Source organism: Perognathus longimembris, chromosome 6 (assembly GCF_023159225.1).
Source record: "Perognathus longimembris pacificus isolate PPM17 chromosome 6, ASM2315922v1, whole genome shotgun sequence".
Lineage (NCBI taxonomy): Eukaryota > Metazoa > Chordata > Mammalia > Rodentia > Heteromyidae > Perognathus > Perognathus longimembris.
In genome coordinates, this window is record NC_063166.1 from 71,205,630 (window position 1) to 71,323,716 (window position 118,087).

General features: G+C 44.1%; 2 protein-coding genes across 7 annotated transcripts; one reads left to right on the top strand and one right to left on the bottom strand.

Moving 5' to 3' along the window:
- Positions 1–5,207: 5,207 nt before the first annotated feature.
- On the bottom strand, positions 5,208–46,471 carry Tti1 (TELO2 interacting protein 1). 3 transcript variants are annotated; one of them, XM_048349169.1, is made up of 8 exons: positions 46,363–46,471; positions 33,208–35,547; positions 26,928–27,122; positions 23,392–23,540; positions 20,003–20,143; positions 17,888–18,092; positions 17,508–17,595; positions 5,208–6,203 (listed from the first exon to the last, which is right to left on the bottom strand). In XM_048349169.1, exons 2-8 carry the CDS (start codon positions 35,504–35,506, stop codon positions 5,909–5,911), a joined length of 3,372 nt encoding a protein of 1,123 aa, XP_048205126.1. In that variant the 5' UTR covers positions 35,507–35,547; positions 46,363–46,471; the 3' UTR covers positions 5,208–5,908. The 3 variants fall into 3 exon arrangements, with proteins under 3 accessions (XP_048205126.1, XP_048205128.1, XP_048205127.1); XM_048349171.1 differs by lacking the exon at positions 46,363–46,471 and adding an exon at positions 44,135–44,461; XM_048349170.1 differs by lacking the exon at positions 46,363–46,471 and having other exon boundaries at positions 33,208–36,186.
- A 51-nt stretch (positions 46,472–46,522) lies between these two features.
- Rprd1b (regulation of nuclear pre-mRNA domain containing 1B) lies at positions 46,523–96,058 on the top strand. 4 transcript variants are annotated; one of them, XR_007211331.1, is made up of 9 exons: positions 46,523–47,080; positions 53,913–54,042; positions 62,390–62,523; positions 68,415–68,527; positions 71,547–71,673; positions 77,238–77,413; positions 89,432–89,545; positions 91,181–91,244; positions 93,571–93,700. XR_007211331.1 is itself a non-coding variant. In XM_048349175.1 (8 exons), exons 1-7 carry the CDS (start codon positions 46,930–46,932, stop codon positions 89,510–89,512), a joined length of 912 nt encoding a protein of 303 aa, XP_048205132.1. In that variant the 5' UTR covers positions 46,523–46,929; the 3' UTR covers positions 89,513–89,545; positions 93,571–93,699. The 4 variants fall into 4 exon arrangements, 2 of the variants coding, with proteins under 2 accessions (XP_048205132.1, XP_048205131.1); XM_048349175.1 differs by lacking the exon at positions 91,181–91,244 and having other exon boundaries at positions 93,571–93,699; XR_007211332.1 differs by lacking the exon at positions 89,432–89,545 and having other exon boundaries at positions 46,526–47,080.
- The last annotated feature ends 22,029 nt before the right edge of the window (positions 96,059–118,087 follow it).

Here is a 118,087-nt window from a genome sequence, read left to right on the forward strand (position 1 = left end):
GAAGAACACCATCCAAGTACTCCAGAATAACAATTTACAACCTCGGATCAAATATCCAGCGAAATTGGAGTTCACATTCGAAGGGAGAACCAGATCTTTCCACACCAAAGAGGAGCTAAAGGAGTATGTGAATAAAAAACCAGCCCTACAGCGAATATTAAGAGGGGAATCCCACCCAACAGAGATCGTAAAAGAAACACAGACAGAATCAGAAAGAAACTTCAATAGCCAAAGTCCAGCAGAAACACAAGCTCACTAAAGACAAGAAGAAAAAAAAAAAAAAAAAAGAAGAAAAAACAGCCCACCAAGAAAATGGAAGGAGAAAAAACACCCTTATCCTTGATCTCTTTAAATATAAATGGTTTAAACTCCCCGATAAAGAGGAGCAGACTGGCAGAATGGATTCGCAAACAAAAAGTTGACATCTGCTGTCTACAAGAGACCCACCTTACAGCAAGGGACAAAAACAGGCTTCGAGTGAAAGGATGGAGCAAGATCTACCAAGCAAATGCATCCACCAAAACGGCAGGTGTAGCCATCCTGATCTCAGACAAGCTTGACTTCTCTTTAAAGTCCACTCAAAAAGACAAAGAAGGACACTACATATTAATACAAGGAAAAATACAGAATCAAGAAATCACGGTGATAAATGTATACTCACCAAACAAAAGAGGCCCGACATATGTCAAGCAAATTCTCAAAGAATTACAGAGCAAGATAGACGCAAACACAATCATAGTGGGTGACTTTAATACTCCTCTCTCTCCAAGAGACAGATCCAACACCCAGAGGATTAGTAAGGGAGCTGAGGACCTAAATAACACCATTTCCCAAATGGATCTAACAGACCTATATAGAACCTTTCACCCCACAGAGACCCAATACACCTTCTTTTCAGCAGCCCATGGATCATATTCCAAAATAGACCACGTCATAGCCCACACAAAGAACCTCAGCAAATACAAAAGTATTGACGTCATCCCATGTATTATATCTGATCACAGTGGATTAAAGGTAACCCTCAACAACAAAGGATACCACAGAGCCTATACACACTCTTGGAGGCTAAACCCCATGCTGCTATCCAACACTTGGGCCACAGATCAAATTAAAGATGAAATCAACGAATTCATAAGCCACAATGACAAAGAAAACACATCACAAAGAAACCTATGGGACACAGCTAAGGCAGTACTGAGGGGCAAGATCATTGCACTCAGCACCCACATTAAAAGAATGGAAGCAGAGCAGGTGAATACCCTCACGATGAAACTAAAACAACTGGAGAAACAAGAAATGACAGAATCTAAAACGACTAGGAGGGGAGAGATCACAAAGATTAAAGAAGAGATAAATCTGATTGAAAATAGAAAGACCATTCAACAAATAAATAAGACTAAAAGCTGGTTCTTTGAGAAAATAAACAAAATTGACAGACCCCTTGCAAGACTTACAAAAAAAAGAAGAGAAGAGACTCATATCCGTAAAATCAGGGACTCCACAGGAAAAATTACAACAAGTACACATGATATTCAAACAATCATAAGGAGCTATTTCCAAAACCTCTACTCAGCAAAAAACAATAATTTTACAGAAATGGATCAATTCTTAGAGAAGTACAAACTGCCCAAACTGAACCAAGAAGAAATAAATCAGCTAAATAAACCAATAACTTACGGTGAGATACAGGAGGTAATCAAGAACCTCCCTACTAAGAAAAGCCCAGGCCCAGATGGATTCACCAACGAATTCTACAAAACCTTTAGTGAGGAGCTAATTCCAATACTCCTCAAACTCTTCCGCGAAATAGAAATGGAGGGAGAAATCCCAAACTCATTCTACAAAGCTAATATCATACTAATTCCCAAACCAGGCAAAGACCCAACAAAAAAAGAGAACTATAGACCAATATCACTAATGAACACAGATGCAAAGCTCCTCAATAAAATATTAGCTAATAGGATCCAGAAAGTGATCAAGAATATCATACATCATGACCAAGTAGGCTTCATCCCTCAGTCACAAGGATGGTTCAACATCCGTAAATCAATCAACGTAATTCACCACATAAACAGAACTAAAATCAAGAATCACATTGTTATCTCAGTCGATGCCCAAAAAGCCTTTGACAAAATACAACATCCATACCTATTAAAAGCTTTGGAGAGAACAGGAATAGATGGAACATTCCTCAAAACAATAAAAGCCATATACAACAGACCAACTGCTAATATCATATTAAATGGAGAGAAACTTAAGTCATTCCCCCTAAAATCAGGAACAAGACAAGGATGCCCACTCTCCCCACTTCTGTTCAACATAGTGCTGGAATCCCTAGCCATAGCAATAAGGCAAGAGGAGGACATCAAAGGGATCCACATCGGCAAGGAAGAAATCAAGTTATCCCTATTCGCAGACGACATGATCTTGTATCTGAAAGACCCAAAAACCTCAGTACCCAAACTCCTACACCTAATAAACCAATTTGGCAAAGTAGCAGGATACAAAATCAACCCACAAAAGTCAGCAGCTTTTCTGTACACCAGCAATAGACAAACAGAAAAGGAAATTATGGAAACAATTCCATTTACAGTAGCCAAAAAAAGAATAAAGTACCTAGGGATCAACTTAACCAAGGACGTGACGGACCTATTCAATGAAAACTACAAAAATCTAATAAGGGAAATCAAAGAAGACACAAGGAGATGGAAAGACCTCCCATGCTCATGGGTAGGCAGAATCAATATAGTGAAAATGGCCATATTGCCCAAATTGTTATACAAATTCAATGCAATACCTATCAAAATCCCAGCCACATTCTTCACTGAAATAGAGAAACCAATCCATAAATTCATATGGAACAGCAAAAAACCTAGAATAGCCAAAGCAATTCTAGGCAAAAAAAGCAATGCAGGAGGTATCACAATACCTGACTTCAAGATCTACTACAAGGCCATCATAACAAAAACAGCATGGTATTGGTATAAAAACAGATCGGAAGACCAATGGATTAGAACTGAAGACCCAGAAATAAAACCGCACTCTTACAGCCAACTGATATTCGACAAAGGAGCTAAAGATATACAATGGAATAAACATAGCCTCTTCAACTACTGGTGCTGGGAGAACTGGGCAGCCATATACAGAAAACTCAAAGTAGACCCAAGCCTATCACCATGCACCAAGATCAACTCAAAATGGATCAAGGACCTCAACATCAGACCTGAATCCTTGAAACTACTGAAGGACAGAGTAGGAAAGACACTAGAACTTATAGGCACAGGAAGGAACTTCCTGAATAGAGTCCCAGGGGCACAACAAATAGGAGAAAGACTCGACAAATGGGACTACTACAAATTAAAAAGTTTCTGCACAGCTAAGGACATAGCCACCAAAATAGAAAGACAGCCAACGATATGGGAAAGGATATTTACCAGCACAGCAACAGACAAAGGCCTGATATCGGTCATCTACAGAGAACTCAAAAAACTAAGCCCCTCCAAGCCCAATAAACCTATTAGGAAATGGGCAAAAGAGCTAAAGAGAGACTTCACAAGAGAAGATATAAAAATGGCAAAGAAACATATGAGGAAATGCTCAACATCCCTGCTAGTAAAGGAAATGCAAATAAAAACAACCCTGAGATACCACCTCACCCCAGTTAGAATGGCCTATACTCTGAACTCAGGAAACAACAAATGCTGGAGGGGCTGTGGGGAAAGAGGAACCCTTCTCCATTGTTGGTGGGAGTGCAAATTAGTACAACCACTTTGGAGAACAGTATGGAGGTTTCTCAAAAAGCTCAATATAGACCTACCCTATGACCCAGCCATACCACTCCTAGGCATCTATCCTAAACAGCAAAATCCAAGATATCAAAAAGGCATTTGTACTACCATGTTTATCGCGGCACAATTCACAATAGCTAAAATATGGAAACAACCCAGATGCCCCTCCACAGACGAATGGATCCAAAAAATATGGTACTTATACACAATGGAATACTACATAGCGATTAGGAATGGTGAAATATTGTTATTTGCAGGGAAATGGTCGGAACTCGAACAAATAATGTTGAGTGAGACAAGCCTAGAACACAGAAAACAAAGGGGCATGATCTCCCTGATATATGACTGTTAACAAAGGGAGACGGAGAGACAGTAGAGACCAAGTCTGTGAATACTGTATATGTTCTTGATACATTGTATATTGCATATATGTCAACCTGACCTAGACAAGGGATAGAAAAACAGGTTGTAAGATATCATAAGAAATGTACACACTGCCCTACTATGTAACTGCACCCTCTTTGCACAACACCTTGTAAAAAAATTTATGTCCAATTAATAAAAAAAAAAAAAAAAAAGAAAGAAAGAAGTCCAGGGTTGGATGTAGCTCAGTGGCAAAGCGCTTGCCTAGCAAGTGCAACATCCTGGGTTCGATCCCCAGTACCAAAAAAGAAAAGACAAAAAAAAAAAAACAGTTAAAAAAGGCCAGTTTGTTATAGGTAGCACATACCTGTAATCCCTACTACTTGGAATCAAAGGTTAGGGTTGGAGCCTGAGGTACAATTAGGTAAACTTAGCATGAAATCCTATTTGAAAAACCAACTAAAACCAAAAGGACTGTGGTCATTGCCTCAACTGGTAGAGTAGTTTGCTCAGCAAGCACAAGACCCTGAGTTCAACCGCCAGGACTACAAACAATGAAAGAGAGAAAGGAAGAAAAATGCTTGGTTAAGACAGCTGGTATTTTCCTGGAAATGAGGGGTTGGTGAGGCAGGGCTAGGCACAAAGCCAGGCTGGCCCCATGCTGATGCACAGTGATTGCTTAAAATGGGAGTATGAGGCTATTTTTAGGGGGGTGGATTGGTATTGAACCCAGGGCCTAGACCATGCTAGGCAAGTACTTTACCACTGGGCTCCACTCAAAGGCTTCTTTAAACTGGTATACTGTATACTTGGGTTTCTTTATACTAGTAGCCATAAGTTAAAAAAAATCAATCTCGGGCTGGGAATATGGCCTAGTGGCAAGAGTGCTTGCCTCCTATACATGAAGCCCTGGGTTCGATTCCCCAGCACCACATATACAGAAAATGGCCAGAAGTGGCGCTGTGGCTCAAGTGGCAGAGTGCTAGCCTTGCGCAAAAGGAAGCCAGGGACAGTGCTCAGGCCCTGAGTTCAAGCCCCAGGACTGGTTAAAAAAAAAAAAAAAATCAATCTCCTAGTTAAAAAGGTATTCAAAAAATTGTTCTGAGTGGCTTCCTCTGGGAGGAGATATGGATGGCTTGGGAGTGGCTGCTCTGGGGAGGAGACACACAAGGCTTGGGAGTGGCTGCTCTGCAGGGCTTGCAATTTATACAGTGGCTCTGTGTTACCCACTCAAGAAAAAAAAACTCATTAAAAAAATCACCCAATTTAAGTAACAAACTTCAAAGTGAGCTCTTGATCACACCTTTCATCCAAGAAGTGCCTTTACTTTATTTCCTTCAGAAGAACAAGTTAGGTACAACAAATTCACTCCAGCCATTACTGAGGAGGGGGGTGTGGGGGGGGGTGAGGGCTGAGCTCTGAAGGGGCTTAGATGAGACGATTAAACGTGGCTTCGGGAGGCCGAGGACACATCCACGTGCACCATTCAGCCCCACTGGCCTTGAGCACTGAGGGGTGTGTGTGCATGCCTGTGTGTGTGTGTGTGTGTGTGTGTGTGTGTGTGTGGTGTGTATGCGTGTGGCCAGGGAGGCAGATGGGGCTGTGGTGATGGGAGACTAAGGAGTTAAACCCTCAGAGCCACCAGACAATGTCATTTGAAAACATGAGGTATGAAATATAAATAACAGTCAGCTACTTTCCTTCAGTCCAATTTCCAAGCAGTTGTGTGATCGATCAATTTGCACATCGATCCACTTTCACCGTCTTCTCAGTGCGGCTGCCCCGGTGTTGGCAGGGTGGCTTGGCCGGGCCTCTGGCTGGCGGGGAGGGGAGGCGGCTCCTTCAGCTGCAGCGTCTGCCTGGGACGGACACCCCAGCTCCTGGAGCAGGCAGCACACATTGGCAGCGTAGGGGTTCTGCTGTGTGGGGGCCACCTGCAGCCGCGCAGGGTGGAGGCTGGGGTGGGGGGGCGTGAGCGGCAGGGGGCAGTAGAGCTGGTTCAGGAGGAGCCATGTGAAGTCGGGGTCCACTTTCATCAAGTGGAGGAAGACACTGCGGAGAGAGGTCAGACGGGAGTGAGAGAGGTCAGACGGGAGTGGGCGAGGTGGCGAGGCGGGAGTGGAGAGGCGGAAGGAAACCCCTGCCCACCCCAGGGGCTGTTGACCGAACTCTCCAGAAGAAATTGATCCCCATAGCAAATCAGGTCAGCTAACAGAACCAACTAAGAGCACCGTTAGGATGGTCCCGGGGCCTAACAGAAATAGAGGTAAACAGTTTCATATCCACTGACACAGAGTAAAATAGCAATTAGTCCGAGGAGGACAATATTGATATCAAACAAGCTCTTGGCAAAGCTCCAGGTTGAGTTGTGGAGTGTAAAGCTGGAGTTTTTTAAAAGGAAGAAGCAACCAGGACCCACCCTTCACCACAGTTCAGGAGCAGAGCTTTGTGGCCTGCTTGGGGGGGTCCTGGGACCCCTCCTGAACACTGAGATCTACTGGAGGTCGCGCTCTGTGGGAAGAGCTGCTGGCTGGGGGGTCAGGTCTAACGGAACACGTGCTCTTCGCAGGCTCAGGGAGGGGCCCCTTTCCTCTCCGGGAGCAGCTCCACCCCATGTTCTCCAGCACAACACGGAGCTCAAGGACCTGGGCTATCACATGCCCACCAAGAACGGGGCTCATCGCCTTGACCTGAACTTTGCATCCTTGTTTCTCATCTGCTCAGCTCCTGTTTCGGGACCACCAATTACGCATCCAGGCCAGGAGCACGGTCAAGACCGCTCTCCATATGCATCTCATTTATCTAGATGATAGGCTGCTCCCTCTACTCAGGTGGGCTGCCCCACATCTCCTTGCCCATGTCAACTGCCCACCCACCCTCCTTGAGATAGAAGCTTTCTCAGGGTAGGGACCAGGTTTGCTCCTGTTCCTGGACACCTGTGCGTGGTAAGCACTCTGAATACTTGCTGATTAAGGTCTCAGACTCATTAGGCTGGCCTACAATGACATCCTTCCTGGGAGGCTTCCATTCTGTGAGAAGCGAGGGAGAGGCCCAGTGCTTATCACTAGGGTAGAAGAGGAACAGAGGAGCAGACCCTGCATTACCAACGGAATCACTAGCCGCGGGGATTGTACAACTTGTTTAGTCTAGGGTTCTCATTTGCCAAAGATGGGAGGTGCGCTTCAAAAGGTTTCTCTGAGGTTTAAAAGGCAGATAAGACCTACAGAATCTAGCACGTGTGATCTCTATTTACCAACAGACAAGCCAGCCTCTGTATCCATGGATGCAACCAGGCATGGACTGAAAACACTGTGGAAAAAAAGCCAAACCTGTACTGAACATGTATAGACTTCTTTCCTTGCACATTCCCGAAACAATACAGTATAGCTGCTATTTACATAACATTTACATTGTTACAGAATCTAGAGCTATTTTACAGAAGAGACTTGAATATCTCCAGATTTGGTATCTGTGGGGTTCCTCCAACCACCCCCCAATGGAAATCCAGGGACAGCTGTGTATAGTATCCATCTAATGGATTAAATTGTATTCTCCCCAATTACTCCTAGGAGCCGCTGGCATACTTTTGAGCATCGAGTAGGAATTAAATGATTGGTAAGTAAAATCTAGTTTCCAGGTTTCTAATTTATTTCATCTGAAAAGCCTGGGTCAGACATGATCTCTATAAAGCCAACACTGATTTCTTCCTTGGACTTAAGAGACTCAGGCTAAGGGGGTCAGGGAAGATGGGTGGGAGGAGAGGGGTACTCTGATAATGTTCTAGGCCTGTTGTATGTCTAAACAAGTTTTATTTGCCTAGAATAATCTTGTGTTCCTAACCTGTGCAGCACTTGTTGGAGAAGTGATTAGAATATTCTAATGCATCGTTTCCACTTCACCGCAGAAAGGAGATGGGGCCTGCGTGGGAGCCGATTTTTGTTTAAAAACAAAAATATCTTTGATAATTAGAGTGGCAAGGGAAATGATAAAAAAATGCACCAAAAACAAGAAGCAGATTTCTATTTACACGTGACACAGCTGACAGTTTTCCCTTGGTGCCCGAGACTGTTAGAATGCAAATGGTTTCATTTGATTTTTTTTTCCCCTTTCAAGAACTGGAACAATTTCTCATGCTACAGCGCGGTGCTTTCGCTTCAAGGAATATTTTTATCTGGGCAACACGCCGCAAAGTAGTGCCACGGCCCAGTTCAGTCACAGCTGTGCTGTGACTTGCGATGTGGCATGGAAACGTGGCGCCGTTCATTTTCTGAGCCCCTTTTAGCATGTGAAATGTGGACATTGTGCTTTGTGAGCACAGGAAAAGAAGCTCTTCTCTCTGCCCTGTGAGGTCTCCAAATAAAATGCTGGCAGGTTCACCTTCTTTTATTAAATAAGGGTTAAACTCTTAGAAGAATTATTCTGGGTCTAATTTCTGTGCTGTAAAAGGCGGAAACACCCTGGCATGGCTGGCAGCCGCAGCAAGTTCCTTCTCTGACCTCAGGTGTGAAATGAATGCTTTTGCCTTGTGAACCTTTTCCCATTTTTTCCCAGAGAGGACCATCACAGGCAGCCTCCCTCCCCCCCCCTCGCCCCACCCTGCAGAGAGGGAGTGCAGAAAACACTTGGAAGTGTGGAATCAAAACACTATGCCAAAGAGAGAGAGAGAGAGAGCGAGAGCGAGAGAGAGAGAGAGAGAGAGAGACAGCACACGCCTGTTGTCTAAGGAATGATTCTCGCTACCAACTCCAGCAGTGCCACCCACCTTAGATAGTCTTTGATGCTCTGAAAAGGGCAAAACATTTGTCTTTTGTCTCACCCTTAATTCCTCCACTCTGCCTTGGTGGGAGACCTGATTCTCAACAGACAGGTTCTAATTCTGCCTGCTTGTTTGCAGGAAGGAAATGGAATGTGGTGCCCTTGGCCTTCCGCACACCTGAGATGGGGCCCAGACCCTGTGCCATGCAGGCAGATGGCTCCAGGGGACGGTTGTGCTCTTGCTGGGTGAAAGGCACCAAGCCTGCCGAACTCTAAAAACTTACAAATTCTGAACCTAGACGTTTGTTGGCTTCAGCCCCTGGGGGCTGAGGCTGAGGCCCCGGAAGTCAGGTCTGGGTACACTGAAGCTAGGCTTTGTTCCAAACCCAGGCATGACTGTGGCCAGTTCCTGTCCAGCCTGGGTTGAGGAGGATCTCCTGAGGGCCCGGAGCCCAAAGCAAAGGCCACGTCCTCACAGGCCCATTCTGCATAATCAGAGGCTCGAAGACAAAGGCAGGGCCTTTGCTTTGAAGTGACTGGGGTAACTGCCTGGAAAATGTCCCTAATACATCTCCAGCACGGCAGAGATGGCTGTTGAACATGCCAAATAGCCAGTTCTATCTTTTTCAAATCCATAGAGAAACACTTAAAAAAATATATATATATGTATACTACTTAACTCCCAAACAAAAATTCCCTTCTCCTTCCCCCAGGCCCCAATCCAAGGCTCTGGGGAGCACTGTTATCAGGAGATGACCTGGTCCCCAGAGCGAGGCACTCAGCTGAGCCCCGCGCCTCCGCACGTCCTGAGGCCAGTGATTATCTCTCAATAACCTGTAGGGCCGTGTAGCTTAAATGATAACTTGACTTTAAAAAATTTAGAACTCGCCGTTAGGCAGTTTCTAAGCAACCTCTGTTTCCATGGCAAAGAAGCCTGGTGTTTATACTGATTTTTCACTTAAAATGTGGTTTTATTGAATTTCACTTCATGCAGGCAGCCATTTCCCTGCGCTTCAGCCCCATCTGCGATGGACGGGTATCAGTGAGTACCTAATCAACTCCGGACCCCACAGAGGCTGGTGCTCATTCCTCACCGTCAGTTCTAGGGAGCACCTGCTCTGAGGAAGCAGGTTGGGTGAGAGACCCCTGGGAAGGGAAGACGTGTGTTCAGGGCGAATCTGGTCAGCTAGGTTTGCTCTCCTCTTTGTAGTTCATGGAACATTTCACAGCATGTGGCCCAGCCACTGGGTGATACAGAGGTGGGTGGGCAAACGTGGTCTTAGGGCCCTGTGTAGTGGGGAAGGCAGATCCAGCAGTGAGGCCCAAGACTGGGAAGGCCAGGGCAGTCCCTGGAAATCATGGGTGGGTGGAGCTGGGGCAGAGGTCCTGAGGAAAGCATGTGTTAAGTCGCTTCTCCATAGAGCAGGGACAGGATGAGGTCAGTTCTGAGAACCCTTCCAGACTTAGCCCACAGCAGAGTTCTCCAGCGGGAGGTAGGGCTCTGCCCTCTCCCCAGAAACAGCAAACAAATAAAACAAAAAGCCCCTGGTCTGCAGTGGCACAACTTCTGGATGGTGCGCCTGCCATCTCTGTCTAGACAACATCTGTTCCAAGTGAACTCTAGAAAACTACCAGCCAATGGAAGCCCAGCAAAGCTAAATAAACTGTAACTGAAAGGCAGGGCTCTGGGCTCTCCCCAGTGACACACTATTCTTTCTCTGTCAATTACTTGCTTGAGGGATCTGCTGTTCCTTGTCTCTTTCTGGATTTATAAAATGCTCTCATGAGCTGTCGGGGTAAATGCCAGTGGTAAAGAACTTGTGGCGTTGTGATCTGCTGATTTATTTATTTATATGGTGTTTCTAAAGAAGTTATTCCGGCTGTCTCCTTAGGAACCTGAAACAGGCTATCTCTATGTGGGCATGACTACATGTGATCAGAAAATAAACTCACTGGCTGGAAGGCAGGCCTGTCTGTGGAGCTGTTTTAGCCTGCCGGTTGCATCTTCTCTGGCAGAGCGGCCTCCACACCCTTCTTTTCTCTGGCCGTCTTCCCCCATGACTCCGTACATGCCGATGCTGCAAATGAGGCTGTGCGCCGTCTTTTAAACAAATGGATGCTCAGGGTGTCGACACGTCCCAGCCAGCAAGCAGTGGGGCTATGTTTCCATACTCAGTAATTTACTCTAATGGGTCTCGGTTCATTGGTTAACCAGTATTTCAAGCCTGTCCTTTCTTGCTATTCAATTTAGCTATCTTTCCCTGCACGGAAGTCGTTTTTTTGTTTCTAAATGTTGGGAATGGAGGATTATGACTGGAAGCAACCATTTACTCTTCAAATAAATACCACCAATTACCTTTGCAGCCATATGTATTCGTTAGACCTAACTATATTTACCTGTTCTGAGCCATTCATCTATCGATCGGACTCTACATGCATACTCACAGAGCCCTGCATTAAAGAAATATTCAAATGTAATGAGGACGGGATTTAAAACCATAAACACCAATAGGCATGTAGGATGCTAACTGTGGCCCTAAAGTACCACGAGACAGAGTATGACAAATGCTGTGGAATGACTGCATTGATGTGTGCGTATTTGAATGGATAGGACACTGAGAGGCCCAATCTGTTGCAGATAATTCAGAAAGAATCCAGAACCCACAGGGTGGAGATCCCACCAGGCAGGATTGAAAAGCAGACCCTTCCATCTGGCCAGCTGTCTCATCTCCAGGCCCCCAGGCCTAGATGCTGCCACAGTGCTGGGCACTGACTTGGGCTAGGGCCTTAGCCCTGGTGACGGCATGCTCAGATGCATGCAGTGGGGCCTATCTCCCTGGAAGGCACCTTTTGCCCCTTCCTCTCTGGATCATTTCCCTATAACCTGTGCCTTGGCACTATGCCACCAGTCCCCAGCAACGGGAGCCAGAAGGAGTGGTTTGTGGAAGTGCACTTCCGTATCTACTGCAAGGACTTTGAAGACTTTCCTCATAGCAGCTCCTTGCTCCTCTTAGATGAACTGCAGAGACCTTTTTCATAAGGCAAAGCGATGCTTTCTGAGAAGCCTTCTTTTCTGTTCTAAGCTGCATTCTAGTAGTCAGTGGAAGCTGCCAACCAACTCCATGTCCTTTTTGCTTGGTGTGTAAAGTTAGGCACTGAGCCATTTTCAAAGCTGGCTCCAGCAGGGCGCAGGGCACAGGGAGTAGGGCACAAGGCGCAGGGCACAGGGTGCAGGGCGCAGGGCACAGGGCAGAAGGCACACGGCATAAGGCTTCCCTGTTCCCTGGCACTCACGGCCTCAATTCTGGCCTCATGTTGGTTCCCCACCTATCTTTCTCCCTTAAAGCAATTCCCTCACTTATGCCCTTCTTTCCTTGTTATACATACTTGATTTATAAGATGCTCTGAGTAGGTTTTTGGAATCAAGGGGGGAAGTTTCATGACTAAGTACTATGACTTACTGATTTTCAACTCGTTATTTTTGTTAAAAATGAATACATAGGACTTTATGGAGCCTTGTGATAACTGTAGCATATTTACTTAAGGATTGTGGGTGAGAACATGGAGGAGGAGGCTAACTTGCTCAAGGCAGCACTACTGCCCAACAGCGGTCGCATGATACTACTGCGGACTTGGTATTCATCTGTAAAACCTTCAACTCTCAGCACAGTAATAACACCTGGGTATTACTTGCTGGGACACTGCATGTCCAGCACAAGTGAGACCCCAGCTGGACTCCCAGCATCCACCCTTCTTATATTTTCAATGAATATACATGTAAGACAATCAGGCTATTTCCACTACACTTGATTCTAAGTTTTGTCATTTATTCCAGGCTCTTAGGTATTGGAGGCAGATGACAGATTCTGCAAATGGCTACCCCGTGGCACAGCAAGGCTTTGGATAAACGAAACTACTTGGGACAGGCAGTGTCACCATGGGCCAGCTCTGCCATCAGGAGCGCCCTGGTCCCCACCGGTCCCTAGGGATGAAAGCGCAGGACCTGCCGGGTGGTCTTTCACAAGACACCATCAAGGAAGCAGGGGAAGGACTGGGGGCATTTGGTTTAAGTAGCACAAAGGTCCCTGCCTTTAGATCTGAAACCCAGCAACCCACTCTGTAATCTGCACGGCAGATGTCTCTTATCTTTGGCGCCATAAAATCATGCCTATATGTGCACAGTGCTTTAGATCTGAATGTATTTTTAGAACAATGGGCCTTGAAAAGAAATGCAGTAATGCCTGTCAAAAGACGAATAATAGGAAAGCTAACTACTTGGGTCTGGACTTGTCAACTATTAATCAAGTGTCAAAAGGAAGAATACGAGTGCCCTCATTTCCATGCTGGGTACAATGTGAGGGGAAACAGCTTTGCAGCCCAGCCTCAAACAAGATGCTCATACCATTTAAGGGAATGAGCTCCTCATTTCAAGCTCAGCTGAACTAGCGGGATCACCTCTGTGGCTCCTGATCTGTTCAAATAGAACGGGCCTGTGTGTGGTGGAAAGAGGAGTTGGGCTCTGGCGGGGATGAAATAAAAAAGCCCGCGCCGATCTCTGTTTGTCCAGGGTTTGAAGGCACCGGCTGGCTCTTTGATGGGCTGGGATCCTACTGCTAGAAAGAACGCAGGGAAGTCAGTCAGCAAATGAACCTTCAAACCTGGTCCTGACTTCCCACACAAATGGGGGTGGGGAGAGACAGCACAATTAACATGAAAAAGACCCTTCTGAGATAAAAACTTCAGTTCATATTTCAGTAAAGACAAGCAGACTTGCAAGTGTGATGGCTTCTGTGTGGGGTGTATGTGTGTATGGTATGTTACACATGGGCAGGCCTTTGGAACAGAAATGCCTGAGGGAAGAGGCCTCCTGTCTTGCTTCCTCTATTTCCAGTGCCTGAAACAGGACCTGACATACAGAGGCTCAACAACAATCTGCAGACTGAACATAGTATGGACTTCCTAAATACCTGTACGTGGCCCCTGGGGGAGGGTGTTATTAACACCCCATTTATACACAGAGGCAATGAGGCAAAGGACACTAAGTCACTTGCTCAAGGTCACACAGCCAATAAGATCTGAACCTAGGTTTGCCCAACTCCCAGACTGGAGTGGCTTTCTCTTATACACTGGGTCAGGCAGAAGGGAGCTAGACAGGTACCGCCCAAACATACACTGAGGACTAAGCATAAAGGCATCCAGTACCTGCATGGCCTGTTGGCACCCTGTATCTTGAGCTGGGCCCTAGGGTGGGCTGGTGGGGAACTTGGTAGAGACTCAGCAAACTAAAAGCATTCTTTCTCTATCATAAGACTTGCTGGGCATGAACCTCATCTTTTAAAAACCAGATATTGCCTTGTTTCCTTTCAGCCCAGAGTGAAGGCTGGGTGGATCATAATGGACCTCAGTACAAGTCAGGGAGACTCAGAGACTGGTCCAAGAAATCCCAGGTGTATGTATTCATCTCAAATTTCTTTCATGCACAAAAAGAGAAGTCTTTTGGTCAGGAAAGTACAGAACTGCATGCTGGAAGCTTCTGGGACCACCTGGGAATTGAAGTCAGTCCAGTTTGTCTCTATATTGGGCTGAGATGGGGTGTGGCTGATCTGATCTGTTATTTATAATCTAATGCCTGCCTTTAGGCACAATGCCCTATTTCCAGCTCCTATATGCTGACCTCTGCTCCCATACCTAATATAATTTGCTCATTTGTTGTCCATGGAAGTTATTTAATTAGATGGTCACTTTTGGGGGGAAGTGGTGGGTTTTTTTTGTTTGTTTGTTTGGGGCACTGTCAGTTAACAGTGACACCTGGTGGTAACAAGCAGCAAGGTCATATCCTACCCCCTTGTCTCCCCCAAGTCCCAAGATTTATGCCCCCTCCATACAAGGCACATTGGCTAGATAAAAGCATTAAACTGGAATGGCATCTCTGTTCTTAGCATTTACAGCCTCGGTTATATCAGCCACCCCCTGATCAATTTCCATTTCCAGAGTTTACAGCCTGGATGTAAAAGCCTGCCACGAAGGCTATATTTAATATGACAAATTAAAAAAGCAAACACAGGCTTGGTCATACTCTGGAGCTAGGAAAAGCATGCAGGAGGAAGGAGAAGCAGCTATACTGCATGTGAAGAGGAATGTTCATGGAGATGACAGGTTTGCCTCTATCCCACACAAGGAAGGCGCCCACCTGTGGGGGGAGCATGGAGACACCTGATCCCCAGTCCTGGTACCCATCCATCTCCTTTTTTTTTGGTGGGGGGGGGGAGGGCTCAGGGCAGTTCCCTAGCAGGCTGTCTGGCAGACAGAGGAGTGGGAAGGGAACTCACCATCTCTGTGGGGAGCTGGTTATCTCTGGACAGCTCTGCCCCTCACTGGCTTTTCTGAACCCTATGCAGAGGCTTAGCTTCTGGTAAACCTCCAGCGCCGTGCCGTCCCCCCACCCCCAACAACAGCTTTCCCTCCTCCCAAGACAACCGCTGTGTGTATGGCAGTCTGAAGACTGCAGAGAGTACTGACGGGCAGGCGTGGAGGCAGGGGCTAGTGTGCGAGCTGCTGTGGTTGTCCCGGTCATGCTGAGGGTGGCCTAGCCTACACTGGGGCCCGGAGGTGAAGGGAAGCAGGTAGCCTGAGGAGAGGCACACAGGCTTTCTCTTGGAAATGGCTGTGGGGGTGAAGGAAAGAGAAGAATGGAGGAAAATCAGCCAGCTGCAATGTGGATTTGGTGGAGACCCCATCTCAGCCTGGGGCTCATCAGTACCCATGGGTCTGGCTGCATCAGCACCAGCCCCCATCTCCGTCTCCCCATCTCAGGCAGTTTACAAAGATACCAGGTTTCCTACTGTCTCCAGCTTCTCCTCCCACTCTTATTAATTTCTGAATCAAAATGACAAATCAGCTCCTGATCAAGGACAACACCGATTATTTTTTCCCCCTGACTTCAAAATAAGTTTGCAGATGATGTGCTCATGAAGCAATCAACCTTGTACTTCCTCCCCCTCCCACCAGGCGAAGGGAGGTCATCGGAGCCAACCCTGAACGGAATGCATGCTGGAGCAAACAAAGGGAGGGGTGTTGGCCAAGTGGCCTGCCTGCATCTCCCTCCTCCTGACACCTTGAATACTAACTCAAGATTCAGCAAGGCCCGATTGCAAGCTTAATTGCTTTCAGCAGCAAAAAGGAGAATTAGAAATGAAAAGATAATGAATTGCGAATATTAGCTAGTTTGATGGCTCTAAACTTGAAGGATGGGATGTGGAGGGTGCAGGAAAAGTACAATGAGAAAGAGAGCATGAAAACCAGATCTCCATAACTCTCGGTTGTAACAGGCACCCAGAAGAATTTACTTTAAGATGAAGTCATTATGTTCTTGGGTTGCGCTTTAAATCACTGCACAATCAGCTGCTGGGCACTGCCCAGCCCAGGGAGGGCTATTTCTCCCCTAAGTTGGCTCTTTAAGGAGTATGAATGACTAGGAACCAGGAGCTCATTGGGATGCACCCCATGCTCCAGAAAACATGACTAATTCAGGGCCTAAGCAATGTGAAGAGAAGAGAGAAAAAAGGCTCCTGGGGAAATCAAGAGCAAAAAAATTGTGAAGACAATAAATCAATTTAAAAATATTCCCTGAGAGGGCACACTTCCCGAGAGGGCAAGGTTTACAAAAAGGGAGCAGGCAGAGCAGCCTTTGAGCTCCTTGGAGAATGGGGTGACTCCGAACTCCCACCCCACCCAGGGTGACCAGGGCCCTGTCTCCAGACACCTGGGCTAGAGGGCTCTGCTCTCATGAAGCCCGCAGGCCAGACAGCACAGATGGCAGCAAGCCTGCAGAGGACGGCAGTTCCAGAGGACAGTTCCAGAGGACGGGCTGCTCCCCACAGGAAGGAGAGCTCGGAGAGGGCGCTGGAGTGCACCTCGGGGCTCAAATCTGCGGAGGCTGCTGTGCTCATGAGAAAACTTGCTTAGGACTTGAGAAACAGGACCTAACTTTTTCTCTTTGAGGTGGTAAACATGGGCAAAACCCCCTGGAAATTAGAATCATGTAATTTCAGAACCAAAAAAGGCCTGTTCAGTGTTTCTTTTCATCCTTTGGGTCACAGACATCCTGCAAGAGTTGGCTAACAGGGGTGGACTCTAGAAACAGGCATGTAGACAACTCTTTGCATAGACATCGATTTTGCAAACCATTTTGGCCCCATCTCTGATTCTCTGTGGAACTGAGTTATGGCATATTAGTAATCTGGTGCTTTTGCTTTCCTATGGAAGAAGCCGAGACACAGAGAAGTGCCAGGGTTATTGGGAATAAAGCCTAGGGGTCACCCAGCAGTCAGGAGGGGGCTGAGTCCCCTCTAGCACATGGTCTTTCTGCTTTGTGCCCCTTTGGAATTGTTGACGACACTGGAGCAGAAGAAAAGGTTACTTGCAAAAAAGACACACATCTAGTAAAAATACCATCTTTGGAGCTGGTACAGCTGAAATCATCTTAACCTGGCAAGGAGAGGGGGAAAGAGAGCAGAGATTGCCTCAACTCTGCTCACCATTAGCAAATCATCTATAATTTAGAACAAACGTAAAGAGATGTGGGTGATCAAGCAGACGTACCTCCTGGCAGCCTCTTGTAATTTCACGGGCTGTTTGGTGCTGAGGTAAATCAAGCAGGCATCAGCCACTTTATTCAGGTCACTCTCACCTACAGAGAGGAAAAACAAAATAAGCAATGGCCCTCAGAATGCATTTGGGACAAGCAATAACCCACTACTGTCTGGGAGAATGGGAACAGCTGAGTGAGCTGTTTCTTGAATGTTCTCTGAGCCCTTTCCCCCATCCTGTGTGATGCAGGGGCACAAGGTAAATGGATGAAAGGGGCCAGAGTAAACTGATGGAGGTGCACGTGAAGGGAGGTAAGGGACACAAGCCCCACCAGGCAGCGAGTGTAATGAATGGTAGCGTGTCCGGGCAAGGTGAGCTGAGCTGGTACCTACCTAGATCCAGGCTCTCACAGAGGGGTCCCAGGCCCTGCAAAACAGCCAGTTGCAGCTTGAAGGCCAACGTGTGTGAGTAAACTGGTCCAGCCCTGGCGCTGATAGGGGCCTGGGTGGCTAGGGAACCAGACAGCTTTGGTAGGACATCCTTGCAGAACCGGCTCCGTAGGAAATCGCCACACTTGCCTCCCAGTGTCTGCAAAACCTGCAGAAACAGTCCCCAGCCCGTGAATGAATGCCGCCAAGGCGGCAAGAAGACCAAAAGGAGGCTGGGCAATTCAATTCTATCTAGGTCTCTACTTGGAAAAAAAATAATAGAATTACTGCTGTTAATTCTTTGCCCATGGTTTGTGATTCTGACAGTTATGAATCTGCCAGACTCTACTCCCCAGGCATGGCTGCTTTTATCCATAAATACAGATTACATGGAGAGTAATTCAGAGGAAGCATGGCTTAGATGAATAACATGATTAATTCCTTGATTTTCCTCTCTTTTAGGTTAAAAAAAAAAAAGAGTGAAAAGCAATTCACATAGATCATCTCTAGAATCTTCCTAAGACCCCTGGAAAAAAGACTTGGGCTTTTCACTGTTGCTAACCAAGCAAGCACCAGCTCTGAGGCTCAATGGCTGCCCATGCGGGAATCGGGAGAGTGAGTGGACTGCAGTCCCTAGGCTGGAGCTAACTCCATGTTCTTCTGTTCCACAGCCCAATCTCCTATGTACATCACCCTCATTCGATCTCCCACAACAGGCCGTTCTCCTTGCATGTCTCGTTTTAACTTTCTCTAGCAGAACATATTGAAACGTTTTACCCCGCTGCACAAGACTGAGTATACACCAGCAGTAGAATTTCTCTAAAAATCAGTAAGCAAGGCAGAGCTGGCTCCAAGAGTGAATGCACACCCCGCAGCCACTTCCTGTCTTTTTGCCGGGCCGCGCGGGGCTTTGCAGACCTCGGGTGTCGCCGATGTGTCTGCGTGTGGAAAAAGCAGCCTGGGTTACACCAGGCGTCTTTATAGTTTCTCATTTTTCTATACTTGCTGTCATCTCAGATAACCTATTAATTTTCATAAAGGAAAACAGCACATCTGAAAGCAATTTAGCAAGACCTCCTCCTTCTCTCCCTGCCTCCCTCCAGCCTAGCTCCTTTCCTGTTCTCTGCACAACATACACATACACACACACACGTTATTTTATGCATTTTGCTTTGAAAAAAAAAACCACTACCAATTTGTGCATATAGGTATTTTGGTTCAGTATATGTGGCAGAATCTTAAGAGATCCAAATTCCTTTTGCCAAGTATATGAACTGCATCTTCAGCTGCATTTTATGTCCCTACACATCTTCTTTCCTTGGTCTCATCTTGCTAATCTACTTCTAATTTATGTTGGCTTGCCATGGCAAATGTATCTCTATAGAATGTTAAGTGCTTTTTAGAACAAGGAAAGTTATAAATAAATAAGTAAAAATACATGTGCTAGTCTAAGCCAAACAAAGTCAGAGAGAGTAATCTCTTGCACCTACACGGAGCTTTTGGCTTCTCAGAGCAGCTCACCATTCCCATTTCATCCTTGACAACATTATGAGGAAGGCAGGGTGCTGTTCCTAAGTGTCACCTCAAGATGGGTTTTGGGCTTTGCCCAGAGTCGTTTGGCTGGGCAGAGGGTGCCGACTGCTAGCACAGGTCCCTTCTCTGACTCTTGAGCTTTGCACTACATGTGAACACAGACTTTGGGTTCTATTGCTTGCTAGTGATCTTGGAACACTTTCTTAATTTCTTTGAGCTTGCTTTGTCTTCTGCCAAAAAAATGGAACGACTATAGCTCTTCTGCATGGTTGTGTGAGATGGGCTCACACATGGGGAGGTGCCACGCTTGCTGCCTGGCACGTGGAAGATGCTTGGTAAATACAGGTAGCCCTTTGCTTTACTACTTTCTTCTGCTTCAAATTCAACAGGAAAGTGACTTATTTGGTTCTTTGTGATTGTCTCATGCTCCTATACTTTCTTAAAGGCCTGTGACACTGCAATCAGGTAGAAGAGATGCAAAAGGCCCTGGTGAGCTCTGTGCTCAGGACTCATCCTCATGACGGAGAATGGGGGTGCCAGCTATACCTTGAAGGCTCTGAGCACTGCCAGTGGGTCATCATTTGTGAGTCGGTGCACGAGGGACGGCCAGGCCCGATGAGCCAAGGGTAGGAGCTGGTTCTTGTGGGATTGCAGAACTACCACACACAAACCCAGCACATCCAAGACCTAAAAGAAGAAACACAATTTCAGCAGACAACAAAAGTTGGAAAAGAGACACCTGTTTTCAAGTTACCATTTTAGAGCAATAAGACTGAGAAACTCCATTAGCTGATTGACTATTTAGGGAATGTTGACTAAGGCCAGACCAAGAACTAGAGGGGACACATAATGACAAAATACAGGGAAGAACTTAATTACATAACACCTAATAAAGAGTAGATTATCAGCTGCGTTGAGAAAGGCAGTAAAGAATAAAATGCAAAGAATTAAGGATCTAAAGCCTGGGAAGTTGTTTCTGAGGAACAGCTTCTAAAATGAGGCATACGCAATGAGCAGATATTCTGTGCAGGGTGAGCATTTCTGTAACAGGAGTGAGGCTCAATGGTACAGCACTTGCCTTGCATGTACAACACCCCGGGTTTTACTCCTAGCACCAAACCCCAAAACCAAATCAGCCAACCAACAAAAAAAGTCCAAACCGAACCAACAAGGAAAACCTGGAGTTTGCCTTGCTTGGAAAATGTAATCAAAGTATAGAGCAGGGCAGAGGGGATGGACCATGATGGTCACATTCAGAATCTCCTATTTTGTACCCAGTGGAGTGGCAAGTAGCATGACATGATTCATGTTTTCAGAAGGTCGTTTTGGCTGAGTAGAGAAGGGTGTTGAATGGGGGGAGGGAAGTGAAAGGACACAGCTTATGTCCACGTGAGAGGAGCAAAGAGATGTGGCCACATGATTGCTCTGCAGAGGCAGAATGATGGAAAGATCTGGAGAGGAAACAGCTTAGACTGGGGCAGGATTGCATGCTGGGGTGGGAGGAAACAGTCAACAGTGCTGCTAGGGCTTGGGCACAGGAGTGGAGTGAGAAGATCAGTGGAGGAGGAACAAGCAGGAAGCTGGTGGGATTCGTGTTCTGTTGCTGCTACAGGGGGCGCCATGCAGGCAGTAGAGGATGAGACCAAGCTTATGAGAGAGGGCTGGCTAGCCTAGGTTCATGTTGAAATGTTTCCTGATCTCTTATCTCAAAGCTGTCTGAACACAGATGGCCGATGTTAATGTCATAGGCAGTGGTCAGAATAATGGCTGAAGCTGACCGCCTTCATAGCCTTTGTGAGGTAGATCTTTGAGCCAGAAAGGCAGAATAAAATCTGCTATCAGGAAAGCCTTACTGGGAGCCTCCTTCATACAGGTCTATACTGAGAGGGACAGAAATGGAAAACAAAGAGGCGCTGCCCCTGGAGGGGATGAGACAGGCAGGAGTGTGAGTGCAGTGGAGAGCACAGGGGTACAGCGGTGGTGGCTTTGATCGGAGTCCTATCACTGACTGGACAAATCACATCGTATTTCACTGATTCAAACACACACATTCCTTTGCTTGGAATATTCTCCTTGCCTTTGCCCCATTGCTTGGCTTGTACCTCAGCCTTGAGAAAAACTACTGGCTAGGGAGGATCACAATTCAAGGCTAGTCTGGGCAAAGAGAGTAAGACCCCTATTCTCAAGCAGCAGGTTGGGTGTGGTGACTTGCACCTGAGATACCAGCAATGGAGGGAGAAGAACTGTGCTCTGTGGCTTGTCCTGTGGCAAACTGGAGACCCTACCTAAAAAAATAACTAAAAGCAAAAAAGGGCTGGGGGTGTGGTTCTAAGGGGAAGAGTATGTGCCTAGCAAGAACAAAGTTCTAAGTTCAAAACTCCATTAATATAATCCTTCCTGGGGTGTGTGTGGGGGAAGCCAAAACAAAACCAAACCACAAAATGCTACTGTGTGGCCAGATGTAATCTCAGCTACTCAGGAGGCAGAATGATTGTTAAAAGGCCAGCCCAAGCAAATGTTATTGAGACCCTATCTCAATAGCTCAAGTGGTAGAATGCTTGTCTACCACTTTGAGGCCGTGGGTTCAATTCCCAGTACTATAAAACCAAAAAGAATTAATGATGCCTCAGAGCCTGATGTGAGCATGACGTGAGCACCTGGGGGGGTGGGGGGCATGCTCACAGCGCTCGCTAGGTATAGAGGAGATGCTGGCCTCCCTACGCGAGAAGCTGCTTATTGTCTTGAAAACAACTTTGTGTTTGTATCTTGGTGCTCTCCCTACAACAGACAGGAAGTTCCCTAAAAACAGGGATTGTGACCTGCAGACCCCTGTAGGACTTGCCAAGTGCTAAGCGAGGACTGAGGGCAGGCGTGAATGTCTGTGCTGTACCCCAAGCAAACTGCTCCATCTTTGTAAGCAGCAGCCCTCTGAGGAGGCATCCATTGTACACTAAAGGTGCGAAGGATCAAAACTGTGGATTAACTTACGTAAAGTCACATGGCTCATAAGGGGAAGAGATTTGAACTCAGGTACATAGGTCTGACTTCAAGGCTTGTAACAACTGTGGTGTGTCTGCAGCTGCTACAGAGCCTCCATGAAAGGAAGAGCCTTGAAGGATATTCAGGAATTTTCCAACTGTATCAACCAGGGACCTGCACAGAAGCCTGGTATGAAATACAAATTCAAAAAGTCCCTGCTGAATGGAGCAGATGTCTCAGGAAGGTCAAACCATAAAACACAGATCTTGAGATTTGAGATCATCTGCAAACCTACTTTTGCCCCATGTCTTGAATAAGGCAATGAATTCCATCATTATTTGTGAGTCATGAAGGCAGTCCCCTCCCTCTTGCTAGGGGGTGGAGTAGGAATGCTATTTCCCTTTGTGGAGTGATTCTGAGAGCAGATGCCTCATGACCACCCCACCGTCTTCCCGGCTCCCCAGGTCTGAACCACTTTCTGAGCCACCACTGTATGTCTTAAGTCCTAGTCATGGGAGGCTGCCAGCAAACAAGGACGTGACATGAAAAGTGTGGGGTTTTTTCCTAGGATGGAAATAGAAAACAAACAGAGATAAAGTCAGGCTTGGAAGAATGACCACTTAAAGTATTAAAATCCGCATCCTGCATTAAGTCAGCTCAGAAAATGATATCCCTTCAAAGCACATGGTTTTCTTTTCCCTGGAGAGTCAGGGAATCCCCACAACTCTGGCTTCTAATGGAAGGGACTCAGTTCCCTTTTGGCATCTGAACCAACACTGGAAGATGTGAGACTGTCATCCCACAGATCAATTTCTTGATGCTGCCTCTTGGCTACCACACATGGTCTAGGAGATAAGGAAACCTCTGGCTCATTTAGACAGCATCCATCCACTGCCCACCGGAGCGCAACTCGATCCAACAGCCCTGTAAGTGCAGAGAAGAGGCCGTGCACTGACCTTCAAGCGGATTTTCAGGTTTTTATCTGACAGCAAATGGACGCAACGCTCCATCACATCCTTGGTTATTTGGATCTGCACTGGCAGTGGTGCCTCCACATCTGGCTGGGTATCCTTCTGGTCCACTTCTGGAGGGACTGGCGGCGACTCTGGAAGAAGAATGTTACTAGTGACAGGGTCTGATGAGAGGTGCTCCAGTCTAGCTGGATCCTTGACTGACTTCAGATTCAGACACAGACAAGACTTACAGGAAAATGTCTAGGGACAGATCTTAAGGAGACCATAAGAAAAGTGGGTCAAGCTGAACGGATCAAGATGTTCAAAACAACAGGAACTGTACTGTGGGAACCCGTAATTGCAGAGCCATAAGGTTGGCCTTAGAGAATTGGAAGGCCATTCTCTGTCTCTCGGAATGCTGAGGGCGGCCCTGACAAGGCTGATAATCTGGACCTTCACTTGACTTTGGAGCTTGCAGGTGGCCTATTCAAATTGGCCATTTATCCCTCATCTTCACATCTGGTTTTCAGGAAGTCACTAATCCTAGGATTGTTCCCCCCACTGTGGTACCCTTATCTCTTTAAGATGGCTACTTTGTTTTCTGCATGTACTCTCCTGTTTGATAATGAATAAAAGCCCTGTTCACGGGACCCTCTGGATCTGTTGCTGGAGTCAGGCAGCAGATCCCCTGGTACCCCGAAATCAGTTCCACAGTCCTGTCTCCATCATTGCTTTGCTCTGGGCTGCAGCGGGACAAGGAGCTCACGACGGTTTGCAACACTGTACCAGCTGAAAGCTGAGAAAAGCCCCTGCTGTGGTTTACATGAGTCTCCTCCAAAAGGTAGGCACTGAAACTTAATGGGTCAATGTGATGGCATTCAGAGACAGGGGCCCTGTCACCTCCAAGGAGGAAGTGTGGAGATGAGGCTGTAAAAGCACAACATTGTAACTTAAAACACCACCCACTCAAAAGACTTGAGAATTGTCCGAAAGCCAGGCCCAAATCCCTACCCTACAAAAATTTCCTCTGTCTGCTCACAGACCTCACCTCTGTCTCTAAGTCCCTATCGCCAGCTGTGTTCATTTCCCCTGTGCTGAGCACTGTTTCCTAAACTTTTTCCCATTTCAGTTTCCTCTGCTAGAGAACACAATCTTACAACAGAGGCTGTACTTGTCTCTTAAACATGTTGAAAAGCTACATGAGAATACACTGGAGAAAGGTGTTTAAAATACAATACATGTTCAACCCATAATAAGCCAAACTTTTGTGTGTGTGTGTGGTGCTAGGGATTGCACTTCCAGCCTTGTGTATGTTAGGCAATCATTCCACCACAGAGCTAGACTCCAGGTCCCCAAACATTCTTTGTAAAGCCCAAAACACGACATGCATTCAATGAATGATGAGTGATGGATGATGGGATGATGAGGACTGTTGGAAAGTCACCTACTACAGAATGTTATTTGATATGTGGATTTCCAGGTTTTAGAATAAGGCTTGATGTGTTCAGTCTGTTCCCAGCAAAAATTCACTAGAACTGGAAGATTTTAGTCAGGGAAGAACAGATTCACTGACAGTGCTTGAATTTTAAACCAGAATGGCAAACTTGATTATGAATGAATGAGATTCCTTCCCAGCTCCAGGGCTCCCAGGTTTTGGTTGTGTTGGCTTAGGATACAAACCTGAGAAGAAAAAGCACCAAACCGTTAGGGCCCCACAATGCTACCCTGGTATTTCACTAAGTGCATCAAGCTGCTCTTCCCTGTTATCCTAGAAGTACTGGCTTCTGTTCCCCAGAATGGAAAAAAGAAAAAAAAAATCTGCTCAATTCCAAGCTAACAAACTAATCTGGGACTCAGTTCGATTTAGGATAGTTCTGAGACCACCAAGCTCATTATGACTTGGCATTTTATATTTGCAGAGGAGATTCTAATAATTTATTAATCCTTCCGTGACCTGAAGCTCCAGATTGAATTTGTGAATAAAACAAGAGGCCAGTGCTGCTACGGGCCTGAACTCTCTTATGCTTTTATCATACAAATAGGCAAGAAAAATGCTGGGATCTCCTCCCCCCAGTAAACCAATAGACAAAGCATATAAATAGACAATGGGTACAAAAAGAAAAGGTTAGTAGGAAAGAAGGGTTAGTAATATGTTCAATTTTGCCAGTAATGAAAGAAATACAAAGTAAAAGAATAAGGACTATTTTTCACCTGTTCACTTAGGGAAAAGTAAAATGGGTACTGGCGATATGGGCAAGGCTATGGTAAAGCCCGTGTTAATCCTGCACTTCTTCTTTTTTGGAAGGCAGTTCTGGCAAGCATTAACTAATGGTCATATCCTTGACCCAGAAGCAAGGAGGAAAAGATGGAGGCCTCATCCAATGTAGTACACTGTTCATTATGGCAAAGCCAGACACAACCGCAACTTCCCACAGGGGAATGGATATTTACTAGCCGCTTTATTGCGACATTAATTATGAAAACTATACAGCAACATGGAAGATTGCTTATAACTAGACACAAAAGGGGCACGATGCAAGGTGCTTCGGGTACAGCTCAGCAGATTGCAAGTCCTGGGTTCCATTCTATTAGCACAAAAGCCAAACTGTGCTTGCAACCATGGAAAAACCAAATGTAACAAAAAGTAATAGGAGACAAATTATACCAAAAAATGAAAATGGCTATGTAAAGCTTGGCAAGATAGAGTAACTTTTCTTAAATCCAAACTTTCTGGAATATGGTATGTGATGTGTGTGTGTGTGTGTGTGTGTGTGTGTGTCTGTGTGTCTGTGTGTGTGTGTCGGGGATTCAGCTTTGGCCTTGAGGGGGGAAGGGCAAAGAGAGCTATCCCTAGACGCTGCCCTTCCCCCAGCCCTGGGGCAGTGTGGAAGCAAGCCACACCTCTCTGGGTCCGGAACCAAAAGGGGTAGCTTTGTGACCAGCCCCCCAACTTCTCCCAGCTAGCACGTGTGCTCCCCTTTTCGCGGGCTTTGCCCAGGGGGTGGTACTATGGGAGTGACGTTAGCCCATGAAGGGGTCCTAGGACAAGCTCGCCAGCCTATCGCCAGCTCCTGGTCTATCACCCCTTTTCTCATCAGCATTACTATATTAACTGTTAGCCACTCCCCTATTAAACCAGATTGCTCTTGAAGCTTTCTCCGAGACTCCGTGTACGCCTGGCTTCCTTCGTGGGTAAGGAGGGAGGAAAGGGGATCTCGTTCGGCTACGTGCACCTGAGGCCTACCCTAACTTCCCTACTCCACCCTGGTCTGCCTGCAGGTCGGGCAGCCAGGGGAGAGGGTGAGAAAGGGAGCACAGATAAGAGAGTAAGCTTAGCATCCCCACGCCAGGGGATTTAAATCTAGCCGGGGGGTGGGGGGTGGGGGTGGTGTGTGTGTGTGTGTGTGTGTTTCAAAAAGGAAGATCTGGGGTTGGAGGTGTGTCTCAGTTAGTAAGCAGCAGGTACCCAGTTCAAGTTCCCACCTCTGATCTAAAAAAAAAAAGGAAGAACCAGCTAAGCCAAAAGAAATAACAGGTACCTTCCTCATTGTCAGAATCTGAGATGTTTCCCTCAGCCATGTCCTTTTCTTTGAGGTAGTTCAGCACAAACTGTTCAATGTCTTCAGCTGTAGTGCTTGCCTCAAGAGCTGCTGGTGTTTGGTGCAAGCGATTTCCCTCCTCTGAACTTTGTTCTTGGACTTGTCCAGTAAAACTTGTGTCTGGGAACCACTGGGCTGTAGATAAAAGGGTTACAGTGGTCATGCTGGTCATTATGAAGGGCATTATTTCCCTGTACATAGAATAGAGCTCTTTTTGCCATGGCCTGTACCATCTAGATCCTGCTTGCCTCTGTCATCTTATCTTCTACCACTCTCCTAATTCCTTGCCATCTTCCAGTTCCTTCAGCGTGCTAGGTGTTTTCCTTATTTAGAGCTTCTAACATACTGTATGGTATTTTGTTTTTGTGCTGATGCTAGGGGATGAACTCAGGGCCTGGGCTCTTATAGCTTTTCTGCTCAAGGGTGGCAGTTTAGCACGTGAGCCACAGCTCCACCTCAGGATTTTTAGTGGCTAACTGGAGATAAGAATCTCATAGACTTTCAGGCCTGGGCTGGTTTTGAACCATGACCCTTAGATCTTAGCCTCCTGAGTAGCTAGGATTACAGGGATGAGCCACCAGTGCCTGGCCTAACATATTTTGTCTGTCCCTCTGTTTCACATGTGGCTAATTCCAGACCACTTTTCTTGTCTTAGTACAAATAGAACTTGCTCAGTAAAGTCATCCCTTAAGTCCTGGGTCTAACTCAGGCCACTTCTCTTCTGTCTAATATATATGATGTTCTTTCCCTCCATATCATCAGTTTGAAACTATACTTTGTAACTGTGAATTTATTTGCTTGGTATTTGACTCTTCCCCATAAGACTCTGTATTCCAATATGTCCAGCATAGGGTGGGTGCGCAAAATGAATGCTGAAGTAAAAAACAATGAGAGCTGGGTGCCAGTAGCTCACACCTGTAATCCTAGCAACTTAGAAGACTGAGATCTGAGGATGGAGTTTTACAGTCACCCTGGTTAAGAAAGTCTGTAAGACTCTTATCTCCAATTAACCACCAGAAGGCCAAGAGTGAAGCTGTGGCTCAAGTAGTAGAGCATTAGCCATGGGTGAAAAGCTAAGGGACAGTGCCCAGGCCCTGAGTTCAAGCCCCCAAACTGGCACAAAACAAAAATAATAACAAAAACAATGAAGTTGGAGAACATGTATAAAATTCTGAGTGAAGGATATGCTTCTTGCTAGCAGAAAACAGGCTCTGCAGAACCTTGACAAACAGCTGTGCTGTCTACTGACATAAAATGCTTCAGAAGGCTGGCTAGTTTTATCTCTAAAGCGTTGCATTGGTGATGCTCCAATACCTCTGCTGTGTTGCCAGAATAAACCTTAATCCACTCCAGTGGTTTTTCAACTGTGGCTTGTGGGGCTTTAGGATTCTGCAGAGATGTCCCAGGGATCATCACAAGGACACTAAGCAGCACCAGGCTTGGGGATGGAGGATGGGATGGGACAGACCTCAGGGCCTCTTCCTTCTTCAACCAGGGAAGCTCTGAGCACTGTTTTTGTACATTAGAGTCTCCTTAAAAGGTTCATTTCAAAAGAGGGTCTTAACATGTAAAGAACAAAATAACAACACTACCAAATCCTACAGCCTAAAAATTATGACTCTGGCCCAGTGGCCACCTTTTGCAGCCAGCAGGGGAACAAGACTGATCACCCTTCCCACTTGCTAATCTTTCAAGGAGCATCTGCACAGAGCCAGGGAAATGGCAAATGGAAGATGGTGGGCCAGGTGCCTGGGCAGAACAGGGAGCAAGTGCCTGAGAAGTCAGTCTTCCACCCCGCATCAGGCAGGCCATTTCCCCAGGTGTACATCACATCCTTAGTGATGCACTTTAAGGGACTGTTTAAAGCCCAGCTACAGCATTTACACTTCGAGGACTTGACACACTGCAAAGATTATTTCTAGATTCCAAGCTAGTGCCAGATATTAAAATGTCTTTTAAGCATATGAAAAGAAGTTCAACCTCACTCTTCATGCAAATTAAAACAAAATAATAGGGTTATTTTTCTCCTATTGGATTAGCAAAGATCAAAAGCTTGGTAATATACAGTGTGGGTGAAGGCGTGGCAAAATTGGCATTCTTTTATATTGGCGATGGAGTTTAAATTGGTACAGCTTCTTAGGAGAGCAATTTGATACTCTCAATCAAAAGTTTAAATGTAATACCCTTTAAACCAGCATTTCTTTTGGGAATCTATCCTACTGATATAATAAGGCATGTTCAAAATTATCTACAAAGATTCAGTGCAGCATTTTTTTTTCTATGATGGCAAAAGATCAAAAGCATCTACCAAGAAAGGGCTGGTTAAAGAAACTAGCCAGACAATGGGATGGTGCTGCCATAAGAAATCAGCAGTCCTCTAGGAAATAAGAGTTCAGGCACAATCTCTAGGCTCTGGAGAATCTGACAGGGATACTTTATTTTCTAAGCTATCCTATTGTTCCTTGTTGTGGATAATCAGCTAATCAGCAGTGCTAAGCAGCGATTTACCTGAATGGTTTTCTTGTCCTCACAGAGGCACCAACTGCTTGCACCAACTGCTTTTCAGTCAATGCGTGTGAAACACTGTGTATGAGAGCCCAATTTTCTAACACGTAATGGGCTCTTGCAAGACCTTTCAGAAGTTCTCTGACAGCAGACTTCCACTCATCTTGAAAGAGACTATCAGCTAGACAAGTTGATGACAAACAGAATGCCCACATAAAGTGCAGCTTTGATCAGTGAGTAACTGCACCCACTCCACTATTTACTATTCAAAATGCAAGGGTATTCTGGGCTATTTCAATTCGAGGAAAAAAGCTTTCTTTCCTAGGATGTTCCAGCGTCAATCTTAACCCTCCTTACCTTCCTTTCTGCAATGGTGACCCTCCTCTACCAGCTCAATTAAACAGACAAAAAAGACTCTATAGGATTTCCTGACTTTTTTCCTTCAGGGATGACCAAAATCATCAGCAATCTAAGGGCCATTCAATTTTCATCTCAAATTGAGGTATCTTCCCAGAGGATACATTTCCTTGGTAATGTATATGTTTAAATCTCAAACTGAAATACAGAATACTTCCTTGGAGCAGTAAAGAAAAAGTTGGATATATATGGCCTTTGAAAGCGAGACCAAGTCTATGTGTCTAAGAAGCCAGAAGTCAGGCTTACGCAGTGTTTCACAAGGGCAGGCCCAGGTGAGTCTTCTTTTTTTTTTTTTTTTGGCCAGTCCTGGGGCTTGGACTCAGGGCCTGAGCACTGTCCCTGGCTTCTTTTTGCTCAAAGCTAGCACTCTGCCACTTGAGCCACAGTGCCACTTCTGGCCATTTTCTGTATATGTGGTGCTGGGGAATTGAACCCAGGGCCTCATGAATACGAGGCAGGCACTCTAGCCACTAGGCCATATCCCCAGCCCCCAGGTGAGTCTTTTTTTTTTTTTTTTTTTTTTTTTGGCCAGTCCTGGGCCTTGGACTCAGGGCCTGAGCACTGTCCCTGGCTTCTCTTTGCTCAAGGCTAGCACTCTGCCACTTAAGCCACAGTGCCGCTTCTGGCCGTTTTCTGTATATGTGGTGCTGGGGAATTGAACCCAGGGCCTCATGTATACGAGGCAAGCACTCTTGCCACTAGGCCATATCTCCAGCCCCCAGGTGAGTCTTATTTATAGCTACCACCCCAGTTACTACAGATGGCTTATGGTTTGGATCTGAACTGTCCCCCAAAGGCCACATGTGAAAGACTTGGTCCTCAGCTGGTGACCCTCTTGGGAAGTGGTGGAAACTTTGGAGTTGGGACTTAGTTGGGAAGTAGGTCACTGGCATGTCTTGGTCCCCTTTCTCCCTCTGCTTTCTGAGTACCTTTTCTTTTTTTTGCCAGCCCTAGGCCCAGAGTTCAAGCTTCTCTATGCTCAAGGCTAGAACTCTAGCACTTGAACCAGAGTGCCACTTTTGTTTTTTTCTGTTTATGTGGTACTGAAGAATCGAACCCAGGGCTTCTTGCATGCTAAGCAAGCATTCTACCACTAAGCCACATTCCCAGCCCCCTGAGCAGCTTTCCTCTGCCATGTTCTTCCATCATGTTTCTGCTTTGCCACAGGCCAGACAGCAACAGAGCCAGCTGGCCAAGGACTGAAACCTTTGAAGTATGAGCCAAAACAAACCATTCCTCATCTCGTTTTTTGGCTGGTCATGAGGCTTGAGCTCAGGGTCTGGGTACTGTCTCTGAGTTCTTTCGCTCAAGGCTAAAGCTCTACCACTTTGAGCCACAGCTCCACTTCCAGTTTTCTGGTAGTTAATTGGAGATAAGAATCTCATAGGCTTTCCTGCCTAGGCTAGCTCCGAACCACAATCCTTAGATCTCAGTCTCCTAAGTACCTAGGATTACAGGCATGGGCCATCAGTACCCTGCAGGATTGTTTTTGTTTTGTTTTTCAGTTATTTTGTCAAGCAATAGACAACTGACTCACAACAAGGCTTGTGAGTGATTGCAAAGCGAAGACCAATCTCCCTCCTTTGGCCTATAAAGCCCTACTTTCCAATTCTATCCTTCATCACTCTGTCCACAACAACCTTGTTTCCATTCTCCAAACATTCCAAGCCCATTTCTCCAGGCCTACGCATCTGCCGTTTCCTTTGCCTAAATGTACTTACAAATTATAAAACTGTGTGTCAGTCCTAATGATGGTCCATTTTCCTCTTTCGGGTCTCAGCTTCCAGGCTGCTTCCTCAGAAAAGCCTACCCTGACATCTCAACTTAAAAGTAGCCTGTCCCTATTACTCTCTTGCATCAAGGTGTTAATTTTCTTCAAGGCACTTATCAGAATCTGCAGTAAGCTTGTTTAATGATTTGTTTACGTGTTTATCACCTCTTTCACAGTAATAGGAAAACTCTGTGAGTTTATTTATCTTGTTCACTGTTGCATCCTCGTTACTTAGCACAGTGTCTGACATATGGAAGGCATTCTGTACTGAATGAATACAAGAACATTCGTGCTGTATATGAATGTTAATGAATAACCACTGGAAATGCATCAGCTACAAGGCAGAGCACAGCCTCTACCCCAGATACCTTTACTGACAAAGCTTGTTATCTGGTCTTAGGTTTGTAATCTGACAAAATGAGGTCAATGACCTTTCTACCTGCCTATTTTTCTTATCCTCCAAAAATGTTGCCATTCTTATGGCCTAGTATTTCCTGTAGGCATCAAAAAAAGGTCAAAATAAAATGAAGAAGAAAAATCAGGTGCCAGTGGCACATGCCTCAGGAAACTGAGATTTGGAAACCGAGATCTGAGGATCAAGATTCAGAGCCAGCCCTGTCTAGCTAGAGTCTCTGAGACTCTTATCTCCAATTAACCATCGAATAGCTGGAACTGGACATAGGACTCAAGTGGTAGATGGTTTGGCCAGCCATGAAAGAAAAAGCCAAGCTTGAGCTCAAGGGCCAGAGTTCAAGCCCCAGTACACCCATGTACATAAACGTACTCACGCCAACTCATACAACTACAAGTTAGATCTTCTCTGTCCCGTATGGCACATGGGGCTATGGTTTACACGTGACTATCAAAATTAAGTAGAATTAAAAATTCAGTTCCCTAGGAGTGCTAGCCACATGTGGCTGGCTAAAGACCATTGTACTGGACAGAGCAGATGTAGTTATGGGATGTAGATTGGAATGTCTATCTGCTCAGCATGTGAGGGCCCTGGGTTCAATCTCCAACATTAGTACCACCACAAAGAAAGGCAGGAAGCTTGACTGGATTTTCTTTTCCTTGTAAAGTCCTAGTCAGCTATGGACTGAATAATTCATGCTCTTCCTGTCTTCCATTAGCATAGACACTGCTAACTCTAAGTACCTTCGGAAGCTATTCAGTACTTTGGAAAGAACAAAATTGTCATAAATCCTGACTTTAGTCTTATTAATTATGTGACTCTAGCTAAGAAGGATCTCACTAAGCCTTACTTTTACTCATTTGTAAAATAAAAATAATGCTTATATTTAAGTCTGCAGGGTTTATATTCCTGGTATAAAGCGGGAGCTCAATAAATGACTGAGATTACTGAAAAATAATCAGTGAAATACAAAATACAATGGCGCCTGTCTAGCCCCTGTGGTCTGGAGGGGCAATCCTTCAAATTTCCTCCAAAACATTGAAGAAAACAAGACAAGGTAAACTAGGATACTGAGTCCTGTCCCCAAATCAGCATTAAAAAGGACTTCAATGTACCTAATGCTGCCAACAGAGCATGCAGAACGCTGACAAAGGAAGCAGCTCTCTTATCGTAAAACTGGTCGAGGCTGGCCAAGACATCTTGAACCACATCTGCTACCAGAGGAAGTAGGCTGGCATCTGAGTTCCTCAGCATAACTTCTAAGACCTTTGGGGTATGAGGATGCAGTGCCAAATGACGTAGATTTAAAGAGATGCCATTCACCAGATAGTCGGAATTTTGGTTGATGAGCTGCTGCAGGGAGTTGTAGCCAGAGGCATGGCAAATGTCCACCATGGTGCTGGTGGCCACCTGACTAATGAGCAGTGTTTGGTCCCCAGCCTTTTCCAGTACTGGGTAGAGGGCTGACATCAAGAGCAAATGGAAGTCTTTTCCTAGTGCGTAAGCAAACTGGCCAATCCCTTCTAACTGGATGCATATTTGCCAGATGTTGCTGTTCATTGAACAAATAGTGGGACTTGGCTTTGACAAGGCTGGAAAAGAAGTAACTTGGCAGGTGTGGGCAGCAGATGCGATGGCCTGCAGGCCTGACTGCCTCAGTGTGAGCTCTTCTTCCTCTTCAGCTTCAATACACGTGACCAAATACCAGTTTTCTTGGCTTGTATATTCTTCAAGGATAGATGTCACAATCTCTCGCAGCTCTTCTCGGTTTATTCCAGTGTGTTTTTCATGAAGATCTTCTATCTCCAGCCCAGCAGCCCCTATAACCAGTTCATTCAGAATCATGGCAGCTTGCTTCCGGTAAACCATGGATTCCCGATATAGTTCCATAAAGTGATCCACGAGCAAATACAGGTTCCCGTAATAGCCAAGGAGCTGACAAACTTGCCGCAGGAGGAGGAAAACTCTCTCATCCGCGAAGAAGCGGAAATATCTCCTCTGGACCTGGTTCCAGGGCTGTGCAACTGGGACCTCTGGAGTAGCACTCAGCTCACTGGAGTTCCAGCGCCGCTCTTCCACGATTTTGACATCGGCCACATCTAGTTCTAGAACTTGGATGAGTGCTCTGGACAAGCGCTGGAGATGGGCTGCCGAGTTGAGAACAAAGTTTACTTTGGGGCCCAAGAGTTTCAGATACCCGAGTAACAAGGAGAGAGTAGAAAATTTGCCTTGATCATCTTGGGAGTTCATTAGGCGGGGAAGCGATGTGGCCAGGGAGTGTAGGCTCTCTGACAAGATGTCAGCAAAGGCTCTGTTGCCCACCACGACTTTCTGCTCAGCAAACTGTCTTAGGACTGCACTACACTGGGCCTGAACTTCAGGACTCTCATCATTTACTAGGCCCACTAAAGCCTTCAGGAGTGGACCAGCAGATTCAACCAGGGACTGACTGCACTTCAAAAGAAGGTTCTCCACAAGGCCTATTAGTTCCAGCCTTACTTTCCAATGTGGGTGAACTGAAACACTCTCAATTATCTTCTTAATAAGGATTCCCAGCTTGTTACTGGTATTTTTTACCCAAACCTCTTCTCTGTGAACCATCAGCTCTGCAACTCTGTGCTCAGCGGCAGGCTTTGTTGGGACCTTTGAGATTCTTCTGAGCTGTTCATCAGCCATAACCAAGCCCACTGTCTTGGAAAAGATCTTCAGGGAAGAGACGACAATGCTGTGGCCTTGTTTAAAGTCTCCTGTGATCACCCTTGACAGCGCAGTTGAGATTCCTGGTAAGAAAGATGCGAACAAATCCCCCAGCTCCTGTTGCTCAAGCTCATCCAAGGACCTCGGATGGTCTTGACACTCGCACTGAAGGAGGAGGACCTGTAAACACTGTAAGGCAGCCATTTTAATTTGCTTTGATTTCTCCTGTTCTGCCAAGCCTAACAGTAAAGACACAGCGAATCCTAAACGAGGCAGGATGGAGGGCTCATAGAAAGTCAGAATGATGTCCCCATAAGCTGAGTGCATCAAGGTGCTAAGGCCCCGGATCACAGCCAATTTCAACTCCTCGGACACGGCTGCGGGCTTTTGGGACTTGGGGGAATAGAGGCAGGTAGAAAGTTCGGAGAAGAGTTCTAGAAGAAGCTCCTGCTCTTTCACACATGTTGAAGACAGGATGAAAGTGAGGCATTCCACCACACTCTGGATCAAGCGTTCTCTTTTGGGACCTGGGGTCTTCAGAGTAAACCGCAAGGGGAAGAGGACGTACTGCTGAAGTTCCTGGAGGGCTGAGTCACTCACAGCTTGCAACTGCGTCTGCAGGTGCTCCACGTTCTCCACTGTCTGGGTCTTTGTGAGCTGAACACAGACAGGGCGTAAGACACCAAAGGCCTCTTCAGGAGTGTCAAAAACTGCCATTGCGCAAGAGCCTTCCTCTCACTGGGGACACATCCTGAAGGCTGGAGGGAGAAAGTTTTTCAGTAAAGATGATCCAGCTCAGCAAATACAAAGTCAACCTTTATGCTTTCATTCAACAGATGTCTGAGGGGCCTATGCATCAGCCATTGCCTGACTCCCATCTACTGGGACAGTTAACTAGTAGGGCAGACTAGGCTTAGGATTCTGAATGAGTGTGGAAGAGTCACATCCTTGGGAAAATCAGATGGGTATCACACGAAGATGCTTCACCTATGACTAGGGGTGGGGTGGATGCAAAGGAATCTGTGGGCTATTCTCAGGAGTTTGGGTTTGCACCTGTAGCGTTGACAGAGCTGCTGCGAGCTCTCTTTTTAAAGTTGAGCTATCATGAAGTAAAATGCACTCTCTTAATGTGTAGCTCATTTTTATGTATGGTCAGGCCAGGTAAGCACTGCACAACACAAGACAGATTATTTCTAGCACCCAGGAAGTCTCTCATGCCCTTTTGTCATCAATTCTTACTCCCTCAGCGAACCTAACTTCTATCATTAGATTCCTTTTGCCTGATGTTGTGGCTGAGAAGCTTTAAGTGGGCAGCAGGTGTCAATATGACTGACTCTATGCATTGAAAAGATTCCCTGGAAGCCAGTAATGTGAAAGAAGGATCAGAGCTGGTGAGTCTGAAAGAGACCGAAAAGCTAAGAGCACACACTCACACACAGGGAAGAGATTCCACAGGATGGGGAAGATGGCAGGCAGGCAGGCAGGCAGGAGATAGGTTAAGGCAACTTCATATCCAAGAGTCTTTCTTTTCTCTAGAAGGAGAAATTCAAAGTCATGGGCTGACAGTGAACAAGAAAAGGGATAAACATGGGGCTTGAGGAAAGATATAAAAGTCTCAAATATTCCCTTCAGGGAAGCAGAGCATGCTGGGAAGACATAAAAGTGTGGCCCAAGGGTAGTGAGGATTGAGCTGAAGCTGGAGATCATAAAGGTATATAACTGCAAAATGCTGCCATTGGAGGGAGGCTTAGGAATCATCTTGTTCTCATCCTCTCTTTCTTTTTCTTTCTCTCTCTCTCTCTCTCTCTCTCTCTCCCCCCCATCTCCCCTCCCTCACTTGCTGGGGGCTTCTGGAAAGGTGATAAAGTCTCTGCCTTCCATCTTTACCCACAATTCAATGAGCATATCTGGATCTAGTGGCAAGTAGTTCCTGTTGGGTGTGGGCCAAGATTTTGTCACTCCAGAGCCAGGCTGGCTTGTCCCCTTTGGGTTCAGAGATGGCTGCAGGGCATGATCAGGGCTCTGACACCTTGGAGTGAGCCAGGATCACTGAGCACCACAGACTCCACCAGGAAGGTACTGCTGATCTCTAGGAGACTTCTTGGCAAGAATTCTCTGAGTGTCTGTGGCCCTAAGAAGTTAAAGAAGAAGCTAAATCCTCCTTTTTCTCCCAGGCTAAGAAAGTGCCAGATGTGGATGACACAAATCTTGGCCAAGAACTAATGACACCCCATGGGCACTGGCTTACACTGTGATCCAGAGGCTGCTGTGCTCTCCTCTGCCCGAAAATCATCACCGAATTACTGAGTAGGAAATGTGACCCAGAAGTCGGAGGGAAGAAAAGCACTTCAGCACTCGTTGAGGTAGTGAAGCTGAGATGAACAGAACTACTGAACAAGGCAGGTAAGAATCTGAATAAAAAGACCCCTTCAGGGAGTTATCTACAGTATAAAAAAAGCATTTCTTTGAAAAACAGACATGATTTTTCTATACCAACAGAAGTTACACTGGTGAACTAATAAATAATAATAATAGAAGATGGCTAATTCTGAGATCCACTGAACGAGCTGGAAGATCATGTACCGCTCCCTTAAAACAAGAACACAAAGAGATGGAAACAGTGCGACTTGAGGCCAGATCCAGAAGAGGCGACATATAAATAACTGGGAATCTGGAAAGGGAAAAGCGAACAGATGGAGGAAATAAAGCAAACAAATATTTGAAACATTTCCCTTGGCTGCCAAGAGATTTATCTATATATTGAAAAGTCTAAAGGATCCAGATCTAGGCATATTCTGGTAAAATTCTTGAACAATAAAGATGAAGAGAAAAACCTTGCATGCTTTCAGGGAGAAACAACTTATGAAAAGAAAAAGAGAGTGGCTTTGAACCCCTCATTTGCAGTAGTGGAGCCTCGAAAGCAGTGGAGTAGCAACTTGTGGTCCCCAAGCCCTACACGTACAGTAAGATGTTCATCTGTCAAGTAGAAGGATCTCAAGAAAGCACCACCCACGATACTTGGGAAAAGACTCTGCTCATACAAAATAGAGGCCTGACACAGGAAGATGAAACAACAAAAAAGAAATAATGGCATATTTTTTCCTCTTAGCATGGAAAATTGTCCTCAAATAAAATGTTTAAGTGGAATTCCAATATTAAAAACAGACAAAATCAGGTTTCTTACTAAAGCGACAAGGAAAGAGCCTGGGGCTTTGCATCTCTCTCGTTCACCTCAATAGTTTCATGAAGACAACCTGACCTGACATCTTCCATGGTGATGGGCTCCAAACTATGTGTTCAGTAACATAGCTTTCTGTAGTTTAATCCACAGAAAATTAAAATGCAAGAAAGGAAGGATGCAAAAAAGGGAGAAGAGGAGGAAGCTAAGTGTTCTAAGTGCCTAACCCTACCAAGGAGTGGTAAAATAATTTATACTAGACAATAACATGTCAAGATGTTGAATGTATGTTGAAATGAGGATAAACCCTAAAGTAATAAAGAAATATCTACTAATCAAATTTGGAGGGAGCAAAAATAAGAAAAAAAAAAGCAAAAGGAATGAGCCTAATAGAAGACTAATAGTAAAATGGCAGGAAGAAATATGACTAAAACTGATTGCATTAATCCAGAGGGTTTTTTTTTGGGGGGGTGGGGTGTATGAGCTGTGGAGCTTGAACTCAGGACTTGGGCACCATCCTTAGCTTTTTCACTCAAGGCTAACTAGCGCTCTACCACTTTGAGCCACAGGTGGTTAACTGTAGCTAAGAGTCTCACAGACTTTCCTGCCTGTGCTGGCCTTGAACAGTGATCCTTAGATCTTAGCCTCCTTAGTAGAAAGGATTATAGGCATGAGTCACCAGCACCTGGCTAATTTAGTTTCTAACAGTAGTGCTACTGACATTTTAGGTTGTATAATCATCTGGTTGATAGAGGGCTGTCCTACTACCCCTGGCTTTTACATCTTGGTCATCCATCTGTCTTGTTAGTGGCCATAGTACTCCCTTAAGGTGTGACAATGCAATAATGTCACTATTCATTGTCAAATGTGGAAGCCAAAAATCACCCCTGGATAAGAATCATAATCCCAATCAAAATCCTAGCAAGACTTTGGCAGATTCTAAAATTGTTATGAAAGGCGAAAGGACCTATAAAATAGTAAAGATTCGGAAAAAGATGAATGAAACTAGGAAACTTGCATGAGCTGATTTGAAGATAAAATTTCTATACAGGTATGTTAGATAGTGTATACTTTTGTGTGTGTGCTGGTCCTAGGGCTTGAATGCAGGGCATGGGCAATATTGCCTGAGCTTTTTCATTCAAGGCTAGCATTCTACCACTTGAGCCACAGTTCCACGTTCAGCTTTTTGGTAATTAATTGGAGATAAGAGTCTCATAGACTTTCCTGCCCGGGCTGGCTTTCAACTGTGATCCTCAGATCTCAGCTTCCTGAGTAGCTAGGATCATAGGCGTAAGGCACCAGTGCCTGGTATAATTTGCATTAAGATTAAGGGAGAATAAAGTTCAGAAATAATACCACACATACAAGGATCTAAATGCAGATGTACACACCGACAAGAGGTGACAATGAAATAGAGAGAAGAAATGGTCTGGTCAATGAATAGTGCCATGTCATCTGGTTACCTTATAGAGAAATACGCAGTGGTCCCCCCTTATCCTTGGGGAACATGCTTTTAGATCCCGCTAATGGATTTCTGAAAGCACAGATTGTATTAATCCCTGTCTGTGCTATGTTTTTTCTTTTTCTTTTTGTCAGTCATAAGGCTTAGGCACTGTCCTTGAGCTCTTTCACTCAAGGCTAGCACTCTACCACTTTGAACCACAGCTCCGCTTCTGGTATTCTGGTGGTTAATTGGAGATAAGACTCTCAAAGACTTTCCTGCCCAGGCTGGCTTTGACCCATGATCCTCAGATCTCAGCCCCCTGAGTAGGTAGATTACAAATGTGAGCCACCAGTGCCCAGCACTGTTTCTTTCTACATGATAAAGTTAAATATGATAAAGTTAAATAAATTAGGCACAGTGAAAGATTAACAGTATTTGAAAAAATATACATAGTAAATTATGCAAATGAGTTTGAACTCAGTGCTTTGTTCTTGCTAGGCAGGTGTCTTACCATTTGAGCCTATTTCTCAATCCATTTTGCTTTAGTTATATTTTGAATAGGTCTCATGTTTTTGGCTCAGACTGCAATCTTCCTACCTTTATCCACACATGTAATGGGGACCACAGACACAAGCCACACCTGATCTGTTCATTGAGATTGGGTCTTGTTAACTTTTTTTTTTTTTTTGGCCAGTCCTAGGGCTTGGACTCAGGGCCTGAGCACTGTCCCTGGCTTCTTTTTACTCAAGGCTAGCACTCTGCCACTTGAGTCACAGCGCCACTTCTGGCCATTTTCTTTATATGTGGTGCTGGGGAATTGAACCCAGGGCCTCATGTATATGGGGCAAGCACTCTTGCCACTAGGCCATATCCCCAGCCCTCTTGTTAACTTTTGACCCTGCTGATCTTGAACTATGGTCTTCCTGACCTCTCCTTCCTGAGTAGCTGGGATTACAGGTATGTACTGTCACATCTCAATTATGGCTCTCTCTTGAGGTTTTTTTTTTTTTTTCTGGCCAGTCCTGGGGCTTGGACTCAGGGGCTGAGCACTGTCCCTGGCTTCTTTTTGCTCAAGGCTAGCACTCTGCCACTTGAGCCACAGCGCCACTTCTGGCCATTTTCTGTATATGTGGTGCTGGGGAATTGAACCCAGGGCCTCAAGTATACGAGGCAAGCACTCTTGCCACTAGGCCATATCCCCAGTCCCTATGGCTCTCTCTTGAAAGAGTCATAACAATATTTTTGGACCATGGTTGTCTGTAGCTAACTAAAACCACAGAAGCAAAAGTATGAATAAGTGGGGACTTGCTCTGTGTATATGTGTGAGTGTGCATACACATGCAAGGCCCTGATTCAGTCACCCAGTACACACACACACACACACACACACACACACACACACACAAACTGTTAACTAGGCATGGTGGTGCATACTTTGAATCCCAGAACTTGGGGTGCTGAGGCAGGAGTATCATGAGTTCAAGGCCTGTCTGAGCTACAGTACAAAACTCTTTATTGAAGGACAAGAAGAGGAGGGAGTAAAGAAGGAAGGAAGGAAGGAAATATGTGTTTCTTAAAATACACTACTCAGAGAGTAAAAAAATGACCCACAAATTGATAGGAGCTATTTGCTATATATCTCACAAAACATTCATATCCAGAACATTTAAAACAGCTTAAGAATACATCATAAAGACATATATACAAGACACATGAAGGACTTGAACAGACTCATCATGAAAGATGTCCAAATGCCAACAAACATACGAAAGGACATTTAATATCATTACTCAGAAAAAAATGCAATTAAAATCCACAGTAAAATACCATTACACACCCACTAAAAAGGCTAAGTTAAAAAACAGGAAAGAAAAATATTAGTATTGGCAAAGATCTAAAGCCACCATAACTCCAAACTAATGCTGGTGGGAATGTAATTGGCACAATTATTTTTGGAAAACATTTTGATAGTACCTATTAATATAAAGGTGACCACACACATGTTCTATGATCTAGCCATCTCACCCAACAGAAATGCATATATGTTTCTCAAAATACGTAACGTGTTCTAAAAACAGCATCCATCTCACTCAACAGAAATGCATATATATGTTTCTCAAAATACGTAATGTGTTCTAAAAACAGGTTCTAAAAACCTACCTAAAAGCTACTCCAATGCTCACTTACAGTAATGTGAATAAAGTGTGGTACATTCTTCCAATGGAAGGTTGTCTGTCCAGATGGAGATGTATCACAATCAATGATTTTCTAAAAAATGGGTTAAGGCTTAGAAATATATAAAGCAGATTTCTGTAAGGAAGACAGTATAACACATTGCTACTTTGATATGACTATAAAAGGCAATCATATAGCTTTATGGGATGGCCATGAAATCGCACTTGTGTGACAATGTCAATTACAGACAGAACTGTTCTGAGATTTAGAGCCTTAGGAGTCCTGAATTCTACTCCTGAAAAGTGCAACCCTGATTATTTAAAGTGGTACTGCTGCCAAGTTTGATATTTATATAACTAATGTGGAGAGGGGATTTCCTGGCTCCGAAAGTGGTGCTGGGATGAGGCATGTGGAACAAATAAATGATTAGGAGTTCAGCTAGCAACTGAATAAACATAAGCATGAATAAACAGCTCCTGTTTGCTAATGGCCAGCCATCTAAACCTTCTAGGTTCAGTGTACCTACCTCGATGTGGTCTTGGGAAGGAGCCATGGCAGAAGAGAGCTGCCACTGGGCAGTAGGAACAATCTGGCTCCACCAGACAAGCTACACCCTGCCTCCTCCTGCCTTGTTACAAGGATGGACTATGTGACACCCCCGCATCAGGTGGTGAAGACCAATGGATATAGTATTACAGTTTACACACACTTGAAGGACATGATGGTGGATCACAAGGTACTTACTTACTGTATCACACAAAGATGAATTTATTTTTTTTTTAAGGAGGGAAATGCCAATTGCTGGTGTCTCATGCTTGTAATCCTAGCAGTTCAGGAGGCTGAGATCTGAGGATCATGGTTCAAAGCCAGCCTGGGCAGGAAAGTCCACGAGATTCTTGTCTCCATTTAACCACCAGAAAACTGGTAGTGCTGTTGCTCAAGGAGGCAAAACAGTAGCTATGAGCAAAAGAGCTCAGGGACACTGTCTAAGCCTCAAGTTCAAGCCTCACACTGACAAAAAAAAAAAAAAAGGGGAGGGGTGGGGGAGAGCAGAAGGAATTTGGAGGTTGAACATCAACAAAAAAGATCTCATGGGAAGTGGAGCTGTGGCTTAAAGTGAAAGAGCACTAGCCTTGAGCAAAAAAGCTCAGGGACAATGCCCAGGCCCTGATTCAAACCCACCACCACCACAACAAAGAAACCCCTTCAAGCTGGGTGCTAGTAGCTCACGCCTGTAATCCTAGTTACTAAGGAGGCTGAGATCTGAGGATCACAATTGGAAGCCCAAGCAGGAAAGTCCGAGAGACTCTTACCTCCAATTAACCCCCAGAAAACCATAAGTCACACAATGGCCCAAAGGGGTAGAGTGCCACCTTCAGTAAAAGAGCCCTGAGTTCAAGCCCCATGACTCACAAAAAAGAAAGACAGAAAGGGAAAAAAAAAAGCTCCCATGGATGGATAAGGATGTTGGGGCAGGAAGACCATAAACCTGGGGCTGTATGAGATGGCTGCTCGAAAAGCCTGTCACAAGCACAGGCCAGAAGGGAGCAAAGACACAGCACCTAATTAAAGATGCCATCACTGCATGTGAGCCAGACCTCACTACTGGACCACAGCTGTTTTGTCATAGCCAAACACTCAAGAAAGGTCCCATCCACATCAGCATAGGCTGACCAAGAAGCTTGGACTTTTTCTCTCGAGATGGTTGTATGAGCACTCCCAACCCATAGGAATTCCATTCCCCACCAGCCCCTACTGCTCCCACCTGTGCCTTTCAAGGTACTGTCATACAATGGCAATCAAAAACTGAAACAAACACAAAAACAACCACACCCACACCCACACCTCAATTATAGACCAACAAAAATCCTAAACAAGGGGCTGTAGGCATCATCTCAGATGACAGAGTGCCAGTCAGTAAGTCAAAGTGCCAGATACTGAGTTCAAGTCCCAATCTGGAACAACAATAAAAAATCCTAAACAAAACATCAGGAAATAAAATTCAGAAGCACAGAAAAAGGAATTATATACCATGACAAAGCAAAGTTATTCTAGGGACTTAAGTCTGGCTCAATATTTGAAAATCAACTACTGTAATTATTAGTAAAAGGCTTAAGAAGCTAAGTAACATAATCACAGCATCTTCATCTTTCAGAGGTGATATGTCCTGGAACTCAGTGTCTTTCTGAACCTACTCCCTTTGCCTTACAACTCCCATATTTGGAATCTGCAGGCCAGGTCTCTTCCTTAACTCTACACTGATAAAACCAACTGCCTATTAGGACTATCTATCTATACAGCTGACCCTCTGTATCTATGGGTCACAATGCACAGATTCAACCAATCATAGATCAAAAATATTCTGGGGAAAAAAAACACACCAACAATCTGCCCCTGTACTGAACATTCATGCAGGCTTTTTTCTATTATCCTTAAGCAATAATATATTACACAAATGCTTAACATTTATATAAACATACTTATTAGGTATTATCAATAACCTATAGATGATTTAAAGTACATAAGAGGATCTGTGCAGGACACATACCAGCATGATGTCATCTTATGATCCTGTGCATCAGTAGAAGTTTGGCATTTGTGGTGTGTATGTATGGAGGAAGTAGTGGTGTCCTAGAACCAGTTCCCCAGGATTTTGAGGTGTGACTCTTCTTGAATCCACATTTTCAAATGGACAAATCCAAATCTAAACTGCTGTGTCTGCAACTTAGCAAATGAATCATGGTTGTTTAGGCTAACACTCTTGGGACTATCTAAACTCTTGTCTCTTTTGAACACCCACTTTCCAATCTGTCAATAAATCTGTTGTCTCTTCCTCTATAATATCCCCAGTATCTGTCCTGTTCTTACCACCTCCACTGATACAACTCTGGTCTGAATCATTCTTTTTTTTTTTTTGCGCCAGTCCTGGGCCTTGGACTCAGGGCCTGAGCACTGTCCCTGGCTTCTTCCCGCTCAAGGCTAGCACTCTGCCACTTGAGCCACAGCGCCGCTTCTGGCCGTTTTCCGTATATGTGGTGCTGGGGAATCGAACCTAGGGCCTCGTGTATCCGAGGCAGGCACTCTTGCCACTAGGCCATATCCCCAGCCCCCATTCTTTTACCTGGCTATTACAACAGCTGACAAATTCAGTCTTCCTGCCTGTCTTTTACCTTGGCTATTTTCTATATAACAGCCATGACATTCTGCCTTCACTCCTAATTGTTCAATGGACTCACATTTTATTTAGAGTAACATTCCAGTCATCATTGTTACCTACAGGTGTCCATGTGATGCTGACTCTTATGGCTTTTTTTTTTTTAAAGCTCATTGTAGCTATCCTTCTGGTTCATACATTCTGGTCTTATTATTGTTCTTTCTGTTCCTCAACAATGGTCTGAAGTTGTATTCCCACCACCTGGAAGGGTAGCTTATAGCTTCAAGGCCGTGTAAAGAGTTTTAAAAGTATGCAATGTGCTGACTTATATATGATTTGGTATCAAAGTGCTCAAATACCTACCAGTGTTAATTAATATTGAAAGATGGTCTAAATGTGGACTTAGAAGGCCCAGCTTACAATTTTGAGTAGATAATGACTTATCTGAGTGATTCACCTCTTTCCCACTAACTTTTTTTGCCAGTCCTAGGGCTTGGATTCAGGGCCTGGGCCCTGTCCCTGAGCTTCTTTTGCTCTACCACTTGAGTCACAACGCCACTTGACTTTTTCTGTTTATGTGGTACTGAGGAATCAAACCCAGGGCGTCATGTATGCTAGGTAAGCACTATACCACTAAGCCACATTCCCAGCCTCTTCCATTAATTCTCTCAATCAGCTCAGTATCAGGCCCTAGAGTCAAACAAATTGCTTAAATGTAGCCTCTTCCATTATAGGTTACCTATGTCTTCTTGATAGTAATGTAATCACTTAATCACTCTGACCTTCATTTTCCTCATGTGAACATAAGGAGAGTGTAATAGGGAGGATGTATGTAATACCCACTTCATAGCCTTGTTGTGAGGCTCAAATGAGTCACTATGTGAAACCAGTGTGTAGCACAGAGCAACTTCTCACATTAGCTGTAGGAAGGGCAGAGGCACATAAGCAAACAATTCCAATACTGTGCAAACTGTCATCAATTAGCAGAATGTCTCTCAAATGGGGTGGGCTGCAACCTGTAATTTTAATACTGATCAAGAAATTCTAAAATCTTGTTAGGTCTACCAACTCGAATCCCTACCATTGGTCCTGTAGCAACTGGAAATTTTCTCAGCTTACTTGAGAACCTGAATTTAAAACTTTTTGTTTTTTAAGGATAAGGGTTTAAGAGTCTCAAATAACAGATACTTTGGGAAGGGAAAGGATGATGTTAATCCCTGAATGATTTAAAAAAAAAAAAAAAAGCAGTGAAGGGCCTAAAGGTGTGTTTCATGAAGAGGGCGTTGTTACAGACTAAAATTCCGAGCTGCCCACTAACAGGTGGTCCTGCGGCTGATTAGGAGCTTACCAGGTGAGGTAAAAGGGGCGTCATTTTTGGGTGGAGGCGCGAAAAGGACACGTGGGCGTCTTGAAAGAACCAAAACTCAGCTTTCAGGAGGGGCGGCCCGAGAGCAGGTCACATATGGAGGCTAAACGCGGCCTCCGGCCAGCCAGTTGAGAGAGGAAGCCCCCCCCTCCCCTGCCCAGATGAAGACCTTTTAGCCTCGGAGGTCTCCTCAGGGTTTCCCTCTGAGTGATCCCAGCTTTGGGAATCCCTCTGGCTCCCGCCACGCTTCCCTTACCTCGTCTTCCCGTTTATTCCCCTCACTCTCCCGCCTCTTGGGCCCCACCGGAAGTGACGCACTAAGCGGCGCGCCGCACCGCGCGCCAGAAAAGTTCTGCGGGAGCGGGAGAAAGGGTCGCGAGGAGGCTCACTGCGCAGGCGCGCGGCCACGGGCACTCAAAGCACATTCCGGGGCCCTCAAGACTCGGCCGGTTCCCGAGGTTTGTCTCTGTGGAAGAGGCTTGCGCGTGATTCCGAGAAGCCGCTGCCTTCAAAGGAACGTTTTTGTCCTACAACTTTGAGGCCTCTCGGGGGAGCCTAGAAACTCAGGCGCTTGTCCTTTGACCCCGCTCTCGCGGCGGGGTGAGAGGTCGGGTGGCCATCTTGTGCCGGCGGCGCGGGCGGCTGTTACTGCGGAGATCCATCCCTGCCCCCTCCGCCCGCCCCCGCCCCCCGCCGTCTGTCAGTCAGCCGAGCGTCCCGCGGTCCGTCAGGTGAGGCCTGGGCCCGGGGCGGTCGTCCTTCCCGTCGCACTGGGCGGCCCCCAGGCTGGTCCCTGCCGGGCTGCACCCGCCGCACCGCCAGTATGTCCTCCTTCTCCGAGTCGGCGCTGGAGAAGAAGCTCTCGGAGCTGAGCAACTCCCAGCAGAGCGTGCAGACCCTGTCCCTGTGGCTCATCCACCACCGCAAGCACGCGGGACCCATCGTGTCCGTGTGGCACCGCGAGCTGCGCAAAGGTAAGTCCTTCCCTTCCCCCCCACCCCTCTCCCCCGACCTCCCCTCCTCTGCTCCCGCCCCTTGGGTCACTGCACCCTCCCTCTCCCCAGCTCCTCAGCTTTGTAATGGAGCCATGCTTTGCAGGTGCAGGTACCTTTAGTCGAGTTTCTGAGATCCGAGGCGATGTGACAGTTTCTCCTCCCCTTCCCACCCCCAATATTCCTGATAAGCACCCCCGCCCCCAGGCCCCCGGGAAGGTGTTAAGGTATTTGACGCTCTCGAGACCCAGGGTTCAGAGGCCCGGACTTATTTTGTCAAGTTACCTTCCCTTCAGGCTTCTCCTGACTTTTGTTGCTGTTGCATCTCGTCTGCCTGCAGTGCCCTAGACTGTTGTGTGCTAGTAGGCCCTGTTGCATTTTGGAGGAAAGAGCCTTGTGGACTCTGGTCAGACTGCCAGGTCCAGTCCTAGTGCAGCCACTTATTAGCTGAGTTTCCGCCCCATGCCTCTGTATTCTCATCTGCAAAATGGAGACCAGAATAGCTGCCAACAAAGACTTTCCTTCTTGCCCATCGCCTTTGTGTATGTCTTTACAAAACTCAGCCCTCAGAACAGTAATCTCATACACCTACCCGCTTTACTTAGCAAGCCTTACTCAATATCTGACATTCATTGAACGCAGCCTGTTAGTGCCAAGTTCAGCGTTGGACCCTTAGTAGCCTTGTCTCTTGAAAGTTAGGCTGACTTTGCCACTTATCCCAGCAACCTAACCTGGCTTTTCCTTGGTTTCCTTCTATCCAAAATGGAAATGGTGGTAACTGATATTTACTGTGCCTTTATTATGTGCCAGGTGCCCAATAACTTTACACACATCAATTGTTGTTGTTGTTGTTTAATGCTCAGAGCCTTTCCAAGTAAGAACTTTACAGGTGGGGAAAACTTGAGGCTGGAAAAAAACAACAGATTGTGGTGAGAAGTAAACAGGATAATGCAAATGAACATTTTAGCATATTATCTGGCTCCATCACACTGGGTGGCCCCAGGACTGCATAGGTATGTGATAAATCATGATGAGATAGGGCTGTTGATGGCTCAGTATGAGGCACTGGTCTCCTGGTAGGGAAAGATGGGCACCTACCGGCCAGAGCAGAAGTCAAAAAAAAAGAAGCACCGAGCTGTTCTACACACCTTGTATACAATGGGAGGTGATTTCACATGATCTGTGTGGCCTTACCCTGTTTTAGAGATGAGAAAACTGAAGTGACTAATTGGGATTTTTCAAGGCCTCTGAACTATTGAGGCTCAGGCTACATTAGGCTAGCAGACACCAAACTCCAGAATCATTTTAGGAGACCCATGTCTGGTCCTATAACAGCCTCCTCCCCCTCCCACTATGTTAGCACTGTAGGGAGATAGGGATCACCTCAGTTCTGTGGGCAGTTGGGAAGTAGAGCCTCAGGCTTCCAGAGTCACCTCCAAGTGCCATTTACTAAACCTCTATACCATCCAAATAAATATTTCTAACGTATATTGAAGTGTATGTAAAAAGTTAAAATAGAGTAGTTGATGCTTGGCAAAATCCTCTCTGGTAGGACTGAACATCTTGACATTGTCAAGGGCCATCTCAAATGTCAATTCTTTTGTGAAGCAGTAGTCTTAACGTTGTAAATAGGTCTGTATTATCTTCAGTTTATAGATGCCAAAATAAAGATACAATGAGATTAAGTGGCTTATATAGCTGGGACTTGAGCTCAAACTGATGTAAGATGTGGGCTTTTTTGTTTGTTTTGTTTTTTTTGCCAGTTCTGGGGCTTGAACTCAGGGCCTGAGCACTGCCCCTGGCTTCTTTTTGCCACTTGAGCCACAGCGCCACTTCTGGCTGTTTTCCATATATGTGGTGCTGGGGAATCGAACCCAGGGCTTCATGTATGTGAAGCAAGCACTTTACCACTAGGCCATGTTTCCAGCCCCACCCCTTTTTTTTCTAGTCAGGTCATGGGGCTTGAACTCAGAGCCTGAGTGCTGTGCCTGAGCCCTTTCACTCAAGGCTAGCACTCTACCACTTTGAGCTACAGTGCCACTTCCAGTTTTCTTGTGGTTGATTGGAGATCAGAGCCACAGACTTTCCTGCCCAGGCTGGCTTTGAAACATGATCCTCAGATCTCAGTCTCCTGAGTAGCTGGGATTACAGATGTGAGCTACCAGTCCCTGGCAGATGTGGGCTTTTTTTTTTTTTTTTTTTTTTTAATGTACTCAATGCCTCTGTGCATGTAATAAGTTAAGGTAGTCGTCAAACCCATCATTTTTATTCAGATCAGTTACTGTCTCTAACTCTGTCATACCAGATGAACATTGACTTCTTCCTTACTCTTCTCATGTTTTGAAGGAGACAGTTGGTTTTTGGTTTCTCTGCAATGTAACAGTATTTAGCACAGTGCCTATTACACAGTTAAAATATAGGTTAGAAGTTAAATTGTGGTTTCTAAAGCCATTTTCATGTGTGAGTAAAAGATCTAAATACCACTCTAATATGATCGACAATCCATTGTTAATTTGTGCTTTCCAGCAAGGTTGCCACTTGCTACCTGTGGTTATTGAACACTTAGAATGTGTGACTAAGGAACTAACGTTTTGAAAAAATGCAGTTGAAAATTGAGCTCACAAATGTTGCTTGCTCCAAGTCAGTGCTCAATAGCCATAAATGCAGGTGGCTTCCATACTGAGCACTGTAGAGCTGGGGAATTATTTGCCAGCCATTAAGAGGCATCCTCCTCTAATATCCAGACTTCATTCTCTCATGAATTGACAGCTCCCACATTAAAATGGGAACTGGCCAGCTCCTTAGCTTCTCAACCACCCTGAGTCTTTAAAAGTGGACATTAGTATCTGATGAAGTCATTTTCCTTATCCATGGTATTCACAGACTACTGCTGAGATACTATCAAGGTATTTATGAGATTTATAAAAATTACTTTTTCTCACTTGAGTACTACTTTCTTCTTTTCCTGATGTGCCATTTTCTAGGAATTATTCTTTTTTTTTTTTTTGCCAGTCCTGGGCCTTGGACTCAGGGCCTGAGCACTGTCCCTGGCTTCTTTTTGCTCAAGGCTAGCACTCTGTCACTTGAGCTGCAGCGCCACTTCTGGCCATTTTCTGTATATGTGGCGCTGGGGAATCGAACCAAGGGCAAGTATACAAGGCAAGTACTCTTGCCACTAGGCCATATCCCCAGCCCCCAGGAATTATTCTTTTTTTTTGGCCAGTCCTGGGCCTTGGACTCAGGGCCTGAGCACTGTCCCTGGCTTCTTCCCGCTCTGCCACTTGAGCCACAGCGCCGCTTCTGGCCGTTTTCTGTATATGTGGTGCTGGGGAATCGAACCTAGGGCCTCGTGTATCCGAGGCAGGCACTCTTGCCACTAGGCTATATCCCCAGCCCCAGGAATTATTCTTAATTTGTCTGTTTAGGCACCAAAGAATTTCTCCCCTTTATGGAAACTTTGATGTTCAATTCTCTTAGATGACTAATTTTTTTTAATTTGTACTCCTATTTATTTTTATTATTTATTTATTTTTTTGCCAGTCTTGAGGCTTAGACTCAGGGCTTGAGTACTGTCCCTGGCTTCTTTTTGCTCAAGGCTAGCACTCTACCACTTGAGCCACAGTGCCACTTCTGGCCGTTTTCTGTATATGTGGTGCTGGGGAATTGAACCCAGGGCTTCATGTATACGAGGCAAGCACTCTTGCCACTTGGCCATATCCCCAGCCCCAGATGAGTAATTTTTAATGGTGCTTTGTATTGTAGCCTAAATGTAAGTAAATAGGCCTTTTCCCCAAATTTACTCTTTAGATTTTTTTTCGGGACATCAAAACCAGCCAAACAAGTGAAAAATTTTGATTAGCTAGTTGATTTAATTTTGCTCAACAACTTGTTTTTACCAGTTTGGCATGGGCTCAAAAGTAGGGCCTGGAAGGACCTGTTTTGTCATATTGTCACCCAGTATTGTTTACAGAGGTGTGTGTGTGTTGATTGTGCATTTCAGTGCTCTAGGGCTTTGGCCTATCCTCTTTATCCACAGGGTGCTTATGTTGCTGATGGTGAGAGTAGGAGGTAATTTTATTTGAAAACAAAAAACATTGGGCTTGGAAATGATAATTTGCATGAAAGCCATGACTGTCCAATCTCTTAGATATCATATGATACTGAAAATGCCTTCCCCCTCCCCCCATTTTTTATTTCTGTATGTAAGGTCTTACTTTTTGTCCAGGATAGGTCTTAGACTGCCATCCTCCAACCTGTGGCCTCCTGTGAAGCTGGGACCAAAGACATGGATGTGCCATGGTACCTGGCTTTTTGGTTGAGATAGGGATCTTCCTAGCTGTATGCATAATCTTGCCTTGAATTTTGATCTTTTTTTTATCTCTCCCAAGTAGTATGTGAACTGGCTAGTCTGGCCAATATATGGTGTATTGAGTGTTATTTTTTAATTTGTTTTTATGACATGATGGACTTGGTTGTGAGTTCAAAGAACATTTACTTTAACAAAGAAATCTTAGCTGAGTGCTGGTGGCTTATGCCTGAAATCCTTGCTACTCAAGAGGCTGAGCTCTGAGAATCATTATTCAAAGCCAGCCCAGGCAGGAAAGTCTGTGGGACTTATCTCCAGTTAACCACCAGAAAACCAGAAGTGGCACAGTGGTTCAAAATAGTAGAGCACTCACCTTGAGCAAATAAAGAAACCTCAAAGACAGCACGGAGGCCCTGATTCTGACCAAAAAAAAAAAAGTCTTTGCCAGAATGATACCTTTGTAACCACAATAGGGTATTGTAATTATTGATACTTTTGTCCTGGCTTTGAATAATAATTAGAATAGTAAAAGTGGCTTCAGTTTTCCATTATTATCAGTTTGTCATAAAAACTAAGTTATTACTAGAAGTTAATATAATTCAAGATATCCATATTTAATTTTATGAACATTTAAACTATCATATACTTTAAAAATCTTGTTTTTAACTTGGATTATTCTCTTGTGGCTATATTTTAAAATGTCACATCTTATGCCTGCCTATAAGAACTTGTGTATGCTGTGTGCATTTTAAAAGAAACAAAAGTGCTTTCTAAGAGCAATAGAACAAGGTACAGTTATTCAGGTGTGTGAAAGTTGGCATAGAGCCTACTCAAGTTTTTCAGATAATTTAGGATTGGAGAAAACTTAGTGTTTTGAAATATCTAATTGCATTCTTATTTCTTTAAGAAGGAAATGATTACCAAAATGGTAGTGATGTAACTTTACAGTTGAGAAGTGCTCTATGCATGGAAGTCAGGGAATTCAGTGATGTTCTCCCAGAAACCTCTAACTCCTTATTGCCTGAGGTTTTGATGGCTTAATATAGGATACCATACAGAGTAATAGGAAATACTACATTCTGTATGTGTAGTAAAGAAGAGTTACGGTTTTTGTGGGAGCCATAATTTTGCATATCCAGGCTCAGGTGTGTGTGAATTTTCAATAATAATATAGCATTGATGCATATTTGTATTTGAGGTGAGCATCTATTGGTACATCCAGAGATTTCTGCTGGAATATAGTGTTGATGTTGTTGACTGACTGTGGTTATTGGAGTACTAAAGAGAAATTCTCAAGTTAGACTACAAATTATAGGAATCTTTTAAATTTGAAATGTAACTTTTATTTGGAATATTTAATAATTAGGATGCATTAGAAGTATTCATTGTTGCAACAAGATGTGTGATTGGATTTAATTGACTGTCCTTTAGGAATTTTCATTTAGAATTTTTTTTTTTTCCAGAACTGTGGTTTGAATTTGGGTTCTTGGCACTGACACTTACACTGCACTTGATACTCTACTGTTTGAGCCATGCTCTGGGCCTTTTTGCCTTTTCTTCCCCACCATTGGTGTTGGTATTTGAACTCCAACCTTGAGCTCACTAGGCAGGCCCTATATACCATTTCATTAGACAAGCACTGTGCCAATTTAAGCTATGCCCCCAGTCTGGTTACTTTTCAAATAGAATTTCAAGCTTATGGATTTCTGTCCTCCTACTTATACTTTCTGTGTAGCTGAGTGACAGGTGTGTAACACCCTATCTCCACCAGCTTTTATTAGTTGAGATTGAGTCTAGAGGTCTGGCTCTCTGTGAACTATAATCTTCCCAAATCATGAGGTACCTTACTGTTGGAATTTTTCCTTCCTCCCTCCCTCCCTCCCTCCCTCCCTCCCACCCTCCCTCCCTCCCTCCCTCCCTCCCTCCCTTCCTTCCTTCCTTCCTTCCTTTTTTTTGTGCCAGTTCTGGGGCCTGGGTGCTGTTTCCGAGCTTTTTTGTGCAAAGCTCACACTCTACCACTTGAGCCTCAGTCTCACTTTTGGCTTTTTTTAGTGGTTAATTGGGTATAAGTCTCACAGATTTTCCTGCCCTGGATCCCCAGATCTAGGCCTTCTAAGTAGCTGTAATTACAGGTGTGAGCCTTTGGTTCCCTTCTGTAGTCGTCCTCCTCCTCCTCCATTTCCTCCTCTCCCTCTTGCTCCCTGTCTTCCCCCATCCTCTTTCCTCCTTCCTTCTTCCTTCTTCCTTCTTTTTGCATTTGTCAATTTTCTAGGTTAAAATAATGGAAATAAAATTGACCTATTCTTTTTTTCCCTCAAAATTTATTCCTAAACTTGTGTTGTCAGAGACTTTCAGGAGTTCTGTTTATTGTTTTGTTTAACATATCTACTTGGCCATAGTAGATAATGCTCATCTTAATGTTCTTCACAAGTACCCTAGCTCGTAAGAATTGTGAATTAAGAATTTCTGTAGTGTAAGTTAAATTATCCTTTCTCTTTTTTCCCCCAGCCAAATCAAACAGGAAGCTTACTTTCCTGTACTTAGCAAATGATGTCATCCAAAATAGTAAAAGGAAAGGACCTGAGTTCACTAGAGAATTTGAATCTGTCCTTGTGGATGCATTTTCTCATGTTGCCAGGTATGTTGTATCTATTTATTTTGTTTTACATTAACTTTCCTCTTTTTGTGGTAGCCTTTGTAAATTGGCAACTTTGTACTTTAAAAGTGTTGTGAAATCCAAGTCACCTTTATAAATTGGCAACTTTGTACTTTAAGAGTGTTTTGAAATCCAAACCACGGTTTTAAGTTTCATTGGCCCTTAAGAAAAATCTCAGGCCTATAAATGTTTTGGTGCATTAATGAGATTCAGCCATGTATTTGTTTAGTGTAGTTTTTTGTTTGGCTTGACTGAGTTGTCTCATTAGCTTATGATAAAAAACAAAGCTAAGTAGTATGTGGGGGAAATTAGTTATTTATGCTTCTTGTTTACTTCCTCCTGAATGTGTACTTGTCTGGCTTACTAAAAATAGTGGCACATCTGTAATGGCAAAACTGTAATTAGTAGTGTGGGAAAGTAGACATTCTGCTACAGTTGTGTTTTGTGGCAGATAGACCTGCAGCATCAAGCACACACATAGCTGATAGAGAAAGCATGCATTATATTAATCTTAGGAATCACTATTTTTTTTGTTTTTCTTTTTCACTGTTTATTTTAAAACAAGATCATTCTGTAGTTACCAGTTAGGGCCCCAGGTAGAGCAAGGAAGAACTATTTTTCACTAAGCTATTATGTTTATAAGTAAACAGATCTTTGCAAAGGAAAGTAGAAAGGGCAAAAGGAGACTAGCATATTCAGTTATGTTAGGGTCTAAGGTATAGATAAAAGGCCATAAATGTGAAATTAAGTCTGGTATATTTGAAGAGTTTAAAGGAACAAATTAGAAAAAAAGAAAGAAAATTAGAAGAAAAGGAAAAATGATGTTTAGCTCCTAGAGATGGAAAAAGGGGTATTGCCTCTGCAGCTATCTCTTCTTTTGATGAGCATGGGCTTTGAGATAGAATGTGTTATTAACTTAAAAAATTACTGAATTCTCAAAGCAGAATAAGTTTTTAACAGGTTACTAGGGTAGGTCTCTGAAAATAGAGACAGAATTGTTGTTTTGATGAAATTGAGTTCACAATTTCTTAGATACTGGCTCTGTCTGAAACACTGTCTGAGTTGACTAGATGTATTACTTAACTGTGGGCTCAGTTTCCTAATTAGTTTAAAGGAGTTGATACCACCTGTCTCATTAGTGTTGTTTTGAAGCTAAATATGTTGAAAAGTATGTAATAGAATGCTTGATCCGCATTCTTTGTTCTCCTATGAAGGAAAGGGCCATTTTCTTTTTCTTTTTTATTCTTTACTATATGAGAAATACCCAGTAAAGTATCTGGCACAGAGCTGCTAAGTTACATAACTATGAGGATAATACCATTTATGTAGCCTCGATGTACATGATGTTATAGGAGTTGGGCATCATTGTGATCTGCCCTGGCACAGAGTATGGTTTCAGTGAATATTTGTTAAGATGGGTTTTGTTTTTATTTATTTGTTTGTTTGTGTTGGTACTATGGCTTAAATTCTGGGCCATGTGCTTTCATTGGCCCTGTATCATTTGAGCCATGTCTTCTAGCTCTTTGCTGAATAAGGTGTTTTTGTCTGCTGAAGCTGGCTTCAAACCAAGCTCCTAAGATCACAACCTCCTTAGTAGTTAAGATTATAGCACTGGTACCTACTCTATTACTTTTTTAAGTATTGACTGATTAGGGGGAAGGTTTGGTTTAGGGACTTGGCAAGAATTGTCAACCAATAGCAATATTTGCTTAAAAATTGAGCAATAATCTTTGTAGCTGAAACCAGAAGAAGTTAAGAACGGGTTGAGAATACCAAGAGTCAAAGCACTTGCCTAGCATGTGCAAGGCCTTGGGTTAAATTTCTAGCATGGCAAAAGGGAGAAAAACCTCGCCCCATCTTGACACTTACACAGAAGCCATGGTTTTACATGTCTGTAATCCCAGCACTCAGAAGGCTGATGCAGGACAGTTGTGAATTTGAGGCTAATGTGGACTACATAGCAAGACTCAATCACCAAAAATCCAAAGCAAAACTAAACTAAGCAAACCTCCACAGAAGACATTATGGAGACATCTTGGCCTAACTAGTCTGGTCTTTCTCAGTTAAGTAAAAGTATCCCTAATTTCTTTCTGTAAAGCCCTCTTTGAGTGTTGTATTCAGAATGTTTATGTTACCATGCTCCTTTCCCCCACTCCATTATTAAAACAAAGTCTAGAAACTGCTTTAATCCTGACATGCCTTATCAACTAAGGGTAGCTAAGTGCATGCTGTGTATTTGATTTTTCTGTGACCAATTGATGAGCAAAGGTAGTTGACCCATTAATATTGGCCAAGTTTATTAACCATATCTTTATAACTCCTTAGTCCAAGTCCCAACAGAAAGCTCAGTTTAGATAAAGCTGCCATGTTCATAGGATGCATTTGATTTGCATAGCAGTTTAATTAGCCAGATGATGAACTTGTCTAGACAGGTGATTTCTTCTACATTGGAGGGTGTTGTATGTATTACTTTCATTCAGCATACATATTTAAGTGCCTTTTGTGTGCTATGTTCTGATCCAGACACTAAGGGAACCGCAGGGAAAAAGCAGGCAAGGAGGATGAAATGAATTAGACATTTTCAGAGAGTGGCAACACGAGCATAGTAAAACAGAATGACACTCTAGTAGAATCTCTTGTAGAGGTTAAGAGAGGCTTTTCTAAGTAAATCACATTTGATGTGATCAAGAACCAGCTATTAAAAAAAAAAAAGAACCAGCTATTAAGATAGAGATAATGTGGCATCTTAAAAGAAACAGAATGAAAGCTAATGTGGTTAGACAGCAGAGAGCAGCAGAAGAAGGCATACCCAAAGGAGATCAGAGAGCTAGACATGTGCCAGTCATGAATGCCTTGTAATCCTTAGGAGGCATCAATAAAACACTTGTGGGGCACAGGTGGCTCATGCCAGTAATCCTAGTTCAGGAGGCCGAGATCTGCGGATCACATTTGAAGCTAGCCTGGGCAGGAAGCACAAGTGGAGCTGTGGCTGAAGTGGTAAAGTGTTGGCCTTGAGTGAATAAAGCTAAGGGACAGCACCTAGGTCCTGAGTACTTTAAAAATGGCTTGTAGAGACATGAGTATGGAAGACATTGCTTTAGAGAAGGCTAAAGTAGCATTAGCTAGGACTCAGAAACAGTAAGAAGACAGTTCTGGTAATTGAATGCTTACTTTGTAGATGGATTCTTCTCCCATATAAAACTTAATGAGCATATAGGGGCTGAGTGGAAGGTAATGGGGCAGGGGAGAGAAGTTAAAGAAGTTTACTGTAAGTGGGTAGCTGATGATACTCTTCACTTTGCTTTAGAGTAAAGATTTGATGGAGAAAATGAGTTTGAGATGACTAGTAGATATTCCAAAAGTTGCTGCTGGATAGACAGGTAAAATATTCTAAAGCTCAGTAGTGACTTAATTTCTGGAGACATAAATTGGGAGTTAAGAATGGTATATATGATATTTACTGTTGAAGTATATTAGTCTCCAAGACCACTTTAGATTTGACTGCCTAGGAAAACCCAACAGCTGTGCTTTATTGCAATCAGAGCATCTGAAGCAAAGTCAGCAAAGGAGAAGGTGCATGCAGTAAAGATGAGAGGACACTGGGTGTAAGCTTTCAACAAGGGTCCTTACCCAGCAGAATCACACAGCCATCGTTATTCCAGCTGTGGAACGTGCCTTCTAACAGAGGCTCATTGGGATCAATCTGTAATTCCAGGCTCCTGAAAGGAAGAAGTTATTCATTTGGAGCCACACAGTTTGCACAGCTAGATTGAAGCTACCCTGGTCATTAGGAAATGACTCAAGTCCCTAGATACCTTTCTGCTAGTTTTTCATTGCCATGACAAAACACCTGTGATAAACCACTTAAAGGAAGAACAATTGATTTATTTGGCTCATGGTTTCTCCACACGGTTTCGGTCCATGGTTGGCTGGCTACATCGTTTTAGGGTATAGTGAGATGGAACCTAACTGTGAGAAGCATGTGGTAGAACAAAGCTGTCAATGGTGGCTGAGAGGCAGGAGAGAAACATGATATATACCCTTCAAAGCCATGTGCTCAAGTGCTCATGTGACCCACTCCAAGAAGCCCATTCAGCTCTAACCTGTTTGTAGATTAATTGACGAAGTTAGCCTCCGCACAATCCAGTCATCTTTCAGTAGTGCCACCAGTTGAGTATCCAGTCTTCTAAGGGTCTTTGGGGAGTACTTCAGACCCAAGGCATAACAGCCACCAAGGACCTTTCTAAGGGTAGTAGGCTACAGCATTCTTTGTTCTCCTTTTCTGAAGAGTTAAAAAGGAGCATTGCTACTGTGGCTTTACATGAGGTACTGTTGGAAATGCTGGGCATACTTGTAAGGCCTACCCTTAATGAGCCAACCCTGCTGTGTATGGCATAAGATAGATACACAGATTACAGTGATATTAAGAAAGTGTCAATGAACTATGGAAAGGAAGACCCTCAAAGCTTACTTGGTAAGCTCATTGCTGTCCAGCCAACACCAGGCAGCAAGTGTGTGTGTGTGTGTGTGCGCGTGCATGTGTGCACACACGCATGTGTATGTGTGTGTTCACTTTTATGATCAATTATGTCATCTGTAAGAAAATTAGTGATGAGATTTGTAATTTAACAGGAATTACAGTACATATAAAATATTCAGCATAGTAGTCCTGAAGGTAATTATTATGTTCCAGTTTCTTCATAGTATTAATAATGAAGGTTTTTTTTTTTTGTTGTTGTTGTTCCTTTTTCATTTAAAGATTTTTCAATTTGGAGTAGTGAAAAGATAATGTTCCTTTTTTTAGTGGTTTCTGATTCCAGTTGCTAAAGTGACTTCCAGTTCACAGTGGAGCTGCTTATTTTAAACCTCATCAATAAAAAGATTTTTTTAAATATTTTACCTGTAACTTTGAAACTTCTAAATCTTGATTTACTACAGTGTTCAGGAAATAACCTATCTTGGTTAGTGCAGGGAGGGAAGAAATGAGAGAAAAACAGATGATATACTAAGCAAAAGGAAAGAAATGTACATATCACTCAGCCTGGAAGAAATTGTTTTACTGTTAATGTTCATAGAGTTCATAAGCTTTGTAGTTTAGAATGATGATGTTCATCATTGGGAAGGTGGGAGAAAAACAATGAAGGGGGTAACAAGTATGACAAGAAATGTACTCACTACCTTACATATGTAACTGTAACCCCTCTCTCTGTACTTCACCTTGACAATAAAATTTTTTTTTCAAATTTTTATTATCAAACTGATGTACAGAGAGGTTACAGTTTTATACGTTAGGCATTGGATACATTTCTTGTACTGTTTGTTACCTTGTCCCTCATACCTTGATAAAATTTTTTTAAAAATACTTTTTGGCTTTAGCTTTTGAAAGTGTCCTGTGGTTATAACAATAGTGAGTATTGATTTCCACTGTCTAATAATGTGGCTGAAACTATTCCAAACCAGTCCTGTCTTTTTTGTGTGTATTTGTCAGACCTAGGACTGGAACTCAGGACCTGGGTGCTGTCTCTCAGCTTTTTTGCTCAAGACTGATGCTGTATCACTTGGGCCACAGTTTCACTTCCAGCTTTTTTGGTGGTTATTTGGACATAAAAGTCTCATGGACTTTCCTGCCCTGGGTGGCTTTGAACTGTGATCCTCAGATCTCAGTCTTCTGAGTAGCAAAGAGCTAGCAGGTGTGAGCCACCAACCCTCAGCAATCCTAGTCTTAGTTGAGTCCCATTTACCCCAGGAATGGTAAGTGGGAGGTGGTAGGCATTGTTGTCCCCTTCTAAATCCTTAATAAAAATTTGTTCTCATGACTACTTTTAAGTGAATGGATAATCTTCAGAAAACATACTTTGCATTAAAAGTACCAGTCAGTGAATTAAGCTCTGATCAGTTGTGATTTGGTTATGTTATAACTATTACTGAAATCATACATTTGATCACAGTGTCTGTAGGCTACATGCTTTATATGGCAATTAAGGCCTTGGATAGTCTAGCTCCATTCTGTATGCTTTATATACTTTAGCTACCTGAATTATATCTTCTTGCTCTGAGTTATTCCAGTTTTGAGTGTTTCATTCAAAGGAGAAGCATTAGGATGAACCAAGATTTGTGTATAAGTAACAAATCCCAAATGGAAAATATGATAGTTGAGTATTGCTGGAATGTGGAGACCCAGATAGGGAACTAGAGATGATGAGGCCTAAGAAATCAGAAGGGCTGCTGGGTCAGGCCCTAAGGCCAGACCTGAAGGCCTTTTTCTTTTATTCTAACTAAGCACAGAGTTGTAGAGATATTCACTAATTGAGTTGTCAAGTGCTTAGTTGATATGACAGTGAATGACCTTGATATAGGGAGGTGATTTTTAAAAATTGGCTATACTTTTTTCCCCAAAAAATTACAATTCAAATAATTATTTTGTTTATTTTATGATGTCTACGGGGGGGCATGAATATCTTTCAAACAGAAAGTAAACTATATATGAAAAGCTAGTCTGTATGAAGGAAAATTAAGAAGTGGGTGTCATTTTCAATGTAGAAATTGGAGCAAGATTGCTGAAAAGATAGGTTAGAACTAAACTTTTACCTGAAAGGAGGAGTGGGAAAGAGATGTGGTCATTTGGAGCAAAGCAGAATTGAGTGCCAAGCCAGGAAAGAAAACTTAGGTATGACTGAAGTGTGAGAATCAAAGGGCTGAATAGAAATCGCCATGACAGTTTTCTAAGGACTTTCCCTTTTTTTTTTGCCAGTCCTGGGACCTGGGCTCAGGGCCTGAGCACTGTCCCTGGCTTCTTTTTGCTCAAGGCCACAGCGCCCTTCTGGCCATTTTCTGTATATGTGGTGCTGGGGAATTGAACCAAGGGCCTCATAGGAGGCAAGCACTCTTGCCACTAGGCCATATCCCCAGCCCAGGACTTTCACTTTTATTCTGAGAAGGGGAAGAATTATGATTCCACTTAAAATAGCAGCTAGAATTATAGTATTAAAACTTGAGAGGGGCTAGGTGCTAGTGGCTCATGCTTGTAATCGTAACTATTCAGGAGGCTGAAATAGGATTATAGTTTGAAGCCAGCCTGGGTAGGAAAGTCCATGAGACTCATCTTCAATAAAAATAAAAATAAAATAAAATGTGAATATCTCTGAGCTCTATCAAAAGCAGAAGTGTTTTCTCTTTTTTCCCTACCCCTCACCTCTGGCTTGCAATATAAAATGTTTGATAAAAAGAATTAATTTGCACATCTAATTTCTCCTTTGGTCCCAGTTCAGTGATTTTTGCCACTAAAAATTCATAAGTAATGTGGTCTGACTGGGCTAGGCGAACACCACATTCATACGAATGTTAGAGCATAAAGTTAGTGCAGTTAGGTTAGGGGTTGATTATTCTGCATTTGGTATGGTTTCTTCTTGAGAGTTCTAGTAAAGATATTTGACTAAAAACCTAAGATGTAGAGGTATCTCTCCTTAAGTTAGTCATTATACAACCATGGACTTCCACACAAACACGATAAAACAGAATCCTCAAAGGGAGCATAGTGGGTAGCAAGGATATTTGATTTCTGTGCAGAAATCCCTCCCACTCGTCTGCTTGCTGTCTCGCATTTTATGGTAGCAAGAGGTTCCTATGAGAGTGAACTACATCCCAGATCTATATCAAGAGTGTTAACACGACAGGAAAAAATTAACATAACTTCTTTTTTCAGATATGAATCTAAAGGACGGTGTTATTTTCAGTGTGTTCTGAGTTTATCACTTAGATGCCTCTGTGAACAGGAAACATAGACTTAGCCTAGTGTTAAAATAATTATGAAGAGTTAACAAGTGGAGATCAGTCTTGGCTTATGTGTGTGTACAACTGTATTTGTGCATATGTTAGTGTAGTGAGTTTCTTTCCCATTTTAAACATTTGTGGTTTTTGAAAACATTTTTAAATTCCTAAAAATTTTGGCCCGTTTTTATTTCCAGCAGAATGTCTGGCACTACAATTTAATTAATGTCTTAAAGTAAGCAATTGCAATTTATATGAGCTTTTTTTTTTTTTACTTCTCTGTAAAACTCAGCAACTAAAATTTGTCCCTATTTTCCCCATATTTTTTCAAAGAGGAAATGGATAAGTTGTATGAAATGATGCTCTCTTCCTCACCTACCACACGAAGAATGTAGTTTCTGATCAAGATTTGGGTATATAGAAGTGATACAAATTGTACTTAACTCTTCTGTTTTTTAATATGTATATTATTTAGTCAGATGTTGACTTAAAAATAGATCTGTCCTAATTAAAAACAAGAATATCATAAGCTTATACATATCTTTTCATCTTTTCTGGGCAGAGAGGCAGATGAAGGCTGTAAAAAACCTTTAGAAAGATTGCTGAACATCTGGCAAGAAAGAAGTGTATATGGCGGCGAGTTCATACAGCAGCTGAAGCTGTCTATGGAGGACTCCAAGAGCCCTCCCCCCAAAGGTAGAAACATCACCACATGTTTACAGCTCTTGGTCTTTGCCTACTTTCGAATCAGATATGAAAAGCTGCAGTGGGGGTTGCTGTGAGCCATCAGCGACTTTATGATTCTTCAGAGACGATCATGAATGATGGTGAGAGTTTCTGTAGTATGCGCAGCGTGAGGCTGGTTCTAGTACTCATGCTGTCATCCCTCATCCCTCACTTGCTGTGTGTTCTCCTAGCCTCTCCTTCCTAAGGAAGAGGAACAGCAAAGCTCTCTAGGGTTGTGGGTAACTGGGATGGAAGTAACCTTTAATAAGAGTTTGTCAAGGCCCTGCCACTAACTATTGCAGGATCTTGGATAAGTCCCTGAGTCCTTTGGAAATCTGCCTTTATTAATTATAGGTGTGGTTTTTGGAACCTGCTGTCTAGAATTGATTGTGGTCTTTACTGAATCCAAGGCATCTGAGGAAATATGTGTGTGTGAATTTTACAAATTCTTCCTAAGAGGTTATGTGTTTTGTTTTTTTTCCCCTCCATAAAGATAAAGATCAAGCCAGGCCCATGCCTGTAATCCTAGCTACTTAGGAGGCTGAGATTGAGGCTCACAGTTTGAAGCCATCTGGGGCAGGTCTATGAGACTCTCAATCTCTAATTAACCACCACCACCACCATCAAAAAGCCAGAAATGGAGCTGGAGTGGTAGAGGCCTAGCCTAGGACTATAGCCCTTGCCTAGAGCCTGAGCCTTGTACAAAAAAAAAAAGCTCAGGGACAGTGCCGAGGCTCTTAGGACCAGCACACACACACATACACAAAGTAAGATCCAGTGTTATTTCACTAACATTTTACTTGGCTTCTGCTTAGTTGTGGTTTAATTTTAATTGGCTTGACATACTTCTAAGCTTCAGATCTGATCTGATTTATCAGGTTTTCCCTCTGGATCCTCTGCTGGCAAGGGTTCCCCTCCTTTGCCCCTTCTGTCACTGTGCCTGAAATGTCCTTCTGCCCCTTTGACTGTCACTCTAGTATCATCTTTGCTTGTGCAGGCATGTGTAGTCATTCCCTCCTTGGCTCTGCTGTAGAACCTACTGGTATTAACTTAGGTGACAATATTGTTCCTTTAGCAACTCTTTATCCTATACCCTTCATGGATCTCTAGGTCTAAAATTATATACATTTCACAGTAACATGTCTGTGAAACTAGGTTAAAGGTCTTCTAAGAATGCTATAAATGCTTTCAGACTGCCAATGTTGTTTTACTGAGCATTGTTAGTATTTCTAGAGTCATTCTGAAAAGTGAGCTATTTCCTGCTTTGGATTCTCGTAGTGTTGGTCTTGTGTCCTTTGGAGGCATTATTCTATACAGCTTTGGGAAATTACCCAGCATACTTTTCTGTACTCTGATTTTTTTTAAAGCATTTTGGCAAGCAGGAGAGCTTTAAAAAGGAATGCTTATTAGAGCCAATGTTAGAATTTCTAGTCAAACATTTGCTGGTTATTTGCTTTGTGCAAACACCTATGCTCGGTGCTACAAAGAGTAGTGAGAAGTAGTTCTGTACTTAGGGAACAGTTAGACAAATGGGCCTGTGGTAGAAGTATTGAAAATAGCTTATTGGGTTTGTGAGAAAAACTTGTCTTTTTTCTCAAAGTGGATTGCTTAAAAGTTCCTGCTTTGCCCTGATGGCTTGGCTCTTGATTATTCTGCTAAGACAATATCAGCAAGTACAGGTGGCGAAAAGAGGAATTACTTTTCAAAGTCTTAACAGTCATTTTATGTAAATTATCTTACCCTATTCCAACCAGCCAATCTTGAGTACATTGTAAACCTGAGCTCAACCAATCTTAGCAGAGGGCAAGGCCTGCTGCACTAGGAATAAATAGGAGAGCAGCCTACCTGCTTTCTTTGCTTGATGGCCAGATTTCTGACTGATGGCATACCCTTCTGCAGAAGTAAACTTTGCCTGCCTGAGACAATTCTTAAGTTTTTAAATTTTTCAAAGTATATATAGACATTTACAATAACATTGGCAGTATTGATGTGGAGGATAATGTTGATCTAAAGATAATTTCTTTCCTTATTTTTTTTTTTTTTGCCAGTCCTGGGCTTTGAACTCAGGGCCTGAGCACTGTCCCTGGCTTCTCTTTGCTCAAGGCTACCACTCTGTCACTTGAGCCACAGCACCACTTCTGGCCATTTTCTGTATATGTGGTGCTGGGGAACTGAACCGAGGGCTTTATGTATAAGAGGCGAGCACTCTTGCCACTAGGCCATATTCCCAGCCCCTCTTTCCTTAATTTTTGAAGATGAAATACACATCAAATGTTCTAGCATGTGCATTGGTCTCAGCTAACTCACTCTGTCTTCTCTCTCTTCTTTGGACTTGGGCTGTCAGAATAGTTAGCCATAATTCTTTAAAATATTGGTGATTTTTTTAGAGGTCCATTTCCAAATTTGAATAGTTCTTCTATACTACATTTGTGACATATCGGTAATTCTTTGTCTTGAGGCAACTTTATAGGGATTGGATTACCTTGGCAATAAAATAACTTTCTTTAAACTTTGACAGTTCTTAAAACATTATAGCATACACGAGCTCAAGAATATCTATATCACCTTTACCGTGTGTGTGTGTGTGTGTGTGTGTGTGTTGGTAGGGCTTGAAGTTAGGTCCTTGCACTTGGTAAGCAAATTTCTTGCAGCTGGCTTTTGATTGAGATGAGGTCTTGCCCAGGCTCACCATGAACTTCAGTACTTCTGATCTGAGCATGAGGTACCATGTGTGGCTCAGTTGTTCTTACAAATAAATAAACCAAAATACTTTTGATTGGCTGGATAGAATTTCACTACTTTTCAGAATCATTTAGGAATCAAATAGTATCCCGAAGTAATGAAAGAATTTAGAGAGGAAAGGTAGATAGATACAAAGAAGCCAACAACTGTTATCCTAGCTTCTTTGCTGCCTGCTTTTCATGTGTGCTTTACTTTATTTTACATCTTTATGATCATTCTGTGAGCTTGGTGTTTTCCTATTTCAAATAATGATGCCCAAGAGCAAAAAGGTACAGTAATTTTGTCCAAGAAATCATTGCTAAGTGGAGAATTCAAGCCCAGGCTTCTATGACTTCAAAGCTGATATTCTTCTTATCATTCTTTATTTCCTGAGAGCACATAGATTCAATAGACTTGAATTATGTTAGGAATTGGAGAACAGATTATCATCTTGCCTGATCCTTAGTATTGTTTAGATATTGATACCTCCAGACTACAAATTCCTCCACTGCCATTTCTTTTTCTTTTTTTCCAGTCCTGGGTTTTGGGACTCAGGGCCTGAGCATTGTTCCTGGCTTCTTTTTGCACAAGGCTAGCACACTACATCTTAAGCCACAGTGCCACTTCTGGTTTCTTCTATATATGTGGTGCTGGGGAATTGAACCCAGGGCTTCATGTTTGTGAGTCAAGCACCCTACCACGAGGCCATATTCCTAGCCCCTCCCCTGCCATTTCTAAAGCTGTGTGACCTTGAGCCCAGCATTTGAACTCCTTGAGCCATAGTTCTTCACTGTACAGTATGACTGTTAATAGTAATACCTCCTAAGGTATTGGTGCTAATTGCTTGAGTTAATGCAGAATGTGGTATATCAGTGGGGTGATGATAGAATTTTTATTTTCCCCTCCCAGTTCTAAAATTGAATATTTCAGAGTTTCAGAGCCAGTGTGAGGAGAAAACTTTCAATATTTTCATTCCCCTGGATTTACGACTAAACTGAAGAGTAGTTATTAAGAGCATGAGCTCTGGGCCTACTTCCCCAAGTTATAGTTGGGTTGGCTGCTCAATTACAGTGAGATGATAAGGGTAGAGTGCTTGTTAGACTGTGCCTTAAGGGATAGCCCTTTATTTATTGCAGGTTCTCTTCTTCCGACAACCAGGATGATCTTATGTTTAAGGCTAGCTTGGATTATGCAGCAAGACCTTGTTTCAAGAAAACAAGTTTATTTTGCAGCAAGGTAACAAGGAAAAAGGGGGCTATTAGCCAGGGGGCTATTATTTGCTGATTCTTTTTTGTTTCTAAGAGTAGCATAAAATCTGAAGTTTCTTATTTATTTCCAGGATATTTCAGCTATGCCTTTATTTTCTTTTGGTAAAGCCTTTCTCTGTAGCCCTGGCTGGCCTTGAACTTTTTGTTCCCCCTGCCTCAGTCAAACTGAGTGCAGAATTACAGTATACACTATCCTGCTCAGCTTAGGTGTGCCTTTTAGAAGATCCACCTTTGCAGGTAGATGGCTGTGTTTCTGATGTGATTTGGAAATTTCAAGACAGCTTCAGTCTTTACATTAGTGTCAGTCTGCCTTGGTATTTGAAATTCTATCACACTCAGGTCTGTGGAATGTATACTTACCCTTAGTAACTAGGATCACTTGAAGGTTAATTGAGAATGAGGCCTACACACACCTGGACAAGTCTCCAAGATGAAGGAGAAGGTGCATAATATAAAGACAGAACAGTGACCACTGCAGTGTTAGAGTTGCCTGAAAACAGGCAGAGTGGATGAGTATGAAAGGGCGTGTAAATAAAATCATGACCAGAAACTGAATTGGTAGTGAAGCATGTCATACATTCTGAAGTATGAATGAGACCAACAGATTTGCTAGATTTTCAAAATTAAAAAAAAAGCTTTTTTGGTGGTTCTGGGAACTGAGCTCAAGGCCTTACCCTTTTGCTAGATAGGCGCTCTACCATTTAACTTATACCTCTGGCCTCTTTGTATTGATTCTTTTCAGAGTCTCACTTTTTTATTCCCAGGCTTCCTTCGGGCTGTGTTCTGTTCTACTGTGTTTCCCCATGTTGCTGGGGATGATAAGATGTGTACCATTAAACCCACCCATAGGTCAAGATGGACCCTCATTAAGTTCTTTTCACCTGGACTGACCTTGAGCTATGACCTATCCTTTGTCTTAGCCTCCCAAATATTAAATTATTTTGAATGGCTGTCTGAATTGATTGAAAATTCAGAGCACTGTAACTGCAGCAAGGACTACTGCCATGGAATTAGTTAATATTCCTGGGCCTTTTTTTTCTCTCACTTGTAAATAGAGCTACTAAACCTCAGAATTGTTGGAAAGATTAAAGGTAAAGAAGCCATTGTAATGCCTTGTGTTTATTGTGCCTAATATTTCTTTATTTTCTAAGCCAGAATTTATCATTTAGATTTATCTTTCACAGTTTGTCATTTATTCATTTATTTTGTATTGTCCAATTTGATGCAGTAGAAGTGATTTTAGAACTAACACATCTATCATAACTATGAATTTGATGCAGATAATAAAAAATGTAACCTGTCAGCCTCAAACATGGTTAATTTTAAAATGGTAACTTAGGTAGTTTCTCCAAGTAGTATATCAATCACATTTCTCCAAAGGAAAGTGGTTAAGGTAAGATTGCTTATATGGTTTGGTTTGGTTTTTTAAGAAATAGTTTAAATGATGTTTGTGTTTAGAATCTGAATTTATCATTGAATGTCTCATAAAATATCCCCATTTTTGCTTAGCGCTATGTTTTTCTAAACCCATGTATGAATTGTCTACTTAATTATATTGTCTGATAGGTTTTATAACTTTCTTTTAAAAAATAGGAGGTTTTTTTTAATTAAATAAGCTAGTTTGATGTGTTTTACTTTTAGATGCTTGTTTTCAGTAATGCTTCTCTGGAGGGTCAATCTGAGAAGACAGACCCAGGACCCTTTTTAACTCTTCAGCAATGTAAAGAACTACAACCAATTTCAAATAATCTACATAAAGGTTAATGCTAAGTCATATCTGAAAATGAGTTCCACTTTTTCCCTGTATTTACATACAGCATTTGACTCTCAATGCAGGATATGTGACTAAAATCATTGCTCTGTTTCCCTTAGCAACAGAAGAGAAGAAATCTTTGAAACGAACTTTTCAACAGATACAAGAGGAGGAAGATGATGACTACCCTGGAAGCTATTCTCCCCAAGATCCTTCTGCAGGACCCCTCTTGGTATGTTTGGTCTTGAGAGTAGGGAAGGGTAGCTTGAGGTGACCTCTTGTTGAAGATTGTACCACAAGGTGGTGCTAGTGACCAATAGTATGGGATTGTCAGAGGGCAGCTCTTGAAGTAGAGATGTAGGATCCCACCAAAAGCTTGTCAGACAAAGGGCTCTACTTTTTGTCTTTTTGTGCTATGACTCCAAATGGGATTATGTTTATAAAGTGCTTGGAGTTTTTTTCTCTCTCCTAGAAATTCAAAAATTTTAAACAGTAGATTGTTGTGAAATGGGTAGAAACTGTTATAACAACTTACATCTAAGAACTGTCATCACCAATTTACTATACTATAGCTAAATATTAAAAAAAGAGTTCTTACCCATATATTTGTATTACTTAGTCCTTTAGCCAGGCACTGGTGGCTCACTTCTATAATCCTGACTACTTGGGAACCTGAGATCTCAGGATAGGGGTTTGGAACCAGCCTGGGCAGACAAATCTGCAAGACCCTCCAGAAGTCTTATCTCCAGGAAAAAGTCAGAACTTGAGGAGTGGTTCAAGTGGTGTAGTGCCAGCTGTGAGTACAGAGACTGAGACCCTGAGTTAATGCAAAAACAAAACAAACAAAAAAGCCTCAAACTTAATTTTGGTTTATGTACTTACAGTGAAAGAAAATGAGACTTAAAAAGCCAGACTAACTTGCCAGTTGGCTTAATTTCTGTCTTCATAGACCAGTGTCCCTTTTTCTTTTGAGGCAGGGTCTTAGGCAGTACAGATTGCCCTGGAACTCACTGGGCTGTCCTGAAACTTGGAGTCATGCTTCCATCTTCCATGTACTGGGATGACATATGTGACACCACACCTAGCTGTCCAAGTCCTTTTCTTTGTGTCAAGTTACCTCTTGTTTTGCCCAAAACAACTTTTTTACATAATGGTACATTCAGAACTTACATAAATGGGAAACATGTCTGCTTTGTGTGATGTTAAAATGAATTACCCTGAAGCTTAAATGATAGCAGTACCAGGCCATACATCTTTACTCCAAAAGCATGTAAAGAAGAGCTTGGGCTCTCAAAGTACAGGATGACCTTCCTAGGCCATCAAGGACTATCTGACCTGTCAGCATTCTGCGCTTTCTGATGATTTGATAAACTCTGAATAGATGCAGAATACTTGGTTTGCTTTTAAATTTTTTTCTCTTTTAATAAGCTTGATTTATTTAATTTTGAGAATGATACTTATTTTGTAACATGAACTTGGTATAAATTTGACTACTCAGTATGTAGCTGCTAAGCAGCTGATACATAACACTTCTTTTCTATATTAGACACTGTTTAATACTGGAAATAGTGCTTCGTTAAAATTAAGCTATATGAACTAGACTCCCTGTTCTTAAATTGCTAAAACATGCTCTTAATTTTTTTGCCAATCCTGGAGCTTGAACTCAGGACCTGAGCACTGTCCCTGGCTTCTTTTTGCTCAAGGCTAGCACTCTGCCACTTGAGCCACAGCGCCACTTCTGGCCTTTTCTGTATATGTGGTGCTGAGGAATTGAACCCAGGGCTTCATGTATATGAAGCAAGCACTCTACACACTAGGCCATATTCCCAGCCCTCTTATTTTTATTTTTTTTTAAGAATTGTACAGAATTTCATTTGTGACTGATTGGAGACTTCAAAACGTTTGGTTTGTTTGTTTGTGCCAATCCTGTGACTTAAACTCAGAGCCTAGTGCTGTCCCTGAGCTCTTTTGCTCAAAGCTAGCACTCTACCACTTAAGCCATAAATCAACTTCCAGCCTTTTTAGTGGTTAATTGGAGATAAGAATATCATAATCCCCAGTGTAGAAATCTGTTTTGTTCATTCTCTTAGAATGTATATTATTAGCATTCATATTAGCTTTGTAACTGTAATGGGGCCTCCCCAAGGGAGGGGACCACAATGTAATAGGGTGGGGGGGAAAATCCCCTATCCCTTCAAGAGTCCACCACTCAGAGACAGTCTCAAGTAAAAAAATGGGTTTATTGGGGAAGTAAAAAGTATACTGACCAGCCAGGGGTGCAGCCCAGACTTGGGAGCTGAAACTGCGACCGGAAAAAGCAGGCTGGCCGGCCAGGGCCGCAGCCCAGACCGACTGGCCAAACCCAAGACTCAGAGCTTAGATTGCGCACCCTGGGCCATGCTCAGGGTAAGGTTATAAAGGCAAACACTACATGGTCAAACTTGCCACATGCAGGTGGCCAATGAGGTTACAACACTTACAGAACATGCCAGGTCACACACAGGTGGCCAATTGAGTTACAATCTGCCTTATAGTATCTGTTTGAATCAACCTATCATTTAAGTTAGACTTGGCACATGGATTTGGAGGGGCTCACATGATGCAGGCAGATACGCCTACTCATGGGAGGGCACAGTTTTAACCTTGAACGGTCCACAACATAGGTTGTCAAGCCGTTTATATAATCTTATCATAGCGAAGGGGAATTTGCCTGGATTCTGAGCAGACAGGGCACACTCCCAACCCTGAGGTTCAGGGGTGGGGGAGATCTTAGTGAAGATGGAGTCAGCTTCTGCTCTTTAACTAATGTGAAATGGAGTCAGTCAGACACCCCTCAACAGCCAATGATGGCGCTGGCCAGATCTGACCTCCATATTATAGTAACTACTAAGTTTTTTTTGGAATTACCAATTTTTAAAAATTTGCCTGTACCTTATTTAAATCTAGCTATATTCCTTTAAACTCTGTATCTTTTTTGGGGAGAGGGATGGTAGAGGGGCTTGTATTCAGGGCCTGGGCACTGTCCCTTAGCCTTTTCACTCCAGGCTGGCACTCTACCACTTGAGCCACAGCTCCACCTAAGGCTTTTGGTGAGATAAAAGTCTCATAGACTTTCCTGCCTGGGCTGGCTTAGAACCAGGATCTTCAGAGCTCAGCCTCTTAAGTAATTAGAATTATAGGCGTGAGTCACTAGTGTTCCACTAAACACCACATGTCTTAATAGCTAGTATTGTTTGTGCTTCATTTTATAGACTGAGGAGCTTATCAAAGCTTTGCAGGATCTGGAAAATGCTGCATCAGGGGATGCTACTGTTCGACAGAAGATTGCTTCTCTGCCCCAGGAAGTGCAAGATGTATCTCTATTGGAAAAAATAACAGGTAAAAAGGTAGAGCTTGGGAGACAGATGAGAACTGGAACATCAAGCTTGCTTATATTTGCATGTATAGACTTTCATGTGATGTTGGTGCTATGTCATTTTGGGATTTGCAAGCAACTCTTGTGAACAAAGAAGCTCTGAGATAATCAGAATCATTGCAGAAGTGCTAGCATGCCACAACCAGTGGCACTCAAAGATCTATTGACACGTAGTTCAAATTGTGTATGTGTGGGGCGGTGGTTTGGGGGAGGAAGTAGGTATTAAATTCATTACCCTCTATTAAGAAAGGCATTATGATACAAGCCTGGGTGATTTACACAGGCTATGTACTGGCCAGAATTCTAGGTGTGTGGTGGTGATGTTACTCCTGTACCCCTGTAACTTTTTTACCCCCCTTGGTTGTGGGGGCTTGAACTCAAGGCCTCCTCTGTGCTGTCCTTGAGCTTTTTTATTCAAGGCTAGTGCTCTGCCACTTTGAGCCACAACTTACTTCCAGTTTTCTGGTGGTTGATTGGAGATAAGGGTCTCATGGACTTTCCTGCCTGGGTAGGCTTTGAACTGCAGTCCTCAGATCTCAGCCTCTTGAGTAGCTAGGATTACAGGCATGAGCCACCAGCATCTGGCACATTTGTATTTTTTTTCCCCCATGTCGGAAATTTTTTTCTTGATGTGGGTTCTTTTTGATAACACACATTGAGTAGATTACATAAGCTGTCTACACGTCTGCTCACCTGTTCTTGTTTCATTTCACTTTACTGGACTTGTTCCCGTTAAAGGTGCTGCTGACTGCCTTCTTGCCTTGTTCAGTGCCCTCACTTTAACTTGCTCCTGGTATCATTTAACATTGTTCATTGTTTCCCTTGACTGGGTTTGGTAGACAGAATAACCACCCCTTACCTCTCTTCCCCAAAGAACAGATACTTGAGTCGCAATCCTCCAAACGTGTGGCTATAGCAAAAAGGACCTTGTGAATGAAATTAATTGTAATTATCTGGAGACATGGGAAGATGACCTTGGATTATCCAGCCTGGGGCTTAAGGCAATCACAGGGTCCTTGTAAGAGAGGTGGTAAGGCAAGATGGAGGGATTGCCATGGAAGCAGAGGCTTGGGAGTTAGGCTTCCAGATCTTTACAATAGGAAATTTATGCTTTAAGCCACTAAACTTCTGGCCATTTGTTTGACCAGCAGTAGGACAATAGGACTCCACAATCTTCTAGTTTTCCTACTCTCTGACCATGGCTGTTCCTCCTTTCTTTTTGGCCAGTCCTGGGGCTTGAACTCAGGGCCTGAGCACTGTTTCTGGCTTCCTTTTGCTCAAGGCTAACACTCTACCACTTTAGCCACAGCGCCACCTCTGGCTTATTTCTATACATGTGCTGAGGAATTGAACCCAGGGCTTCTTGTATGTGAGGCAAGCACTCTACCATTAGGTCATATTCCCAGCCCCTGTTCCTCCTTTCTGATTTCTTTCTTTTTGACTTCTTCATGTTGAGTCTTAGCCCTCTTCTGTAGCTAGCTTCACTGATGACTGTTTCTGTGACTAGCTTTTATGGTGATGATTCCTTAGTTTGCAAATTTAGTGTTGACACCCCCATCACTTGACACCATACCTCCAACTTCTGCTTAGTACTACTAGCTTGATAGTAGTCTTGATGGGCATTTCAAGCTACCTGTGCCTTGCTGAACTTCTGATCTTCTCTCTGAAACTCATTTCTCTTCTGATCTTCCCCCAGCTCAATAAATGGCCTCCTTGTTATTCCTGTTGATCATGGCCAAAACCAGTACTTGGTATATTGTCACTACCTCTACTTCCACCTGGTATAAGTTGCCACCCTCCTCACTGGGGTTATTGCAATAGTCTCTTCCATTTCATGCTTGGCCTGCCCCTGTCTCCAGCCATCATCATTCTCAATATAACCACAGTGAGTGGTTATATACGCCTGCACCGCCCCCCACACCCACCACCACCACCAAACTCAGAGCACCTGTTACTTCTCCTGTCACCTAGAGCAAAAACCAAAGGCTTTCACTGCCCCCACAGAATCATGGACTTTCCACCACTTTCTCGAAGCTTACTGCCCAAGTCTTCTAGGCTCCTTGCCAGACACTTTCCAACCTCTAGTCTCAGGACCCTGTATTTGGTGTTCTTTCTGGAGGAATCCTCTTCCTTCTGGCCTGTGTTCATTTATCACCTCAGTGAAGTCTTCCCTGAGACCACCTTACTGAAAATTGTCCTCACCTCACCCCCAACATCCCATTCTTTCTCCTTGATCTTGTTCTTTCCTGTTCATGTAATTGCAATATTATATATCACCATTCTTCCAAATTCAGGGAAGAGAAGTGTAGATATTTGTTAGGCCAGTTGGAAAGTTGTGTAAAGAGGATCAGTACATTTAAAAGTGGAGTTATAGGGCTGGGGATATAGCCTAGTGGCAAGAGTGCCTGCCTCGGATACACGAGGCCCTAGGTTCAATTCCCCAGCACCACATATACAGAAAACGGCCAGAAGCGGCGCTGTGGCTCAAGTGGCAGAGTGCTAGCCTTGAGCGGGAAGAAGCCAGGGACAGTGCTCAGGCCCTGAGTCCAAGGCCCAGGACTGGCCAAAAAAAAAAAAAAAAAAAAAAAAAAGTGGAGTTATAATATGATGAGGAAAAAGGGGGTAGCTATGGGTAGTATACAAAGCTCTGAAGTTTGCTATGGAAAGAAAGGGGGAAATAAGGCAATGGCTGGGGTGGTAGGTGGTTGGAAGGCAGAACTGTTTGCTTGTGCTGGTGATGATGTTGTAGAAGGGAGGGAGAAATGAATAAGTCAAGGGAAACATGGATTGGCGCAGAACTTAGTCTTTGGGCCAGCCCCAGGGTTAGTCTACTCTAGGGATCAGAGCCGCACAAAGCCACAGGTAAGTCTCCATTTGAAAGCTTTCCTCTACATTTGGACTACTTTTTTTGTGTACGTGATTAAATATTTCCAGGTTGCAGTTATTTGTGTAAATGATTTATTTCTAGTGTACAAGTTCTTAAGGTTGAAATTGATTCTTTAGAGGTCTCAAATCTTAAAAACCAGTGTTTTCCTTGCCTTTTTGGCAGGGAGAGGGTCCATAGCCACACCAGTATCTTAATGAATTAACCATTACAAAGAGTAAACCATTTACTAAAGATAGTGTAGTCTAGCAGTGACAAAGCTAAAACCAATCTATGTACTGCAGCGGCTTATCACAGACCGTATCATCGTCTGGCAGAATAGGGTTTGCAGTGCTCTAGAACCCAGGTCCTCTCTTTTCCTTTGGGCTCTGTTGTTCTTCTTCCCAGGTATGTGTTCTCACCAAGGATGTTTTGGTTTTTGGTTCTCTATCCCAGTGAACAAAGAAGGAAGGGCCTGGTCTTTAGCATCAGACCCAGTTTGGAACCCTCAGAGATTCATCTCTTGGTATTCATGATAAGAAGGCATATTAGAGCCAGGTGATTGCCAAATGGAGATACTATGTTGGAAATTGTGTGTGTGTGTGTGTGTGTGTGCGTGCGCGCGCGTGCACGCACACACATACATACACTAAAAGTTAAACTCAAGGTGTTTGCTTAGGTAGGCCCTTCTACTCTTTAAGCCAGGCTGCCAGCCTTTTTGGCCTTGGTTGTTTTTTTTTTTGTTTTTTTTTTTTTGTTTTGGCCAGTCCTGGGCCTTGGACTCAGGGCCTGAGCACTCTCCCTGGCTTCTTCCTGCTCAAGGCTAGCACTCTGCCACTTGAGCCACAGCGCCGCTTCTGGCCGTTTTCTGTATATGTGGTGCTGGGGAATCGAACCTAGGGCCTCGTGTATCCGAGGCAGGCACTCTTGCCACTAGGCTATATCCCCAGCCCCGCCTTGGTTGTTTTTGAAGTACAGTCTTGAATTTCTGCCTGGGCCAGCCTGATATGAAATCTTCCAATTTAAACTTTTTTGTATAGTTGGAATACTAAGCCCTTGCCACCATGCCCAGCTTGTTAGTTTAGATGGGATCTTATGAGCTTTTTGCACCAGCTGGCCTCTAACTGAGGTCCTTTCATTCTCTTCTCTGCCTCCCAAATAGCTGGTATTATAGACATGAGCATGTGGGGAATTGTTAAATTCCAATCAGTTAAAAGGATGCCAAGGTTTCTTACTTTTGCCAGCCTGGGACAGACCTGCATTGGCTGGTAAACTCACTTTTAGTTTTCCTGTGGAACTGCTAGAGACTCTGGTACTCTTTGTTTTAAAGCACCATCCCATTGTTTTGATTGCTAATGGCCTTTAAAAATAGCACATATTGAAGGTTCTGATCTCACCACCTACACATTTGTAATTATAGCAGTTTTTTAAAAATACAAACCCTCCTTGTGTTTCTTCTTAGTTTCTCCTGTAGCGCCTTTATTCACTACTTCTTTCCAAGAACATCATTTCTTATACTTCAGGATAGATTTTGTTGTTTTTCAAAGCACAAGGTGTAAGCCATTAATTGGATGTGAAGTTGGTCCTGTAGGTAATGACCAATACTTTTTAAAAATGGAACAAAAGATAGAATATTATAGTAAGGATGGGTACTGCTTCATGAAAAGTTTTGGCTTTGTGTGTGTTTATGTAAGGTATATTTCTACTGTATGTAGGTTCTCAAAAATGTTGAAAACCGGGGTTTTGGGGGAGGTGGGAACTGGGGAAGGGAGAGGTGGAAGAAAAATGAGGGTGGAGGTAACAAGTTTGATAAGAAATGTACGCACTGCCTTACGTATGAAACTATAACCCCTCTGTACATGACTTTGACAATAAATAAATCAATTTTAAAGAAAATGTTGAAAACCTCTGTTCTCATTAATTAGGTCCTATGTTTTGTTGAGTGAAGGAAAAGAGCTCACACCCAGACTCAAGGCTGATACAGGTGAAGAGTCTTGGAGATGCATTTTAGAGACCACATGTTGAACCTGTCACATAGCATTTGTTGTAGTTCTATATTCACACCCAAGAAATGAATGCTTGTTCTTTTACTTCAGAAGAATGCTTGAAAAATGTGCTGAAATAATAAACAAAGGCACTTGAATTTCTCAGAGGCAAGGCTAATTATTTCACAGATGACCTCACATATCTTTCTACTTTGTTTGCAGAGTTTTTATTTTGTTAACCAAAAAAATCTCTGGGTGCCAGTGGCTAATGCTTATAATCCTAGCTATTTAGGAGGCTAAGATCTTAGGATCACGGCTCAAAGCTAGCCTTGAAAGTTAAGTCCATGAAACTTTATCTCTGACCACTGAAAAGCTGGAAATGGAGCTATAGCCCTAGTGGTAGAGTGCTAGTCTATGTTCTGAGTTCAGGCTCCACTACTGGAAAATTTTTGCCAGATTTTTTCCCCCTGTACAGTTGCCTCATTTCTGGTAATTTCAGAAATGTTCTGCTTGTTAGAGTGAAAGCCTTTGGATTTCTTGGCCAGCCAGTTCATTTTGGCCCTTAGGTTCTGGCTGGACACTGATGGAAAGCAACTGTGAATCCCTCCCTAGAAATGTTTGCAATTGTACCTATGTGATTTGTATATTGTCTCTGTTTTTTGCTCTCATTTGTACTTAGACAAAGAGGCAGCTGAGCGTCTTTCAAAAACAGTAGATGAAGCATGTCTGTTACTAGCAGAATATAACGGACGCCTGGCAGCAGAACTGGAAGACCGCCGCCAGCTGGCGCGGATGTTGGTGGAGTACACCCAGAACCAGAAGGATGTTTTGTCAGAAAAGGAGAAAAAGCTAGAAGTGAGTACATTGCCAAGCATGAGACTGTCCAGGTCTCCCTTCCTATAGCCCACATTGGGCACTTGTCATTGTATTCCCACTAACAACATTTTTATCTTGTGAAAATTTACCAGATGGGATCATCCATCAGATGACTAAATTACTTGAGCCTACTTAAAAATCAAAGTCATGTTTTTATACATCCAGAGAAGAAAAAAATGGGATTGTAGAAAGCTATGACCTCTTAATCACAGTGTTTAAGATCTAGTTTGCTTTAGTTTAATGTCACTTTAAAAGAATGTAAATTGGGGCACAGAAAGTTCAGAAATCCAAAACATTTATTTGGCTATGTATAAAAATGCTTAAGTTATTTTAAGGCTTATTTCTGATCTATAACCTATGCTAAAGACAGTAAGTCATCTGCCTCTTCAAGCTCTGTTTCTGTCAGTTCTAAATGTCACACTTCTTAAACTATTGAGAAGGAACTCATTTCTGCTCTGAGTTGAGGACAGGTGCCTGAGAGGCCTTGGAAGGGAGTTCAGAAACATTTCTTCACTGTATGCTTGTTTGGCTTCTTAGGTAAGCGCGGACTGGTTTTAACCTTGTTGCTAGTCCTTTGGGATAACCAAGCCAGCAGTGTGGACAGTTGAGGATTTTTGCAAGTACTGCGCTCTTAGGCTCCCTTTTTTAGGGGTGTCAACTCCACTTTGTTTAAAAGGTTCATGGAACAGAGTGGTGGCCAGTGTTGTGTGAGTGGAGGACAGGTTTGAATTGGAGAACCAGCCACATTCTAAGATATTATGAGAAACACCTCTTATACTCTGCTCAATAGACAATGGAGCAGAGCGGGAGGGCCACCTGCCCCCCCCCCCCCATTCTTTGTCACACTGACCTAGCTGTGGCTGAGATCGTTGAATTTGTCACTTCACAGTCAGTTAGCTCGAGAAGAGAGGTGAGTGAGGGCGCTATTTACCATGTCCTTAGCTGCTGTGGTGGCTAGTAGTGGTGGGGACTTCATATTCCTAGCCAGCTTGAATGTGGAAGCTGGGAAACGGCTGTAAAAATAGCATGGCTTGAATGTGGAAAGTCAACACTGACCAGAAATCCTAAAGGGAGTTTCCCAGGCAGTACCAGGTGGTCATTTATCTGAAATGCTCATCTTTCACAGAGGAAGCATTTTCAGTCCTGTACTCTGGGACTAATAAGAGAGTGTAATTAATGATTCTGGTTGTAAGTCACCGTGCCATCTGTTGAACTGCCCCTTGGCGACACATTAAGGGCTTTCTCTGATCTGTCAGACATTGATTATCATCAGCAGCTGTTGTTGGGTGGAACGTGGCAAGCTACCATAGAGGACAGAGCCTTTGAGAAGGAGACAGTTGGTAGAGCCAGTTAACTCTTCATTTTGCCTTCCATCAACCCCAGTTGTGTTTGTCTGTCTGTTTCTTGGGAACGAATCATTCTAGTTTCTGTGGAAATAGTGGTCACCGAGGCACAGACAGGAGTAGAGATTTGGGTCCGTTAGGTGGTAGCCTTTTCACCTGCATTCCTCACCAGTGTGTTCAGTGGAATGGCATTGGAATCCTGTGCTCGAGAAGCAGAACAGGAAGGCGGCCCAGGCACTGCAGAGCAGTCTGCACTCAGAGTTCCTGTCCCAAGTTATGTCCCCCAGCAACTTAAGTAGAACCATTCATTATAAAAAAAAAAATAGAGCAAATGGGCTAAGAATGTGGCTTAGTGGCAGAGTGCTTGCCTAGCATGCATGAAACCCTGGGTTCGATTCCTCAGTACCACATACACAGAAAAAAATCCGAAGTGGCACTGTGGCTCAAGTGGTAGAGCTTTAGCTTTGAGCACAAAGAGGCTCAGGGACAGAAGCCAGGCCCTGAGTTCAAGTCCCAGGACCAGCCCCCCCAAAATAGATTTTTTTCCTTTTAAAAGCAAATGAGTGGATCAAACATGACATATTAAGAAATGGCTGTAGTTCTTTACACATGCTTGATAAAAATGTAAACAGTCTGCTACACTCTTGTTTCTCTCACTTCTTGTAATGGCCTGGTCTCATTCAGTTATAGTCTTGTGGTGATGATAAAACTTGCATGTTGCGTGTGCACTCAACATCTCTTATGGACGAGAGTAGTACAGAAGACAGGCCTATATTTTTATCCTTTATTTTTAAAACTGCGATGAAAACGCTAATCTTTCATGTTTATTTATTTCTGTCATTGCTTTCAGTATATAAATATATGCCATTCATAGGACTCTTTGGAAATCTGCTTATATTCTTTTGAGTCTTTTTCTTTTATGGTCAGTCGTAGGGCTTGAACTCGGGGCTTAGGTGCTGTCCCTGAGCTTTTTCGTTTATAATGCTCTACCACTTTGAGCCACAGTGCCACTTCCAGTTTTCTGGTGGTTAATTGGAGATAAGAGTCTCCTAAGCTGGCTTCCAACCACCAGATCTCAGCCTCCTGAGTAGCTAGGATTACAAGCATGAGCCGCTGGCACTCAGTTCTCTTTTGAATCTTTTTTTTCTAAAACTAGTATTTTGTTAACACTTAGGCTTATATGTCTGTTCCTTTGTCTATATTTTAATTAGGTTGGGTTTTTTTTGTTATCAAGCTATTCAAGGTCTTTTGGATACTACATTCTTTTTTTTTTTGCCCGTCCTGGGCCTTGGACTCAAGGCCTGAGTACTGTCCCTGGCGTCTTTTGCTCAAGGCTAGCACTCTGCCATTTGAGCCACAGTGCCCACTTCTGGCCGTTTTCTGTATACGTGGTGCTGGGGAATTGAACCCAGGGCTTCATGTATGGGAGGCAAGTACTCTTGCCTCTAGGCCATATCCCCAGCCCTGGATACTACATTCTAAGATACATGATTTGTAAATATTTTTCCTGTTTGCCACTTTTTTATGTGTCTGCTTCCTTTGAAGCACAGAAAGGGTTTTCTGTTTTTATTATTTCCATTTCCCCCTTTTGTTCTTTTGGTGCCACATTTCAAAATCTATATATTGCTATATTTCAAGTCACAAAGATATATTACTACATTTTCTTTATTTAATTTGATCTAATTTGAGTTAATTTTGTATGTGGTGTGAGGTAGTAAACCAACTTCATACTGTGCATGTAGATATCCATATTCCCCAATAGTATTTGTTGAAGAGACTAGTCTGCTTTAACTGAATGCTTGGCATTTTAGTAAAAAATTAACCACAGCTAGCAATTGAGGCTCATCCTGTAGTCTCACCTATTCAGGAGATTAGATCAGAAAGTCTCATCTCTTTTGCATAGGCAAAAACTTAACCAGATTCCTTCTCAATAAAGAAACTGGGCTCTAAATTATCCCATAGTGTATTATTTGTCTATCCTGTGATGGCACTACAGTTTTACTACTGTGGCTTTGTTGTAAGTAAGTTTGGAGGTGGGAAGTATGAGTCTTCAGACCTTGTTTTTTTCTTATCCAATATAGTTTTGGTTATTTATGACCTCTTACAATTCCGTATGAATTTGGAACTATCATTTTTCCATTTCTGGGGGTGGAGGGGTGGTAATTGGTATCTTAATGTGTAATGTTTGGTGAAGTATTGCTGGCTTGACAGTCTTAAGTCTTTCAGTCCATGAACATGAGCTGTCTCTCTGATTATTTAAGTCTCATTCAATTTCTGCTGTAGATTTTAAAAAGTATCCCAACCTACCATTTACTAATGCAGTTGACATTGGAAGGGCCTGTCCAGGTGCCTTCAGTGTCAGAGACAACAGAAAGAGGGCAGCAGAACTGCTTTCAGCAGCTAGTGTTAACCCTCACCTCTAGAAGGCATGGGTGTGTATGCATATGAACTCAGCAAAGTCACCAGGGTTCTGTCCAGAAAGCCAGCTTTACACAGTGACAAGTAGAGACTGTATGCCTAGGTTAGATGGCTTTCAGGATTACTGAGCTGAACCAGTTTTCAAGGTCACCTAGTCTTTCTGAATTTCTGAAAAAACCCAGACCGGGGCATCAGGGCACATGCCTAGTAACTTAGGCATCAGGTTTGTAATGGTTTGGGTTGTTTTTTTTTTTTTTTTTTAATGAAACTTGATTCTGTGAGTTAAATACTAGTAAAATATCTTACTCATTAGAGGAGCACAGGGTGAATTATTAAACAAGAATCTTGTGGGTGAAATGACATGAAGGTAGATGGAAAGCATCACAGAGTGGCCTCTCAACACCGGAGGGAACTCACTCTGCCTTTTTGCTGTCTTTGCTGTGCCTGTGTGCACCTCTTTGGTGGCAGAGGAGAAGTGGCTGCTGCTCTTTCTCCCCAGCTTGGCACCCTCCTTGGGCTACAATGGATTCTCCGGAATTGAGTCTTTGATTTTAGACAGCACAGCTGGGAAGAGGAAAGTGCTCTAGAATTCAACATTGCCTTGTGACTCTTTATATTTGTTTGCATTGTGGTTATAACAACTTGAGAAAGTCTTTGGCTCCAGCTAGGGTAGGGGTACTAAACCAAACTAATGGCTGTCTGTTGTTTTGGGCAGCATCCATTACCTCCAAGCCTTTGTTTCAGTGGTGGAGCTAGAGAGCTCCTACTGTCAGCCCTGGAGTAAAGTCTCCCTGTCCCAAGCTGTTCAAAGCCAATTATCTCATAGTCCCTTACAGTAGATGCTCCTATGGAAGCAGGTAGTCTAATCCTGATCTGTATACAAGAAAACTAAACTCAGGATTTATTACGAAGGTTACAAAGGATGTCAGCATAGGCTCTCCTGACTTTTTGCAGATGGTCCTGGGGACTAGTGCTCAGATCCTTTCCCTCCATTGCAGGCTCTGGTGTGCACCCCGCCTTTTCATCCCTGCTTGGATGCAGGACTGTTTTTCCTTCAGGATTCCCTCCAGTATGTCAGGAGTTTAAGTTGATGGTATGGTATTTTGAGAGTGATACGAAGTCCTTGGAGTCCTGCCATTCATTCCAGTCCTTGCTGACCCTTACAATTCAAGCCAAATTTATACCTGGAGCTTCTTATTAGGTATGCATATACTTCTGTTTCGTTTGTTTTTGTGCCAGTACTGGGGCTTGATCTCAGGGCCTGGGCACTATCCCGTAGCTTTTCTGATCAAGGATAGTGCTCTACTACTTGAACCACAGCTCCACTTCTGGTTTTTTGATAGTTAGTTGGAGATAAGAGTCTCTTATTGATAATTCCATCCCTTCCATCATTCTCCCTCATCTTTCCCAACCCCACCCATATACTAAAGTTATGTAGTTCCACATAACTTAGTATGTAACATATCTAACCTTGTATGGTCTTGTTGCAATGTGAAATCCATGATTTGTAACAAAAAATTATTTGCCAGTCTTGGGGCTTGAACCTAGGGCCTGGGTGCTGCTCCTGAGTGTTTTTGCTCAAGGTTAGGGCTCTACCACTCTTGTGGCTAATTGGAGATAGTCTCAAGGACTTCGCTGCCCAGGCTAGCTTTGTACTATGTTCCAGCTATAATTACAAGTGTGAGTCACTGGCATATGGCTTAATTTTTTATGGCACTGGGAATTGAACTCAGGGTCTCATGCTTGCTAGGCAGGCACTTTGCAACATGAGCCCCACTTCCAGCTCCTTTTTGGTTGGACATAGGGCTTGAACTCTGGCTATCCCTGAGCTCTTCAGCTCAAGTCTAGTGCTCTACCACTTGAGCCACAGCGCTACTTCTGCCAGCTCCTTTTTGAATAGGTTATTTGTGAGGTAGGCTCTTGTTTTACACCTAGGCCAGCCTGGATTATGATTCTCCACTTGTGATTCCCCAAATCATTGGGGATGACAGCTGCACACTACACTCAGCAGCCACCGTGCTTTCCTCATTGCTAGAATAACCATCAGGATCTTCTATGCCCAGGCTGGTCTGGAATTGCAATTCCCCCTCTCTACCTCTCAAGTAGATAGAATTACAGGCTTGAACAACCATGCCTGGCCTAATGGTTGCTTGAATACTCGTGACTGGATGTTTCTTTATTATTTTTGAGCATTTCCCTCTGCTCTTTGGTGTGCACTCTATCCTTCCCACCTCCCTGTCCTCCCCCCGCCCCCTCTCCTCTTTCTCTTCTTTTCCATCTTCCCTCCTTTCTCTGCCCCCTCTGCATCTCCATTGCTCCTTCGTGCATCTTACCCTTCCCCTTTGGGCAAACTTCTTCAGTATTTGGATGATTTCCTTTCTGTAGCTTTCTAGAAGTGGTTCTGTGTATTTGTGCAAATGTCTGTTTGTCTTTATGAACACAGGGAGTCATATATATTTGAGGGTTTTTGCTGCCAATATGCATTCCTTTCTTGGCTGTGCTTATTCTTCTTTGGAGCATCTTAAACAACCTAAGACTTTACTGAGCTTTCATATGCAACTCCAAGTTAAGGATTAATCCTTGTTTTCTGAAGGAGTAAACACTGAATAGTTTAATTAGATAAATGAGGCTTTCTTTTGTCTTTTTAGTGATCTTGTTTACATTTGAGACAGCTGTGGGAAGATAGCAGATATTTATTATAACGTGGATTTGAGTGAGCATAATTTTTTTTTTTGCTAGTCCTGGGGCTTGGACTCAGGGCCTGAGCACCGTCCCTGGCTTCTTTCTGCTGAAGGCTAGCACTCTACCACTTGAGCCACAGCGCCACTTCGGGCCATTTTCTAAATATGTGGTGCTGGGGAATCGAACCCAGGGCTTCATGTATACGAGGCAAGCACTCTTGCCACTAGGCCATATCCCCAGCCCCAGTGAGCATAATTTTGAGAGCAAGGATCATATTACAGAGATCTGTTTGGACCAGTGGAGTGAAGACCTATTTTAGTCTTTCTGAATGTTCCTGCTGTAGTGAAGGGCTTTTCCTTCCACTTGGTGCTAAGTCTTTAGAAAAAGTGAAATTGGATGAGGACATACTTTGCTGTCTTCCACAGTACTTTCTGACTTTGCTTTTCTCTCCATTAAAGTAAAGGACATGAAGTAACACTAGAAGCCCTCTTTTTCTGTGAGCAGGACAAAAATGGTATTGTCAGGAGTCCACATGAAACTCTGCAGATGAAGTCCATAGCCCTTCAGAGATGCATCAGGCCTCCTGCAAAGAGATGGCACCAGCCAGCTGCCCCTACTGCTTTTCCCACTTCATTTGTTTGCTTCATTATTTAGGTTCTTCTCTCCTGCCGCCCCCCCCCCCCCCCGCCCCCGGGCTTGGACTCAGGGCCTAAGCACTGTCCCTGGCTTCTTTTTGCTCAAGGCTAGCACTCTGCCACTTGAGCCACAGTGCCACTTCTGGCCTTTTCTATATATGTGGTGCTGAGGAATAGAACCCAGGGCTTCACGTGTGGGGGGGCAAGCACTCTACCACTAGACCACATTCCCAGCCCCATTATTTAGGTTCTTTATCATAACCATCTTTGGAAGGCTTTGGTTGTCATCATCTCTCTTTTCTTTTTTTTTTTTTTTTTTTTGGCCAGTCCTGGGCCTTGGACTCAGGGCCTGAGCACTGTCCCTGGCTTCTTCCCGCTCAAGGCTAGCACTCTGCCACTTGAGCCACAGCGCCACTTCTGGCCGTTTTCTGTATATGTGGTGCTGGGGAATCGAACCTAGGGCCTCGTGTATACGAGGCAGGCACTCTTGCCACTAGGCTATATCCCCAGCCCCATCTCTCTTTTCTTGATTGAGTCATTAGCTGCTTTGTAAACACAGTAACTTGATCATTTCCAGCTCAATAGAATTTCTTGGAAGCCTTCTGAACATTGTCAGGAGTTGGACAGGGGTTATGAACGCATAACCACCCCTCAGGGAACCACTGGTTCTCTGAGCTCCTGTCTATTAGTTTCTTTCCCTTCTCTGGGGAGGAGCCTTATAGGGGTTTTCCATAAAAGACTCAGTGATGGTGAACTGTGTTCTAGGCTTTCTCCACTAGGCCACTGTTCCTTGTAGCCTTTTATTTCTATTGTGATTTTTCATTTATAGAATAACCATTTTACCCTCATCTGGGCTGCAGGTTCCAATATGCCGAATAACCTTTTGCTCAGCATATGGTCCTTTAAGGCCCCTTCTGCAGTGTTAGGAGTATCACATTTACATGAGCATACTCTACCCTGCTATCCTTGTTCATTTACCATTATATCCCCTTTTCCTGTGCAGCATTGCAGCCTGGCATGCAGACCTGCATTCCTCTGAACTCTGTGTGCAGCCTCCTCTACTTGGTCTGGCCTGTCTCTGGTCTCCCATGTTCTCTTAGGCCCTCTGAAGCTTTATTGTGTTTTTAATACTTGATGTTTTCCCTCTCTTAATTTCTTTTTTTTGGCCAGTCCTGGGCCTTGGACTCAGGGCCTGAGCACTGTCCCTGGCTTCTTCCCGCTCAAGGCTAGCACTCTGCCACTTGAGCCACAGTGCCGCTTCTGGCCGTTTTCTGTATATGTGGTGCTGGGGAATCGAACCTAGGGCCTCGTGTATCCGAGGCAGGCACTCTTGCCACTAGGCTATATCCCCAGCCCCCCCTCTCTTAATTTCTGTGGACTGGGAAGTACAACTGCTGGTTCTTGTCTACTCTTCTATCCCTTGGGTTGCTTCTCTCCTCTCACTCCTGGAAACATTGGCATGCCTTTAGCCTTTTTTCTTACTCTAGACTTTTCCCCTAAGTGTCAGACAGCACCTGTATGCTGATAGCTTAAATAGTCTGGCCACTTGAAACTATGTGGTCAAAGCAGATTGTTTTCTTCCTTCATGCCCTAGTAGAACTGGCAGCACCATTCATTAAAACCAGACACTAAATCAGGTTTACATGCTTATAATACCAACACTTAGTAGGCTGAGACAGGAGGACACCCTGGGCCACATGTCTCATGACCCATTCTCACCCATCTGCCTCCCCCCCCCAAACACCAGACACTAGACTTGACTGGGTTTTCCCATCTCCCCTTACTTCTTAGTACCCCTCATTGACCTGCACAGATGCTTAGTCACAAGGCTAAGTCTGTCCCCTTTCTCTGTACCTGCCTCTCCCTCTACCACCTTAGTTTAGAGTGCCATTGCTTCCTCTCTTGAATCCTTACAGCTCATTTACTGCTATCTATCTGCTCTTGTGCCTGTAACCCCCTCTTCGCATAGCAGCCTTCAGAGTGGAGCTCTGAGTGTGTCATAAAATTCTCCTGCCTAAATGTCTAAATGGCTTCCCATTGCCTCTCAGATGCAGACAGTCCTGCTCCCCCCACATGGCGTGGCCCCACTGCCCAGGTGTGTTCTAATAAGCATTGGTCTGTTCTGGCCTTTGTTTCCCAGAACTTAGGTGTGCTGTGTCCTCCACCTGCCTGAAACCTTTTCTTTCCTCAGTGGTTGAGTCCTTGCTCATCAGCTACATCTCACACCCCTCTTCAGGCCCCACCCTGTAAAGCCAAGTACCCCATGGTATACTGTCTCAGTTAACTCCTTCCCTCCTGTCTCTCCCTCCCTTCTTCCTTCTTTTCCTTCCCTCCATCCCACTTTTCCATTTGTGGTTCCTTTGTTTTCTCTTTTAATTTGTAAGAACATTTGTATTAGCATATATCAGTTGTACAAAATAATAGTGACATTTCAGTGACATTTTCATTCATACAGATTAGCTTTTTCCACTCTTTTTTTTTTTTTTTTGGCCAGTTCTGGGCCTTGGACTCAGGGCCTGAATACTGTCCCTGGCTTCTTTTTGCTCAAGGCTAGCACTCTGCCACTTGAGCCACAGTGCCACTTCTGGCTTTTTCTATATATGTGATGCTGAGGAATCGAACCCAGAGCTTCATGTATACGAGGCAAGCACTCTTGCCACTAGGCCATATTCCCAGCCATTCCTCCAAATCTTTAACCTCCTGAATAACTAGGATTAGAGGTATGAGCTACCAGTGCCCAGCTATACGTTTTTAAAATGGGTTTCAATATGACCTTGTCCTTCAGAGCAGCACTGCATCGTTTTTCATTCTGTTTGCACTCTTTGATTATTATGCTGTATGTATAAGACCCATCTGTATGTATCATCACTGTTACCTGTCCAGATTTCCTGGTACTTGGCCCTTCATTCTGTTCTCAGGATAGCAGGTGCAGTGTAATGCAATGCAGTTGTGGGCAAGGTTACACTGTCTTTGATGGGAACTCTTTCATCTTGAGGGGGTTCCCACTTGATTTGGGCTTACTCTCTATAAACATCCATTTCTCAGGGCCTGTAGACAGTTGAATTTGGACGTCATGCCACTTAGTTTCAAAATCCTGGGACTTTTGTCTTTTTTATGGAGTGGGGGAAATTTAAAGGTAGTCCTTTAAAGTCCTTTAAAGAAGAAAGAGTCCATGTTCAAAGAACCTTCCATATTTTCAGGGCAGTGTTTAGTAAATATCCTTGGTGTTTAAGGGCATATTTAAATGGCTTGTGAGGAGAAGGATTTTGTACTCCATTAATAATTCTTTTTTTTTTTCAACTCTGCATCTCTTATTGCATAAATCAGCAAGATTAAGTATTTTTTTCTAAAATAGAACATGGGAAGTATGGTTGTTCTTTCCCCCTTAGGTCTGTTAATTTACACTGAACCTTCTAGCGGGTGACTGGTTTGATCTAGCCCCACAACACCCTGCAGTGCAGGCTTGGTTCCCACGCTGTCTTATATCTCTGGTAGGCAGAGAAGCATACCTCAGGCTTGGATTTTCTGACTGGAGTTTTTTCTGTTCCATCACAGCTATCTGCCTCTTGTGGAAAGAGGTGGGAAACATGCATTTCTCTTTGTTTTGTAGTTTGCTGATGGAAAGGAATTAAAGTCTTTTTATTGTTTGGAGAGAAAGCTGTATCCAAATGCAGAGCAATAACCTACAGGTTGCCTAACCTGGGCAGATTGGCTAGCACTTAAAACTGTAATTAGTATTGCTGAAGATGATTTTGTGTGCAACTGGTCTCTTTCATTTCTTGGTTTTTCAGCTGTCTGGGAATACTTGGCTGCCAATATTGAGCTCTAAAGGAGAAACAATTGAATGATCGATGTTTGTACAACTTCAGTAACCTTGTGTGTTCACTAACATAATCACTAATGAAGCCAGTTTGTGGACCTTTGTTATTTTCATGAGCACCGACCCCCCCCCCCAGCCGTGCAGGTCCTGGGGGCTTAAACTCAGGGTCTGGGCACTGTTCATGAACCTTTTTGCTCAAGGCTGGTCTCTACCACTTGAGCCACAGTTTTTAGTGGGTACTTGGGGATAAGAGTCTCACAGGCTTCCCTGCCTAGGTTGGCTTCAAAGCATGATCCTCAGATTTCAGTGAACTCTATAGGTTCATACCTGTAATCACACTCACCAGTGCCCAGCAGCACACCTTTTATTATGGTGAACTTTTGGAGGCAAACTAAACTAATTGTACATAATTCATATTTAGTATTCTGGTTTTATATAATGAAGGATCCATTATATAAATTTAAGAATTCTTGAAGACCCCATGTACATATTTATTCATTTAAACAATTTTATTCTTAAAACTATTTTTTTGTTTATGTGGTATCAAGGACAAACCCAGGGCCTCATGAATGCCAGGCTAGCACTCTGCCTCTAAGCCAAATTCCCAGCCTAGGTACATATTTAAATACATCTCTCTTTAAGGCATTTAATAGGCATCTGTTGCATGTAGACACTTAGCTTTATGGTTACAGTTAAATTCACAAAATTGTCAATCCCTAAGAGTAATTTTTTTCTTTTCATTAGCTTATGTAAGGATGTACAACTTTTATTCTTCCTTGCTTCTGGAAGTGCCTGTCAAATTGAGGGCTTTGTGGTGTTAGTGGTCCTCTCTTATCATGTTTTGTGTGAAGGGCCCCTTCAAGGGAAAGAAACACCTGCGAATGTTCTCTTGTATGGTTTGAAGTGAAGAAACATATTTCCATTTTGACTGACTGATAGTGGATTGCTCTGAGAAGATCCCTCTACTTGTAGCCATCTCGCTCATTTTCTTTTGGGGAGGTACTTTGTGTACGCTTTGTTGTTGGTTTGGGTTGTAGAGCTGAAAGGCCCTGCTTTAGGATTGGAGCCGCAATTTCTTCTTTTCCTTGTATCTTCCCAGCATCTTGCTCAGCAGCTCCTGCCTGCTGTGACACCCAGAATGTATCATTTTGAAATGTTGCAGCTGCCACCCAAGTCGTAAGGGAGCATGGAGCTGGCTGGGAGAGAGGTGCAGGTCAGTGTTGGATTTTTGTTCCCATGTGGATCTTTGGAGAAAAATTAAAAGCAGCATTCTGATTTTCAACTCACATATTTATGTGTCATATTTTCTAAAAATGTGAGTGAATGAACAAAACAACTGGAGTTGTGGTTTAAGTAGCATCTGTTTTTTCTTGGTCCTTTGTTCCTTAGTGGGAGGGCTTGGCTCCTGGCAGGATGGGGGCTGAGTTGGGGGCAAGTTAAATCATATTTGGGCAAGGGTCAGCCTTTCTTGTCTCGCTGTCTCAATAAGGCAGTTCATTAACTGACACATTCAGTGACAGGTCACCTTTAAAATAAGCCTTTGTAAACTGCTTCTTGCATAATAACCCTTTATGACTCTTAATTGGAGGTAGCTAAGCAGTGGGTGGTTTTTCTACACCATATGCCCAGTAGCACAACAGGGCCTGATAAAAGATGCTGGAGAGCTGGTCTCAGCAAGTCAGGCCATACCCATGGTGTTAATACCAACATGTTTCTTATGTAAATACTTCTAGTAAGAGAGAGACTAGGTTTGATGAGGTTTACGTTTTTTCATCAGCATTTCTTACAGAAGTTGCCAGATGAAACGATTTATGGTTTTGTTTGCTTTAGAAATGCAATTCCTGTAGAAAGGTGGCCCCTGTCATTTCTAACCCTCTTATCCCAGAGCTCATCTGTAGCATGTCAGGTCTGGCTTACTGCTCTGACCATAAAAGGCAAAGAATGCGCAAGCTCTGCTCCTTACAACACATTGTCTTGGTGACCTGTGGTGGTACAGTCTGAGGTCTCAGGGTCAGCACAGGTCCATGGAAGCTGAGGAAGGTTATACATGTTATCTCCTGCAAGTTTGCAGGGTCTGTAAGGTGAGATTCCAAAGTGTTGTGCAGACCATAAATCCTAGGCATTATCTCAGAACTGCATGTTGGGCCTTACCTTCTACATTTCAAACATTTCTAGATAAACCAGGGAGTTTATCAAATAGGTGCTCCCTTGCGAAGAATCCTGAGAGTGGCATAGCTGGTCTGCTGAGACTCTGGCCTGTTTTGAGGCTCCTCCAGGGCACCTCCGGGGTGAGGAGGGCTTCTTGCAAGTAGGGGCTACACCTGGATGTCTGATGGATGCACCCAGAAGGAAGGAGAGGCCTGAGGATATTGGGTTTTCCTTGACTTCTCTTGGCAAAAGGCAGGAAAGAATTGTGGTTGGGAGAAATCATGGAGAGAGAAACAGACTGACTAAAACTCTGTACTGTTATCCTGTCATGTTGGCTTTAGACACACAGGACAGCATGAGGGTATTGAAGACTTAACTCCCACATCACACACAATTGTAAGGTGTTCTAAACAAGAGCCACATGGCCACCTTCTTTTATTTCTCTACCTGAGTGGCTCCCAGTGTGCGGAAGGGATTGTGGGATACAGATACCTCCCTGAGTCAGAAGGCACTGAGTGGGCCATACCACATGAAGATGGTTGTAGTGCCATCATGGAAGGCCTGGACCACTTCTGGGGAGGAACAGTTGCCAAGAGCACAGTTCAGAACCCTGTAGTCACACTTGGTCAAAAGATAGGCTGGTATGCTGAGGCAAGAGATTCTTGGATTTTCCTGAGCTCTATCTCCTTTATCTGTCCAGAACCTATGAAAATTAACCTGGAAAGGCAGCTAGCCAAGGAACATCCTGAGTCATCTGAGGGAAGGTAAGCAGGGGGAGAATGAGAAGTCAGGGTTGAAGTTATAGTTGACTTAATTGGACAGCCGAAGTCTGTTTTAAAGAGGTTGAGGCCAGGCACCAAGTGGCTCATGCCTGTAATCCTAGCTCCTCAGGAAGCTGAGACCTTAAAATTGAGGTTCAAAGTCAGCCTAAGTTAGGAAAGTTCATGAGACTCTTATTTCCAAGTAACCACTAAAAAGTTGGAAGTAGAGTTGTGGCTTAAGTGATAGAGCTCCAGCTGTGAGTGAAAAAGCTAAGCACGTGTGTGTGTGTGTGTGTGCGCGCACACACACACACACAGGCACATTAAAAAACAAAAGCATAGCAGTAGGCTGACTGCTCAGAATTTGCTGTAGACTTGGAACTTTAGGCAGGGTACATATTTTAAAGGTAATCTTAACCTGCATACCGTCATCCTTGCTGCTGTATTTAAATCTTTCTCTAGGTGGTCTTTTGTTTGCTTGCTTTTGAGACAGAGTATCTGCATGCAGCCTAAGTTAGCTTTGAACTTGGGATCCTCCCACCTCCTGAATGCTGGGAGTATAGGTGGATACGGTGCATACTGGCCTTTATAGATTGCTTTCGTTGTTTCTACAGCCTTGGTGTTCTTTCCTAGATGCCTTTTTCCTAGGCTGGTATGCTGTTTCTACAGTAGACAGGCTGTGAGCCAGTGGCAGGAAGAAATAGGCAGGATCCACCCATCTTTGAGTGACCTAAAGAGAAGGCTTTTATGCAGAGGCAGTTGACTTTGGTCTTATAGGTCCTCAGGTTTGAGGGTAGCTCTCAAGAGTGAATGGTGACTGATGTTACATCTAGGTTTCAGAATGGTTTCTTTATATAGGATGCTTGTACTTAACAATGGTTTTCGGTGGTTTGGGTTTTTTTTTTTGTTTTTGTCAATTCATTTGGCAAATGTTCTGGTGCTGTTGCCTGGGTAGTACAAGCTTGGTTGGACAGGGCTGGGGAAGCAGGAGGGTCTGGCCCTAGCCAGCTGGGGGTGTATTAATTTGATGGAGTTGCTAATAGTTTACAAAAGCCCTTGACCCTGCCTCTCCCAGGTGTGCAGAGGTGTTTGACATTAAGGAATTTTGAGCCTGAAAAATCTTACAGTGGGGTCTAGTTCCCACATGTTTAGGAAAGGAGCACAGCCCTGGTCACACAGCCTTGGTAGAAGGAAGCCAGCACTAATGCCTGGTTTTTTGATGTTCCTGTAGGAAAGGCCTTACATCTCAGGGACCCCCTTATCATTGCAAAAAAAAACATTGCAGAAAGGAGAGCGTGAAAGATAAGCCTCAGTTGTTTTCTATACAAACTTAGCAAAAGCATCTTTTGCTGGAAACTAAGCAAGGAAAGAATTTTTTTCCATTCCAATCATCATGGCATGATAGCACACTCAGAAGGACATGGGACTTGTTTGGGAAGATCATAGAGGAGCCTGAAAGGCTCAGGTGTGCCCTCCATGCAAAAGTGAGCTGTGGAAAGGGTGAGATGGCAACAGTCTTCTTGTTGAAGAGGAAGGATTTTCTTGGTCAAGTGGAGCTCAGTGGGTGGGCAGAGGGATGGAAGCATAGCTGTGCCAGGTCTTGGAGAAGGAAACCCCTACAAACCTGAGGGGAGTCTTGAGGAAGTAGAGCCTACAGGAGTGGCTGCGCATTGGGCCATGGGAAGTTGGAAGGAAGTTTAGGCAACAGCTGATTTTATTGCCTTGAGCTCTGAGCAGTCATGGAGATGGTGAGATTTTGCTTCACTTCAGAGGCGGGCTTCATGAAGCCAGGCTCTGGAGGCAAGTCCAGCAGCACATGCAGAGGAGACTCCTGGGGGGCTCATGGGGAGCAGGGCTAACCACGACCTCCTGCAGCTACTCTGCCATGGAACCAGGAAGTCCTCCGCATGGGTGGCAGGGATATTGTGAACTTCTGTGGTATTTTGCTATGAAAATAAACATAAATGTAGGTTGATCTCAAAGCTTTAACATAGAAAGTACAGCTTCATAGTGGTTTTCCTAGCTATGTCCAAATGGAGCCCTAAAAATAACTGTAAGGCTCACATTTCTGTCTTTTATTTCATAAGCCATTCTGAAACTGTTGAGAACTAGTTAAAAGAGTAGAAATACTAAATGCCACTACCTTTTATTAATAAATTGTTGCCTGGATTGCATTCTGCCTGCCTTTCTGGATAAAGTTTTGTTTGAGAACTGGAAAACCCTAGCAAGGTGATGTAGCTGAGCAGGAAGCCTTGTCCAGTGGGGGAAGCAGAGCAGAAGGCGAGAGGCACCCACAGTGCTTAACTGCTTCGTCTCTTTGTTTCCCTAGGAATATAAACAGAAGCTTGCACGAGTAACCCAGGTCCGCAAGGAGCTGAAGTCCCACATTCAGAGCTTGCCTGACCTCTCACTGCTACCCAACGTCACTGGGGGCTTGGCCCCCCTGCCCTCTGCTGGTGACCTCTTCTCAACTGACTAGGACAGGTGTCATGCCCCAGATTTCCATCTGTGCCAGAAAAAGTGGGCAAGTCATGGTTAAGATAACCATCTAGCCCCTGGTTCTCTCCTTCCTCCGCCCCTCCGCCTCAAGAAAGAACCACAGACTCTGATGTTCCCTTCTCTTCACTGGCCTCTCCTCTTGAGCAGAATTCAGGACAGTGTGAGTGGAATCTGATTTAGATTCTTATCTGCAAAGATAAGCTTCCTCCCACCTCATGTTTTCATGCCCCTGTTGGCTTTCCATTCTTAGCTCTCGTATACCCAAGAAGCTCTGGAAATCATGTGTACGTCTGGAAGCAGAGACAGTGTGTGTCACGGAAGCTGCTTTTCCTTTCCCAGCTGGGTTAGACAGGTTTGAGACAGGCTCCCACTGAGGGACTCCCTCTGCTCATGTTGGCTTTCGTGGAGATTGGTGACACAGCCATTGGGCATCCTTAGTAAGGAGTTTTCCAAGTGATAATAATTCTCCTGTATCATTTGTAAGCAAACGATAGTCAAGGTTAAGTGCATTTGTGAGCAAATACAAGAATCTAGCAATAAGATTCAAAGCTGAGTTAGGACAGAGTCGTAGTTCAGAGACGGGGTAACAGAAACCAGCCTTCCAAGGTTGCAGTTCTCAGGGGCCTGCCCACCATCTGTAGAGCTTCCTCCTTACATGAGGATCTTTTGACTCCTTGTACTTGTGAAGGTGGTTTCTGAGAATGGCACTGGTGGGCTGAATGAAGGCTTCTCCTGAAGCAGACATGCCAAGTCCTGACTCTGCCTGGTGTTGCTTTGAACCCTTCTTTTGGGAGTACGGTACACTAATGTTTGATCCACTGTGTGGATGTGTGCCCAGAGTATGTTGACTGAACTTGAGCCTCTCCACAGATAGGACCGAGCATGTCTGTCAGTGTATGACACCGTACGTATCCATACATTTGCATCACATTTTACTGAACAGCTCATCTCAGCAGGAGAAGGGGGACAGAGAGGGTGTTAATTTGGGGTTTTAATTCCATTATCATGCCAACTGACATTATGACTAAATAATGGAGAGAGGAATTTTGTATCTTGCATATAGTAAAGGTTGGGCTTGCTACCCATAAATCAACCTTTTTTGGCAGGCTTATCTCTGACATTGGAAAAGGCAGAAAACAATGCCTAATAAGTAGTCTAACAGGAATTAGAGCCTCAGGGCTGAAATCCAAAAGCTACAAAAAAGAAAAAAGAGTCGGTGAATAGGGCTTGAGAATCTACAGTATTTTGAGTTGCTGTTTTCAGGCTTACCAAAAATTACACGGGCTTTGCCATGTGACAGCGTAGCTCTTCATTCCCTTGGCGATGCTATCCTGCAAGCTGTGAAGTGAGGGCCTTGGAGAAACCCAGCAGGCACTCCCTCACTCTTGCCCTCTGTAGGACCCAGTGGTGCTTGAAGCTGTTCAGATTTGAATACATACGGTCTGTATGCTGTTTGCTTATTGGTACTGCCTGTCACTCCGTCACTGTTAAATTAATAGGTTTGTATAGCTTCCCTCCAGAGGCCACAGGGCAGTGGGTGGCATTGCCGAAACTGCAAGGTGACCTGTCGTCTGGACTCTGTGTGTCCCTTCCTCATACTGTGTGTGCTTTGTCTCACTTAGATGAGCTTGTTTCTCAACAGACCCAACTCCCACTTTTCCAAAGAAGTAGAATTTTACCAGCCACAAACCAGCCAAAAGACTGCAATAGAAATTTGTTCTTACCAGCTAGGTGAAAAGATTACAATACAATGAATTTAGCCCACTACTATGTTTTATCCATCTGAGTCTTTGACCAGCAGTGGGTGCATTATCATTACAGCCAGAGCAAGAAATGAACCCATAGCAATTATGTAAATGAATGTGTTAGCTTCTTAACACCTGTTATTAGTAGACTTCCTGTGAGGAAGTTAGTTTTGTTGATTTTAATGAAATGCTTTTTAATTTTTAAATCTTAATTCTCTGCCCCTCCACCTCCCAAAGCAGGCTTCTTGGTTTAATTTAAATGATACTTGTCGGTAAAAGGTGATCTGCCAGCTCTGTGGGGTGGGTTGGTTTTGGTTTTGTGTCTTTTCTTCTTTATTTAGGGCATCTATAGGCCTCAAAGGACCCTACTTTTAGGTCGTATTCCTCAGAAAGTCTCCAATCTTCCTTTTGTTTTTGTTTTGTTTTTCTTAAAGAATATTTTTAAAGCTTAAATTTGTATATTAATTTAGGACTTTTATTTAGAAGTATAGGCTGCCATTGGTGGGCAGCAGTATATTCTGAAATGTCTCATAGATATATATTTTTGAATAAAGATGGTGTTGTTGAACAACATTGTGTGGTGTTTCTTTTCCTTCCCTGTTCTGAGAAAGCCTTGCCTTCCTCATAAGCAGTGGGTGCTTTGTAATCCCCACTGGACAATGTGCCCACTACACAGAATCTGACCCCTTAGTGCATAGAAGTACCAGCACTTGGAATAGGGTTCTCTGGCTCTTTCCAGGGGCCTAATTAGCTATAATTAGCCAGTCCACACTGCAGGGCAGACTTGTATAGAAGTAGGGGCTGGTAGGGATAAGCTCAGTAGCTCCACCCCAGTGGGACACAGGAAAAATGCCCAAATTCTTTAGTTCTAGTGCTAGCATTCCACCACTAGGCTTCCTGGGATCTGTTTGTTTTTTGGCAACAATCACTAAATGATTTTTTTCAAAGGGAAATAATTGCAAACCCAAATACTCAAATGCTATGTCTTTAAAAATACGTTTGTGAGTTTCCTTTCTCCCTTTCCCTTTGACGTGAAAGCGAATTGAGTGTTTATTATTGACTAAGTCTCCAAAGAATGGAAAAGTGGTTTGAAGTAGGTCCTTTTTGAAGCAGCTGACAGATTTGGAAGGATCGTTTTAATCTTTCCACTGGGTGAAGACAGCCTCGCCAGCAGTGGGGTTACCCATCTACCTCACAATGCACAGAACTTTGTAGAAACTGAGGTCCAGTGTTAGGAACCTGAAACTGGGCCATCTTCAGGATGTGTGACGTCTGTGTCCCAGGTTTCAACATGTGAATCTTAGGAGACCAGATCTCTGTCCCAGCTTTCACAGCCCGGTTAATTTCTTTACTCTTACCTATAAATAGTATGTTCATAATTCCTCTGGTTTAATTAGCACTTCAGGCTACAGAATGGCTCTGGGGATCTCCCAGCTGAAGATGGAGTTACCGTGAGTTCATGAATCTGTCAGAGTGCTTAACTTGTGTGATTAGAGCCATTAACTCTCACTGTGACCTTTCTGGGTGAGACACTTCCCTCTGTGCCTTAGTTATCTATGAAACAGTGATGGTGGTTTAAATTATTTCCAGGCTCTTAGCCAACCCCTAAAGCTAAGGGTTGTTGTGTTGCAAATGAAGTCCTTGAGAACTCAGGATGTCATGTCTTAAGATACCAGTGATACCTGTTAGGTAAGTGAGTAAGGTCCCCATTCTTGCTGGACACATTTTCAAGACATCCTGGAGATCAATATACAGGGAGCTAGGATGTGGGGACAGAGCCAAGAGCAGGAAGGCAGGAGAGCACAGTGTGTCACTGGGTGTAATCTCCATTTGGCTTATTTGGGATCTTTAAACCCTACTTTCTAGCCTGGTTTTCGCCTTCACTTCTAGAATAATTTCTTCTGCTTAGTCATTTCTCACCATCCCTTGGTGGGGGTTTCCATTTAACAATCATTCTTCCACAGCGAAGCACAAATTCAATTAAGAATCCATTATTCTCCTACACAGTAGGTCAGGGTTCATACAGCTCTGTGTAGACTTAAAAGCCCAGTTTGTTCAGGTTTTTTAGACTGAAATAGTTCTTTTGCATTAAAAATTCATTCCTACCACTGGTTTGATAAATATTAAAATTAACGGTATGAATCAGTTCCTCTACTTTTTATGAGAAGGAGGCAGCTGTAGCAAGTACTGTCTTCCCCTCATCTCTTTGTGTTGACCTTGGTCCTCAGCAGCTGCTTAAAGGAAGTGAGTGGGACTGACTTGCTCCTGAAGTCTTACGCCCGGCTTCCAGGATATTCTTCCTACCTGCATAATGTCCCCCCATAGAATCTTAAATGCCAGCTCATTCTTCGTTAGGAAATAACTTCATTGACTTCTCAGATATGACGTAAATAAGGCTACAGAAATACCGTTTTAGGGGAGGTATTTCTTTTAAAAAGGGCCAACTGGCAATGTCTGTGACCTATTAGGGGCTTCATGGTAGCTGTCATGGTGTTATGTAATGGATTACAGGTATTTGTGGCAGAGATGGTCAAAACTTGTGACCTAGCCCCTGCACCCACAATTGATGAGGCAAAAGAAAAGGACTGGGGTGAGAATTCTTTCAAGAGAGCAGTGGGCACCACCAACCCCTTCTCTCAAGGCTGAGGGCCTCTGTGGCACTAGAATGGGCTCCTGGAGTGGTGACCCAGTAAACTCCAGCCGCTAAAAGGATGGAGTGCCAGTCCCTGTCTAGATGCAGAGATGAGGAAAAGGTGGTTGGTCTGGGCGCAGCCTCCATCCTAGGGCCTGCTAGCACATACCAGGTGCATCTTGGGTTGTTCACCTGATCAGGAGCCCACTTCCCTCAAGGGAATAAACTTAAGACTTGGCAGTTTGGGGATAGGATGTGAACAAAGAGCCAGGGGAGAGCATCCCCTCAAAACCCTGGTGATGGGGCAAGGATAGAATGCCTGAGAGGAAGAATGGGATGGACTGCTCCAAAGAGGGTCCCAGGAGGGTAGTGAGAGGAAGTTGAACTGTGGGTAAGGACTTCACCACTCCTTCACTCACCCCTTGGTCCCTGGAAGGCTCAGAATTCTTAAACAAGAGACACCTGCTTCCTTGTGCCTATGGCCAGGCCTGATTAGCCTCTGCTTCAAGTAAAATGGTTAGTTATGGTCCGTGCATTTGAACTCTGAATTGAGACCACTCTGCATCTTCAGTGTTACTATGTGAATTAAAAAAAAAAAAAATCAGGCTCCCTAGTGAAGTGTAGCAGTATGAATTGTGGGGTTGAGATGCAGTGGCCCCACAAATTGGATTTCAGGAGACACCAAGGGACACAGTTGATCCATGCTCGTAGCCCCATCAACCATTTTGTAATTGTTACATAGGGTTTATTTATTATTTATTTTTTAAGGCCTCTAAATGTTTGGATCACCATTCCATTCTTAAGTCAATTTCCACAACATTAAATTACTTGTTAGTGACTTTGCAAATTATTCTTCTGTGGGTATGTTTAAACTGCCCATTAAACTGCCATTCCCGTTGTCCTTGTCCTAACCCCTGGCAAACATTTGCTTCCTTCCTGGCCCTAAAATGCCCCAATCTGGATATTTAATATGAACAATGCTACAGCGAATGACATTTTTTGTCTGACATTCAGTTAGCATAATGTTTGCAAGGCTGATTTATTTGTGTTGTAGCTTGGGTTAGATTTCATTCTTGTGGTGGTAGAATAATTCAATTGTATGGGTGTGCTACATTTTGTTCACCTATTAGTTGGACATGTGGGTTTTCCTGCCTCTAGGCTGTCGTCAGTACTGCAGTGAACACTTTTGAACAAGTTTTTTATTTGAGCACCTGTTTTCATTTCTATGCAGTATATACCTATGTGGAACTGCTGAGTCACATGTTTGCTTAACTTTATGGGAAGCATTTATTAGTGAGGGTCTCTAGATGAACAGAACCAATTTGCATGCGTGTGCGTGTGTAATTATATATGCATGATGTAATTATAGAAGGATTTATTAGATTGGCTTACACAGTTGGAGGTGAGATAGTGCAACAGTGTTTGCTGTTGGAGAGCTAGCGAACCCAGCAGCTGATCAGCATGAAGCTGGAAGCTTCAGAAAATACAGTACCAGTGATGCATCTGCTGTCCAAGACTGAGGACCAGAAGCCCCCTGGAGTGGCTGTGTTAGTCCGCGGTGAAAGGCAGAAGAGACTGCAGTTTGTGTCCACTGGCAATGCCGCAGCAGCAGATGCGCTTGCTTGGGAAGAATGGAGCTTGGATGTGGCTGGCTTCCTCATGCCATGTGAGTTTCTTGCTCAGCCTGAGAAGGTGCCTCCCACATGCCTGAAGTTAGTGTTAGTAATCTGAGCATCTCAATCCAGTCAAGCTGTCAATCGAGATTAACTTTCACAACTAGCCACCAGATAGCTTTCCATAGTAGTTATACCATTCTACATGGCCACTGGCAATGTAAGAGGGTTCCATTTTCCCCACATGCTGACTGCCACTAAGCATCCTTTCGTGGGCTTGTTGGCTATTTAAATATCATCTTTGGAGATAAAGCTATTTGAGTCCTTTGCCCACTTGTGAATTCCTATTTTGTTACGGAGTGTGGAAGTTCTTTATATATTCTGGTAACTAGACCCTTACCAGGTATGAGCTTTTCACATATTTTCACTCCATACATTGTCTTTTTATTCTCTCGCATGGGGGCTTAAACTCAAGACCTCTTGCTCTTGCTTAAGGCTGAAGCCACAGCTCCACTTCTAGTTGTTTGTTGGTTAATTGCAGATAAAAGTCTCTCAGATTTGTCTACTTGGGCTGGCTTCAAACCTGGTTTTCAGATCTCAGACTTATGAGTAGCTTGGTTTATGTTTGTAATTCTGATGAAATTACTATTTTTTTTTCCTATTTATGGTGGGATCATATCTTAAGTGAACACTGTCAAGTCCAAGTCCATGAAGGTTAACTTCAGATTTCGGAATTTTAGCCTTTATATGCTGAATTAATTTTTGTATATAATGAGGTAAAAATCCATCCTCATTCTTTTGTAGGTAGATATCCAGTTGTGCCCATACCATTCTATTGGAAAACATTTGTTCTGATCATTTGCCAAGTTTCTCTTGTCTTTTTTTGTCCACACTGAGGTTTGAACTCTGGGCCTCTCATTTACTCAGTTTGCTTGCTTAGATGAACCACTTGAACCATGCTCCATCCTGCTTTTAAAAAAAAAAATTTTACCAGTTATTTTAGGAAAGGAGAGTCTAGCAAACTCTTCTACCCGGGCTGGTTTCAAACCATGATCTCAGCCTGTAGAATAGCTAGGATTATAGATAAAAAGCCACTGTTGCCCAATTCATTTACTGTTTTGTTTTGTTGTTGTTGATGTTGTTATTGTTTTTCTGGTCCTGGGGCTTCAACTCTGGACCTGGGCACTGTCTCTGAGCTTTTGTTCCCAAGGATAGCACTCTACCATTTGAAGCACAGCACCACTTCCAGCTTTTTGTGGTTAATTAGAGATAAAAGTCTTAAAGACTTTTCTGCCTGGGATGGCTTTGAACTGCAGTCCTCAGATCTCAGCCTCTTGAGTAGGATTATAGGTGTGAGCCAAGGCACCTGGCTTTCAATTACCATTTTTTAAATTGGATTATTTGTGGGTTGGGAATGTGGCTTAGCGGTAGAGTGCTTGCCTTGCTTGCATGCATGAAGCCCAGGCTTTGATTCCTCAGTGCCACATAAACAGAAAAGGCGGGAAGTGGCGCTGTGGCTCAAGTGGTAGAGTGCTAGCCTTGAGCAAAAAGAATCCAGTGACAGTGCTCAGGCCCTGAGTCCAAGGCCCAGGACTGGCAAAAAATAAATAAAAAATAAATCGGATTATTTGTGTTGTTGTTAGTGTTTTGTTGTTGAGGTTCTTATGTATTTTGGATACTAATCCCTTGTTTGAGTGAATGGTGTGCAAATATTTTTTTTTTCATTCTGTAAGTTGTCTCTTTACTCTGATGATTGTCTCCTTTGCTATGCAGGGTTTTAGTTTTTGTGTATTTTTTATTTTGTTTCCTGGTCTGAGAACCATTTATTTGCTGAAGAGATTTTTTTTTCCCCTTGAATGATCTTGGCACTTGTCTCAAAAATCTCAAAAACTTTTAAATGTGAATTTAAAAGTTAATATAAGCTGGAGGTGTGACCTAAGTGGCATAGAATTTGCCTGTCAGGCACAGCCCTCGATCCAGGAACCACCCCCCCCCCCCAACAAGTTTATCTAAGTAATAGTTAATCTAGAAGATCTCTTCTCAGTTCTATCCTTCATAAAAATATGAACAGAGAGAGAGCCTGGCTTCCTGGTGGAACTCAAGAACTAAAACCAATGAACTTAATAACAACATTTTTAAAAAATATTTCTACCACCGTCAGTGAGCCCCTATTAGATAAATGAAGTATAAACCAGTAATGAAAACATCTAGGTTAGAAACTTTCCCATGATAGATAAACAACTATGGGACCTTCCCTATGTCATGAACATTTAGGAGAGCAAACAAAATTCATTAAAACAAATGTTTCAGGCACTAATAGGAAGCAGAGAGCTCTGAGTTCCTGAATGGAGGAAAACGCTGTAATTGGCCCACCTTACTCATTCAGGGCACTGCTTGTCTACATCACTGAGTTGAGACAGATATCAGGATTTAGAAAGGCTCAGTTGGCTAGCGTTTGTAGAGAGCACTACCAGAGAAGATACAGTAGTTTCACAGAGAATCTACACAAGGTCCCCTCGGTCCTTAGGTAAGTTCCAGTAAGTGAATGTGTTAGGTGGAGCACCATAAGCTCAAACAGAAAGCAAGCAGTTCAACCAGGTGTAGTAGCACACATCTATAATCCAAGCACCTGGGAGACAGAAACAGGATTGAGAGCTTGAGGCCAATCCAGGTTTCACAGTGAAATCTTTCAAAAATGTATGGTTATTCAGAAAACTGGGTAATAGTATCAGACAAACCAGATATAGAAAAGAATATTGCTAGTGATAAAGATGCTTCTTTCATATTGATTATAAAGAGGACCTAATCCTCTTAAACATTTATAGCAAAACTTTAAAATGTGCAAGGCAAAAATGGATACTCCTTATCCTATGAGCTAAATATATGTGCCTCCCCCTCAGCACACAGGTTAAGATCTTAATCCCCAGTGACATCGTATTTGAACATGGAGCCTTTGGGAGGTACTTGGGTCATGGGTAAGATTTTATAAGAGACACATGTGGAGGCAGCTGTCAAGCCAGAAAGCAAGCTTTTGCCAGACCTAACCTTGCTGGCATCTTGAGCACAGTCTTTCAGCCTCTAGAATTAAGAAAAATAAATTCCTGTTGTTTCATTTGCCCAAACTGGTATTACCACTGGTGTGTATAGCACTATTAATTTGATCCAATTGACTTACCCAACAACAGCAGAATACAAATTCTTCTTAAGTGTGCAAGTGTTATTTGGCAATATAGGCCATATTCTAGGCCACAAAACAAATCTCAAGAAATCAAAAAAGGATCAAGCAATGGTAACATAGTCTCTGATCACAAAGGAGTTAATTAGAAATCAACACCAAAAAGGAAAATCATCACTAAATAGTACATGGATTTTTTTTTAAAAACCTCAGTAGGCAAATGGATCAGGAAAATGTGGTACATATACACAATGGAATTTTATGCCTTTATCAGAAAGAATGACATTGCCCCATTCATAAGGAAATGGAAGAATTTGGAAAAAAAAATTATACTAAGTGAAGTGAGCCAGACCCAAAGAAACATGGACTCTATGGTTTCCCTCATAGAGAATAATTAGCACAGGTTTAGGCTAGTCACAGCAGAGGATCACCAAGAGCCTAATAGCTATGCCCCTGTGAATACATAAGATGCTAAGTGAAATGAACTCCATGTTATGGAAACAAGTGTTACATCACTGTTGTAATTACTTTCAACATGCCCTGTGAAACCGTAGCTTCTTTTGTTGATGATCCTCTTGTATTCCCTCCTGTGGTCACTGTATCTCATCTGAATACACCGGATACTGTATATACTGGTATTAGAACTAGGGAAGTGAAAGGGAATATCAAAATTGAGAGACAAAGGAAAAAAAGACAAATGACTCCAAAAGCAATACTTGCAAAACCATTTGGTGTAAACCAACTGAACAACTCATGGGGGGGGGGGGGGGGGAATGAGGGAGGAGGTAACAAACAGTACAAGAAATGTACCCAAGGCCTGACGTATGAAACTGTAACCCCTCTGTACATCAATTTGACAATAAAATAAAATTTAAAAAATAAATAATCCCCACCACTGCCAAAAATAAAAAGCAAAGGAACAATCCTCAAGTAACAAAAGAAAAAAATAGGTAAAAATGAACAAGTATAGATAACTTCAGTGGACACCACAAAGAAAGTGAAGAGAAGACCCCCAGAATATCGACAAATTATGAGACAAGGGTTCAGAAGTGAAAACTGACATTTAGCTTCCTGTGAGAGATGGATCACTTACCATGCTGGACATGATACTCCCACTTGATCGATCCCCTTTTATTCCTCATGGAAATTCAGTGACATCACAGGAGCCCATTTAGAGTGGAGGTCCATGACCTGCCCAAGGATGTGATGGAACTGGGATCCAAATCCCTATTTTCTCCTTTCCCTTCTCCCTCCCCTCCCTCTCTCCGTCCCTCCCTCAATATTAGTGTTTAAACTCAAGTCCTCACATTTGTCAGGCAGGTGCCAAACCACACCTCCAGCCCTGATTTTGCTGGCTTTTATTTAAGATAAGAGTCTTGCCTCCTTCCTCAGACATGTACCCAGGTGCAATTTGCCTGTTTTAGGCTTCCCAATATAGTTGGACGACAACACATCCAGCTCTCATTGAGAAAGGGTTTTGAACTTTTCAGCTAGGAATGAATGGCCTTAAACCCAGATCCTCTCAATGTAAAACCTCCCCAGTGGCTAGGATTACAGGAATGAACCATGGGTGCACCGTTCCAACTTTGTTTTTGTTTTTTGGGTTTTTTTTGTTTTTGTTTTTGTTTTTGCCAGTCCTGGGGCTTGAACTCAGGGCCTGTTCACTGTCCCTGGCTTCTTTTTGCTCAAGGCTAGCACTCTGCCACTTGAGCCACAGCGCCCCTTCTGGCCGTTTTCTATATATGTGGTGCTGAGGAATCGAACCCAGGGCTTCATGTATACAAGGCAAGCACTCTTGCCACTAGGCCATATTCCCAGCCCTCCGTTCCAACTTTCTTTTGGTCACTCTGCACTGCTTGTTGAAGGAAGCTAGACATGGAAAATGGCAGCCTTGTTTTATCCAAGGGGAAAACAGATCCAAAAAAGAAAATTCTCTTCCAAGTTCCCATGGCTGGCTGAGGCTTCCTGGTTTATTGCCCTCTGTTTGGGCACACGAGGGAACCTCTGCAATAAAATGGCTTATCTGGGTTTATCTAGTGTAGAGTTACATAAACTGCCAGCTATCCTGGAAGGAATAATTTTATCATTTCTAACCATTGTGAGCGAAGAAATATTGAATAGTAGAAGGACATTTGGGTCTATAAGATGGGAGAGGTAAATTTGAGAGCTGAGTTTTGTTTTTGTTGTTACTTTGTGGGGCAGGGATTGAACTCACGCATGCTAGGCAAGTGCTCTACCACTGACCCACATCAAGTCTAGCAGGCAGTTATTAACCCTTTTGGGGGTCTTGTTTATGTCTGGTGTATGCCCCAGTGTTCTCATTGATTATAGGAGAGAGCTGTGCGTTTCTCACCTCCTAGGGCGAGATCAGAGATGCCAGGGCACTTGGACAACAAAGGACTTGGAACAAAGGTAGATAACAAGTTATGAAAAAGAGGCTCTTTGTGTATGTATGTTTAATGAATAGTCAAGGGTGGCTTATCAGTTGTGGGCAAAAGGTGTGGCTAAAGTATTTGAAAGTATGGTTTATTTATTTTTTTTTTTTACTTTTCTTTTTGCTCCATACTAGGGCTTGAACTCAAGGCCTGGTCACAGTCCCTTAGTTTGTTCACTCAAGGCTGGCACTCTACCATTTGAGTCACAACTCTACTTCTGGCTTTTTTGGTGGTTAATTAGAGGTGAGAGTCTCATGGACTTTTTCCTTCCCTGGGCTGGCTTTGAACCACTATCCTCATATTCCTGCCTCCTGAGTAGCTAAGATTACAGGCATGAGCCACCAGTGCCTGGCTGAAAGTGTGCTTTTGAAGACCTGGATTATTCACATAGTAATGTGCCTGTTCTAGCAGACTGCCCTCAGCCAGCCTCTGTACATGAAGTTGTCTGGGGCTCCTTTTATCTAATAGCAGACCTGACTAGCCGAGATTGAGGCTGTGTAGGCATTGCCAAGTGCATGGCCCCCGCTGCCACCCACAGAGTGGAAGGAAGCAGAGGGGCATAGTAATGTCTGCCACTAGAAGCAGCAACTAGAAGATGCCAACCCATCTTATGCTTTGTAGTGCTGGGGTTGCCAAGAAATAGGACACTTGGAAACATGGGACTGAGGAGACAATAGCACCATCTTCAGTAATAAGTTCTGGGGGCAGAGGCTGTCTATGGAGTAATTATGTCATTACAGTGCCTTCCTCCAGGGCCCTTCTAAGAAAGAGCTCTAGCTTTAATGCCACATGGATTTCAGACAGCAGAGACCGTGATGTCTCTTAGCTTCATAGCTTATTGGTTATATCAGTTATTGAGGTATCCACATCTTCCCTAACATGCACTCTTGAAATCTGGGGTGCTGGGGTGGGCTAGTTCTCCACTCCCTGGCCCAGGGGCCTGCTGTCTTAGGGTGATCTCTTGCATGTGCAGTGTCCAGTCTCAAAGTGGGGTCAGAATGCAGTTGTTTCTCTGGGTAGGATCACAATGGTACTGCTCCCTGCAGGATTCATTTTCTCTTCCCTGAAATCAGAGTAATCCATTCAGTATTCTGGAGGCTAAGGCAAAGAGCTGTAGTTGTGGGTTCTTGTTGAAGTCCCAGCTCGATCACTGGTGACAGTGGGCCAAGCACCAGTAGGTATGGATCTGACTTCCTGTGAACACCTAGGTGTTTCCAGATCTCTCTGGAAGCCTTCATCTGTACACTAGGAGTGGAACTAGGCCCTGTCTCGCAGGACTGTGAGAACTGGATTTGTAGTACTCAATTAAGCTGTTAAGGAAACGCAAACTGTTTGCTACTCTGGAACAGGCCATGCAGACTTTGGGTTGAGTGAGCCTGTTAGGCCCCACAGCTGGACTCAGCCTTTCCCTTCGTGCAGACACTGGGCCAAGAGCTGTGTCCTCTGAGGTTACAGTTGCTGTGACAAGATGCTCCGGAGGACCATTGGTCAATTGCCAGAGGGTGGCCAGGCCTCAGAACCCCATCCTGCAAGGAAGCCATGGAGGATCTGGAAGGGTGTAGCAGGAAGAAGAAGAAGAAGAAACAAGCATGGTGTGCTCAGTGGCTGTACTTGTGGCTGGGGAATAAAGATGGTTCTTGCCTGGAGGGTGAAAGGGGGAGGGGCAGAGCTGGAGGACTATTGGCTGGTTCTCAGGATGACTTGTACCACCAGGGTGGCCGATGAGTCTTGAGTGGGTGTGGGCCATAAGGAGTTTCTCTGTTAAAATGGAACATCCCCTCCCAGCTCCAAGGGTGCAGACCCTCAGCCCTGCCATTGACTTGCAGAGATGCAAAGCTATTTTCAAGTTGGAAGCTTGCCAAGAACATGCTAAGGAGTGTCTGCTGAGACTTCCCAGACTGCCCTCTGATGAGGTGCTTAGCACCCTGACATTGCTGTAGGACGCACCCCACATTCCTCCTCAGGATCATGGTGACGGCTCTGGCAAGGTCAGGAGGCATCTGGCCTGGCATGTCATAAAAAGGCCATTTGCTCAGGCACGGTCATTGCTCAAGAAATCAAAGGATGCCATCCCAACTCCTTTTTGCTATCTTCTGGGGCTGCCTGGGAAGCCTCACAAGGGCCATTCAGCCCCGGATGTGCCTGGAACTCTGTACCTCATTGCAATGGTTGAAAGTCTGTGAACTTGTTCCCAGGGGTGACTTTTCTTCTCAGCCTGGGCCAAAACAAGCATAGGGAGCTCTGATTATGAGGCAATGAAAGTTTATTAGGCTCTGGAATGGCACTGTGTCACCACCTGTTCTATGTGGTTTCAGATAAGCGGTGGGGCGCTCGCCCTCCCTCCTTCCTGACCGCTGATGAATGCGCCTGCAGGCATCAGCCAGAGCTCGTGTGAGCACTGGAGTGGGAGCTGAAGAGGGGCTGGGAAGGCAATGAAAGGATCCCATCTGGTCAGCTGGGGACAAGGGAGTGCGTGATTGCCTGACAGCCACAACCAAGTCAGCCAAGTGTCAGCACGCCTGACTGTAGTTCTAGATTGTCTGATTTTTCTAAGAGATTTTGTATCACAGTCTCTGGTTTTTCAATGTTGGCCACTGCCATGAACATGCTTGGAATGCCAGCTCCCTTTGAAGAATTCTGCTGAGGATCTGGGATGGGTGTGTGCGTGCATGCGCCGCTGGCCCCGCTCTGTGGGGGATGTTCTTGTCTCAGGAATGGTGTGGTCAGGGCAGAGCCTGAGGTTGCCTTTGAGCTAGTTACATCTGCCTGTGGATGACCAGGCCTGTCCCTGATTCCCTGGGGGACTTGGGGACAGTTCTTGGCCAACTCTGGCCTCAGTTTCCCCTCTTGGCCTTGTCTTTGGGACCTCTCAAGCCCCAGGCAGCTTAAATGTTCTTCTAGGGCCCACCTGGAAGGAATTCAGAGTGGGGAGTTTTCAAAAGAAGAACTGCATTGATTCAGGATAAACTGTGCATCTTTTGGTGGTTTCAAAACCTAGAATTTTCCAGAAAGAAGGGCTTTGCCAGCCGCTTCCAGAGTCTTTGGCCAAAGCACCAGGGCCAAGGGAGGGTTCTGTTAGCACTTAGCAGATGTTCACGGTGAAGGTCAGGGATGAAGGGGGTTGCGACAGATGGAAGAGAGCAGATGAGGGGATCGCCCCAGCAGCCTGGTTTCCTGTCTCTGTTTTTGTGGACTCTGAGCCCAGATGACTCTTTCCTACCTCTGGGCCTCAGTTTTCTTCCCCTGAAAATGAGAAGGTGGCTCATTTCTGGACCCCCCCCTTCTTTTCCATTATAGTGTTATCATTTCCACGAGGATTGTAATTTAAACGTAAAAATACCCGTGTTTCCTTTTCTTTCTGAGTTTCACTATGTAACCTACGCTGGCCTTGTGATAATCCTCTCAACCTCCCGAATCAGGGATTTCAGGTATGTGCCACCTTGCCCAGCTACATCCCTACCATATTTCTTAGAAGCCACTGGGGAGAGGCACTGTGGATACAGCTGGCCAAAATAAACCTGGTCCTTGCCCGTGTGGCACAGACAATCTTGAGGGAAACACAGTGGCCAGTTATCAAAAGGTAAGTGTGCTTGGGAAAAGTGCTTTGATAAGAAAAAGGTTCCTGGAAGAGGAACTTAATGGGCAGAATGTGTCAGCAGGGTGATTATCTCAGCAGCCATCCAGCACAGCCCTCCTTGCCCCACGCTCTGGCCCCTTGGCTTTCCTCAGGCCGGGGAGGGAAGGGTTAATCAAGAGCCTGAGCTTGCAGGTAGGCCATAAGGCCAATGGATCTGGCTTGAGGGACAGTTCTTTGGCGTAACATAGTGGCTCAGACACCAGGTTTGTGGCCAGCTGGGCTCCAGCCCTCCTGGGTGTCTGTCAGAGGAGGGGACCCTGTCTGAGGTGGGTGCATCATTTTTTTTTTTTTTTTTTTTTTTTTTTGGCCAGTCCTGGGCCTTGGACTCAGGGCCTGAGCACTGTCCCTGGCTTCTTCCCGCTCAAGGCTAGCACTCCGCCACTTGAGCCACAGCGCCACTTCTGGCCGTTTTCTGTATATGTGGTGCTGGGGAATCGAACCTAGGGCCTCGTGTATCCGAGGCAGGCACTCTTGCCACTAGGCTATATCCCCAGCCCATGAGGTGGGTGCATCATTTAGGAAATGAGCAGAGTTATCAGTAGCCTCCTCACCTTGCATCTGTTCCTCGCATGCCAGCAGCAGAACTGCCCAGCCTGCGTCCCCAGAAGGAGTCAGGCCGCCCTCCCTCCCTAGCTCCTGGCCCCAGGCCTGCTGTCATGGGAGTCCTGAGGGGCCCCAGAGGGGCTGCAGCCCCCTCTCCCCTAACCACACCAGCAGAGGAGGAAGCCCTGAGCCACCAGCCCCTCCGTGGGCTGTGCCCGGTCACTCACAATGACCTTGGCAAGGCTGAGCACCTGCACCACTGGCAGGAGAGAAAGCACTGCCTGTGCCCACGTCTGCTGCTCACACATACCCCCTCAGGCCCCCTCTATGCCAGGGGAGGGGGCTCCGGGGGAGCGGATGGGAGAGCTTCAGGTTCCATGGGCTCCGGCCCCCACGCCCTGAGCGGGCCTGGTGAAGAAAGCAACAGTTAGAAAACCCAAAGCGAACCAGGGAGCAAGCACACTGTTGCAGGACGTGTGGTCTGACCTGACACCCATCCAGGCCACGTCTCGCGTGGGCTGCGGGAAGGAGGGACTCAACACGTAAAGCCCGCAGCGCAAAAGCAGGCGCAGGGCACATGCTCAGTGCGCTGCAAAACAGAGGCCTCTGAAGGTTTCCTCAAGTGTGTGTGTGTGAAGAAGTGCCCAGCCCCCTACATACACACTCATGTCCCATACACACACGTACACATGCTCACATTCACACGTGTGCACTCATACACACATGCACACTCATATATACACACACACACTGCTCCTGCATACTTGGACTGAAGAGGGAAGCATGGCAGAGGGGGTGGGGGGGAAGGGCGGCCATCACTGGCTTTGCAAGCCGAGCTCAAGTGGACAGCGATAAGACGAGGGCTGTTTGTAACTAGTTCCCGGAGCCATAAATTCTGGCTCTATTTGCCAGTCTTACTGGAAGGATTAAGTTGACTTTGAAAAGAGCCCAAAGAAAGAGGAGAAGGGGCCACCTTCCAGGGCTAATGGCATGGATCATGTTCGGAGTCAGATGGCCTCTCTCTGACAAAGTTCTTCTACAGCCCATCCTCCAGTCCTGGCTGGGACCCTGCCAGTCACACGCTGCTTGTACAGGTTGTTGTCCACACAATGTTCTTGTGATCCTGGCCTGCCATGTACAAATGTCTCCCCACCCCCAGCACCTTCGTTCAACAACTCAGGGAGACTTGGAGCACCTCCCATGTGCCAGACTTCTGAGGAAGAAAGGACAGAGCGTTGAGCAAGACGAAGTCCCTCCTCTCCCAAAATGTTAGATACAGCCAGGAGTGGTGGTACATGCCTACCATCCCAGCTATGTGGGAAGCAGAGATAGGATGATCACAGAGTGAGGCTGCGCCAAGCTCTGAAAACATACTAAAGCAAAATGGGCTGTCTCTGTGGCCATGGCTGAGGCGATACAGCACCTGCCTGGCAAGGACAAGGCTCTTGAGTTCCAACTGTAGTACTGCCAGAAAACAAAAAGTGTTTAACTCATGTTACTTAACTCACAATTGTGTGTGTGTGTGTGTGTGTGTGTGTGTGTATGTGCCAGTTTTGGGTCTTGAACTCTGGGAGTTCAGTCTGGGAGCTGTCCCTGAGCTTCTTTTGCTCGAGGCTAGCACTCTCTCACCTGAGCCACAACTCTACTTGAACTTTTTGTGGTTAATTAGAAATAACAATCTCACAGACTTTTCTGCCCAGGCTGGCTTCAGATTGTGATCCTCAGATCTGAGCCTCTTGAGTAGCTAGGTTGACAGGCTTGAGCCATTGGCACCCAGCTTTAACTCACAATTTTTTGACGCTATAGTATGGGAAAAGCCAGAAGTGGAACTATGGCTCACATGGTAGCGCACTAACCTTGAGTGGAAAAAAGCTCAGGGACCATGCCCAGGGCCCTGGAGATAAAAGTCTCATGCACTTTGATCAATGCCTGGGCAGGCTTCAAACCACAATCCTCAGATCTCAACCTTCTGAATAGCTAGAATTACAGCTGTGAGCCACCAGCCCTTGGCCAACCATCACTTTTTGTTGTTGGTGGTGGTGGTGGTCATGAGTCTTGAATTGTGGGCCTGGGCACTGTCCCTGAGCAGCTCAGCTCAAGGCTAATGTTCTAACACTTGAGCCACATCACCACTTCCTGTTTTCTGGTGGTTGATTGGAGATAAGAAAGAGTCTCAAGGCTTTCCTGCCCAGGCTGTCTTTGAACTGTGATCCTCAGATCTCAGCCTCCTGAGTAGCTAGGATCTAACCACTTTTAAGAGATGACTATTCTGTTTCTTCTTCATGTCTTTGGTCTTTTTCTTTTCTTGTCTCAGTACTTTGGGTAAGACCTACAATAAGATGTTGGATTGTTTCTGGTCTCAAAAGGAAAAGCTTTCTCCATTTCACATTTATTTGGTTAATTGCAGATACAATCTTTATGTCAAATTTATGGAAATGCCTTCATATTTTTTTTCAGTACTAGAAGTTGCTAGGGTTTGAACTGAGCCATATGCTTGCTAAGCAGGTGCTCTACCATTGAGCCACTCCCCCAGCCCTGGTTCTTAAATCATGAACAGTTAACAAATGGTTTTTGCATCTCTTGACATGCTCACATTGTTTTTGTCCTTTAACCAGTTTATATGCTGAATGACCAAGGCTTTTCTCGTGTTAAATCAATCTTACATTCCCAAGATTTAGCCCATTTGGGATGTATTTTTTTTTATAAGGATTGATGGATCTTTTTTGACTAACCTATGTTACTGTTATTGCTGGGGGGGGGTGTTTTGTTTTGTCTGGGGTTTGCTTGTATGTTTTCTTCTTTTTTTTTTGGCCAGTCCTGGTCCTTGGACTCAGGGCCTGAGCACTGTCCCTGGCTTCCTTTTGCTCAAGGCTAGCACTCTGCCACTTGAGCCACAGCACCACTTCTGGCCATTTTCTGTATATGTGGTGCTGTGGAATCGAACCCAGGGCCTCATGTATACGAGGCAAGCACTCTTGCCACTAGGCCATATCCCCAGCCCCTGCTTGTATGTTTTCTGAGACAGCATATCACTATGTAACCCAGGCTGGCCTGAAGTTCATGCTTCTGCTTCAGCACCCCAAATGCTGGCATTACAGGCATGTATCACCCTGCCTAGCAACTTAGCTTGGTGTATTAGTGAGGATTCACATGATATGCTTGTAAGACTGACTCGTCCTTCTTCCTTTCAGTGTGTGTGTCCTATATGTTGAGAAGTTTATGATAGCTCATAAAAATGACTTGGTGATTATTCACTCTTTCTCTGTTCTCTGATAACTGTGTCATCTATGCTTTCTATTTGTTTTAAAATAAAATGGGCTTCATGACATTTTATATCTTCCCATTGTGTTGTCCATTTCATTTCACATGTCGAATTTATTGGCTCAGGGTTGTTCAAAATGTATCTCTGTCCTCACTCTCTGTCTCTATCTCCTCCTCTTCTCTCTCCTACTGGCTCAGGGACCCATGCTTCCTAAGCAGTTGGTCCGTGCTTCCAGCCATTTTGTGCTTTAGTTATTTTTCAGGAAGTCTCTTGTGTTTTTTGCCCAGGACTGACCTTGGACCATGAATCTTCTACCTATATTTCTTATATAAATGGGATTAAAGGAGCACCACTGCACCAGGCTTATTTCATTGAGATGGGGGCTCACTAACCTTTTGTCCTTTCTAGCTTGGTATATATTATCCTATCCTCTCAATCTCCACCTCTTAAATTTGCTACTAAGGGTTGCAAACACAGGTTACTCCAGAATTTCCTTTTTATTAATTTTTGTATTGGCAACATATGTAGTAATGTCTCATTTTTTTTAAATCCCTAATACTGTTGTCTTGTGCCATTTCTTTTTCTCCAGGCCAATTTCCTTCAGGAATTTGTCAGTTTAATTAGTCTTTTTTTTTAATGGCCGCTTTCATTTTATTTTATTTATTTATTTTTATTTTATTTTATTTTTTGCCAGTCCTGGGCCTTGGACTCAGGGCCTGAGCACTGTTCCTGGCTTCTTTTTGCTCAAGGCTAGCACTCTGCCACTTGAGCCACAGCGCCACTTCTGGCTGTTTTCTATATATATGTGGTGCTGGGGAATTGAACCCAGGGCTTCATGTATACGAGGCAAGCACTCTTGCCACTAGGCCATATTCCCCTAATTACTCTTTTTAAAGGATTGAATTTTGCCTTTGTTGGATTATCTGTCTTAATTCTTATTCTTATTATTTTTTTTTTGGCCAGTCCTGGGCCTTGGACTCAGGGCCTGAGCATTGTCCCTGGCTTCTTCCCGCTCAAGGCTAGCACTCTGCCACCTGAGCCACAGCGCCCCTTCTGGCCGTTTTCCATATATGTGGTGCTGGGGAATTGAACCGAGAGCTTCATGTGTAGGAGGCAAGCACTCTTGCCACTAGGCCATATTCCCAGCCCAATTCTTATATTTTTTATTAATTTTTATTCTTGCTTTTATTATTTTCTTTCTATTTTTATTGTATTGGTCCAAGATTGTTTTCCCTTTTCTTGAGGAAAATGTTTACTTTTTAAAAAATCAATATCTTCTCTGCTAAAAGCATTTAAGACTATATATTGTCCTCTAAGTACTGATTTACCTACATGTACAAATTTTAACATAAAATGTCTTTGTTATCAATAAATACAAATGTTTTATAGTTTAGTGGGCTTTTTTATTGTTCTTTAACCTCCTCTTAGGGTCCCAACATGGATTTTTATAATTTGTTCTTGTTATAGATTATTGATAAATACCTTAGTTATAAGATATAGATCTAGATTGCCTCTTCTCGTTCTCCACATCACTTTTCAAAAAGTTTGCCTGACCAGTCATGAAGCCATCTTCGTCATTTAACCGTGTGTGTGTGTGTGTGTTAGAGACAGAGAGACAGAGAGTGTGTGTGTGCGTGCATGTTAGAGACAGAGAGAGAACAGAGAGAGAGTGTGTATGTGTGTGTTAGAGACAGAGAGAGAGAGACAGAGAGAGAGTGTGTGTGTACGTGCTTGCCAGTCCTGGGGCTTGAACTCAGATCCTGGACACTGCCCTTGAGCTTTTATTCTCAAGGCTTGTGCTCTACCACTTGAAACACAGCTCTGCTTTTGCCTTTTTGCTGGTTAGTTCGAGGTAAGATTCTCATGGACTTTCCTGCCCAGGCTGGCTTCAAACCATGATGTTCAGATCTCAGCCTCCTGAGTAGTTGGGATTACTGGCATGCGCCTGGCCACTAAGCCTTGTTTTACTCACGTTACATGCTGGGCCGTTTCCTCCGGGGTGGGGGGACCAGTGATGACTCAGCTCTGACTGTTTCACTGGTTCCAGGGGAGGAAGACATTTAGAATGAACACCACATTGCCCCTGGGGCCTGTGGTGTGGCAGTCGCATTACTGGGTTCTGACTACACAGATGGTATGAAGAGCCAGCCTTCTGCCTCCGAAAGTGTACATAGCATCAGAATGGAGATAAAGTAGGTATTTAAAGATTTATGTAAACCGTAGTAAGTGCCAGGCGCATGGCAGGTGCCTCTTAAATCATCCCTGGGTGATTGCGAGTGCCCTAGGAGTTTGGAGGAGAGGAAGTGTGTTCTGATCTGAGTTCTGAAGGAAATCTTGACAGTGGCATAGAATAGAACATTGGATATCCATCGCTTTGGGGCTTTTGGTAAAGTAGAAGGAGGCAGGGTATAGGGGATGAGCAGAAATCAACACTTGCAGTGTCTAGTTTAAAATGTCTTGAAATGATGCTAGTGGCTCACACCTGTAATCCCAGCTATTCAGGAGGTTGAGATCTGAGGATCATGGTTCAAAACCAGAGCAGGCAGAAAAGGCTGAGACTTACCTCCAATTAACTACCAAAGAGCCAGAAGTGGAGCTGTGGCTCAACTAGTAGAACCACAATCTTAAGTGAAAACCCAAGAGAGAGAGCACAAGGCTCTGAGTTCAAGCCCTAGTACCAGCAGACGCATGCACACATGCATGCACACACACGCAATGCCACAGAGTCCACCTATTCAAAGTGTGAAATCCAGTGGTTTTAAGTATATTTAGGGTGTCTCCAACCTTCACCATAATCTAATTTTTGAACATCACCTCCCCACAAAAGCCCTTGTTAATAATTATACTTGTCTCCTCATCCTCTGTCCATGGCTTTTTGTGTCCTTGTCTGTTCTGGGTACTTTATATGCTCAAGTCTCATGCAAGATAATATTCCAACACTTTTTTTTTGTCTGCCATGGGGCTTGAACTGAAGACCTAGGTGCTGTCCCTGAGCTCTTTCCCTCAAGGCTAGAGCTCTACCACTTTGAGCCACAGCTCCACTTCTGGTTTGTGGGTGGTTCGTTGGAGATAAGAATCTCATAGACTTTCCTACCTGGGCTGACTTTGAACCTTAATCCTTAGATCTCACTTCCTGAGCTAGGATTACAGGTATAAGCCACCAGCGCTAGGCCAGATACACTGTTTTTATTTACCCCTCATCAGTTGATGAATATTTGGATTGTCCTCTTTTTCCTGGTGCATCTGTGGTTTAGACTCCGGGCTTTGGGCTTGCCACAGAGCGCTTCACCCCTTCAGCCCCATCCCAGCCCTTATCACATCCTTTATGGCATTCCTTGACTCATAAAGGCTTTAACTGTTTAACAGTTTGATTTATGAGCCTTTCCTTTGAGATTTGTATCACCTGCTCTGTTTCTTATCCTGAGTGCTGTTCCCTGAGTAGGGTTTAGTATGTGGAAACTCACCGGGTTGCTAAGATTTCTGCATTTTTCTACCCAAGTGCTGATAACATGCACAGTTTCCTCCCCTGGCTCCTGCTGAGGGTTAAAGGTCAAGGCGTACACAGGGCTTGGCACCACATCCCTTCTGCCTGACGCTGGCCATCACTCTGCCCATCTGTGGAATGGGCCCCTTCCCTGGGGCCTCTGATGAGACGGGACATGGTGACATGGCCGGCCTCACCTCTGCGTCCAAGTCTGGGAAACAGGGAAGAGGAGGAACAAAGCCAAGGTCATGATTGAAGAGACACAGATGGAAAGTCCTGAGAGGGTTGGGGCATGTGCCAGGAGCTGGGCGTGGGGCGGCCTGGGGGAGTCTGGTGGGGCTGGTGGGGCCTAGGACGGCATGAGGGGGAGCCTCAGGGTTGGCCTGGCCGTGCCAGGTGCTTGGCTTGGCTGGGCCAGTGCTCAGCCTCCAGCCCGGGCCTCTCTGGGCGGAATCAGAGACCAGACCTGCCACTCTTCACACACACACACACACACACACACACACACACACACACACACACACACACACACACACACAGCCTCTCACCCCTGGGAGACCCTATCTTCCTGCCTTTGCCCCAGGGACCCCCTCCAGACCCCTTCCTCCCCGTGGATCCCACCGAAGAAGACTTCTCTCTGCCTTCTCCCCACACTGGGTCACTCAGCAACCACCTTTCTCAGGCCTCCTCACTTCCACCCAAACCCGAGCATCCTCTGCTGAGCAGCAGCAAGGCAGTGGGGGCGGGGAGAGGCGTGCAAGTCAGTTCCAGGCCTACTCCAGGGAAGACGGCAGGAACAGGTTTGGGGAGCCTGATACTCAGCCCCCTGGGGACAGAAGACATGCACAATGGGATGAGTTCACACTGCACACACCCTTGTGAACCAGCATCCAGCTCAAGACTCGGAACAGTTGTAGCAGCACCCCAGAAGCCCCTGGTTCCTGGCACCCCTTCTCCAGGGTTCCCTACTCCTTCAAGGAAGCCCCTACCCTGACTTACCATGCCATAGCTTGCTTTTCGAAAGCCTGGTTTTGCACTTAGGAATGTGGCTTAGCAGTAGAGTGCTTGCCTAGGATGCAGGAAGCACTGGGTTCGATTCCTCAGCACCACATAAACAGAAAAGGCCGGAAGTGGCGCTGTGGCCCAAGTGGTAGAGAGCTAGCCTCTAGTAAAAGAAGCCAGAGACAGTGCTCAGGCCCTGGGTTCAAGCCCCAGAACTGGGGGGGGGGGGAAGTCTGGTTTTCAACTTTCTATGAACACAATCCCTGGCTGTGTCTCTCTGTCCATCCAGGGACTTGACATTATATTTAGAAGGATTCGTGAATCTTTTCCCCAAGTGGTGTGGTGGCCAAATGCCCCTTCAGTTTGCGTGGAAGTTCCCAGTGTTCCACATTTCCCCTGACCCTATGGCTGCGCATGCATGTGTGTATGTGTGTGTGTGTGTGTGTGCGCACAAGTGTGTACATGCGTGTATGTGTTGCAACCACCAATGGTGGAACTTTGATGGGATTTTCAGGATGGTATTTCCAAAGCTCAGGAGCTATTCAACACTTCATGTTGGAGTGGGCTGATGAAACACTCAGAGCATGTGTAAGGGGGGGGGCTGGGCCGAGCTACGATGTTCACTACAGTGGGTGTGTTAAATGCATTTTCAACATGGTATTTTTTTTTGCTTCATTTTGCTTAGTGCCATATATATTTATTTTTTCCCCTCAAGGTTAGCCCTCTACCCCTTGAGCCACAGCTCCATTTCTGGCTTTTTGGTGCTTAATTGGAGATAAGAGTCTTATGGACTTTTTCTGTTCAGGCTGGCTTCAAACC

Excerpts from the sequence above, each read along its gene's own strand:
- Rprd1b (XM_048349174.1), top strand. The coding sequence starts at position 46,930 with ATGTCCTCCTTCTCCGAGTCGGCGCTGGAGAAGAAGCTCTCGGAGCTG. Across the intron at positions 54,043-62,389 it reads GCATTTTCTCATGTTGCCAG|AGAGGCAGATGAAGGCTGTA; the intron begins GTATGTTGTATC and ends TTTTCTGGGCAG. Across the intron at positions 71,674-77,237 it reads TCTATTGGAAAAAATAACAG|ACAAAGAGGCAGCTGAGCGT; the intron begins GTAAAAAGGTAG and ends ATTTGTACTTAG.
- Tti1 (XM_048349169.1), bottom strand. The coding sequence starts at position 35,506 with ATGGCAGTTTTTGACACTCCTGAAGAGGCCTTTGGTGTCTTACGCCCT. Across the intron at positions 23,541-26,927 it reads AGATTCTGACAATGAGGAAG|AGTCGCCGCCAGTCCCTCCA; the intron begins GTACCTGTTATT and ends TTCTTCTTCCAG. Across the intron at positions 6,204-17,507 it reads TTACAAGAGGCTGCCAGGAG|TGTCTTCCTCCACTTGATGA; the intron begins GTACGTCTGCTT and ends CTCTCTCCGCAG.